The sequence below is a fragment of the Erpetoichthys calabaricus genome, chromosome 1 (genome assembly GCF_900747795.2).
Source record: "Erpetoichthys calabaricus chromosome 1, fErpCal1.3, whole genome shotgun sequence".
Classification (NCBI taxonomy): Eukaryota; Metazoa; Chordata; class Cladistia; order Polypteriformes; family Polypteridae; genus Erpetoichthys; species Erpetoichthys calabaricus.
In genome coordinates, this window is record NC_041394.2 from 246,810,172 (window position 1) to 246,954,350 (window position 144,179).

Genomic DNA, 144,179 nt, shown 5'->3' on the forward strand with positions numbered 1-144,179 from the left:
CAGGAGGTGCATTTAAAAACCGGAGTCCCACAACACAAATTCAGTGAGATCAAAAAGTACAAGGTACAAGGTCAAAAATCCAGAAAGCACAATAAATATAATAATAATAATAATAATAATCAGAAGAACTCACTAACACCTATGCATACAATGTACTGCAAAGAACAGTAGGCTTCAACAGCCTTTATAGGGCTGAGGGCAGCCCCTTGATGCTGATGTGCAGGTGGTCCCACCTCTTGCATAACCAGCCACAAAACAAATGCAACATAACAGAAGATACACAGACACATAGAAACAAAATAATCAACAATGTGCTACATTTCAGCCAGGGTATTTCCCCTAGTTAAGTTTAAAGGCATTTTTTTTTTGTTCTTAGTTGAGTCATTTACTTATTGTAATCTTCATTTTCTTAATTATCTACTGTATTGTCTTTGTCTGTGTTATGTTTCATGTGTTTTCTGGGTGGTCCCACAAGAGGGGGGCCACCTACCAATCACTGCCAGGAACAGACCTCCACCCAATAATACGAGAGGTTCTCCCACAGTTCTTGGTGGTTCATTTACTATGCTCTAGAGCAGTGGTCCCCAACCTTTTTGACAGCAAGGACCACTTTATTAGATGCAAATTTTTCCACGGACCGGTTGGTGGGGGGCAGTTTTATACACAATTTACATAACACTTCTATTATTATTAAGCAGTTCGCATACGTTTGCAACCCAAGATTTTTCTTCTTTTTTTGCATATAACAAAGACATATGCTTTGCATTTGCCATTCCAACAGATTGCACATCACAAACATTAACCCTGCTATCTTTTTCTCGCGTCTGCCATTTCTATAGGAGGGTGACAATGAGTTAAATTCCAATGGATGTTTTTCAAATGTTGACAAGCAATAAGCAAAAGGTATCACTGAAAACCACAGAAAACAAAAACAGCAAAAAAAAACAGTACGAGGAAAGTTCGAAGAAAGAATTTTTTTTACAATGTTTCTGTTTGGGGATCGTTGTGCAAACGTCACAACTGAGCTGTGACCACAGATCTAACTACTCTGTGGATGATTCGTTCAAGCATTTCAAGGTCACTTCGTTGTAATGAAAGCATCTGCTGAATGTACTTCGTAGTAACGCAATTTCTATAGACTCGTGTCATATGGGGAAACTGTCGGGAACCGTAACAATACTATGTTGTAATTGTCTCTCACCTCGGTCTCTCTCCTCTCTCTGCACCGCTGCAAAGCCCCGCCCACCAAGCGTTCTGAAAAGTCTGAGTGAGTCTCCATTGCCGGCAGTTCTCTCGCGGCACGGCTGTCAGAGGGCTGTGGCCCGGTAGTGGGTCGCGGACCGGTGGTTGGGGACCCCTGCTCTAGAGAGTTGGTAAGTTTTCCTGTGTTCTATTGTGCTTTTGTGGTTTTGTCTGGATTCCTGGCCATTTTTGCTTTGTTCTATTGTCTTTGCCCTCAAATTGTGTATTGGGACTTGTTCGCGTTGGATTGCCCTTGCTGGCAACACCTTTTTGCTTTTTGTGCTTTTTGTGCTAATTACAAGTTCAAGCAACCACAACTGACTCTCTCAATCTGGAGAACATGTTGGTCTACTCCAAGGTTGCCACATATTGCAGAGTTCTTAAACATGTCCAGAAATCTAATTTCACCCACATGTATTCATGATCCCATTCTTTCAACCACAAGATGAAGATCATGACTAAAGGTGAGGAAGGGGGTGTAGAATGACTGTCACCATTACTGTATACTGCAATATTGTCTCTACACCAATTCATAGGTCAATCTCACAATCTCTTCTACCCTTGCTCATGAATAAGACCCCAAGGTATTTGACCTATTCCCCTTGCGGTAGCTATTTACTCCTTACCATCAAGGCGCTGTCAGGCTCTCAGGTCCTTATCAGACAAAACTGACAGACCCCAACTCCTTGATAGAGGGACCAAGGCCAGTGGGATAGTAAGAGAGGCAGACAAAGATGTACAATTTGACAAAAAGGTGCAATTTATTGTTCAATAAAACGGCTAAAATAGTCCCAAAAAGTGCAAGTAGCAAAACGGTGAAAAAAGTCAATAGCTTTTAAAACGTACTAAAAATGCATAATAAATTTTTCATTCAACAACACAAAAAAAAAAAAAATTACTGTGAATTGCACCCACTCAATTATTGTTGCATCTGGGTGCGTCACTACCAGAACATTCAACCTTTAACAGGCTCATGGCCCAAAGTAATTCTGGATGCCCTACCCTTCACCCAGCTTGTCCTTTCTAAACCCCACTTCTACTTTCCCAACAAGCTTTTACAAGTTCCTCTAGCAATCAGCTGACAAGGGACCTGGACACCCATTCCGCTGTCACGCATGCCCCTTTAAACCAGGGAGTTATCTGCACGCGCATGCTCACCTGTTCAACAGATGGTGCTAGTTCATGATCACGTACACCTTCTGATTTCTACACATAGCTTCCTATGCCTGATCAACTGCACCTCCGCAGCTGGCAACAAAAGCAGCAGAGAAATAAAAAATGTAGTTTTTAAAACTTTTATTGCACTTCCCTATCTTGCTGCCTCCAAACGCAAGCGCCTCTGGAAGAAATGGACAAGCAGTGGCCAATACAACTCCCTAAGGGCTTTTCGGTGAGAGATACCAACAACACCATCCAAAATCCTCCCAAGATAAGTGGCCGCCTGACATAGTGTTGCACCCCTTCATGTGCACCTGAAAGGATGCAGGTATGTGCCATTTCTTAAAATTTTATTTATATTATCAAGGATGGACAGGGTACAGTTAATTATAATTTTCAGGACACCTCTGTGAGGAACTATAAACTGTTCTGCAAGAAGCCGGTGAGGGCAAATATACCCCTACATTGTTGTGAAGAGAGTTGCATCTTCACAGATGAAAATTACCATTTTACAAAAAAAACATTAATAAATAATAGAATAAAAAATAATTAATAGTCTGCGGTGCGTTGGCACCCTGGCTGGGGTTTGTTTCCTGCCTTGCGCCCTGTGTTGGCTGGGATTGGCTCCAGCAGACCCCCATGACCCTGTAGTTAGGCTATAGCGGGTTGGATAATGGATGGATGGATGGATCGATAATTAATAGTAAAATGTAGCCTTTGAAATGCCTGGGAATGTGAATTTTTATGTGCTCTTGATCTCCCCCTGGCCACAAATAGTATATAGTATTATAATGGTATTTTAATACCAATAATGGTATTTTTGTCAGACCTGATTATTTGATATAGCCTGTTTTTGTCATGGACTTATGGCAGTAAAGTAACAGAAGGTGTTCCTGGTGGGGCCAGACCAGTAATTGGAAACCCTCTAGATGTGCTACTGTGAGTAAAAAACCACAGGGGACATTATCCTCTTTTATTTGTAAACAGTTATTCTGAATGAAACCAAAATCAAAAAGACATCATGGGAGCAGAATGACAGGATATCTCCAACAAAGTGTTAGATGGTGGCAGACTTTTCACAGGGGAGGCCATACTGCATATTATGGATGGTAAAAAGCATGGAAGCCACCAAGGGTATAAACAATACAATACGATACAATTTATTTTTGTATAGCCCAAAATCACACAAGAAGTGCCGCAATGGGCTTTAACAGGCCCTGCCTCTTGACAGCCCCCCAGCCTTGACTCTCTAAGAAGACAAGGAAAAACTCCCAAAAAAAACCTTGTAGGGAAAAATGGAAGAAACCTTTGGAAAGGCAGTTCAAAAAGAGACCCCTTTCCAGGTAGGTTGGGCGTGTAGTGGGTGTCAAAAGAAGGGGGTCAATAGAATACAATACCATACACAGAACACAACAAATCCTCAATACAGTATAAAAATAAAAATTTTAGAAGTACGGAGCAGAATTTAACAGTAGATGATATCACATAATATGATTTGGATTTGTTTAGAGTCCTGGAGACCTCATCCATCAAGCTGCCTCCCCCATTTGGCCATTCCACAGCTGAAACAGAGCTGGACCAGCCAATCCGATGAAAGGACCCCTCTACCCCACGATTCCTGTGATCCTCCATCAGGGATGACTTTACCTTAGGCAGGCAAACCAACTTGGTAAGTGGGCCGTGGCACCAAATGCCACATTTGAGTACCGGGAGGAGAAACAGAATAGGTGAAGGTTAGTATCCAATTATAACTTATCATGTTACTTATGTTTTAGTGCTAATGACTAACAACAGAGATGCAGTATGTACAGTTAATTAGCAGCTCTAGTCAGGATATGCTAAACTGAAGTAGTGAGTCTTCAGCCGGGATTTAAAAGCTGAGACCGAAGGGGCATCTTTTATAGAAGCAGACAGACCATTTCACAGTTTAGGGGCCCTGTAACTAAAAGCTCGACCTCCCACTGTTATTTTATTAATCCTTGGAATCATAAGCAGATCTTAATGTGCGCTCTGGTTTGTAAGTCATGATAAGTTCAGACAAGTAAGCCGGACCTTGGCCATTTAATGCTTTATATGTTAAAAGGAGGATTTTGAAATCTGCCCTAAACTTAACCGGGAGCCAGTGTAAGTTTTTAAAAACTGGAGTTATGTGTTCGTACTTTCTTGTTCTTGTAATAATTCTTGCAGCTGCATTTTGGATTAACTGGAGGCTGTATAGAGAACAGTTTGAACATCCAGTGAACACCGCATTGCAGTAGTCAATCCTACTAGAGACAAATGCATGAATTAATTTCTCAGAATCCTGTTTATTTAGAAAGCGCCTTAATTTCCTAGCATTTTTAAGATGGAAGAAACATGTTTTGGACAACTTTGTAATATGCGCTTTAAATGACATGCTAGAGTCAAAGATAACTCCTAGATTGCGGGCTGATTCAGTAAAATTAATTGGGATTCCAACTGAGTTAAATTATGACAAAATATTGTTGTGATCAGCGTCATTCCCTCCAACAATTAACATCTCTGTTTTATCTGTATTTAAAGACAAGTAGTTCTCATTCATCCACTCCTTTAATTCACTAACACAACTAATTAAAGACAACATTGGAGAAACTTAATTTGATTTAAATGAAAGGTATAACTGGGTGTCATCTGCATACGAGTGAAAATTAACATTATGTTTCCTAATGATAGATCCCAGTGGAAGCATGTAAAGTGAAAACAGTAAAGGTCCCAGTACTGAGCCCTGCGGGACACCATATCTCACTTCTGTGTATAATGATGGAGTACTGTCAGCACATTTCTGTACATATTGGAATCGATTTGATAAATAAGAACTAAACCAAGCGAGCACAGTGCCTGTAAGCCCAACATCATTTTCTAGCCTGTGCAGTAAAATAGAATGGTCAGTGGTGTCAAATGCTGCGCTTAAGTCCAACAGCATAATTACAGTGGAGTCTCCTTCATCAGATGATATCAGAATTTCGTTTACAACACGCATTAGTGCCGTTTCTGTACTATGACCAGTGCAGAAACCAGACTGGAATTTCTCAAATAAATTGTAATGTGTAAGGTGTGACTAAAGCTGACTGGCGACTACTTTTTCTAGTATTTTAGAGAGAAACAGTAAATTTGAAATAAGCCTATAATTATTTAGTATGTGTGGGTCTAGGTCTGACTTTTTAAGTAATGGTTTAATGACTGACACTTTTAGTGTATCAGGTACTGTGCCATGCAATAATGAACTACTGATAATGTTTAGGATAGGCGCTGCAAGAACATTCATTGCACTTTTTACTAGTTTTGTTGGCACTGGATCTAGGGAACAAGTAGTGGGCTTCATTTTAAAAATTAAAGTTAAGACTTCCTGCTCAGTTACAGGATTAAAATTACTAAAGTGCTGAGTGCAATGTGAGACAGGGTCTGCTAAGCTAGTATGTGGTTTGTACTGTGATGCAGAGATCTGGGATCTTATATTTTTAATTTTCTCATTGAAGAAGTTCATAAAGTCTGTACTGCTAATGTCTGTTGATATTTTGCACTGTTGATCTGAATTTCCATTTGTTAATTTAGCCACTGTTCTAAATAGTACCTAAGGATTTTTATTATTGCTATCTATTAATGTAGAATAGTATTCTGAGCGAGCTTTAAAGAGAGATTTTTTTATATTTATTAACACTCTCTGTCCATGAAATTTGAAAGACATGTAGCTTTGTTGTTATCCATTTGTGTTCCAGTTTTCAACACTCTAATTTAAGAGCTTGAGTGTTTTCATTAAACCAGGGAGAGTTTCTATGTGCTTTGATCACTTTTGTTTTAGGGGTGCCACTGTGTCCAGAGCATCTCTCAAGGTCACATTATAATGTGATGTTAGCTCATCTAAATTGTTTTCCACGTTTACATTTGATGTTAACTGATCTAAATGGTTTTCCACAATTACACTCGACTTACTCAAAGTATCTATAAATTTTGAAGCACTGTCTTTGTTTTACATTTAAATCAAATGTAATTAAGTAGTGATCGGAAATAACTTCATTTAATGGAGTAATATTTAAATTTTGAATTTCAACTTTGTAAGTTATAATTAAATCTAATGTGTGGTTATGATTATGAGTTGGACCTTTGACAATCTGACAAAATCCTACTGAATTTAACAAATAAGTAAAACATTTGCTAAAAGTGTCAGTTTCCAAATCAATGTGTACATTAAAATCCCCAATCCCAGCCAGCACAGGGAGCAAGGCAGGAACAAACCCTGGGCAGGGCTCCAGCCCACCACATACAGAAGAAGTGGATTTTAATTATTTTTAAATATATAATTATTTATTAGATAGATAGATAGATAGATAGATAGATAGATAGATAGATAGATAGATAGATAGATAGATAGATAGATAGATAGATAGATAGATACTTTATTAATCCCAAGAGGAAATTCACATACTCCAGCAGCAGCATACTTGATACAAAACCAATATTAAATTAAAGAGTAATAAAAATGCAGGTAAAAGTGTTGCTGGGTTAGATACTCTGAAAGCCTGGAGTGTTGTTTTGTGGGTATGCCTTACTCTATCTGCATCAAAAGATCAGATGCTCACCTTCCACTAGGTAGATAAAAAATAATAGGAGGAAAGAGCTTTATAAAAGAATATTGCTGTGAGCTATGGAATGTTATGGCACAAAGCAGGAAATAACCCTGGGTTGAATGCCAGTCACATTGTACAGAGCCACAGTGAGCTCCTTTACAATTGCCAATCAATGTGACATGCATGAAACTGGGATGTGGAACTGGCATCAGGAGAATCAGAGATGGAGCCGTGCTCCCTACAGCACCACCTACCCTTCCAATGCGTGACTACTACTTATATAAGAAAACATCTGTGTGTACCTAATAATAAATAATAGAACTGGCAGTAATCAAAGAAGTCAGGCAATTCAAGCACTGCCATTTGTTACAGCTCAGATATAATCTAATATGTACGCTTACTGCCTATGGTCACGCCACATAAAAGATCATACGCAGTCTTAAGCAAATGCAAGCATTATGTTATTTCTATTAATGATAAGAATTGAAATAGATACTTACTATTCACAAAAATTATTGGATTTACCATTCACATTTCTTAGTTACCTACACTAAGAAAATCTCTTCAAAATCTTCATGACAACAGAAAGTTTCATATTCCTGTAAGATGTATCAGTGTCCAGTACATTTTAAAACTTATCATACACCCCAAATACTTTTGCATTGAAAGAGAGAGATGGGGAGGAAAGGCCCAAAGAAGGTCCATATACTGTATGAGACAGTGCAGCATTTGTTAGAATATAAAAACCTCATCAGAAATTAGCATTGAGCAGCAGTCCAAACCTGAATGATTTTGTACACACAAGATAAACTCATCCTTTTAGATCAACAAAGGCTAGGTATCAAGAAGCAGGTGAACTTTACTCAGGCCATGTCCACTTCAAATAGTAAACTGTGTGATTCCTTCCTTCCAACACCTGAACCAACACATTTGTGGACCGTGTATTGAAGGAGTTTTAAATCTTATGTGTATGGATACAGTATACACAGAGGAATGTGGAATGGCCACTTTCTGAGAAACAAAGGGGCACTTCTCTAGTGTGTCCAACTAGGAAACCTATGGCGTGTCTTACGTTCTTTTATGTCATTCTTCAGTTTATATACAATATTTATGATACATAAGATATATGATAAAATACACATAGTGGTTAATCTGTGCCATCTTGTGGTTTTATTGCCATATCATTATTCTTCAATCTCGGTTTACATGTTTTGATGAAATCTAAGTGCACTTTTTACACAAAATATTCATCAAAACCTAAAAAATTTGCTGGCTATTTCTTTTTTCCTTAAAGAAGACAACCCTCACAGTCAAGTTACACACTCATGAATATTCACTAACATGAGTAAGTCAATCAAACTTGTTCAGGCTGAATGATTTTAGGTTACTTGGAGAAAATTGATGTATTATGTAGCCACAGGAAGCCATTTTTTAAAGAAACATATTTCTCAGCCAAATTACTGCATGTCAAATTGTCTTTGAATTAACTGTCAGTTTGCAGAGTTTATCCTGTTCACCAGTTTAATTTACTCAAGTAAGAACTCTAAAAACTCTGAAAACAGTTTCTTCTCAAAAAGGTTCAGTTTTATTTAAATTGCTGTCCTATTATTTCTCACTTTTTTATATTATGACAGAAGTACACTAGCAAGGAAGCATTCAGATTATCTGCCGAACTTCTGTTTCCATCTGTTGGATGAGTCCTTGGCTTAGACTGTCTGTATTCTAGTAGTTTTAGTAGGACTGATTCACTCACTCCTACTAATACCAAAATGTGAATAGTACCAGGAAAAAAAATAAAAACAAAAATATTAGATATTAAACATTTCAAACTTAAAAGCATTTCAGCTCAAATCCTTTGTATTTTCATAGAAATTAAGAAGTTAGGGGTCACTAATCATTTTGTTTACTTGAATTAACCTCAGTAGAAAGTTTTGGTCACTTTTTTTGAAACAGTCTTGTATTTTGTAGCTACTTTAAGTGGAGCTGAAATAACTTGAGAAAGACATTACAGTGCAATATTTTAGGCAGTCATAAAACATTGTTATTCACATTTCATTCCCTTAGCTAAGTTTTTTCCAGGTTCTAACGGAGACACTATGTACATACAGAGATGTTGCTTTGTTCTTACTGCTGTCCAAGGTACTTTCAAAAGGTACTCTGATACACTTGCCTTACCTTAGCTCCATAATCTTGCAATTCTTCCCAAAGCAGGTTTGCAGGATGAAAATGATTTACAAATAATAATTCACCAAGATTCTGAAATACCAGACAATAACATATATATGTTTATTTCACCTCTCCATAGTGGGTGCAGACAGTTTGCAAATGCAGGATTACTCACTTTCTTTCAGTAGACCCATACTAGAAGAGATCATCTGTCACTAATGAAATTATTGTCCCCAGAGAGAGTGTCTGAGCAAATCAATGCTCTACTTAACTAGAAGACACTCAATCTCAATGGTCAAATAATGGCTTTCCTATGCCAGTAATTTCCTGCTCAGATAATGCACACAACATTTATTTTGCACAAATTCATGAGTGAGAAAACCTCTTTTCTGAAGCATCACCTAGATTGGTCTGCAATTGTTTTAGTACTAGAGAATGCCTTAAATTTAAGAATGTTTGTCTCACTTATAGCTCTGGATTATTTTAGTTGTTTCTTCATTGAAATGTCCTGATACTTTAAAGGAGAACAGATATATTTAAAAGGATAGTTTTAGACTGTAACGCAAAATGTTCCTGGTGTACCAAGTAACACAAATACAATGTAATAATCAATTTCTTTTGTTCAGAATGAAAGTTTCTATGTTGTCATAGAAGTTGTTTTGTGTAATCCTGTGCTGCTATTTCAGCAATTGTTCATAACTTGATGAATTATAACTGTGGACGCTAGAGGGCACTGTTGCTCCTCAAACCCAACAGACACACTGAGGACACCGGGTAAAAGCACCAAGAATTAATTTATTACTTTTAAACTCTTTCATAGAGCTTTCTAGCACCACAGCCACAAGAAAAGAAGCAATCAGCCACAATTATTCTTTCTTTTTTCCTTCCTTTCTTTCACTCCTCTGCACCTCTCAGCAAGCGTTGTCCACCTCCTCCCGACTCAGGCTCGCTGGCTGGGTTCACGGCAGTCCTCTATATACTGTCCAACCCGGAAGTAGTTTGGTTCTTCTGGCCACATGGTCTGCCAGTACTTCCGGGTCAGGTGGATAATTTATGTCCCCCAGTTCATCCACATCACCCCCTGGCGGCACCCAACAGGGCTCAGATAAAGAACCCCAAGTCCCATGGGGCCCTGTGGGAATCCAGGGCGCCACTGTAAAGCAGGGGAGCTGCCCTCTAACATCTTAGGGGAGGCAGCGTTCTAAAAAAGCTGCTTTCCCCCATCCTTCCATATCCGGGGCATCCCAGCTGGGTTGAGCTGCCAGCCGTCTGTTACATAACACAAACAAAACCAAACCTAACAAGCTGAAAAATGGGGGTAATTGCATTGAAACAGGTTGGAACTTGCCTTTTTTAGAACAATTATTCAGCAATAACATTTCATTATAATAGTGTTTTTCTTATGAGTTACACTAACAAATGATGGGACTTCCCAGAGATATATACAATTATTTATTCAAGTTGCACACACAAAAAACACCTTCATTTCATACAGCATTTGACTAAGCACAGACGATTGCCTCATTCTGAGCCCTTTCAGTTGCGAACCGTAATATGATTTTCTGTTTTTCATTTACAATTTTCATTACAAGAATCATTTACATTTTTTCTTTGATTTCTATATTGAGGAGTGAAAACTTTTAGTTTCATTTTGCAACAATAAAGTGGAAAAATCTTTAGCAGTCAATGAACTTTTACTTACCATCACAGCTGAAAAATTGCCTCACTGTGGATTAATCTTCATGTTTGACTAATATCTAGTTAAAAAAAGCACTTTTTATGCATTTCAAAAGGAGTTACATATGCAAATTCTTGCAGCTCTTACCTCACAAATGATATTCATCCTTTGGTCTCACATTCCCTTAGAGCATAAAAGGTTCCAGCATGTTATTCATTACACAAATGGAAATCAATACAGCTGTTTGGTATTCATGAGAATTTGGAAGACATGCCCTAAAGTCCCAATACTCACATACCTTTTTTTAGAGATTTTTTAAAGCAGATTATATTTTTTTTCTTTTAATTCAAACAGTACAAGAAATTGTGTGATTTACTGTACTAGTTGGTAGACCTGTAGTTAAAAAAATGGATACCTTCAGCAAATGTTAAAGGTTATTCTACGATGGAGAATTTTATTTTTTGTAAGCATATTTAAGAAAAGAACACAATACTTTTATATGAATACTAGGGGGCTTTGCTACCCCGCTCGCTTCACTAACCCCGACCCCCAGCCTGCGCTACGCACCAGCCACTTCACATCTCTGCCGATCGCATTGTGAAGAGGGGAGCTGAACGCACTCCAAAGAGATGCGGTTGCTCCTCCGAAACCCCACATCCACTGTTCCTGTTGGGGGTCCCGCTCGTGAGGCACGCCCCTATGAAGAGGAAGATTTTCTATTCTTTTAATTGAGAAATGGAACTGTCCCCTCCAACTACACACTCCTGAAAGAGAATTATGCTTGTTTGAATAACGTTTCTGTCTCTAAAATCTCCTGTGTATCTGTGTAACTCTGTGATCCAAGCGTGACAGCGTATGTAGATTTCACTTTCACCAAACAACAAATCTTTTAATTCTCGTGGATACGCTGCTTCATTGAGAAGAAACACTACTTTTCCCTGATGGCAACATAAATTAGACGATCTACAAGTCTCCAACTTAAAGTTTAAATCTGAACAATATATTCGATCTCTTTTCGCTGTTCTGTTATTTCACTGAGTAATAATTTCCGTTTGTTTGCACTAATGTGATCTTTACTATCATTTTTTTGAGACTTTCAAATTTTAGTACTTTCATTATCTCTAACCTGCTCTGCATGTGTACCGCATCCACGTTTTTGAATTCTTTACAGCGTTCTACTTTGTCATCTACTCTTTGTCTTTTATTTCCGGCCTCGGGTGTGGTTAAATCTCTTGGCACAAAGTCTTGTCTCATGGGACGTGAAAGTGTCTCTCTGAGAAAGTCTTGTCTCGTCCCAAGATTTTTTTATATAATAGAGAGATATGAGATTTCACACTTCCTTTACAATTTCTCAGCAGCTTGGTCTCTGTAACAGATGAGGTTTGTACCCTCTGCCTCAGTTTGTGCAACTTCTATCCCAGTTTCTAGCCACTTTCCACAGACATACATTACTGGAAAGCGATTGCAGTTCTGTGTGAGAATTTGCCCTGCAATGGCATTACTGTATTTCCAAGCCTAGTCCCTGCCTCTTTACCAATGTAGATTCTGGATCTCCATGGCCCTGAAATTGAAAAAGCAGGTTCTGGATGGAAAAATTGTTCAGTTAAATGATAACACTGGACAACACATTTTTAAAAAAGTTTTGCTTCCTGAAAGATTTGTGCCAATTAAGATAGACAGTTTCAAGCTGATTTCATTGACTAAAAGGAATTTGCAGAAATATGAAATTAATGTTTTATTGACTTTATGATGCCACATTAATTGAAATGTTTTGCTGCTGATTTTCATTTATACTCAGCATCTGAAGCATCTCATTTTAGTGTCCAAAAACAGTCAAGAAGCCCTGATGAGATTCCACTTACCCTGATTCCACTTTTCCATCACTGCTATGTCCTGGTATAACCTTTCACCATGTTCATCACTGACTGCACCAAAGGAAGAAGTCCAAGTGTGACTGCAAAAAAGAAATCTTTAGTATCATGGTCCACTTCTTGGTTTTGTATGCTTGAAGCATGTTGTCAACCAGCTGGAAGTGGTTTGGTGCTGTGTAATTGGCAAGAAAATTCAACGTCCTTGAATTTGATTTCCTCCAGCCCCACTAGCAGATCTTTAAATTGCTTGTCATTGATGGTGTGTCTGATTTGGGGACCAAAAAAATGCTTTCCTTAATCTTGGAATTAATAATTTGTGGAAACATCTGTCTCAAATATCAAAATCCTTCACCTTCTTTGTTCATTGCTTTCACAAAATTTTTCCTCAAACCAAGGTTTATATGAAGAAGAAGCAGAAATACCTTTTGTTGTGTCGACAAGTGCTTTATGTACCACAATTTTCTGCCCTAGAGCCAAATACTTACGGGGCAGCAAGTTCTTTTTAAAGTAATAAGACTCTTTAGCATGGCTGTACCATTCACAAATGAAACAGCAGTACTTGGCATATCCGAGCAGCATTCCGAGTAGCCTTACCTTTAGATCACCACAGAGGATGCAGTTGCAGTTGTTGTACTCTATATGTATACTTACATTATGAGAAAATCACAAAAATAGGGGATTGCAATAAAATGGTATGTGATAAGAAAATGTTAATTTTATTGTAGTAATCAGTGGGCCAAAATTAATAAGACACGTCCAAAAGATGTTCAGGAAACAAAATCTTTGTTGTTCAGTATCATTGCTGGATACCATGGGGACCACTAGGAGCCGCTGGAGGGAGGCTGATAGAGGGCTATGTGTCCTATAACCCGGAAGTGCGTCATGAACACATGTCTGAGCAGAACGACATGCTTCCAGGATGAAGTGGAGTTTTTATATGACCTGGAAGTGTTCCTAATCACATGGACAGAAAGGTCGAAACACTTCCAGGTCAAGGACTATAAAAGGACTATGGGAAATCCCAGACATCGAGCTGAGCTGGGTGGAAGGGTGGCAACGCGTCTGGGAGTGTGGAGGATTGTTTATTGATTTATTATTGAGTATTGATTTGTTATTGAGTATAGTGGAGTGGTGGTGCTTTGTGCACTTCATTATTATAATAAATAGTCATCTTTGGACTTTTACCTGGTGTCTGACGTGTGGTCTGAAGGTTCAAGGGGTCACACTAGATAGACAGACAGACAGACAGACAGACAGACAGACAGACAGACAGACAGACAGACAGATAGATAGATAGATAGATAGATAGATAGATAGATAGATAGATAGATAGATAGACAGATAGATAGATAGATATCCCCAAAGGTGATGGAGAAGTGAAGAATTACTTTAGAAATGTGTTACTACAGTACAATATCCATCCTTCATTTAAAACCCATTCAATCAAATTCACGGTCATGACAGGACAGTACATGTTAGTGAAAAGCATGAAATTGGAATGGACCCCCAACCCATTACACTGCTCTCTTCTGAATACATCCATATTAGTTTAATTTACAGTTGATGGAATACATGACACAAAATGAAATAGAAAACAAAATCCGAATATGGATGGCTTGCCAGTCAGCCAGTGCAGAATTTACATACTTTCTCCATGTTCATAGTGATTTTCTCCAATGTCCTCTCTTATCTCACAAACATCACAGATAGCTTAACTGACGAGTCTAACCTGGCCAGGACTGAGTGAGGATGAATGATGGATTGGCATACAGTCTAAGGCATTTTCTTGCATTACACACACTGTTATCAGGTTGGGCTTTAGTCCTCCATTATTCAGTACTGGAGTAAGTGAGTCTAGCAGATGAATGGATGGATGGAAATTTTTAATATTTGCATAAATTCTGCAGTGCATGAGTTGAAGTGTAGCATTTGACCAGGATTATAAAATAAAACTACTGTTTGTTTTTAATCTCGGTCATATAAAGGAGATCCTTTCACTGTGAACACAATTATAGAGCACTTTACAAGCCAATTAACAACATGTGAAATGCTTTTGTTCAGGATAGTGTGTGTTTGTCAGCTTAATGAAAAAGCGATTTTCTCTGCCCTCTCTGACATTCTGCTGTACACCGATGATGACCTGGTAAGGAATGTTTTGTGGCAGATGCCTGTCTTCTTTCCTGCTGCTGTTAGTGCTTTGAATATGAAGATCACAAAGCGTGAAACACCTTTTATACGGATTACACATTTTGATTATCCGCCGCTGTACTTTCCATTAATGGCACAAAACGATCACATCCTGTAAACCTCACATTCATAATGAGTACCATCAGCCGACTCTTGCTGATTTGTGCGCAACAAAATGTGGCTGTAGGCTCCTGATTCAGTTTTCATTCCACATTAGGAAAACATGCTGTGAAACTGAATTGAAAATAAGGATAAGTAATGCAGGCCTTTATACATTTATACAAACGTACCTGTAAGTATGAATCACAACCTCATGCACATGAAAGGGCCAGCAGCAACACCTGGCATTTATTTATTTTTGTTTTTTTGTTGCTGATGCAATTCATTAAATGAAATGCTTGCTGAAAATTCACTTAAGAATAATTAATTTCTCTTCTCAGCCAGCTCAGGATCACTGCAGTCAAAGCTGCACTGAAGCAAGTGCTTTCGTGGTGAGCTGGGCTTTAACTATTCATGACTTTTTTAAATTAGCCTACACTTTAGTTCATTTTTTGATGGTCATGAGGAATTTTTTAAGACATTTAAAATCATGCTTCACGACAAAACTGCTAACATCAGTACAGACTGCGAGCTAAGACTCCATATTAGCAGTATTGAGTAGAGCACAGTCAGACTAATCAGCTAAACTTGGTTGAATATTTCTTTACATTTTTACAGTAGGTCTCTAATGAACTAGAATACTGCAATGATTATATGTATAAATGTAGAATTATACTTGTGACATAAATTACATTATTTGCAAACCCGCAAGCCACACAAATATCTTAGAATTGTGCCAGGTTACATTTGTAGTGCCAATATACACACGTTGCAGTTACCAGCTCATGTACATTTGCAATAATACTTTATGAAAATATAGTGTGAAAATGAACACTACTGTATATATCTCCAGATAGACATGGAAAAAATATACTGCAAAAGCGGCAGTGATGTGGGACAATGCAAGACCTATTCAAGAGGCGATTCTCACTTGTGTTGGGGGTGCCCATTCAAAAGCCACTGCATCCACTAAGCCTAAATATTCAAACAGGAACCACCACCCCGACACATACACACACAATAGGAACACCAGATTCACTGAGATGGGGAGTATGTGACCCCTTCTTGCTAACATTTGATAGGTTCAGGGGTCAGCTGGAACAAAGGATGTTCACACAAACACACACACATATATATAGAAATTAATAATGCATTTGGTGGTGAGTTTTGAGGCAGGGGCATTTAGACAAGCAAACCCACACGTTAGCAAGAGAAAAATCAAGCAAAATGGGGCACAAAGTGGTCTGTTTGTTTTCATGAATCCCTGAAATCATCCTTCCATGTTGTGTGGGTTGACAAACCATATTCTCCCTAAGTTTTGGACTATACAAGCAGTGTCTGATGAGACGTGAACCTGCCTATGAAGGATTAAGGATTAAGTCAATTTTTTTTGACTTAAGTAGACCAGACCTTGTTTGTAATACTTGCCAACTTTTCAACATAATCTGGAAGCTGAGGGATGCCATTGCTGAAAAACACCCTGTTCACTTTCATCACGACTATGCTCCACCACACAGAGCACACATGACAGTAGAATCACGCAAGAATGCACACTGTTGCCCCACAGTTCTTATTCACCAAATCTGGTGCCATCTGACATCTTTGTCTTTCTTGAGAAGAAGAAACACTCGCATGTTCACCATTTTGATACAGATGATGCTGTCATTGAGGAGATGGTAAGGTGATGTTACTCATGAGAAGTTTCATTTTATTTCAAAGCCATCTGATGGTTGAAACACCTTGATTAGGAAAAACGTAACTGCAATCCCAAAACTGTTCATCCATAGTGCACTCTAAATATATGTATATGCTTTTATATGAATTTGTTTAACACAAAGCATATGTCACTTAGGTAAACATTAATATCCATGTCTATTTATTTATTATCATACAGTATCCATGTCTGTGTATTTTAGAAAATGGCATTTCAGTGCTTGCCATACAAAGATTACGAACATGCACCTCCACAGAACATGCAGGATTGTCACCAGCCATTATCATGTGCTTCACGGCCCTGAATCTCTCAATAAGGCAATGACCACATAAAAGAATCCTGAACTGAAATATTTTTATGGCATGAGCAATGAAATGTACTGTATGTACATTCAAATGAATTCATATTGGTTTGACCTATCAATCACACATTTTAGCAGTTTCATAAAAAAGCTTGAAACATGAAAGAATAGTCCTGTACCTAAATTCATAAATAAATTATAAAGGGTATGATGCAATATCCGAGCTCAAGTGTTTGTTCCTCTTCCTAACTGTGCCAATGTCTGAAGCGGTTCAGTATTTCCTAGCTCAGAATGTTACCAGTACGACTGGAGAGTAAAGACTGTTCTAAAATAAAAACACTAACTTAAAATATTTAAAATGTTTTTACATATCAGGAGTGTAGTATGTAATAGAAATAACTGTTTACTTTGAATAAATGTTGTTACATGTATATTTATTTGTACAATCACGCCATAACAAAACAAATACAGTACATAAAATTCACTGAAGGGTACTGAACTGTGAAGAAGAGCACAAAGGTATTTCTAATTTTTGCTCGCCCTCTAGTGTTAGAAACTGGGAAGGCAGGAGTAAAATGAATTGTTTTGGTTATGACAGTTTCACTCAATTAGAATCTGTAAGCTTATTAAATAGAATTTTAGTGATTTGGAGTATAATTAATAAGATAACTTAAACTGAAAGATCATTTGCAGGGCTGTTTTTAAGTTATGAGAAAGAACTCTTTTCTGAAGGTTACAACTGAACAACTGAGACATTACTCACTCACAGGCTCACTAGTGCAGTGGTCCCCAACCTTTTTGACAGCAAGGACCACTTTATTAGATGCAAATTTTTCCACGGACCGGTCGGGTTAGGGGCAGTTTTATACACAATTTACATAACATTTCTATTATTATTAAGCAGTTCGCATACGTTTGCAACCCGAGATTTTTCTTCTTTTTTTGCATATAACAAAGACATATGCTTTACATTTGCCATTCCAACAGATTGCACATCACAAACATTAACACTGCTATCTTTTTTTCGTGTCTGCCGTTTCTATAGGAGGGTGACAATGAGTTAAATTCCAATGGATGTTTTTCAAATGTTGACAAGCAATAAGCAAAAGGTATCACTGAAAACCACAGAAAACAAAAACAGCAAAAAAAAAAACAGTACGAGGAAAGTTCGAAGAAAGAATTTTTTTTACAATGTTTCTGTTTGGGGATCGTTGTGTAAACGTGTACATCTGAGCTGCGACTACAGATCTAACTGCTCTGTGGATGATTCGTTCAAGCATTTCAAGGTCACTTCGTTGTAATGAAAGCATCTGCTGAATGTACTTCGTAGTAACGCGATTTCTATTGACTCGTGTCATATGGGGAAACTGTCGGGACCGTAACAATACTTTGTTGTAATAGTCTCTCACCTCGGTCTCTCTCCTCTCTCTGTGCCGCTGCAAAGCCCCGCCGCCAAGCGTTCTGAAAAGTCTGAGTGAGTCTCCGTTGCCGGCAGTTCTCTCGCGGCCCGGCTGTCAGACGGCTGCGGTTGGGGACCCCTGCACTCGTGGAGTGAAATCCAAGAATCAAGCAGCATTGAAAGACACCACTATGAGACCACGTCACAGTGTCCATCATACGCCTGTAGTTGAACCGTTGCTACATCTGCTATGTTGCAAAGTGTTGACAACTTTAAATAAATCCAAATGTCAAGCTCTGTAGGTGCTCAAACCTTGGATTACCTTTACATATTTAACTGATACTGTCTTTAACTCTTTGTTAGATTATAAGGCCTTTATCAAAAGGAATGTATATTAGCCTATTAATTGACACTTGTTACCACAAAAGGCAAAATACTATTATTAACTTTTGAAAAAGCTTTTCTAGATTATTTACATTATGTACTGTAAGATCATTGCTCAAATGACTTTAGAACACTTTTTATACATCACCAAAATTCACAGAAAATGGCAGTATTCTATGGTTAATCTGAAAAGTCTCAATTTTATTAGAATATTTAAAGGTGTGTTCATGTTAGGTTGCAGGAAGCTCAACAGTTGATCACCAGGCTGTTCAAAAACAGCAACATTTAGATGTGCTCTCCTGTAATAAAGCATTCAGTGAAAGCTTTTTGTCACAGATTACCACTGGGCATGAAGCATGGATGCATCACTTTGACCAGAAGACCAAAAGATGGTCAATGGAAAGGTATTGCCCATTATTCTACTCTTCAGAAGACGTTTAAGGTCATGGAGAAGAGAAGAGGAATTGAATCAACTGATGTCAACAGCCAGATAATTTTAGATTGCTTTACTTTAAGTTGCTATGTCCCAGTAATCACCAGAAATATGACTGAACACAAAAAGAGGTATCAGTTTAAAAAGTCAAACGTACACACACCTGGAAATGCTGACAAATAAAAGGTCACGTTATGTGTGTCTTATAGGCACTCGTACAAATTAAATACAAACTTCTTTTGGTTCAAGAATTATTTTCAGTTTACCATACCTTTGTTGGTACCAGCACGCCTCAGAAACAAGGAAGGCACATTTTCTTAAATTGAAACCTCTGCTACTTCAAAGTGGACATTTACAAAGGGGCTCCAGTATCCATTGGCTCCATTATAAAACACAAAAGCAGGCTAGTTATTTTTTTAAACCTGTGTAAAAAATATGCTTCATTTTAGAATGCAGTTTCATGTGGCAAATTAGTATACAGTATACTACAATTGTAAAGTAAATAACATTCAACTTGAAAAATACTGAACTTATCCTATAATGCAAAATAAATGTGCTATAAGTTGAATATCCAATTATTATAATTAGTTTATATTAAGTTTATTTCACTTGTTAAACAAAAAATACAAACTCAAAATGAAAATAAAATAGGGAGCAAAGGAGTTTACACCATAACTGATACACAAACATTGAATTATTCACAGAAAACAACACTATGAATTCTGATGTTTTTATTCAACACAGAGGAGTCAGTGCATGAAATGGACAGAGGATGGCCTGAGATGTGCAGACATCTTACTTCTGTGTGATGGAAATTACTGACCAGTGTAGCTAACTGACCAATGAAAAAGTAAGATTAGTTTTTTTTAGGGTTATAGTTAAGTTGGCAATAACATGTTTTGCAATACAGCAAGTCACTGCGGCGGTCATCTCCTTCCTGCTACTCACCTCAAACAGTGTGCAATGAAACAGCGAAGATTTAATAGAACTTTGCATGGCAGGGCCCCACTCTGCAAAGGAGGCAGAAGGGTGCATTGCTGGCACCACACATGCCTGGATGGGCTCTTCATATGCTGCCTCAAGTTTCAGCTTAAGATGTTGAACTGCTTGAACTGTAATTTCAAGTAAAATCAAACAACACAGCTAAACCTAGATGTTCTCAACTCTTCCTCTTCTGATCATCACTCCATTTTTTTTCTCACGCTCTTCACGGTCAGGAAGACATAGGCTGAGTCAGACATGCTTAGAAAGAGGGATGGAGATTTTGCAGATTTTACTTAACATTCAGAAGAAGTTGTGGAAAATCAAATAAAAGTACTTTACATCTTGATATTGTTTTTTGTATATTGATTTTTCTTAAACATCAAATCGAATTGAAAATTCAACATATTGCCCAGCCCTAAATAAAACCACTATTTATTACCTTATGAACACAACACTTTGTAGCTCTTAAAGGTTCTGGATTGCCTTGCCATATTGCAGTCCTGGTATGTACAAGTGCACTGAGAGCACCACAAAAAGGTGGACTGTATTTCTACTGCTATAAAGAATAAAATTATTCTTCTCACCCTTAAAGCCCTTCATGGTTTAGCCTCTCATTATCTGTCTGAGCTGCTGCTTCCTTACACTCCTGCCCGTGGCATTACGATCATCAGACGCTAAGTTACTCACAGTACCTAAATACAGGTTAGTAACTATGGGTGGAACAGCTTTCAGAGTGATAGCCCCTAAAATTTGGAATTCTCTCCCTCTCAGCCTTCGCGAGGAAAAATCTTATTATTAATTTCAAACTTCTGTTAAAAACACATCTTTTCAATGAGTATTATTTATTTTCTTGTATGTAATTTCTACTGTCTTGTTAATGTGTGTATTGAATTGTAAAGTGTCCTTGTGTGTATGAAAGGCGCTACATAAATAGAACTTATTATTATTATTACTGTCTCATTTCAAAACAACTACTTGCACCATTTAGATTATTTACCTTTTTTGTCATCTTTGCATTTAGTACAACTGCACCTTACTTAAGGTTTTTTACAACTGAGTTAAAGTAAACTTTGTCATCCAAAGCAAATACAAGTAACCAGAGAGCAGAAATGACAAAGCTAAAGGCACCCAATGTACATATAGTGCCAATAAGACAAGAAAGTGAAGAAACAGACCAAAACATACAGCATCCTGTTTAAATAGTCAATATGCTGAAACAATTAACTGCCACAATTGCACACGTTCCACAGATCAATGCAGTGATCTTTTGACATGATGGGTAAAGTGACTTGGACATAAACTTTAGTGAGAGATCATGATATCTAAGATGTTAAAGTAGGTTGGAAGATCATGGGGGTTTGGGGTACATTATGTTGAGCAGTCTGATAGCCTGGGAGAAAAAGCAATCACATAACTTGACAGATCACATTCTGATGTTGTAGTATCTTTTTCCAAAGAAATGAAGAATCAATGAGAGGTATGAGAAGGGTCCTGCACAATGCAGTAGGACTTGAAAACAGCATTTGGAGAATGTGTCTTCCAGAGAAGGGAGAGCCACTCGGATAATATTCTCCACTGTCCTTACTATTCTCTGCAGTCTCTTGTGATCGAACATCCTGTAGTTTCCATACCAGACCATAATGCAGCTGGTCAGAACACTCTAGATGGTGCCTCTGTAAAAGTGTTGAGAATGAGAGACGGAAGACTTGCTTGCTTCACTTGTCTCAAAAAATGTAGTCTCTGCTGGGCTTTAATATAGTTAAGTGGCATTTGTAGTCCATGTGAGTTCCTCAGTTATGTGCACACCGAGGTACTTGGTACTCTTTACAGTCTTCATAATGGAGCCATTGATGCAGAGTAGGATGTAGCGAGGGCAGATTTTTTTTTCCTGAAGTCAACAATCAACTCTTTAGTCTTGTCAATGCTGAGGGATATATTGTTGTCACTGTACCAAATGGCCAGCTCTTCCACCTGCTTTCTAGAAGCAGTCTTGTTATCCCTGCTTATCAAAATCCATCAAACTTGATGATGTAATTAGAATTGTGTGTGGCCGTGCAGTCATGGATTAGAAGGGTGAAGAGAAGAGGACTGAGCACACAGCCCTGGGGAGCTTCAGTAGTCAGTATGAAGGAGTTGGAAGTGTTGTAGCCAATTCAAATTGACTGGGTCCCCCCTGACAGAAAATCCAAGATCCAATTACAGAGGGAGGTGTTCAATCCTGACTCACTCAGTTTCATAAGCAGCTTCTGAAGAAAAATTGCTGTAAATGCTGAACTAAAGTCTATGAAGAGAATTCTGACATATGTATCTCTTTTGTCCAAGTATGTTAGGGAGAGGTGGAGAGGAGAACTGAGCTGCACAAAAACTATGAGTACTTATATACAGTGTAGTGTTCTTCCTCAAAAACCAATCTCCATATTTTGTTAATTAAGTAAATTACTTGTGGTGAAGAGGTAATGTCACACTTGTTTGCTGATTGGGGCTCCTAAGACTTGTGGTGGACTGGTATCACTACCAAAGTTGGTACTGGCATTGCATGCATTGCTCATGTGTAGAAATCTCTTTATGATCCTGTGCTTCAACTGGATGTGTTAGATAATTTGTATCAGTTGTTATCTATTACCTTTCACAAAGTGCACAACCCTATACACATAACATGAACAGATTTTAAAATAGAAACAAATATTCCATCACTAAATACATGTATGCAGCAAAGACAATTAAAATGGCAAGTTCAACATCACACACACAATTCTTAGTTTTTAAATTACACAGTCTACTTGTAATGGAAATGTTCAGCATTTAAATGAACAAGATCAAAGATAAATAAAAAATATTTACTTGTGTCAGTCTTGTATACTGACTGATACCGAAAACCAAAAAGATCAAACTAAAATGCACGTGAAAGTACAGATTTAATTTTTTAATGTATAAATAACACACTGAAACTTTAAAAACACCACTTTGTTGAACGCTACAACTTATTAAAGTGAAGAAGCAAAATATATACATTTTTACAATATAGAATTAACATTTTTAATTATTTTTCCAAAGCTTACACCTGGGATAAGAGACAAGCTGTATAGAGAAATGCTGAGCATGCACAGCATACCAGAAAAAAATTCATCAGAGAAAATTATAATTGATTTGCTTTAGTTTATTAGTCCTATGTTAGGTCCTATGGCAGCCGTGGGGCCTCTTTGTAATGTGCAGTAAGGAGATTGCAGTCTCATGCTTTTAAGAATGGCAAAAAAGTGCTTTTCACATGGTCAGCATTATTTCATTTTATATCATGCTCTTCACCTATAAGGAGTCAAAGCAAATATAAACAGAAAAAGCTGAAAGACTAACACAACCGCAACCAAATCATGTCAACAGCTAGAGGAAACTGGCCTAAAACGAGAAGGAGGTTCTCCCATTACAAACTGAACTGATGTCCAAAAACTATCCATCCATTTTCCAACCCGCTGAATCCGAACACAGGGTCACGGGGGTCTGCTGGAGCCAATCCCAGCCAACACAGGGCACAAGGCAGGAAACAATCCTGAGCAGGGTGCCAACCCACCGCAGTCCAAAAACTATGAGGAAGCATTAACAATGGCTACAACAAATGCGTTATAAAGTGACTTACATTCTAAAAAACATTTGATTACCGGTAGAATAATAAATGAAGGACTCTAGTGCAGATAAGGGAGATGAAGGAAATGTTTGCGACAAGTAGGTAAAAACATTTTGAAACACAATAGATGAGAGGTGGGTGAACAGGAATTAAAAACTAACTAAAAGGGTTAATTACAATTACAGAATGTGTTTTATGAAAAACCATTGAGAAACAATTAGCAAGAAGTAATTTGAGAGGTAATGAAGGCTAAGCAAAAAATGGCTCAAGAATTTTTCAGAATTAGAAGCCTTTTGCAAGGACAAATGGGTGAAAATACAAGTAAGAAATGAAATATTCTTAGCTGGCTACAAAAAGCATTTACACGCTGTGATACTTGCTAAAGGGAGTGCCCAAACGTTTGCTTCATGCCCTTTTATTTTTTTTTACTATTTTGTACCCATTAATGATGGAAATAAAAATGTAATCTTGCTGAAAATATTAAAGAAATTTAACTTTATGTCTTTTGGTGATCAGTTCATCTACTGCTCACTTAACTACTCACAGCAACAGACATTTTAAGCAAGGATGCCCAAACCTTTGAATCACTGTGATGTAAGAATCACTGCACAGCCTTTTGTTTGTCATGATATCAATAACAAACTTTAATAGGGTGGCATACTGAGTTGCCTCTTCTATTTCTTGTTCACCTAAGGCTGCTTGGTCAGACTCAGTACCAACTCCAATATTAAAAATTTACTAATGACATCACCACTGTAGGCCTGATCAGAAGGAGTTGTACCAGGAGAACAAATCCATCCCTTAATCTCAGCAAAACCAAGGAACTGGTCATAAACTTCAGGAAGACACAGACAAGTCACACTCCAATCTACACTGGAAAAGATGCCTCAGAAAAGGTCATCAGCTTTAAGTTTCATCCAGTTTCCATGATGGGCAACCTGAAGTGGGTACAACACTTTTACTGTTTCTGCTTCTAAGGAAGACCCAGGTGTCATCGTTTATGCTTAACCACTTCTACATGTGCACAGTAGAGCTCTCGCTCATTAGCTACTGTACATCACATCCTGGTGAGGCAGTTGCTCAACTCAAGACCATAAAGCACTCTGGAATGTGAAGTTAGCTGAGAACACAAAGGATGCACACATTCCTTCTGTCCAAGTGAAGGCAAAAATGTATCCACTATCCTGTCTAGTCAGTCTGTTCTGGCAAATGGTGCTGGACTATTCTGTACATAGTCAAACCAGTAAATCAATGAGCAGTAGGTCATAAAGCTACTCAGGTGTGTGCTTTTCCTTTTAACCATGTCCAATCAATTGAATTTACCATACATGGACTCCAAACAAGGCGTTGAAACATCTCAGTGATAAGTAACAGAATGGGATACACGTGAGCCACATTTCAAGTGTCACAGCAAAGGGTCTGAATATCTGTTTTAATGTCATATTTCAGTTTTTTTTAATAAATTTGCAAAAAAAAAAAAACCCTCTATAATCTTATTTTTATTTTGTCATTCTGGGGTATGGAGTATTACTTGATAAGATGAAAAAATGAAATTGGAAGTGATTTTAGCAGAGGGCTGCAACCTAAAAAATAAGAGAAAAGTGACAGGGTCTGAATATTTTCTGAATGCATTATAAATATTGCAAGCAATTGGGCTGCATTTTCACTTTTTTGAAATGATTCAATTACAGAGAAAACTCGCTTTCAGGCAGAAAGCAATTTTAAAAAAGGGCAATCAACCTCAGGCAGCCACAAGTCGCATGCCTCAAGGTAAAAGGATCCTTTAAAGCTCAGTACCTTACTGAATAATCCGTTTAGCAGAAAGAGAACCGGGCCAGTGTTTGTATTCTGCAGACAATTTTGTTGTTGGTCCTGCTTCCCTTTTTACTTGATAGCCCTGAGAAAGGCACGTAACCAAGAGGAAAACTCACCTGGAGTCAAACAAGTGAACAAGTTGTCACATTTGCTGTGTGTTTACCAAAGGCTCAAATATTGTCTCTTCAAGTTCAAGAATAAAGTGTGTTCGCAAGCACTTTTTTTTCGGTTTTCTGTAACTGAGTCCTACACATGACAAGTACACAGTATACAGTATGGCCAAAAGTATGCGGGCACCCCTCTAAATGGTTGTGTTGAGGTTTTTCACAGGCTCATAAAATAAAGCATGTAGCCAAGCAATCTCCATTGACAGGAGAATGGGTTGTGACATTTCTGTTGCTATACCTGCCCCAATCAACTGTAACTGATTAGTGTGAAATGTCAGCATCTAGGAGTAACAACAGCTCAGTCACACAGTGGTAAACCACATAAACTCGCAGTGTGAGACTGCCAAGTGCTGAAGCACATAGTGCATAAAAATGACCTATCCTCGGTTGCATCACCGCAACAGAGTTCACAGCTACCTTTAGAAGCAACATCAGGAGTTTCATGAAATGGGTTTCCGTAGCTGAGAAGCTACACACAAGCCTACAAACACTATCTGCAATGCAAAGCGTTAGCTGAAGTGGTGTAAAGTGTGCTGCCACTGGACTATGGAGCAGATGAAACCCATTCTGTGGAGTGATGAATCACGCTTCACTACCTTGCACTCTGATGGATGAACCTGGATTTGGCAGATATTAGGAGAGTGCTACCTTTCAGACTGAATAGTGCCTACTCTAAGTTTGTTGCAGGGAGTATAATGGTTGGGGCTATTTTGAGAGTACTGTTAATGCTAAAGCAAACAAAGATATTTTAGACCAGAGGTTCCCCGACCTTCTTTAACCTGTTTACCATGAGGCAACTTTTCATCCCACCCTGTTTTGTTCAGTAATGAGTTTATTATTCTACCATAACAAAGCGATCGACAAAGGGGAAATTTTAAGATACTGTTTTTAACATTTTTATTTAAGTTCAAATACCAATAACAATAATAATAGCACATAACAAGTCAATAGATATTCCATAAAACATGGTTAAAATACTTGCAAAAAGCTATCCTTTAAAATCCCCAAGCCCTGGTGCATCCATTTAAAACCAACATCTCTCTGGCTTATCCTGTTCGGTTCTTACCTCACAGAGAGACGTCAACCAACAGATGCAGACAACCTTCACACTTGCTTGTGTCCCCACTGCAAATCCCATGGCATTCCACAGGGTGCTGCTGAGCCTCCACCCCTTTGGACTCCCTCTGCCATCTCCAGCCTTACAGGGGAGTCCCTCCATTAATGAGTGAAACGCACTCACGCACATCCCATCCCAGTTGGCTCCTGCACTTTTTTGGGCCGAGATTCAGTCATTAAAATTAGTGACCTATTGTTGAGCCAGGGGCCAACTACATTACATTTGTTGAGTTTGGTGTGGAGGTACTCGAGCAGCCTGTACAGAGTGTAGACTCTACTGAACACCATTCAGATGAACTGGTACAGTACACCAACTGTGAGACAGGTTTACTCATCCAACATCAGTGTGATGGAACAATTTCATTGTACACAGAACAATAGCCTGAACTTTACCAACAGTTATTACTCAAACTTCTACAAAGGGTATAATTGTTTAATTAGTATTTAACTTACTAAAGTGCTATGATCTTATCATTTTTGCCTTACTCTGAGCCTTTCCAAATACAACATTTAGTCTAATGCAGTCAGTAAACAAAATTAAATTTACCTCACTTTTCTACTGTTAGGGATTCTTAGTGTATAATAAATGAGCTGACTGTAATTACCTTACAGCCAAAATGTGACCATGTCCTGTGGATAACACATGCTACCATCCATCCATCCATCCATTTTCCAACCCGCTGAATCCGAACACAGGGTCACGGGGGTCTGCTGGAGCCAATCCCAGCCATCTTAAGTTATAATCCTTTAAAGTCATAATGGGAAGAAATGCTATTTCCCAAGAGTAGCACTGTAGAAAGTGAGTATAAAATTGTTACATGCCACAAAGAAAGAGAACAGCACACTAGCTGTTTAGTTACTGTATATCTGATTAAAAAGAAGAAATGTTTTACTTCTGGTAATCAGATTGCAATAACCTCTCAATTTCTTAATCAGATGCCAAATCTTACCTTGAACTTGCTGTATATTTCACTTTATTCATGCAAGCATTCGGAGGCAGTATCTCCTTCGACAAGTCACAAGCTTGTTAACCTTGACTTTAACAATGACTAAAAGAACAAGCAAAACAGTGACTTAGGAAAGGGCCAGTTTAATGGTAGTTGATTGCATCTGTATATACTCATTATCAAGTGGATTTTGTTCATAAATATTTTAAAAAACATGAGGAAGCAAAAGTGTTCTAAGGTCAATAGAATCATGTGTGTGTACAGAACAAAGGCTAAAAGAAGAATTGCTTAGGGCTTTTTAATAAGGCAACAATAAACAAAAGAAAGGAAGAAATATATATAGGTAAATAAAAAATGGAGAAGGAAAATAAATGCGGTCATAGTTATTTCTCGTATTCTAAAATAATATTGATTAGATCCTGCCAGGTTTTGAAAAAATTCTGTACAGATCCTCTGAGAATTTGATTTTTTCCAATTTCAAATAATATAAAATATCGGTTTGCCACTGACTTATCAGAGGAGAGTTCGGATTCTTCCAATTTAACAAAATAAATCTGCGTGCCAAAAGTGTAGTGAATGCAATCACCGTTTGCTTGTCCTCCACTACAAGTCCGTCTGGAAGAACACCGAACACAGCTGTTAATGGGTTAGGAGGGACTGTGATACCAAGGCTGTCTGAAAGGCACTTAAAAATTTTGATCCAAAATGATGTTAGTTTGGTGCAGGCCCAAAACATGTGACCCAGTGAGGCAGGAGCTTGGTTGCAGCGTTTGCAGGTTGGATCTTGCTTTGGAAACATTTTGGACGGTTTTAAGCAAGACAGATGAGCTTGATATATAATTTTTAGTTGGATAATTCTATGCTTTGCGCATATGGAGCTCGAGTGAATTCTCTGCAATGTTACCTTCCACTCCTTTTCTGATATATTGATTAAGAGATCTTTTTCCCAATGTCCTCTTGGATCTTTGAAAGGTAGGGACTCTAATAAGATTTTATATAATGCGGAAATGGTGGAGGCTTCTAATTCCTCGAAATTGAGCGGTATTTTTTCCAGCATGGTGGAGGGTACGAGGTGAGGAAAATCGGGCAGTTTCTGTTTAACAAAATTTCTAATTTGAAAATAGTGAAAGAAATGTGTAGCTGGGAGGTTGAATTTGGAACATAATTGTTCAAAAGATGCAAATATGTTGTCTATATAAAGATCTCTGAGCATTTTAATCCCAAAACTTTTCCAGGTATTAAAAACTGGATATGTTTGCAAGGGTTGAAAGAGGGTTCTCTTGCAGAGGTGCCACCGATAAAAGATTTTCCATCTTAAAATGTTTTCTAATTTCACAATTGGGTTATTAGTATATTTGCAATAACTTGCATTTATTGGAGCGCAGAGCAGGGAGTATAAAGAAGTACTACAGGATTTTATTTCTATTGCGGACCAAGCCTGTGTATGTTCATTTATTTGTGTCCAGGTTTTTATGGCTTCTATGTTTGCTGCCCAGTAATAAAACTGAAAATTAGGTAAAGCCATGCCACCTTCTGCCTGAAGTCTTTGTAGGGTCGCTCTTCGGATACGTGGGTATTTTGAGTTCCAAATGAATGAGGTTATTGTTGAATCTAATTGCTTAAAAAACGATTTATTGATATATATTGGAATGTTTTGAAATAAAAAAAGAAGTTTAGGAAGGATATTCATCTTAACAACGTTAATTCTTCCGGCTAGAGTGAGATGAAGGGTTGACCATCTATGCAAGTCTTGCTTAATTTTTTCCATACAGATGGCAAAATTTTGTTGATAAAGAGCTTTATGTTTACTTGTAATATTTACCCCTAGGTATTTAAACTGATCTGCTATGGTAAAAGGTAGGGTGTCCAATCTAATATTATATGCTTGTGAATTCACTGGAAAGAGTATACTTTTATTCAGATTAATTCTAAGACCAGATATCTTTTGAAATTCTGTTAGTGCTGTTAAAACTGCAGGCAGACCTAACACCTAATCTGTTTACACAAAACCAACAAACAAAATAATATGATAAAGAAATACATTATCTTACCGAGTGTCTTATCTTTTGTAAAACAGTAAAGGAGATGTTTTAAGTCAGGAAGGAATTCCAAACTACATTTACATCAAAAACATACACAAATGTCCTCTGTGCGTGCCTTGGGAAAATATAATGTAGAAGTGCAAGATAGACACACGAATTATTGCTCAAAGAATATTACACAACAAACTTATCCTGGGTGGAACATATAGACTTTACAAGTTGCTCCATTAACAGCATCAGTACATTAAGTGCACCTAATTTACATGTACTTGATGTAGGAAACTTTTCATTTCACTTTCAAGCTAAGTCCAGCTTGGCCTATATTGTTACTGGAAAACTATAAGTGGCAGTGGTAAATCTACATGTTAGTAAATCAAAGCATGCTTAACCCCCTTTACTTATAGGAGGTGTGCTGATAGCCATCTGCCTGAAGCACCACAAAAGGAAAGGCAGAGGGAGGCTTCAAAGACCTGGGAAGAGAACATCTTACCATCTGAGTGAAAGAGAGCAGGACAAGGCCCCAAATGAGTAGAAAAAGAATTGTGCTGCTTCTTTAAAAGGGCAGACAGCAAGAGAGATGTCTTAAAGAAGCAGGGACTCAAGAAAGTATGGAAGAGAGAATTATAGACCCCATATCTGTAGATAAAGTAGAGCTGTCCTTGTCACCAGGGGCCTCATGTATAAACGGTGCGTACGCACAGAAATGTTGCATACGAACCTTTCCACGCTCAAATCGCGATGTATAAAACCTAAACTTGGCGTAAACCACGCACATTTCCACGGTAACTCATACCTTGGCGTACGCAATTTATCCGCCCGGTTTTGCAGACTGGCGGCACCCAGTGTCAAAGCAGTGCTATTGTTCCTGTGTGATCACCCTTTCTTTGTTAGATCCACATTCCTGGCGCGGTTTTATAAATACACTGAAATTAACTGCATATTGTTTATTAGTGTAATGCATCCGATTGTAATTAACCTGTAGCAATATAATGGTCCAGGGAATAGCCATAGTATTCCAAATACCATAACTGCTTTAGCGTTGTAACTCTCACTGCATCTTCTTTCAGCTGATCCCGTTAAGGGTTGCCACAGCAGATCATCTTTTTCCACATTACTCTCACTGCACCACTCGGAGTATTTATATCACTGTATCTGAGTGGGAAATCACAGCAGCAGCTGATTGTAAAGAGAATTATCGGTACACAGCATGAAGCAGATGCTGCCTGAGCCACAGCAAACACTTTAGTCCCTGTACGGACTTCGCGGTTTAGAAACAGTTTCATCCCAAGAACTCTAAACACACTAAATCAGTCCATCAAGTGCTCCTTGTAGAACTGTTTACTTATAAGTACAATTACCCCACTGTAAACTTGCATTACAGTTATAATATTGCACAACCTGCGCAACTTTATAAAGCGCTTATTTACATGTGATGACGGTATTCATTTCTAAGACGAAATGCAGCAAAACATGTTGATTATATTATACAGATAAAACTTTAACTTCATTTAAATAATCTGTATTGTTAATAATTAAACATGTGAGGACACGGTGCCGCAGCGCTAGCTAGTTCAGTAATTGTTCCTGCCTTGCGCTGTATTCTTGCTGGTGCTGACGCAACACTGGAAAGATAGACGGATATAATAATTAAACACGTACTACTAAGATATTTCAATGTTCCTTAAAAGTTTTGAAGAATCGAAGTTCTAAGCTTACAGATGGCTTCACGTCTATTACATAGCTTATTGTGTGGCGATTGAGTTTTTGGAGAAAGAAAAGTAAGGACAGGAATTGGAGGTTAGTACGTTTGAAAGAGACAGTACTGCTGTGATAAATTATTTCATTGAAGGTTGCGCATGGCGCAGCAAGCCTCTTGCGTGAGACATGAACAAGCACTGCGCCACCGTGTTCCCATGTTTAATAACATGCTTTTATTCCTATCATCATGAAAAAGATATCACGTATACATGTCAGTATTTTAATTATTCAGAGAGCTGCAATATCACTAATGTAATGGATTATGTGTCCTGTCGGAGAAAGAGAAAGCCCGTTTAAAAAGCAGGTAGTGATTCATACACAGAGTACATAGAAGATCAAATACAGAACAAAGCATTTAACATGCTACTTTAGTTACAATGGGATTTGAGAAACTAGTAAATTAAACGATTTTAAGATTAAGTTTATGATGTTCTACTTTAATGGCAAAATAAACTACGTGATTAAAGTGGAAATTTCGAGATTAAAGTTGACATTTCATGCTTTTTTCCCCACTGTGTGTCTTTTTTTTTGTCTGTACCCTAATAAGCTTTCATATGACACTCAGACGGTGGGCTACGACTCGCTTTTTCACGGCGACGTTGATATGTGATTTCTTTTTTATTTCGGGCACTGTGCGACTTTGTGAAGTTGAGACTTCGAGTTTCTCCGACACTCTGTCACTCGATCAGCTTCCTTTTGTTGATTATACCACTGTTTAAACCAACAAATAGTACGTTTTTCCTTTGTCTCCACTTGGTATTCGCTGAAATTCTTATATTTTCTCCCGTGCTTTTCCCATTGTCTTTTCACAGAAGGCTATTTATATTGATTTGCATATTCAAAGAGGCGTAATTCTGGGAGGAGTTGGGGAGGGACAGAAGGCGCGTGCACGTGCGTTACTTTTCACGCTGATCGGGATTTACGTAGTGGAAGAACGTGAAAGTATGCGTGCACACAGATTCCTGCATCTGGATTTTTCTGTGCGTACGCACAATCCCGCTTTTGTGCTTACGCCATGTTATAGTGTGAGTTCTACGCACGGCGTTATACATGAGGCCCCTGGAGTGAAGTTAAAAGCCATTTCACATGAGAGGGCCCAAAACTGAAGAGTTCAGCAGAAAGGCTCAGTGACAAGCAGAAAAGGCCAGGGGCATGAGTGTGAGAAAAGGCACATAAAAAGAAAGTATCTTTATTTTATGCATAGAATCTGGGTGAGCCAGAGCCCATGATAAACAGGGACTCAGCATCCATAGTAAGCAAACCCAGTGAATGAGCTGTACCTTTGCCTTTTTTTTTTTTTTTTGCACTTGTATTAATTTAATAACTTAAATCTGTGGTACCCTGCGCTGTGCTGCAATGTGTTGCATTGCAGGGTTATAAAGAACACACAATATGGTTCCCATTATTAATCCAGAAAAGAATTGCTATTGAAAGTGAACCATACTCTTTTTACTGGACACCTAAGGACACAAACACAAAATGTTTTCTAGCACTTGCAAACAATTTTCATTATTTACCCTCCAGATTTAAAAATCCATCAGGCATGAAAGGGTAGGAAAAGGTAGTCTGCCTCCAATATATAAGATACATGATATGCAGGTGGCCACTGTGCAAGTCAAGAGAAATAGCTAAGAGGTAACTTGTTTAAGGTTTATTAATGGTTAACAAAACTACTCGTATATCATGCCTAACATGAATTAGCAAGACACTAAACAGAAAGTGCTGTACACTTCTTTTACTGTACAGCAAGCTTAAGGGAACAGAGATTTTCTTTAGGCAATGTCCTCTTCTAACTAAGTTTTCAAGATGGTTACCAGTTTTATGAGTCAATGTCTTCACCATTTAAAGAATCTATGCTTGCATTCTGGGAGATCAAACCATGTCTGATGAAAAAATGAGAACTTTTCAGCATCCAGTCTGTTTTGGTTAACACTTAAGTCTTCATAATAAGCACCAATGACCAAAAATAAAATGAACAATATTTAAATTATGCAAATTGTTAACTTTCTGAATCTGCTTTGTCCTCTAAGCAAGAATTAGATTTTTTCCAATTTAAAACAGTAAAACATCAGATACCAACTAACTCGTAAAATAGTGGCTATACATTTTTAACTAATTAATAACAGTCTACAATATGCATTTATATCGGGTAAAAGGACATTTTCCCTTCTTTGTTGTTTTTAAGAATTTGCCCTTACCGTTAGCTCTCCTCACTTTCCCTCGGGTGGAGGATGAATTCTGTTTCGTTAATTATTTTCTTCATTGTAAAAGTTAGAATTGCTTGTATGGAATGTTATTTTCTACAGATAAACTTAAGACAATTCAGAAGGAACTTAAACTTAACCTGGTAGCAGTGAGCACATAGAAATTTAAACAGTCCTAGACTTAGAAACATCAAAAGGTACAATCATCCAGAATCAAATGCCTATGTGTCTTATGACAGTGGAAGGAAATTGGAAGTACACTAAAATGTATTATTGTGTTCATAAACAGTACCTACTATATGGATTTCATTAATAATTATTGCATTTCATCACTATTATTCCAGTTAACTGTTTGAAAAGATGGGCAGCACACTGGGTACAGTTATTGCCTTACAAAACCAGTGGCCAATTGTTGTGTATGTGTTGTGTTTGCATGTTTTCCCCATGTCTGCCTGACTTTTCCTCCAGGTACTTAAGTTTTAATTCCACATCCAGAAAAATCTGCAATTTAAGTTAACTGGCAAATTCAAATTGGGTATGTGAGTGTGTATGTGGTTGAGTATGCCAGCCCTCACAGAGCCTAATGTCCAGGGCTGTTTGTTACCTTGTGTTTTAGTGGTGCCTGGATGGGCTCTAAATTCTTTGTTATCATGAACTTGATTAAGTGGCTTTCAGTATTTTCTGTTAGGTTGTAAAAGACAGAATACCTAAAAAAAAAACATGCCTTCTGGGATGGGAAACCACAATGACAGAGTGTGTTGTATGAAAGCATAAAATGCGCAGTGGTTCTCAGGTGATGGAAGCAAACAACATCTTTTATTTTATACAAAGCTTATTGTCAAAAACATATTCCCAAAGTTCTTTACAGTGATGTTGTACTACTGTTTTCACTTTTTTTAAAATTATACCACTGGCAGGTGAACTATTAAACTTGTTTGGCATTTTAGCTGTTTATTCTCTGTCTAATCAATGAGCCTCTTTTTAAAAAAGAAAATATTAAGACATCTGAATGTATCCCTGAATACTGATGAAAAAGTTGTATTTAGCTATAATGCATCATTTCAAAAATAAAAAGTTAGTCCCTAATCTCATAACTAGCACAGTGAAGTCTACCCTCACTCTCTGCATCACATTCTGATATGGCACCTGCTCAGCTCAAGATCAATATGGAGCTATAGAAGATATGTATAAGAAACATTGTCTTAGAAAGGCAAACAGTACACTTATCCCTTCATGCAAATAGTACAGGACCACTGGCACACACACACACAAGTAAATTCAGGGACAGTTTTTATCCCAAACGTCATAAGACTGCTAAACAGGTTATCATAATGGTTCAAATATTGTAACACATGGTGAGTACTATGAGAACTTTGTCATGATTTTATTTTAATTTTGGCCAAAAGCACAAAAAAAAGAAAGAAAAGAAACACCACAAATTGCTTTGGAGAGTCTCTCATTTACCCTTGCCTCTCCAAGGGGTAAAATTAGCCTAAAGTCAGACCAAAAAGGTAACCTTTGCTCTTCTCTGCATACTTTCCTTAAATAAACACAAAGACTCAACTTGAAAAATCCATAATAAATGTTGCTTTAACAATTCAGACTTTATTCATTTTGTTTATGCATATGTATTAGCTCTTCCAGTTATGTATTTTTCAAAACCATGAACCACTAAGTTTAGTCATTTGTTCCCAATAATTATTTTCCCAGATGCTGTCAGTAATCACTGTAAAGATCAAGGATGTCAAAGATTTTTTAAATGAAAAAAAGATAAAAACTTGCAATTTGTGTTATTTATGGTTAAATGACATTTGCTTCACTGGCTGAAAATGAAATATAGATCATACATGTATAATATTTATAATATTAAAGAAATTTTAATTTTCTTTAAATGAATGAAACTTTACAGATATTATCTTAAAATAGAAAAGTCTTTCCAATGTATATCCTTAGAAATATTATTAACCTGACAAATGTAGAATACTAAGAAAAAGAAATGTGTGCAACATTTTAACATTAGACATCTTCATCAGATGACTCCCCTTGTTGATTCCTCTTCTAAAATAAAATAAAAAAAAAGTTTTTTGGTTTACAGAGAAAGTACAACAAAAAAGATTTCACATTTTAAATAAAACACCATGACTTGTTTTAAACACCTAAGCAAGTTGGTAGAGCCATCTGTCCTCAGAGATAGGTATTACATAAAGATACAGAATACAGAAAATGTCTCTCTCTCTGGGAAAGGAACTGGTAGACCTTTAAGTAAAAGTAAAGAAATATGACTTTTTCAAAAGAAAAACATGGCCACTAGACATGAATCCAAGGCAAGATTTGTATGCAGGCATGCCACATGTATTATACTCCTGTGTATCAATGTCAATGCTGTATAAGATTTGTTTCCAATTAAAATTATCCAAAATGTCTTCAACTCCACGAACAGTGTAAATGCAACAACTCATGTAACATAACTACAAGGCATGTGTTACAAACTCACTCTGGCTATCCATTTCTAATCTCTATGCCTAAATAAACCAGAGTTAATCATATAATTAATATAAAAATTATGATATATTTCTTGTATCTATCCATCTACCTTCTAAAGCCACTCTCCAGCAATGGCTTCAGCTGCATAGTTTTTTTTTTCACCTGACAGCAACAAGCACATGGTAAAAGCACCTTTGCACAGAATTCAAGGTTATAGCAGCACATATGTTGCTTATTCTCTCTGGTTTGTTCCTATATGTCTCTATGTTTATATTTTTAATGGCATCTTAGTTTAATATCATGGTAACAGACAAGGTAAATTAAGAGGACTTCAAGTCATCATTATGGTTTTTCCAATTCTATCAGGTACTGCATCATTATGAACAATATACTATATATATATATATATATATATATATATATATATATATATATATATATATATATACACTCATGCTTAACTTCAATTAAAATTAGTTGTGTTTTCGGATTTAAAGCACAGTAATACTACTTCACAGTTATATTTTTAATAGCTTTAAAACCATTAAAGCATTAAGCATTTTTGCCAATATTTCCAATAATAGGCATTTTTAGTGCAAGATCCAACTTGCATAAAAAATGTCAACAGAAACAGAGTATTTTCATGACCCAGGAGCTGCCTGTAATTAGTATTGTGATAACATTTTCCAGGAAGTAATAAGTAATGTAATCCAGTTAAATTTGGGAGGAGTAAATAGTAATTTGTAATGATTTACTTTGAGTAACTCAACTCTGCTAGACATTAGACGAAATGTGCCACTGTCAACAGAATATGTTGAGCGTCTACTGAAGAAGCTGAATTTCACTGTAAAAGTTGATTACTGCAATCTTAAAACAGTTCTTACCAGTTTGAGAAAGTCAATGAGCTTATAGGCATCCTCTCCAGTGGAAAGGTCCACAAAATCTCTTGGAATTCGATAACTCAAACAGGGGCTTGGCTGTACTGTCACTTCACTTGTGGTATAACGAAATGCAGGCATATCCTTGATTAAAAAAAAATAAATAAATAAAAATCACAAAAAAGTAAAAGCTTGTTTTGCATTATTGCTACAATGACAGAATCTGGCCCCATCAATAATGAGTGTGCAAGTGGATTCAGAAATAAGCATACATTTAATATGGGCTGATTATTCACAACATTTTGAGGACAAATAACCAGTACAACTAAATAACTTTTACAATTTCCTTTTTAAATATCCATATTACTAACCGAGAATGTTAAACCAGATGGACGCAGGGACATCCGGCCATGGGCCGTGGCCGCAAAAGACGTACTGCGCAGGCGCCCCAAGAAATACGTACTGCGCAAGTGCCCCAAGAAATGAGGCGCGGCGACCACAGAAAAAAGGAGTCAGCACAGAAAAAAGGAGTCAAAGAAATGAGGCGCCTCGACCACAGAAAAAAGGAGTCAGCACAGAAAAACGGAGTCAAACGCTGGCGACGCACACAGCGCCGCACGAAACCCATTGCACACGAAACTAGCACACAAAAAAAAGAAGCCGCTCGCGCCCCACAAATCCCACACCCACCTCCAAGCACCCCCCCCTACAAGCAACGGACGGGACACACACAAAGAGGAGGATTCAACAAGCCCCTGGCACACAAAAAAAAAGAAGCCGCACCCCCCCCACCCCTACAAGCAACGGACGGGACACACACAAAGAGGAGGATTCAACAAGTCCTTGGCACACAAAAAAAAAGAAGCCGCTCGCACCCCACCAATCCCACCACCCCCTCCAAGCAACATCCCCCCCCTCCTCAGACGAAAGAAGCCACTCGCGCCCCACCAATCCCACCACCCCCTCCAAGCAACACCCCCCCCCCCCCCTCCTCAGACGCCGGCAAAGCACACAGCGCCGCACGAATCCCATTGCACACGAAACGGGATGCACACAAACAAGCTCCTAGCACACCAAAAAAAAGAAGCCGTGACCGCCACACAAAGCCCATTAGACACGAAACGGGACAGACTACGGACATGGCACACGAAACGTTCACAAAGACGACGATTCAGACCCACAAACACACTAACATCAATAAGAAGTGACACCCAAAGCCCCATTTCTGAAGGAACCGTCCGTATTAAACATACGTCATCTCAACACCTTCACACTATGCAGCATAGGTGGATCTCCTTACACTGAAGCACTATTAACCGTTCAACTGCAGAAAAGGCTCCATATTAACAGTGACTGCAATCCTCCTTATTACTTATCCATATTTCTCACGCTGAAGAACAAACAAGTCATGAATACACGATCACAGGTACAAAACGATACGGCTCGGATAACGGGACCAAACACACGAACCCGCATGAAAAAACAAAATACACGGCGGCACATACAACGCGCTTCTGAACCTCCAGAAGAAAAAATGTCTCGGCGCCAAAAACGCAAAGCTCAACTAGCACATTAACAGAAACGAGCGCATATGGACAGACACAATGAACGTAGACGCATACAGCGCGCGTCTCAAAGTGCTGCATCGAAACAGGCACGGATTCAAAACGAAACACCTCCCGTCTCAGACATACGTAAACGGCAGCGAAGGGACAAAATAAATAAATGCAAACGTCTACACCGCGCATCTGGAATGCCGAAAAACAAGCAGGCAAGGCACCAAAAAGAGAAAGCTCAACTGACCGACATACAAAAACGAGCAAGGCTCAATACAAACAATGCACGCAGTAGACTACAACGGGCTTCTCACACAGCACAGGCAAATCGATTACAGCTCCAAAACAACACGTCCCAAATACTACACATACAACAACGCGCCTTTCAAACGGCACAAGCAAAAGATACACGTCACGGACATCAACGACAGACACCTGCTAAACACTTGCGCCAGTTAGCTGACAACGCGTTCAATAATGAGTCCACTATTCAGGAAAATTCATTGGGATTAATGAATGTCATTTGCAATCATTGTCATTCACTTAACTTCCCTGAAGAAACAACTGACAATACAAGTAATGAATTTACACGTTGTTGTCAAAAGGGTCAAATTAGACTGCCTCCTTTACATTCATATCCTGAATATCTACAGAAGCTTCTAACTAACGATGTACCTGAAAGTGAAAACTTTATGAACTGCATTAGATCCTACAAATCGGTATCCACTATGAACATGAACAGTAGCACTGCACGTGACATCCGTCTTGCAAAACTGTTAATTATTGATGAATGTGCAATGGCATCCAGTCACTTACTCAACACCATTCATAAACTTCTACAAACGTTGATGAATAATAATATTCCCTTTGCAGGAAAGGTACTTTTATTAGGAGGAGATTTTAGACTGTGCTTAGCTATTGTTCCACATGCCATGCGCTCAGCTATTGTTCAGTGCACCTTAAAATACGCAGACAATTAACATTGCTTTCAAAAGATACAGTTAGTACAAAACATGCGATGTCCAGATCCAGATCATAACAATTGGTTATTACATCTGGGAGATGGTACACTCACCAATACAGATAGACCTCACCCAGATATTAGTACAATTCCTCAAGCCTTTATCTGCGACGACTTAGTTACAGAGATATTTGGAACAGCAATCTCATTAGACCAAATGCCCCTTTTAACACAATGCGCTATATTATGTCCAAACAATATTAATGTAGAAAACAAATACCCAGGTCATTGCATTACTTCCTGGAGAGACACAACTCTTTCTAAGCTCTGACAAAGTTGACTCTGATCACGACGATGACCATCTTCATTGACCTTACAAGTTCTGACCTGAAATTACCTTTTACACTTAAAAGGCGTGTACAAAGAAATTTTCCAATAACCCTTTACACTGTGCCACACACTTTATTGTTTGCTTTCTATTTGCATCATCTACACCTTCACACTATTCTATAGCTCATTCATACATCACGCTCTTTGTCATTTCCCAACACCAGGGGTTGGCGAGCGAAGCGAGCAGGGGGTGGAGCCCCCTAGTCCTTCATAAAACACTGGTAGAGTGCTGCACAAAACATCAAAAGCAAAGCCTTGACCAAATACATAAGACACTTAACAAATTTTAAATTTAAGCAGGATTGCAGTAAAAGTGGAATGGACATCCGAGATACGACTTACGAACAGGGCCGCAGCTGCTCCTTCATCTGTCTGGGGCACGCGACACAGGCTCCTCAGTAACTGACACTCCGTCATCTCCGGCCTGGGGACGCATGCAAGCGGTGGCTGGAGGGGGGCAGTTTCGCTGTTCGCGCAGTGTAGTGTCCCTCAGATGGCTCCGGTTGATGAATGGGGCGGTGGGGGCCCCACCCCATTCATTCTCAGTGGGTGGCTGGGTGCACGGCAAGCGCTCGGTACAGGACGGAGGCTGGATGGGTCAGAGGGGGGCATTTCACTGCCCGCTCACCCCACAGCTTTGCAGTGTCCCTTCAACAGCTGCCCCGTTCATTCTCGGTGGGTGGCTGGTGATGCTGCAAGCGGTGACCCGGTTGTGGCTGAACGGAGGCCATTGTGGGTGAATGAGACGGTGGGGGGCAGCATTGTAGTGTGCCTCGGGTGGCTGCTTATTGACTTGGGGCAGTGGTGGGCGATTCACTACCCGCCTTTGGCTGCACCCTGTTCATTCTCGGTGGGCAGACGCTGCAGGCAGCATACTGTATGCAAGTGGAGGTGACTGTGAGGTGGGCGAGTGGTGAACTGCCCCTCGCTGCCCACATTCATTCTCAATAGCAAGCCTGCTTGTACTGTTACATACATAGCAGGAAGTCGTCTCTCATCAGTACACCAGACGAGCTGAAGAGGGGTGCCTTCCTGCTGTGATAGGATGTACAGTGCTGTGCAGAAGAGCTCATGTTAGCTTTTTGTCTTCACCCTTCAACAATGTCACGGAAACACAAATCTGATGCAAGTGCTGGCGATACAATAAAGAAGAGAAAAACCATTACCATGGAAAATAAAGTAGAAATAATAAAAAGGCCAGAGAGAGGTGAAACTCCATCATTCATTGGCAGAGCACTTGGTTATAGTCGGTCAACAATAGCATTTATTAAAATAATGTACCTGTTCCGACTTACATACAAATTCAACTTAAGAACAAACCTACAGTCCCTATCTCGTACATAACCCGGGGACTGCTTGTATAACAGAACAATTCTCCACAGACACAACAATTATGTGCAACTTAGTATTGGGTTTATTTTCAAATGACTTATCATTAATGTGAGTTTAGGTATTGCACAAAAAAGTATAACTAATGTGAAAATAAATTATTTTTTAGAATTAATATACAATGAAGCCTAAACACTGAAGTTTTGTTTGCCTGAATAAATTAAGAAAACAAACTAAAAAATAGAAACATGTCCATCTTTTTAACTACAATAAGATAGTTTCATAAGTGCTTTTAAATTAGGTTTGATAAATATTGTAGCAATCTGAAAAGAATGGTTCAGTCCTTCAACCTCCAACTGATGCATTTCAGTTATTGCAGTTATGTTGTGCTTTATACAGGTAACTGAAAATATACACAGAGAACACTGGTATCTAAAAATGCTTTTCAACTATATTTGTTTCATTGCTTCCAACATTTAATGATCTGCTGCACTGAGAGATAAACCTGAAACTTTTGAACAATTTACTTCCCCACATCACATAGTCTAAGAAGAAAATGTTTGAAACTGCTTCCTTACTCTATTTGCCTTGATGTGGTAATGCATGACTGAGGCATGTGGCAGTACACAGCTTTTTATAGAAACAGTGCAGCTCAGGTTTATGGGTGCGTGCTGCTGGTACAAGGACGTGCAGCTGCAGGGGGTTTAATGTGGAAAATGGCTGATCGCTTGTTCACATGCAAACGCAATTATGCCAGCCATAACTCATTGATAATCCGTGGGTTGTTATAGCAAGCACCTACGTCCACAAAGGTATAAAAAGAAAAGCGGAGTAGGACATACAGGAGAGAGAGAAAGGAAGAATGAGAACAGAGATCGAGATAAAGAAAAAAGGCGAGAAAAATCTAGGGAGAAAGTTGTGAGTGGTCAGGAAGCAAGGTGGTGGGATGGCCCTGATGGGGCCGAGAGGACTGGTCCTGCCAAGCATTAGAGGGGGCAGAGTGGCTGATGACTTTGAGGGTCATCTCATGAACAGCGAGGAATAGTGGTGGGACTGTGCTTTGGGTGTCTTAGTGGGTTACCGGCTGAGAAGGCTGGAACAAAAATTGAAAGATGGAAGGCCAAGCCCAAGGGAATGAGCAGTGGAGACAGGAAAGGGTTCCGGAAGAGAGACAGACAACATGATTTTAACTTTGTGTTCAAGACTTAACTTTGAACATTCTTTTTGTTCTATTTACTGTACTTATGGGCTTTAACTCCAACTAGACCACTAATTTTTATGGATTATTTATTAAACTGCACCATACTTTTATTGGACACTGTTTTCGTGAATGCTGTGAAACAAACTGCACTAAGTACTATATACCAGTCTTGTTGTTTGTGTTCTTGTGATGAGTGGCCCGGCAGGGCGATGTTTTAAATAAATAATCGCTTCCCCATAAGGGTGCAGGACTACAATTGGGTACAGGTGTGCGTGAGTGCTTATCGATCCATGGTTAATTGAGGTGCTGGCTGATGGTGCTGCACACACATGCATAGGAGGGTGGATCAGTAAGGCGCCTCAAAGGGGCCAGGGAGGAAATTGCTCCTCACACTTGTACTCAATTAGGCAGCAGAGTTAAAATGAGCCTACACCAGATGGAAGGAAGAGGAGAAAGGAAGAAAAAAAAGAAACTAAAAGTGGCATGGAGATAAAAGGACAGAGAAAGGGGCAGGAGCGTGAGGGTGCCGATGTAAGACTAAAGGAAGCAGAAAGACAGGAATGGAGCTTTGGGAAAGCAGTGTGTGGGCAGTGATCAAGGGGCTCCAGCTTCCTTCGGCTGAGCATGGGAGTAACAGCAACATTACTCTGGAGGGACTCCCACACATGGCCAGGGAATGTCAGTCAAAGAGGCTCGGTGGCACCCTGTGGATCACCATGGGATGGGTGGCAGGGACACAAGCAGATAAGAAGGTTGTCTGTGCCTGTTGGCTGACATCTCTCCGTGCTGCGAGATCCGAATAGGATAAGCAGGAGAGATGTCTGTTTTAAAGGAAAGCACTGGGGATGGTGATTTTTAAAGACAAGAATCCAACTGTATTTTAACCTCATTTGTACGGATTATTTATTGGACTTGTTTTAACCTCCATGATTGTACTTGCTTTTATAGATTAATTATTTATAATGGATGGCACATTTTAATTTGGACATTGATTTGTTTTTGGATTGTTTTAAATAAAAGCACTTTGGCATCTTTTTGAACCTTACCCTTGTTGCTATGCATGTGTCCTCATCTGCCTGGTTCATCTCAGTTACAGAATAGATAGTGGAATGTTTAGGGCCTCCCGGGATGCAACAGGAGCATGGAGCCAACCTGCACCATTACAGTCCTCATTGTCCTAGTCCATACTCAATACATGACTATTAATGTCTTGGGAAATTGAAGATGTCAAGTCTACGGGCACCCTGGGCATCACATTTGGATTATGTTATTCCCATGCACATCTTTCTGTTTCGTTAAAACAGTTTCACTGGATTCTACTCTTTGACTTCGACAATTTGTTTTTACAGTGGGTAGAAGAATCTGTCTTTTTATTTTCTTTTAAACAAAATACATTTATTTAAAACCATTTCAGTTTAAGTGAAATCAATCAACTTTGCTGGAATGATTACTCATTTCCTGTGTTAGTAATGCAGATTCAAGCATAAGTCTATCAAAAAACAGTTTGGTAATAACCCCCAGTTTCTTTTTATTGATAACCTGTAGCAACAGGATATTCAATCCCTGTACATTAGTGTCAACTTAAGTTTACACCATAGCAATGACAGTGGTGAACTCCAGACTAATTTCCAATTTGTGAACTGTTATATCAAAAAGTCAACAAATTATTACAATGGAACATCAAATTTGTAAATGAATAAAATCTTCGCAATGGAATGCTGACTACATATTTCACAGTAAAGTTAAATAAATATTTTGGTAGAGAGCACTGTTACTTCTTATTTTCACTTCAAACTTAGGATTTATCAGCAATTACCAAACATTTTCCAATTCTGTGCTAGAGGTGTACTCTGAATCTGCAAACACAAATTCTTGAACAGTCACCGTAAAAAATGTCAATCTGTGCTGCTCTAAACAACATAATAGGTAAGGATTATTTTAAAACAGGAGAGACAGGTCACTGAAATAAAAGCAAAGCCCACAGGTATCCAGGCACAATTAAAAAAACACCACCATAACATATTGTTTTTAGTAATATTATAAGCAGCCATTTTGAATCTCATACAATACCTCCAAACCACAAAATTAAACTTATGTAATAAAAACCTACGTCAAGCTTTGTTCTTACAAACTAAATTTGACATAAGTGGAGCCTCATACCTGCTCTGTAATATTTCCCTCATTATCATCTCCCTGAGGGCAACATTTTGAAGTTAGCTCTTCCCAGGTGAACAAAAGTGAATCTGTCACTTCACCAAAAGGGTTGAAGTCTATTAGCCATACCCGACCCTAAATAATTAAAAAAAAAAAATGCATCAAAAACAAGTTTTTCAATATTTTAAAAAGACAGAATTTACTTTTAACAAATAACCAAATAACTACAGTTTAGCATCAGCAAAAAGTATCCAGATAGAAAGGGAACAATACAATAATCTTAATATAATTAACTGTTAATCTGATTAACTATTTATTTCAGAAATTTTTTTTTGAAGTAAATTACAACCTCCAGCAAATACAAAGGTGTGAAAAAGTACGTATACCTGATGAAAGACCTGGCTTTTACACTTCATCAGTATTGATAGATAAAGGTGATTTAAACTTTAACAATAACATTGAAAATTATACTTTACATTCATATGTATTACTTACATTAGCAGAAATGCAATTTAATTGTTTAAAAAAAAATGCTAGTCTACCCTTACTTTTATTATTGCGTCAAATGCCTCAAAGTGTGCCACGGTGGGGGCAGATGTTTTGCAAAGTAGGGCTGCTGGCAGTTGGCATGAAATGTGCAAAACAAGTGGTGCAGAATGGCTCTCAGTGATTCAGGCTTGCGTGTGGTTTTGGTTGCAAATGTGGGGGGGCATGCACGTGGCAAGGGGTATAAAGCACAAAGCACTACCAGGTGGTTATGCCGAACTGAGTATATATGCCACAAGCGTTACTCGTGTTTTGGATGAAACACACCTAAACTACGTTTATTAATACAAATAGATTTATTTAATTTTTTTCACAGTGAAACACATTTTTTTAACTTGCATTTTTTTCTGCTTGTCTTATTATGTGTCACTGGGTCCATATTTATTTCAACCTCCTAATGCAGCTAAGTCTGTACTTCTTTTTTCCAGAGCAGACAACTATATGACTTTTGTTTGAATAAATGATTGTACAGAAAACATTTTCATTTATATTTGTAAAATGTGATCATCTTATTTATCAATATTGTTCAGATGAAGATAATATATATTCATACATGCAATTATGCTAAAGAACACATGCGTATTGGCTGTTATTCCTTGCACTGTAATGTCATGCATCAAAAGGCAGTGACCAAAAAAAATAAATAAATAAAACTAGTACTCAGCATTTCGCCTCTGAGAACAACAAGAGGGGAATCTAGGTATCTTGTTGCCTTAAGAATGTCAGGTTAAAGAAATTTGAATGTAGGGATGACAAACTACATGGCACCATAGCAACTTTCCTGCATAGTTTCACATTTTCAAAATATTACAATCTTGCCTCTTTTTCTGACAGCCAGTAACATGCTGCCTGACAGCACTGGTGCTATACGAAGGCTTTATTGGTATAATTTCAGCTGCAATCCCTGCCTTTTTTATTTCCGTTTTGTTATGGTACATAAAACAAGAGACGTCCAACAGATAAGCCTCTCCTATTTTCAATGTCTAAAACACTTGTGCTCCTTATTCGTTGTAGTTGCATTATACGAGTGCTTCTGGATGAGTGGTCATTGGTTGAAAGCTCTCACATACACCCCTACAACTTGACATTGATTTGGTCATGGTTAGCCACGGACTGCCTGGACTGAGTCACTAAGTTGAAACTGTCAAACTACACAACTGGTGATCACAGAAGCATGTCACAACTGCTTCAGACTCACTGAGGTTAAATAAATGACGTTTGCCATTGAAGATTTCTGAAAAAAGTGTGCAATTTGATGGGGCCCATCAGGCACCTTCCATACTGACAATTTGTTTAATGGAAAAACACGGGGCCACATTTTGGGACTGCACTAATTAACACCATTTTTAGACCAAAATATTTACATACTTATCAAACAGCCTTGGTGTTGCAATCACTCTAAATCCATTAATAACAATATTGAGTGTACTCCCCCTGGTGGCATTAATGTGCATAGGGAGAATGCGATTGTAATAGCCTACACTACACTATTAGCATGCAGAATTACCTCACTCAACTGGAAGAATCCCAACCCACCTTCTATAGCTAAGTGGGTTAGATATATTTTATTTTACCTCAAATTAGAAAAAAATAAATTCTTCTTAGAGGATATGTCCAAACCTTTTTTAATATATGGCAAGAATTCAAGAATACTATTTTAGAAAAAGCATAATAGTCTTATGATTGACTCTCTAATGTCATTAACTGTTCTATTATTTCTTAAAAAAAGATAAAGGGGATTTGTTCCTTTTTCCATTTTCTTGAGTCTCTTTTTGTTCTTTTTCATACGGGTAGGTGTTGAATCTTTTTTTTTTTGTTTTGTTTTTGTCTTTTTTTTCTGCTGTTGTTTTTTGATTGTATTTTTATTTTTTCTTTGCTTTCATTATAATTGATCTGAAGTAAAATGGTTGGATCTGGTATGTTATAATAATATGTTTGATCTGTGTAATGGTACTGTATTGTTCTGGTTTTGGAAAATAAAAAAAATTAAAGGCAAAACACTATTGTTTATTCCTGAACGGGCTCATGTTTACAGGCCTATTGACAGATATTGCAACAGTTCATATAGTAGCTAATCAAGTAAGATGGAAATACATGTTTTCTCTCATAACAAATCAGTTAACAATATTTGTCACTTAGCACAAAACTCAAAAAAAACATCAAATGAACCTGATTTAGTACAAGCGTTGTTCAGGTACATTCTAGAGTTAGAGTAATTACACATATCAAAACATTAGGAAATGTAAACTTTCTACTAAAAAATAATTTTTATAGTAATATGTACTTGGTTTTTATATTAATTCTGGTGTAATGTAAGTATTTAAAAAAAGAAACAAAATACAAAAATAATTGTATATTTGAGACAAACCATCTGTTAGCACCAAATCAGAGAACTATTTCACTATACTACAAAATAAAACAGTAGTCCCTCTCAACTCTTATTTACAAACATGAGCATTACTGAATAACTTATGATAGAATTGAAGCATAAGTGTCAGAGTCTCCAAAATGCTGCATCCCTATAAATTTTATACAAGGCAAAGCTGGTTAGTTCATCTTATACTTTCCATAAAGACAAAATGTTTAAAATACTTACTGAGCTGTCCCTGTAGACATCAAACACAACTGAAAGTAAAAAAAAAATATATATATTTCTATATAAGATGTAAAATATTAAAATAAGTTAATATCACATTTCTAGATTAATCTTAAGTGAAAAACACAGCTAAAATTTATGACCTCAATGTAAATGAAAGCACTAGTTTATGTAGTCTTACATATTTTTGTAATTTACAGGCACCAAGGGAACAGTCACAGAGTCATTCTACTGAAAAGAGGACAATCAAGTCTGCACCTAAATATTTCTGATCAAAACAATGTAGAAACTGACACATACGGTATTTCAATCACTTAAAGTTACTTTGAAAAAAGTAGTAGTAGAACTCACATACTTTCCCAGGTGACTGTTTTTACATAGAGTAGCAGTTCACCTAATTTATCCAGTTTTCAATTGCTTACTTTTCATTCAATTTCTTGTCATTTAAGCTCCTGCTTGTTTCATCGGGAGCATTCATTTAATCTTTTAAGTATGTTTTGAGGTAATTATATTCAAGTAAAAATTTCAATGTACTCTGCATATGAAAACAGAATATAAACCAACTGCTTCTGTCTTATAACATAGCATCAGCTATAATGAATGGATTTTAGTAGCTCCAAATACATTTTCAGTATTCCTCCAGGTCCCTTATTACAGTAATCCCTCGCTATATCGCGCTTCGCCTTTCGCGGCTTCACTCCATCGCGGATTTTATATGTAAGCATATTTAAATATATATCGCGGATTTTTTGCTGGTTCGCGGATTTCTGTGGACAATGAGTCTTTTAATTTCTGGTACATGCTTCCTCAGTTGGTTTGCCCAGTTGATTTCATACAAGGGACGCTATTGGCAGATGGCTGAGAAGCTACCCAACTTACTTTTCTCTCTCTCTTGCGCTGACTTTCTCTGATCCTGACGTAGGGGGATTGAGCAGGTGGGCTGTTCGCACACCTAGACGATACGGACGCTCTTCTAAAAATGCTGAAAGATTATCTTCACGTTGCTACCTTCTGTGCAGCTGCTTCCTGAAGCGACATGCTGCACGGTGCTTCGCATACTTAAAAGCTCGAAGGGCACGTATTGATTTTTGATTGAAAAACAAACTCTCTCTCTCTCTCTCTTTCTCTGCTCCTGACGGAGGGGGTGTGAGCTGCCACCTTCAACAGCTTTGTGCCTCGGTGCTTCGCATACTTAAAAGCCAAACAGCCCTATTGATTGGTTTGCTTTTCTCTCTCTCTCTGACATGCTCTGCTCCTGACGCACACTCCTTTGAAGAGGAAGATATGTTTGCATTCTTTTAATTGTGAGACGGAACTGTCATCTCTGTCTTGTCATGGAGCACAGTTAAAACTTTTGAAAAAGAGACAAATGTTTGTTTGCAGTGTTTGAATAACATTCCTGTCTCTCTACAACCTCCTGTGTTTCTGCGCAAATCTGTGACCCAAGCATGACAATATAAAAATAACCATATAAACATATGGTTTCTACTTCGCGGATTTTCTTATTTCGCGGTGGCTCTGGAACGCAACCCCCATGATGGAGGAGGGATTACTGTATTGTCGGTGCAAACTTTTGACATTCACTTCCAATTTGCAAATACTTTGAGTGCATCCACCAAACCATTATTGAATTTCCTTCATACAGTTCAAGACTGTGTAAGGCAGAGTTCATCTTGGCAGCAAGAGGACAGGGCCAAGGATATATTTTGAATTCTGAATTTAATCTGGAATTTTTATTATATTTCTGTATTTTAGGGTTGATTATAATTTACAAAGTGTAGCTGAAATACAAACAAAATCAAATTGATGACCTTACCCAAATTTCTCAGTGTATTTCATCTGTAGAAACAGTTATAACAAAAAAAATAAAAATCAGAATTTGGAGATAAAAACGAACTTTGCCAACTTACAGTCTTCATCTAGGAATGCATACTGTATGTTCTCCTTAAAGAAATCTTGAATGGATCTACAAAGTTCACCTTCCTGCTTGGAAATATGATCATAATATTGTGTGTAGTCCCTCTGGGAGATACCTTAAAGAATGAAAAAATAGATAAAAAATATGTATTTACTCAGGAACTTGTTGAAAATGAATATTCAAGTCCATGTCATTTGCAGCAGGAACCTTTACAGGCATTATCAAGTTCAAGGCAGGAACCAAACATGAAAAGAAAACTAGCCCACCACAGTACATATTCATTAATACATGGCCAGTTCAGAGTTACCAGTCAAACTAACATTTATGAATCTGAAATGTGGTTATGTACATAAAGAAACACACACATACATACTAGGAGAACATGTAAACTTCTTTACACTAAATATGTTTTTAATAAGCCTTGTCAGGCAAAACACTGATTTCCAACAAGAAATCTACTGGATAGCAACACAAAGCTATATTTTACAAGCAGTAAGCGGTCTGGCCTAATGAAACATGATTTTTGTTCAATACCAATCTTTATACCACTTTATGACTCTAAGCAAGTCACTTAATCTACCTGTGCTCCAATTATAAATAAAATATACATATACACAACTAAAATACAGCTTTATATTTGCAAGGCATCATGAAAATGTGTTCACTATAAAGAGGTACTAAATAAGGTGTAGGCTGGTTATTTATGTGAAGAAAAAAGCTTTAATTTTCTTTTTACTATCTACAACAGTGTTTTCCAACCTCGGCCCTGTGGTACCCCTGTGGCTGCAGGTTTTTGTTCCAACCAACATCTGTTTTTAAATTGACTCCTGGGCTAATTAAGTGATGAGTTGCTTCCCAAGTTCTGTGTTTTGGGAACAATATAGAAATTAGAAAACTAAGTCTGAGAATATATGGGGTTATATGGGAATAATGTATTTTTTTCTTTTTAACAATATTTTCATCTTGATTTTCATTCTACTTTTCTGGGTGTTCTAATTGTTTAATTAATCCATTACTTACTAATTAGTGGGTCTGATGCTAAAGTAGTTGCATCCTTTCACAATTGAGTGTTGTTTGCCTGGGTGTCTGCTCTGCTTATTTTTAATTGACATTAATAAGATACAACGAAGGGGGAAAACTGCACAGAGAAAGGGCAAAATATAATGAAATCAACAAAAGAGAATTAAGCATTTAAATCTATAGCAAAAGCAGAAGTATTTCTAAATGTCTTATATATGTAAAAATCATGCTGCTGTGCTTTACTGGATGTAGAATAAAACAAAAATAATACCAGGTAATTAAATGAGATCAGTGCTATCAGGTGTTGTCACCGATTGGGAATCTGGTTGGAACAAAAACTTGCAGCCACAGGGGGTCCCCAGGACAGAGATTGGGAAACACTGATCTACAAGCTCTTATTTGCTACAGTTCCATGAAATGTGTTACTTTTCAATGACAAATAAAATAATATATATGGTATTTAAGTACATTCTGCATGGTGTTTTAATAAGTAACCAAAATGTATTACTGTTGTTTTTTATACTGAAATATCAGAAAAAATTAAAGTAGAACATATTAAACAATAACTATATGTACTAGATGTCACAGTATATATCAAATAATGCTAGATTTGTCAAAAGTCAATGTTTTGTAATATAACGCTTTAAAGTCTTAAACAGAGTTGAAAAAGTATTATTACCTATAAGTTTGTTTTCTTTTACAAAACATCTGAATTCTCCTCCAGGAATTAATTCACACCATTTCCTCAGAACAAGCTTTAAAATGTAAAAAAGGAAAAGTATTAGAAATAAATGTCTTATATGTATAAATCATTCATCCTGACTTTAGCCACCTTTTGGTTTCACTTTAAGGGTCACAGACAGTCATTTCTTAATATACTTCACTGCTCAGTTTGCAGAGTGCTATGGGTCCAAATGCAAAAAAGGGAGCACAAGCTGACCAACACAGGATTTCAGTGGTACTGTTGAAACAGGATGCTTTCCAGTTATTATTTCTGATGAAAACCCGCCTTGCATCAAGAATTTAAACTTTACAGCACCTTTGGTGGCACAGAGTCTTTTGTAAGATTGAAGCTGGGTGTATGATGTTTTGCTTTTCTATCTGCAGTAGAATTAGTTTAGTTTGTCTGTATGCGAGAAGTCTCAGCAGGTGAAAGGTCTTTCACATTGTTGTCACTGATCATATGAAGGCCTTCAAATGTCGCTGATGCTTATTTTATTTTCTCTTTTGTTGTAATGTTCAGCTCTGACTCTTAGAAAACAGTCTTCATATATCTTGGATTTAAAATAAGCATCACTTTCTACTTTAAAATTTTTGTTTTGTAATTTCCTAAGTTTAAGGTTATTGCAGAAATCCCCAAACATTTTCCAAACTGTGGTGGCTTTCAGTCTTTTTAAGTACTTAGAATACCACATAATGATGTGACTCTCCAAGAGATGGTTATTTTAGATATATTATCTGATCTATTGAAAATTCAGTTTTCTCATTTCTAAGTATGAATACTGTCCAAAGCTGCCACTGTTTCAAGGCTAGTGAAGGAGTAAAGGAACAAAAGTAGCTACGAAAGAGAATGTTCTACTCTGTTGTCCACCTATTTAAGCAATGTCCATCAATGACCACAGAAATTTACCCAAAAAGAGGACTGAGGCTGCCCCAATTGAGAGTGCATACCAAATTGTTGCAAAGTTTCCATACACTATTTTCATTTTAAAGAAAGTAAACAATAACATTACTAAACATAAGGAAAAATAGACACAACTAGCCAACTCTCGCCGTAGCATACGACAGTGTAAGAATAGGAGCGGAAAACGGTGAGAAATGAAATAAGAAATCAAGAAGAAAGAAATACTTATTGAAAGACGCAGTTGTGAATAGGTGTTTTGGTGGAGACGACAGATAATGAGTCGAAAGATCTAACCCTAGAAAAAGCCACGTATAACTGACCGTGGCTGAAGACTGGTTGTTGTAGATTAACGCAAATCTTTGCAAACGTTTGTCTTGGAACTTGTTGATAGTCATGGAGAAGGCGAGTCTGAGTGGGAATTGTGTGCGTTTAAATTTAAAAGAGAAATTAATATCACCGTAAAGTTGAGCAACTGGGTCTTGTTGTTGTGGTAAACATTGAGAAGGTAGTTCTGCCGTGTCTCCAGTTTTACCTTCCCCAACTTGAAGAAGCCATGAACAAATTGAGTTTCACTTTCGAGAGCTCTCATATTTTTTGTGAGTTTTAGGACCTTCATTTCGTTCCACAGCCTGTGCTTGTTGATGCAAGAGGCAATGGTGAGGGCTCGAGAACCGATGAAGATAACAGGCAGTATTTGGCAGAAATCTCCACCGAGAAGAATGGTTTTATTACTGAAAGGTGCATTTTGCTGATTGAGATCTCACAGTAGTCAACAGCTTGAAATGCATAACAATGTGTCATTGGTGCTTCATCCCAGATGATAATTTTCACTTCAAGTATATTATTGGCATCGTTGGTATCTGTCTTCACATTGCAGGTTGATGTTGGTGTGATTTGAAGAGGTATTTTGAACACGGAATGTGCAGTACAGCCGCCAGGTAGCAAAGTTGCTGCGATTCCAGTTGAAGCAACCGCTATTGCCATGTCTCCTCTACCTCTCACATTATGAATGAGGGTTTTGTATACAAAGGTCTTGCCTGTTCCTGCGGGGCCATCAAGAAAGAAACATTTCTTGGAATGAACAGGTGGATTGTATATTGTCTGCAGTATTGTTTGTACAACTGTTCGCTGATCGTTGTTGAGTTGTTGTGTGTAATCTGAAGCTACTTTTTGTTCATGAAGAATGTCAACACAGGTTGGAGTATAAGGTGGGATGAATTCGGTGACTGGGAGATGAAATTGTTGAAGAGTCATACCATAGCACTTGAGTATTTCATTAATTTCCGAGAAAGCGTACATCGGGGCAGTGTCAGAGGAATACTTAGTAAACAGGGGCCTCATGCATAACGCCGTGCGTAGAATTCGCACTATAACATGACGTAAGCACAAAAGCCGAAATGTGCTTATGCACAGAAAAATCCAGATGCAGGAATATGTGCGTTCGCCAACTTCTGCGTTCTTCCGCTACATAAATCCTGCTCAGCGTGGAAATAAACGCACATGCACGTGCTTGCTGTCCCGCCCCAACTCCTCCCAGAATTACGCCTCTTTGAATATGCAAATCAATATAAATAGCCCTTAAGCCCAGTGTTCTGTGAAAAGGCAATGGCAAACGTACAAGGAAAAATAGAAGAAATTCAGCGAATACCAAATGGAGGCAAAGAAAAACGTACTATTTGTTGATTTAAACAGTTATATAAGCAACAAAAGGAAGCTGATCGAGTGACATAGCGTGTCGGAGAAACTCGAAAGCTCAAGTTCACAAAGTCGCACAGTCTCCGAAGTAAAAAAGTTGTCAGATATCAAAGTCGGCGTGAAAAGGCGACTCGTAGCCCACCGTCTGAGTGTCATATGAAAGCTTATTAGGGTACAGTGAAAAAAAAGACACAGAGTGTGAAAAAAGCACGAAATGTCAACTTTAATCTCGAAATTTCCACTTTAATCATGTAGTTTATTTTGTCATTAAAATAGAACATCATAAACTTCATTTTAAAATTGTTTAATTTACTAGTTTCTCAAATCCCATCATAACTAAAGTAGCACGTTAAATGCTTTGTTGTGTACTGTATTTGATCTTATATGTGCTCTACGTGCCTGAATCACTACGTGCTCTTCCTCTGACAGGACACAGAATCCATTATGTTCGTAATATTACAGCTCTCTGAGTAATTCAAATACTGAGAAGTATACGTGATATCATTTTCATGATGATATGCGTTAAAGCATGTTATTAAACATGGGAACACGGTGGTGCAGTGATTGTTCATGTCTTACAGCAACAAGATGCTTGCTGCGCCATGCGCGACCTTCAATAAAATGCTTTATTACAGAAGTACTGTCTTTTTCAAACGTACTAACCCCCAATTCCTGTCCTTACTTTTCTTTCTCCAAATACCCAATCGCCACACAATCAGCTCTGTAATAGACGTTAAGCCATCTGTAAGCTTAGAACACCGATTTTTCAAAACTTTTACGGAACATCGAAATATCTTCGTAATGTTTAATTATTCTATCCATCTATCCTTCCAGTGTTGCGCCAGCCACAGCATGAAAACAGCACAAGGCAGGAACAACCCGTGAATGGAGAGCCAGCTCCTTGCTAGCACTGCGGCACCATGTAGTTAAAGTTTTATCTGTATAATATAATCAACATATTTTGCTGCATTTCATCTTAAAAATTATATCATCATTATATGTAAATACTGTACGCGCTTTATAAAGTGGCTCAGGTTGTGCAATATTATAACTGCATCCTAAGTACAATTACCTCACGGTAACTTGCAAGTACAAACAGTTCTACAAGGAGCACTTGATGGACTGATTGAGTGTGTTTATAGTTCTTAGGATGAAACTGTTTGTGAACCGCGAGGTCTGAACAGAAAAGGCTATGAAGCGTTGGTCGGATGAGAGCAGTTCAAATAGCGAATGGCTGAGGCAGAGAGTGCATGATACTGTATACCGATAATTCTCTTTCCAATCGCTGTAGATCTGTGATTCACACTCAGATACAGTGATATAAATACTCTGAGTGGTGCAGTGCGAGTAATATGGAAAAAGATGATCCGCTGTGGCAACCCCTTAACGGGAGCAGCTGACAGAAGAAGAAGAAGGTGAAGTCAGAATAACAACGCTAAAGCAGTAATGGTATTTAGAACAGTTTGACCATTCTGTGGACCATTATATTGTTACAGGTTAATTACAATCAGATGCATTAAATTTATGAACAATATGCGGTTAATTTCAGTGTATTTGATAAAGCCGCCGTCGTGGATGTGGATCTAAGAAAGGGTAACCACACAGGAACAGTAGCACTGCTTTGACACTGGGTGCCGCCAGTCTGCAAAACCGAGCGGAGAACTTGCGTACGACAGGATATGAGGTACCATGGAAAAGTGTGTGGCTTTACGCCAAGTGTAGGTTTTATACATCACGATTTGAACGTGGAAACGTTCTTACGCAACATTTCTGTGCGTACACACCGTTTATACATGAGGCCCCAGGTTTTCGCAAATTGACAGTTTATGTGTTTGCCATAGGTCCAGGATGTTGACAGGTTCCTCAAAGGCACAAATGATAGCGAAGAGTTGTCTCATATGTACAGGCATCTTAGTAACTTCATAAAGAGTGTCGTGCCAACGTTAAGGAGACCTAACTCTTGACATGCTACTTTAAATAAGCTGCATATGTTTCCATTGATGGTTCTAAGCTCCTGGAAACCGAGTTAAGAGGGTGTGTAAGTAGTAGCGTTCAGAGTCTTGAATAGAGACAATTGGCATTCTACCTATAGCGTTACTTTTTCAGAGTCTTCGCTTCCACACGCTAGCCTTGGAATCGAAAGTATAATAGTGTGGAATGTCTATATAGTGGAGTGATTTTGCATGAGTATCAATCTTATTCAGGTCAAACCATGCTGTTAGTATGTTTTTTCTCGTTGCTTCTCGATTTAAGGTTTCTTCTTCGAGACCTTCACGAAACAGGACAGTTTGTTTTTTGTGAAGATGGACAGGTAATCGTATAATTGTGTGAGATTTGTTTGACATTCTGTACTCATTAAGACGCCACATAGCTTCTGGAGCACTAACATATCTTCCGTCCAAGAAAGTCGTGATTTCATCATGAACCAAGTCATCGTAGCCTTTGTGAACATATTTGTAGAGATATTTGATGGACTTTATAGATGAGCAAACTTCGACATTAATATATGCATTGAATTTTTCACTCAACCAAGGGTTGTACAGAACTATCCATTGATTATCAATTATAAACTTGCCTATTTTTGCAGTTGGCCTTTCTCTTCTGCTGTAAATTGGGTACCCGTTAATGTTTTCTTGCGTGGAGTTTGCCAAAAAGCACCTGAAGGTCTCTGAGACCATGAGAAAGAAAATTCTCTGGTCTGATGAGACAAAGATTGAACTCTTTGGTGTGAATGCCAGGCGTCACGTTTGGAGGAAACCAGGCACCGCTCATCACCAGGCCAATACCATCCTTGCAATGAAGCATGGTGTTGGCAGCATCATGCTGTGGGGATGTTTTTCAGCGGCAGGGACTGGGAGACTAGTCAGGATAAAGGGAAAGATGACTGCAGCAATGTACAGAGACATCCTGGATGAAAACCTGTTCCAGAGCGCTCTTGACCTCAGACTGGGGCGACGGTTCATCTTTCAGCAGGACAACGACCCTAAGCACACAGCCAAGATATCAAAGGAGTGGCTTCAGGACAACTCTGTGAATGTCCTTGAGTGGCCCAGCCAGAGCCCAGACTTGAATCCGATTGAACATCTCTGGAGAGACCTTAAAATAGCTGTGCACCGACGCTTCCCATCCAACCTGATGGAGCTTGAGAGGTGCTGCAAAGAGGAATGGGCGAAACTGGCCAAGGATAGGTGTGCCAAGCTTGTGGCATCATATTCAAAAAGACTTGAGGCTGTAATTGTTGCCAAAGGTGCATCGACAAAGTATTGAGCAAAGGCTGTGAATACTTATGTACATGTGATTTCTCAGTTTTTTTATTTTTAATAAATTTACAAAAACCTCAAGTAAACTTTTTTTCACATTGTCATTATGGGGTGTTGTGTGTAGAATTCTGAGGAAAAAAATGAATTTAATCCATTTTGGAATAAGGCTGTAACATAACAAAATGTGGAAAAAGTGATGCGCTGTGAATACTTTCCGGATACACTGTATTTATCAATGTCATCTTTGGTTCTTATTTTAGAATTATTGTAAAGAGTAAACAGCATGTGGGTATGAGGAAGGCCACGCTTCTCAAATTCGATTACGTAAATATAAGAGATAACCCCAAAAAGATGTTGTTGTAGAATGTCTCTAAGTAATTCCTACAGCTTAATCCAAAAGACTCATACTACAATATCAGGTCTGTGCTCCGGTCTTTGGGTATCCGACAGTGCATATAGAATTTCCGGCCAGGCAGGATTACATGTGAAAGTGATAAATAAATCAGGCTTTCCAAATTTATGTACTATGGCCATGGCATCCTGATTGTTTTGTTGCATGTATCTTGGACTTCCTGCAAAAGTGGACGGTAATATGATCATTTTTCCTACACGTACGTTGTTATTTTCAGCCTTTGCTTGCAGTGTGTCCGATAGTCCTTTGTATTTTTCCACGCGCAGATCTTGTTGATGTAATCCGAGATAGTTGAGAAGCGTGCCCTCTGTTTTAACATACGCATCTACGATGTACTGTTGGAATAGTTTGCCACTGGAGTGCAAAATACTAAATGTATTCCTCATTGATAATCTGTACGCGTAAAATTGGCATTGAGTAAGGCTGATTCGGTTGGCGGTTCTTTTATCTGGAACATGTTGTAAATCTTTGTGCCAGCCAATGTCCCCATAAGGGAATAAAAGTGGGTAAACCATAGGATCACAATTCATATTGAGCGTGGAAATCTGTTTACAGGAGTTGCCTCTGGGATAGATGCAAATATCCCTTTCAGCAGGGGGTTCGCCATCTTCTCTGACGAAAATCGCTGCAACATCGGTGTGACATGTCGGGGCATTGTATCGTCGTAAATCCTGCCCAGGGTTTTCCTTGAAAACCATTCGTACAGATGCTGTTGGATTGGACTGAGCGATTTCATGCATGCGTTTGTATGATTTAGCGAAGGGGCTGATTGTTCTGAGCATAGAATCTAGCTAGAGAAGCACATTTTCGCTGCATGCACAGTTTGCTTTATTTTGTAAGCGTACTTCAGTAGCTTGTGCTGTGTCAAAAACATACAACTGTCCATATCCTGGAGAGGTAGAAGTGTTAGTGTATAGTGGAGAGATTTGGTGATAAATTTGCCTGTGTATTTTAAAACAGTATGGTCCGTGGCCAGGAGGTTGAGCTATCTGTGCACCCATGGAAGCAAACGCTAGAGAAGAGTTGTATTCTTGAATGTGTTCACAATAATTTTTACCTTCTGATGTTTGCTGTGTAAGAAGCTGTTGTAAAGACACAGGTGGCTCCCACAAAGGTGGTAAAGCTACTTTACCATCGTGGAAGCACCTCGAGTACTTGTTGGATGTATTACGCTCAGCAGGCCAGTACAGTGCACGACAGTGTTTGCACTGCTGGTCTGGAGTCCCAATGTTGTACTCTTGGACGAGAAGACAGGAATGAGGTGAAGAAGTACCTGTGGTAACGGGAAGAGGATTGTGTGTATATCTGCTGAGACTGCGTTGGTTTGGAAATATTGCTTTGCAGATGTCGCATTGCAAGACTTGTGAATGAGTTTTGTTGTGTCTAGTCAGACAATCCTGTGTAGTGAACTTCTTATTACATTTCTGGCACTCATAGTTGTTGGGAAGAATGCCTTATCTTGTGTTTAGCAAGTGAGGTTCGCGTTTGAAAAGTTTTGTTGCAGGAATCGCACTGGAAGAATGGGTTACTGGAGTGGGAGTCAGGTAATTTTTCAGTGGAGTGAATTTTTGTGTGTTTGTGAAGATAGTTCTGCGTTGTGAAACGTTTTGTGCAAGTGTGACACTGAAACAATTTGTTGTTGCAGTGAATTTTCTTGTGTTTGGCAAGGCTGGGTTTTGTTTTGAAAGGTTTACTACGAATGCCGCAGAGGAAGGTTGTACCAGTAGACAAAACTGTAGTGTTTTGTGGAAGAGAAGAATGACTGAGGACTGATGTGTTGGTGTTATCAGATATTATGTGCTGCTGTGGAGACATGATCAGAATCGGTAGGAGGGCTTCATAGTGGCCATTGTCCAGTTGTCCTGAGTACAGAAGGTAAATGAAGAGAGTATTTCCAGAATTGCAAATGCAAGGCGGGATGTTGGGCTCGTGTTTGAAGTAAATGACAATGGTAGCATGGAGAATCTCTGAAAGAGCTTGAATTTCAGCTTCACCACCATAAATTCCAGATGTTGCCATGTAATGCTAGTACTTCTGACTTGTTGTGATAACTCGATTTGCGTTGGAAAGAACAACAGGAAGAACGTCTCCAAATCTGTCCCAATGTGATGCAACGAAATCTACTGCCCTATGTCGCAGTGAGAGTACACTGCCTTCCTCAACCGTTTGTGTCAAAAATAAACCACTGATAGGAAAGGGCAGTTGCCGGATCGCGGAATAGCAATGACGTTGTATAAAAACCCGTCGACAGAGAAGATACTGTCGTTTATTTTATAACAAAGGCTTAGGAAACAACCGTCGCAATATAATGAAAACAGCCAGGTGTGTGGGAGGCCGCAGGCAGCGTAGGGAAGGGTTTGGAAGAGAACAAATAGGAATCGAGAAATGCCGTGTCGCGTGCGTGGGACCGGTTTTAAAGAGGAGACGCAGGCAGCGAAACGCCATGTCGGCTGCGTGTGGGCGGGATTGATTTTGAAGAGGCGCCACAGGAATCTAGAAATGCCGTGTCGGCTGCGTGTGGGTGAGACCGGTTTTGAAGAGGAGACGCAGGCAGCGAAATGCCATGTTGGCTGCGTGTGGGCGGGACCGGTTTTGAGGTGGAAGCAGGACAATTTTGAAGAGGCGCCGCAGGTATCATGGGGAAGGGTTTGGAAGAGGACGAATAGGAATCGAGAAATGCCGTGTTGGCTGCGTGTGGGCGGGACCGGTTTTGAAGAGGAGACGCAGGCAGCGAAATGCCGTGTCGGCTGCGTGGGGGCGGGACCGGTTTTGAGGTGGAAGCAGGACGAACCAGAAGAGAAATATATATAAGAGATATTTTATCTGTTAGTTTAAAGGATAACTGAGGTATTTTTCATGTATAGGTTATTTCTTCACAATCAAGGTATACTTTTTCACAGTACTGTATTTGCCTCCTTCCTGATCTGCTCTATTTTTGTTTATACATAATGCTTAATTGTTTCTGATCTCCAAACAAATTTAGTATAATACTAAAGACAACCTGAGTAATAACAATACATGTTTTTAGAGTGATCCTTTGATTTAAAAAAATACCTACATCACCCATGAGAGACACAATGTTTTCCAAAGCAGTGACACTTATTGCAGCCTTAATGACAGACAGAGGATACAGAAAAGTTAAAAGATGGGCCTTAAGAGATAAGTTGGCATTTCTCAAGTAAAAGCTATTTCTACACAAAGATGATATATATGTATATTGTGTGCTAAATTGTGTTCTTAGGTCCAGTATTTTCTATAAATTCTAAAAAAAAAAAAAAAAAATCTTGCTTGCACTGGCATTTTACATTGGAATTTATGGGTCATGGGTACAGTAAGAGAACGAAAGCCTTACAACATGCTGAACATGTCAAATTTTTAAATGCCAAAAATAATTTTATATTACGTTGAATTTTGGTCAGTTGTTTATTATGGGCTGTTACCAGAATTGTTATTACATAAGGCGCCAGGGTAAAAAAAAATATGACAGGCTAATATTGAGAGATATAATATTTGCCACTGTATTTTACTGCAATGGTTAAATGCTACCAGTAATTTCAGATACACTGAGTTTCATGTGGTTTTACACATTGGTGAATTACCAAAATTTTAACTCACCCTTAAAATTCATGATAGAAAAATGTGATGGGCACAAAATGCCAAAAATCTCATTTCTCACTGCTACCATACTTCTTTTACCATTACTAATTTTAAATATGACTTTTAAGTAATTGAACGACACAGCAGTAAAAAACTACAGAATGTCAAATTTTCAGGGACTTTAAACCTAGTCAAAAAATTCAATTTTTCCAGTGGATTCTCTGTCTTCTCTTGTACCCGGGACCATCGTCATTACATGCCCAAATCACCGCAGCAGGTTCATGCCACAACCAAGTGCTCATGAAGGTGAGTGTGACTAGGGAGGTGAATGGTATATTAACAGGATGGGTCTAAAGCAGGGTGTCAAATTAAATTTTATTAACTGCCAAAACAAAACTTTGAATATCTGACGCGAGGCTTAATATATCAACAAACAACTCTTCCCACATTTTCTTTACAAACAAGACACACTGGTATACCACTGTTTATCACAATTGCATATTCTGCCTCATCTCTGTCTTAAAACTGTCTTTATCGCCTTTTTTTTCCTTTGGACTTTGCTGCAGGATACGAAATATACCAACAACCATAGAGACAAAATCAGCATTGAGTAGAAAAGATAATGGCGGCTCCAGGGAGAGCTCCAACGTTTTTACTACCCTAGGCGAAGCTGTAAATGATCCCTGTCCCATCCCCTCCACCCATTTTTAATAAATGATGCCAAAGAAAACTAGCAGTTTACTACAGATATCAAATACATGAATACAATGAACATGTTAGCAACTGAGTATATTGTGTTTGCAAAATATGTAAATACAAATATCATATAAATATATAACAATATAACATAATGGGTAGGTTGGTTGATTGATTGATTGATTGATGTTAGTTCCATTTTACAAACAGAAAACCAGCTTTACAACGTAAATAATATGTTTAACTAAAAAGGACACACAACTACACTGTATGACTGGGGGAATTGTATAATTTTCACAAATTGCTCATATTAATAATATAACAATAAGTACAACAGTAATGTAAACCTTGCATAATATACATATAATAAATATGCTACATATATTAGATACACTGCCTGGCCAAAAAAAAAAAAAAGTCGCCACCAAAAAAAAAGGTCACACGCTCTAATATTTCATTGGACCACCTTTAGCTTTGATTACAGCATGTATTCGCTGTGGCATTGTTTCAATTAACTTCTGCAATGTCACAAGATTTAGTTCCATCCAGTGTTGCATTAATTTTTCACCAAGATCTTGCATTGATGATGGTAGAGTCTGACCGCTGCGCAAAGCCTTCTCCAGCACATCCCAAAGATTCTCAACTCTGGAACAGGGTAAATCTGGACTCATCAGACCACATGACCTTATTCCATTGCTCCAGAGTCCAATCTTTATGCTCCCTAGCAAATTGAAGCCTTTTTTTCAGGTTTGCCTCACTGATTAGTGGTTTTCTTACGGCTACACAGCCGTTCAGTCCCAATCCCTTGAGTTCCCTTCGCATTGTGCGTGTGGAAATGCTCTTACTTTCACTATTAAACATAGACCTGAGTTCTACTGTTGTTTTTCTTCGATTTGATTTCACCAAACTTTTAAGTGATCGCCGATCACGATCATTCAGGATTTTTTTCCGGCCACATTTCTTCCTCGAAGACGATGGGTCCCCACTATCCTTCCAGTTTTTAATAATGCGTTCTTACCCCAATTTTAGTAGTTTCTGCACTCTCCTTAGATGTTTTCTCTGCTTGATGCATGCCAAAGATTTGACCCTTCTCAAACAGACTAACATCATTTCCACGACCACGAGATGTGTCTTTCGACATGGTTGTTTAAGAAATGAAAAGCAACTTATTGCACCAGTTGGTGTTAAATAACTTTTTGCCAGCTGAAAGATAATCGCCCATGCAGTAATTATCCAATAGGAGGCTCGTACCTATTTGCTTAGTTAAATCCAGGTGGCGACTTTATTTTTGGCCAGGCAGTGTATGTTATGCTGTTTAAGAAATGCTAAAGCTGAAAAGTAATGTATATGCTGATCAGTTCAGCACTTAGGAAGAACTCTAGCCTTGGAATACTTTGATTACTCATATTCTGAAGTTTTATAACAAGCACATCAGTGATCCTAAAACCACTCAAAATGGCAGTCTACTGCCAATAAAGGAAGAAGCAGAAAGAAAAATCTATGTACTGTATGAGTATGTATCCAAAAGTCTGCATTAATGACAAAATAAGAGTGGAAGAGAAGATAAAAGGGCAGGCTTGTAAAAAAGGACAAAGATATAAAACAATGGTAAAACTACAAACATGCACCTGAAGAAAATAAAGAAAGAAGGATGTTTACCAGAAGAACGCTTCCATATAGCTTAGTACAGTTATCTTCCAAATCCCAAGGTGCTAAGGGTGCCCTGGTCAGCACATAAAACCTAAGAGAGAGTGGCAGTCCGGACACAAGCGAGAATTTGTTGCTAAAGCAACGTATCTGTTTACACCAGCATTATTCCATGCAACACAATCGATGGCACCTGCCTCCTTAAAAAACAGATGTACCGTAAATGACGCTGGTGATGGAGCACAAAGACTGTATTCTGAGTTAGAAACAGATTGTGATTGCATGTAATGGGTGAATAAATGCAAATGCATTTTCTATCCACATAAAAGAATCAAGTGAAGGAAATGGCAAAAATTGCATGGTGCGGAGGTAGCAGCCAGGTGAGCAACAGAAAGGCCAGTTGCCAGCATGGACTTCTAAACAGCTTCAAAAAGTGAATGCAACGGTTTATGTGAAATCAAGTTAGCATTTCCTTCATGAGATGGCCACATTTGTTGTATCTTGTTAAAACAGTAAAGTTTATTTATGCAGTGTAGCGTCTCATTTTCATTTCACTTTTTCTTGTCAGGACGTTATAAGCAGTCCGTTTTCACTTTAATCCCAGGTTAGTGATACTGTAACTTGTTCTGAATTTTGATGATGTGGGCTGTACTAAAAAGGTCCAAGGGCTAGATCCAGCCAGTGGGTGTTCAGTTTGATATACTTAGTCTAGGGTTAGTCTTAGTTCCTGCTTTATGATGGAAATCTAGTACAACCTTTGCAAAACAGCAGCCATTACTGCATAAAGTCCTTGGTTGTCTGCATGATCTTTACTCTTACTCTTCAGCAAGACCCTGAGATGCCCAAGTTCCTCTAATTGGGTCAGCCATTCCTAGCTAACCTACAAAGACCACTATTTTGCAGTAGAGTACCACAACTATGTATTTGGAGGCATCAGTCCTCATTCTGACAATATTAAACTCGCCTGCAAAATGCTCAGTTATACAGGATATTTTGGTCTGATGAGATATAAGAATCCACAAGTCTCCAAACCACAATTTTTAACAAAATTTTGATGTTAAATTTTAAAAAAAAGGAGAAAAAATAGACTCTTGGTAGAATGTTGTGCTAACTTTAAACAGGCCCAACTTGGAGTGAAGAATGCAATACACAACGCATCAGTTTGCAAAATCAGATCAAGTATTAAAGATCTGTTCATGAACTAACAGGAAATTTAACTAATTTCAAATGATCACTATGATATCAGACGCTTTAGACAAATAAACCAAGAAGGAGGTTCTTATCCGAACTTCAGGTACAAAAAGGATCCAGGTCTTACTTAGATCTTACTTATTTTTTCTTTAAAAAAATCCTAGCCGAGTTATGCTCTAAACACAAGTCCGTTTCAATGTAAACTGCCATTTTCTATGTATGTGACATACAAGTTTAATTACCTCATAATTTATTTGGGGATCAGGGGAATCATCATTACACTGGACAAACCTGCAATCAGAAAATGAAACAAATGAGATATAGATATACACACACACACACACAATTCCCAGGATATTGAATACATTAAATTGCAGTGTGTGTTTTGCCATACTGCGTAACCAGAATGTCCTTATATAAAAATATATATAAAAGGTTTATAAATTGTATCTCTCTCTCTGACAACAGTTCCCTGAAAAATGTTAGCATCTGATTGAGCTTCATGAAAGTACATAAGATTTTTACTTTTTTTGTCTGTTTTCATCATTTGTCTAAGGCATGTTTTATGTGAACTTCTGGCATGAACAAGAACTTCATCTGCAGGAAAAAATGGCGGGAAACCCCTGAACATGATTGTGATGTTAATGCACATCCTTCAGGTCTAGGTAGAGTCAGAGAGTTTTACATTAAGCCTATTTGTCTTACACTAAATGGATGATTTACAGAAATTTTTTGGCATTGCTATAACCCAATCCAGACTGATGGCATTTAACAACATAGATTTTTATGTTTATGTAGCTGACACCTCTTAGATTAACCTTGGCAACAAATTATTTTAATACCTGATTATTCTTTGCATATTGAATGAAGCAACAAATTTCTGTTTGACTTTTTGACAAATTCTTATTTATCTTTTCTGCATGTATCAGTTCTTTCAAAACAATGGGTAGACTCTATAAGAAAGGTAATGACTCATTTTGACTTCACAAAACTTTAGAGTTAAAATGAATAATTTAAATAGCTGTAATGAGAGTTCACAAACTTTCAAGTAGCACAGAACAGCTGTTACAGTTACCTATCACATCTACTGACTAACTGTGCATTCTTTTCTTATCCTCTTCTCAGTCTCAAGCATGACCCTTCAACATTCAGTTAAGCAACTTTTCCTAAGAATCAAAAACATTTTAACAAAAAAATGAAAGAAACAGAATTATTACAGACCATTCAAAGCATGTAATCTGCTCCACTGCTTTAGGTACTACTATGCCCAGTCTTAGATAATTGCTGGTACAACTTAGTTAGTATACTGTTAAAATCCTAAGGAAAGGCATAGTGCCAAGTTGACCAAGGTCTACAGATTATTTAATTTTACAAGGACACTGAACCTTGTAAAGTTTTAGTTTAGAATTCTCATAATAATGGAGTTCATACTTTCCTGTTCATTGTTGGCAAGAACATTTTGGTTTGTGGATGCACTTAACTTGATTAATTTAAAGGAATTTAAATATAGGCTAATTGCTTTGGGTGAAATTAGCAGAGCTCAGACTTATGACTATGTGATTGCATTATGTGTGCAAGACTGTAAAAAAAATGTGTAAAAGAAAAATCTTTTTCTTTGACAAAGCAGTTAAATCCCATGTACTGCATTCTATACTGACACTTTACATTGAGCAAGATTCTATACCTAGACAGACAGCTATAAAACAAGCTTTAACAAGGCTTTACTAACTTAATTACTTTACTGAAACCTTCCTCACTCTACAGATCTGCAGGTGCCAAAAACAGTATGCTCAACAATAAAAAAATATTTAAATCAGACAATAGCATATTTTTTAAAATTATTATTTAATATTAATAACCAACTAATGGTATTTTTTTCTGTTAAAATTTGAATGCATACAATATACAATATGTGACCTAAATTACTGCAGTAAATGGCAGAAGCTTCCAAATAAAGTTTATTTTTCTATTTTGGCTTGAAAAGCTTTTAAAAGCCAACAAGTACAGTAATCAATAAAAAATGAGAAACTATACAAATTAAGTGAATTCAGCATAAGCAGAATAATTGCCAAGACGACAGAAGACTGCATTAAAATGAGGCCTTTTACACTAATGGTTTCCATTAGAAGAAGAAGAGAGTCAGTTCCGTTTTGTCTACAAAGTATTGATTAGTTTATTTCCTTCAAAAGGCACCTTTTGTAAAATATAAATGTTTTTCTCCATAAATGACCTTTGAACTTCTGGTATGTACTCAATGTTCAATGAGTCATGTAAAATACTACAATTTTATTATGACAGAATAACATTTATCAAATAAATGTTAGAAGAATTCCTAAAGTGTGCTTTGCTCAAAAACATACATACTCTTCTTGTGGCCTATTTATTTGTATACTGCAGCTGGACACCAAATACTGTCATATAATCAAAAATTACACTCCATATTCATACAGAAAAAAGTAGGGTGAAATGACACCTTTTATTGGCTAACTACATAGATTACAAATGCAAGCTTTCGAGGCAGCTAAGGCCCCTTCATCAGGCAAGGTTTCAGTTTCTTTGTTACACCTTGCCTGATGAAGGGGCCTTAGCTGCCTCGAAAGCTTGCATTTGTAATCTATTTAGTTAGCCAACAAAAGGTGTCATTTCACCCTACTTCTCCTGTATCAATCTATGGCTAACACGGTACAAAACTCTACTGCACTGCATATTCATGTTAAAAAATGTAATGCACCAAAATGCAAGACTACATTTCTCTGAGACAGGAAGGAAATGCAACTCTTCCTGAGCAAAAATGAAAAAAAAAAGCTTTTAGAACTGAAAAAGGCAATACATACATGCAAGATGAAGAAAAGAACAAAGTTTTGGTTATGTATTTCCATGGGAAGAAACAAATAAGAATACACTTACGGCTGTGTAAAGTCATGGGCAATAAAGTCTGAACTTTTTAAAAGTAAGAAAATATCACTGAGGCTCCGGCAATTCAGTGTACTGTTCAAAGCAATCCAATTTGCATCCTGTTAGGAAATAAAATCTGAGTTAGTCATATAATACACTATTAGCATTTTGGCTTTAATAATTTCTGGAACTATGTGGTGGATGACTGCATGAAGGATCTCCATACAGTGGCAGGAAAGAATATGAGGCAAATACACCTGGTAAGATGACTGATTGATGCAGAGACGTCAGCCTCAAATGAGAAATTAGACAATTTCCTAAGGTGAAGCCAGGGAGTCACTACAATACTGGAAACATTTATGGCAGTTATGCACTGCAAGAATACTGCCTGCACATTTCACTTAATAATGAGCAATGAAAATACTGCAAATCTGCAAAGGACTGCTGATAAATTTCATTAAGGCAAAAGAAAAAAAATGTTCAGATACTTTTTGTTTAAATCCTTGTGATTATACAGGGGATAAACTAGCAGCTTAAAACAGTGTCAGAATTAAGAGTACAAGAATACTTTTACACTACTAGTTTCTATTAAGTAAATGATACCCATTTTTATGTATGTTCCTGTTACCAGCTACAAAACAGACCAGCTAATGATCATTATACCATCATATTAAATAAACAAAAGTAAAAAAAGATATTTTGATTTATATTAAAAAATTGAATAAACAAGCCAATGCCATCCAAAGGAAGACCACACAATCTAAATAAAATTATGAGGATTAAGCCCACATTGTTTAGAAGTATCAGCTCTAAACAGACAAACCATCTTTCACATCAACCCAGAACATTAGTTATTACAAGAATGTAATAGGATTGACTTTTTTCTGGCCCACATATATTCTGCATGCACACTGTTGCACAATATTTTCCATTTCAGTACAGCTGCAAAGAAGAGTGTACTTAGGAGGTGAGTTTTTTCTACCCCCAAACTCAAAATATTATCGGTCTCACTTAATCCCACAATTTTACAATTACAACAAGCCAGTTCTACCTCAATAGTTTTATAGTTAAGGAAAATCTCTCAGAGGTACCAGTATATATGGTTGCTTAGCTTACAATGCAGCTTTGTCTTGCACAGTGGCGTGCTCCCTCTCTCTCTCTAAACTGCATCAGCATGTACCTTCAGTCACAAATGCCAACATTGGAAAAGACAAAAAGCAGATTTCTATTACATTTGCATACACTTACCCCCCAACCTCTCACTTTTTGGGTATTTCCAATATATATTTAACAAATAACATACAATGATGGCTTACTGAAACTTTATTTTTTTTAGAAATGTATTAAATTCTGCCACAGGTATCTAACACCTTTTTCATTAAACACTTAACAGTTTACCAGTCCGCTAAAAGCTTATTGAAATAAATAATTGGGATTTAGAAAGCTAACTGAAAGCAATTACTTAAACAAAAGGTGTAGAACTACATAATGGATTACATAAATATTCAAAATAAATTTAGTACACAGAGCATAAAAATTGAAATAAACAGACGGCATAGCAGGTATTAAATATAAATGCTATACAGTCTGTTAATACAAGTAAAGATTCTTAAAAATTACTATTTATGCAATGTGCTAAAAGAACAAACAGCTATGTAAAAACTTGTAACAAATACTAATACTGCAAATATAAATTACATTAAGTTAACTAGCTGATCATTATCCTGTACAGTAAACATGGTCGGTCTTCTTCGTAAAAAAATAATTTTAAAATCAAAGATTCAACACAATACAATTTATATTTATGGGAAACGTTTCATTAAAAGTCACCTGCAAAAAATTAATTTGGATTAACAAAGGTGAATTTAAAAAAAAAAAAAATTAAACAGGAATTCAATCACAGTACCAACTGTTAATCTCTGGATTCAAGAAAATGTTTAGTGGACAACCCATTACAAAACTTAAAAAAAAAATAAAGTCAAATTCATCAATATATTAATACAACCGTAAACAGCCCATAACTCAGATATAAAAATACTCTTTATCATAAATAATTAAGATGGCAAAGAATCTTACCCTTGGTGAACTCCAATTGAGTTTTGGAAAAACACTGCCACCTAATACGTTTATTGCTTCCTGCACCTTTGATGCAAACTCTGGAAATTCTGGAGCCTACACAAATAAGCATAATAACACTTAGCTCATGAATGTCATTCTTACAAAACTGGTAAACTGCTATGTAAATAGATACCTATAAATAGTAAAGATCCATAAAATGTAAACATAATGACAATCAGTTAGACATTTCTACTGAAAATGAGATCCAGAACTCTCCATTACACTTATAAAAGTACAGATCTAAGCTTTCTGTGAATAAAAATGGGTTAAAACATTTTTCATGTGTCCCAGTTTTACAATTCAGTAATATTTTTCAAAGCCTTTAATTATTTTTCAGATTACCCTAGGTTCTTGTCTATAAGCCAGACTCATGTATAAGCCGGAGACCAAAAATCATACGAATTTTTAAAATAAAATCGTATCATAGATAAGCCGGACTCATGGATAAGCCGAACGTACTATAACCTATAACTAATAGAAGGGAGGGAGGTCAGTGGTCTCACTCGCACCCATTTAATTTCTTTAAGGGGGAAGAGAGTGTGAGATATTGGCGTCTCTCTCACTCCCCACATGGCGCGGTTGGAGCGGCCGGAGCGCGTTCTTTCTGCTCTGGGCATCGCCGAGTCAACATGCGCGCGTAGCGGTCATTTAAATTGTGATTTTATATGTAAGCATATTTAAATATATATCGCAGATTTTTTGCTGGTTCGCGGATTTCTGCGGACAATGGGTCTTTTAATTTCTGGTACATGCTTCCTCAGTTGGTTTGCCCAGTTGATTTCATACAAGGGACGCTATTGGCAGATGGCTGAGAAGCTAGATTGCTTACTTTTCTCTCACTCTTGCGCTGACTATCTGTGATCCTGACGTATGGGGATTGAGCAGGGGGGCTGTTCGCACACCTAGACGATACGGACGCTCATCTAAAAATGCTGAAAGATTATCTTCATGTTGCTACCTTTTGTAAAGCTGATTCCTGAAAAGACATGCTGCACAGTGCTTCGCATACTTAAAAGCTCAAAGGGCACATATTGATTTTTGACTGAAAAACAAACTCTGTCTCTGTCTCTCTCTCTCTCTCTTCCTGCTCCTGACGGAGGGGGTGTGAGCTGCCGCCTTCAACAGCTTTGTGCCGCGGTGCTTCGCATACCTAAAAGCCAAACAGCACCATTGATTTGTTTGCTAGAGATTGTTTTCTCTATCTATGTGACATTCTGTGCTCCCGACACACACACCTTTGAAGAGGAAGATATGTTTGCACTCTTTTAATTGTGAGACAGAACTGTCATCTCTGTCTTGTCATGGAGCACGGTTTAAACTTTTGAAAAAGAGACAAATGTTTGTTTGCAGTGTTTGAATAACGTTCCTGTCTCTCTACAACCTCCTGTGTTTCTGCGCAAATCTGTGACCCAAGCATGACAATATAAAAATAACCATATAAACATATGGTTTCTACTTCGCGGATTTTCTTATTTCGCGGGTGGCTCTGGAACGCAACCCCCGCGATGGAGGAGGGATTACTGTATAAGCTGGACTTATGTATAAGCCGATATTCTATTTTTTCATTTTCACAACTTTTTTCCTTAGATAAGCCGCGGCTTATAGACAAGAACTTAGGGTACTTATATTAACAATATTGATATTGGTTTGATCACGGTTAAAGGTTACACTCTCATCTTCACTTGACCTTCTCATTTAACACTAGAATTACCAAAGCCTATGAAAAAACTTGTAAATCCATCCCACCTTAAATAAATTCACACCTCTCCATCAGCGTCTTTTGTCTTTTAAATGTGTCGATAAGCAGCAAGCAGCCTGCTATCACATTCCCCCACTGCCGCACAAAGTTTTCTCAGCTCAAGTCTGTTTACCTGCGTGTCAGTTGCTTAGAGTTGTATAAAGTGAGAAGTCTAGCAAAAATGACACCTTTTATAAATACTACATCGTTATTTGGAACACATGCATTTCATGTGTGTTCAGTCTTCACACATTATACACTTCATGTCTACATTTTGTATTACTAAAACATGACAAACGTTTCTGTTCTAATGATGTGCTTACATAGATTGTTGTAGACATGGAACACACATGAAATGCATGTGTTCCAAATAATGATATAGTATTTATAAAAGGTGTCATTTTGGTTGACTTCTCACTCTATACAACTCTAAGCAACTGACATGCAGGTAAACAGACTTCAGCTGAGAAAATCTTGTGTGGCGTTGGGAGGATGTGAGAGCAGGCTGCTTGCTGCTTATTGACAAATTTAAAAGACAAAAGACGCTGATGGAGAGGTGTGAAGGGATTTTAGGTGGGAAGGATTTATGAGTTTTTCCATAGGCTTTTGTAATTTTAGTGTTAATTACATGGTTTGCCCAGCTGCCTCAGTAAAATCTCAATTACTAATCCAAATTTTACTGGTCTTGAAATTCAACAGAATGCTTACTACTGCCACAACATTAAAAAAAAGCTAATTTAGCTTTTTGTTTTTGCTTACTTCATTTTAACTCACTTGACAGCTATAAACTAAAACTTTATACCCCAATCACCATTCCCAAACAAAATATTAAGTCAAATTAAGAAACAGCAGAATGAAAAAAGGAACAACAATCAGAAGGTCTAATTAAATGAGATATTTAACTACACAAATTGGTTTCTAATTTTAAAAAATATCTGGCTTGAGTGGATAATTGCAAGCCTTTAGAAACAGAACTAGAACTGTCCACCCTAGTCACCCTAACGATAGCTGTGGCCCCGGTGACTATGGACCACTGGTCACCGCTTGCCGCCAGGAGTCGCCCGAGGGACACTACACTGCGTGAGCAGCGAAATCGCCCCCCTCCAGCCACTGCTTGCAGCATCCCCAGGCCGAAGATGACGGAGCGGCAGTTACTGAGGCGCATGTGTCGCAGCTGCGTCCTCGTTCGTAAGTCGTAGGTCAGATGTCCGTAACCTGGGGACTACCTGTATAAGTTCAATGTTTTCCCAAAATTTATTTGACACTAGCTGCTACCTGCACTATGGAATAAACAACTATCTTTTATTATTATATTTCTTAGTAAAATATTATGTTAAAAAATGTGTGACTATAAAATCTTGATAAACTATTTTTCAACTAATAACCGCCAGGTTCAGTTCAGGACATACTGGTAGTGATCTGCTATTTGCAGATATAAAATACTATAGCTTAACTAGAACAATATTTGTATTGTCATAGTTGCCTTAGATATAAAATATTTTCTACAGATTGGTACTTACTGTGACAATTTCTGTTGTCTCATCATCTGACCACTACAATAAAGAATAAATAAAACACATTAAATTTGATAAAACTTTAAGTCCTCAACTATGAACTTTGATAAATATTGCAAATAAAAAAAAAATTGAAGTACACAGCTCCCTTCCTTTACTCTGCACGGAATTAGTTCACATATTCTTGTAAGAGAAAGTTGTCCATTTTCTTTGGTACACAAGACACTTCAGCTCTCAGGTCTGAGAGCTGAAACCTTTGAACACACTTAACATAAATCTCCACTTCAGCCAAAGAAAAATTGATCCTTTAAGCAACTAAAAAAGATGGGGTATGCAGAACCAGTAAAACGTACTCACTTACGAAGCAAGGCAAAAATGTAGCTTTTTTAAGGACTGATGGAAAAGTCTTGGAAAGCATATTTCCTGTAATATTTTGTCTAATAGGGGCATATTTCCTATTATACAATATATATATATTTATATATATACTGCTCAAAAAAATTAAAAGAACACATTTTAATCAGAGTACAGCATCAAGTCAATGAAACTTCTGGGATATTGATCTGGTCAGTTAAGTAGTAGAGGGGGTTGTTAATCAGTTTCAGCTGCTTTGGTGTTAATGAAATTAACAACAGGTGCACTAGAGGGGCAACAATGAGACAAACCCCAAAACAGGAATGGTTTAACAGGTGGAGGTCACTCACATTTTTCCCTACTCATCTTTTCTGACTGTTTTTTCACTAGTTTTGCATTTGGCTACGGTCAGTGTCACTACTGGTAGCATGAGGCGATACCTGGACCCTACAGAGGTTGCACAGGTAGTCCAACTTCTCCAGGATGGCACATCAATACGTGCCATTGCCAGAAGGTTTGCTGTGTCTCCCAGCACAGTCTCAAGGGCATGGAGGAGAGGAGGTTCTGTGATGTTGTGGGCCACTTTTTCTCCAAAGGCACTGGAAACATTGTTAGGATACATGGCATCATGGATTCCATGAAATATCAGGAGATTTTAAATCAAAACCTGGCTGCCTCCGCCAGGAAACTAAAAATGGGTTGTCACTGGATCTTTCAGCAGGATAATGATCCAAAACACAAGTCCAAATCAACCCTGCAAAGGTTAACGGACCACAAAATCAAAGTTCTGCCATGGCCATCTCAGTCTCCTGACCTGAACCCTATTGAAAACCTGTGGAGTGAGCTGAAGAGGAGAGTACACAGGAGAGGGCCTAGGACCCTGGATGATCTGGAGAGATTATGTAAAGAAGAATGGTCTCAGATGCCATGCTCTGTATTCTCCAACCTTATAAAAAGTTACAAGAGAAGACTCTGTGTTGTTGTTATATTGGCAAAGAAAGGTTATACAAAGTGTTAAACGCATGTTTCAATTAAAAGTCAGCTGTTTCTCATTTTTTCAGTGCAAGATGAACAGTTCTTCAGCAGTTATTATTTCTAATCCTTCTTACTAATTTTTACAAGGGTTGCCAATAGCAGAGGAGGGCAATGTATACATCTATATATCTCCATCTTTCGCTGTTCCCATGTAATAAATAAATTGTATTATTTTGTTTATCAAATCTAGTGTATTTGTTACTCTCTGAATGAATGTCTTGTAAAGAGAAAGCAAACCAGTTATTGACCTTTTTCCACATGAACAAAAGATCATAAATCAAAACACATCACTTTTCCAAATAGCTCCATGAGGCTATAATAAAATGAAAAGATATGTAATATTGAACATCATAACACTATATCTGAAGGATATTGGCAGTTATTGTCAAAACACGTGCTGTAAGCGGTGCAGAAATGATCCACCAGTTATGTACCTAGACCAAATCTATATATATAATTCACTAAGCCGCCGACAAGTAGACACCTATGGAAAGCGCGCAAGACAGCCACGCCCACCAACTCTAAGACCACTGGATACGACGACAACTCGCAGAGCCACGCCCACCAACTCAGACGCGACGCCTCGGAAAACACGCCGTCATTTATGTTTGTCTGTGGTAGAGTCCACATGCACCACTGAGCCACGTTGACTGTTCAAACAGGCATGTTTCTCGCGGATGTGAATCGCTGTATGCAGCGTCTAAAACAGTTTGCGAGGGGTATCCCATGGGATCCTTAAAACAATCCTTTAAAACTGAGGTTAAAACACAATGAAGGAAGCAGTCGTTAAAAACCAATAAGCCCTGTGCCTCTTTTTCATTAGCGTCTCACCTGCTTCATTGATGCAGGCCCTGCAACAGTCGAGACGCTCTCACAGCAGCTGACCTTCTCTGTGCCTGACTCCACTACTGTCAGTCGCCTGATTAAAAATGGCCTTTTGAAGGGGAGCTATGGACCCACTATACCACAGGAACACATTGCCTGCAAGCCTGCTTTCTCTCTCTTCTCACTCGCTAGCACACTGCACAGGGGAGAAATGCCCGCAGCACGACTCCAACCGGAAACCGTTTCAGCCACACTTCCACGCCCCTCGCTATGCTGTGAGTGTGATGATTATTTATTTAAAAATGGCCTTTTGAAGGGGAGCTGTGGACCCGCTATACCACAGGATCACCTGTGACATTGCCTTCACATTGTTTTCCTTTTACTTCTGATCCCGTCGAGCAGATCAGACACCCAGGCAAACAACACTGAATAATCAATAGCTGCAATTACTTTGCCCTCCCCAACTCCTCACCTGAGTCGGTTTCGTCTGTGTTCACCAGTGTTTCCCAAACTCGGTCCTGGTGAACCCCTGTGGCTGCAGGGTTTTGTTCCAACCAGATTCCTAACCATTAATGCCGGTGAAATTCATCCGGGATAAGTCGGGTTTTTCAAACGCAGCCGTGTAGCTGGATGTAATAATTCGAGATGAATGCGCGTCCCCGCGCTGAGTGAAAAGCCAATGTATATTGAGTCTAGAAAACATGATCAGCAAGTCTTTGATAGGCTGCAACAAAATGATGAAAGTACGGGCGCATTTTTTTCACACAAGCTGTGTGTGTGGGTGGGTTGGTGTTAGTTAGTTAATTAGTTACTCGAAGGATTTCAAGATTTAATATGCACAAGTGGTAACACTGCAAAAGCAGCCCAAACCAAAAAAGACGGCTGGCAAAAAGTGGCCGACAAATTAAACGCGTGTGCATTGTACTTACTGAAAGCAGTGTTACGGATTTTGCAAATGTTCATTTTTTCCCCTCTGCTTAAAAAACATTAAAAAAGCAGCGTGATTACGCGGCGTAGTATTGGTATGCAGCGTATAAAACAGTTTGTTGTGGATAATTTGCCTTTTATTTTTACACGAAGACAATTTCCTGTTAGATTGGCCTTTGCGATGACAATTCATATGGCACAGGGCCAAACTTTCAAAAAGATATGCATGTATCTGCCAAAACCAGTTTTCAGTCACGGACAGTTGTATGTTGCTCTCTCCAGAGTTCCATCTTTTCATTCACTTACTGTTGTATCCTCAAAACCAACACTTTTAGACAACTGTGACTTTCCGGGAACTGTTCAGCCATCAATAAATGATTATGCGGCGTATGCCTGCAGGAACACGTGCGAGCGAGTGACACACACACACACACACACACACAGGCGCGCACAAGAGAGAGAGAGAGAGCACTGGACGCGTAAGAATAATAATACTTCATTACATTGATATACCGGTGTTTTCAGTATTCAAAGCACTATCCACACAGGGAGGAACCGGGAAGCGAACCCAAAATCTTCCACAGTCTCCTTACTGCAAAGCAGCAACACTACCGCTGAGCTACAAAGCAGTTAAAGAATGCATCGAGCTCGATTTTGTTTTCACTTTTGTTTACAGCGATCGGGTCATAGATAGCATTATTGCAATGTTACTTTTCTTGGTGCCTTATTACATTACGGATGTTTCACATGTTCATTTTTTTCCCTGTGCTTAAAAGACATTAAAAAAGTGTTTCTCAACTGTGACTCCGGAACAACTCAGTACGCAAGCTATATTAAGCGTCACCAACGAAGACTCGCTACACCTTAATGAACAAGTGCTGAAACTTATCCCTAGCGACGAAGTAACTTTCACCAGCGTGGCCTCTATCGTCATAGATGATCTCGCTTTCAGTCACTAACAATTGTATGTTGCTCTCTCCAGAGGTCCATCTTTTCATTCACTCACAGTGGTATCCACAAACCCACCCCCATTTGGACAACTGTGTCGTTCAGGAAGTGTTCAACCATCAATACATAATTATGCGGCGTATGCTACGCCGCAGGTTGGCTAGTAGCATATAATACCAAAGGATCTCATTTTCTTCAGTTTTGCTAACATTTTAGTTATCCAAGACAAGACTGAATAGTATTACATTTCTGCAAACTTTCCTATGTTTCATAACCTGCCCAATGTTGGTGCCTACTATATAACATCCATCCATTTTCCAACCCGCTGAATCCGAACACAGGGGTCTGCTGGAGCCAATCCCAGCCAACACAGGGCACAAGGCAGGAACCAATCCCAGGCAGGGTGCCAACCCACCGCAGGACACACACAAACAATTGCTTAATTTACCTGTATTTCATTTTCATCTTCACTGTCATTATTTGCTGCTGAATGGCTTGGAGTTTCATCTCTAGAATGAAAGGCAAATAATTAGTTATTAATCTTAGCATCTTCACAAGTGTTTAATTTCATTCAGTAGAACATTCATTTCAATAACAAAAGAAAATGTCTCACCAGATTATGCATTCAATAATCTGAACGCTCGAGCACCAAGTATAATGACATTAGGCCCCCAAGCATTTGTTCACAATGTAACAACTGTTGTTCATGTCAGAGGAAATGTTTTTGATGTACCATTATTTTTAGAGCAGTTTTAGAAACTGTCAGACTAATGCAGAATAATAAACGTCAAGGAATGAAGATGAATATTAACAATTCCGAATAATAAAGTAAACATATCTAACATTTCATTTTATTATACATTAACTAGTCATTTAGCCCGTTACAATAACGGGCGCTAGAACAGTAGTGCATAAACATTAGTAGGAACAGTCTATATTAAATGGCAAGGGACCTTGACCTCATTCTGTTTGTTGGTCGTATTTTTCTTTGTCTTTCAGCCTTTCTTTTGTTGATGTTTACTTGCTGAGCTGACCGTGTATTGTGTGTCTTTAATTTTCTGTGACAATAATACTGTCTTGTACGTCCACTGGCTTGTACGTCCGTAATATACCTTTAATTTTCTCTGGCAGTAATACAGGCGTGCGCGTTGGTAATATGCCTTTAATCTCCTCTGATAGTAATACTGGCTTGTATGTGGCTGTAATATGCGTCATTGTATTATGTACCTTTAATTTCCTCTCGCAGTAATACTGGTTTGTATTTCCGTAAAACACCTCTAACTCACTCTGACAGTAATATCGCGCATCGTACCGTGCCCCGCGCATGCGCACTTCACCAAAAGCCCCGCGCATGCGCACTTCACCAGAAGACACACACACACGGACACCTGGACGCACAAAGGGATTTTATTAAAGAGGATATTAATCAACAATGTTTAGTAACCTTCATCCTTCCTTAGACAATATATACAGAAACTACTTGAACACAGAAGAAAAACTGTATATCCATAAAGCAGGCTTAGCCTTCAAAACTATCTTTGAATTATTTTCCTCTCTTTTTGACCTTAAGTTATATGTAACTTGAGTTATTTTTCTGCTTCTTTGAACATGAATTCATATGCATCTGTATAATTTTTGTAATTTAAAATACATTTAGTCTTCATTCCACATTAAACCATACAACCTTTCTTCCATTAAACAAATAATTCTAAACAAAAAAAAAAAAAATTGGTGTACATAAGAAATTACAGACCCATACATGCACAAAAAAATGTCTTTACTAAGACATCAATCAATTGCAACTAGTGCAGAATGCAGCTGCTAGAATCTTAACTAGGAAAAGAAAATCCAAGCACATCTCTCCAGTTTTGATGTCACTACATTGGTTACTTGTGTCATTTAGAATTGACTTTAAAATACTGCTTATGGTTTACAAAGCCTTACATAATTTTGGTCCATTCTATATTTCAGAAAGTCTTTCACCTTACACTCCAAATCGTAACCTTAGATCTTCAAATGAGTGTCTGCTTATTATTCCAAGAGCTAAACTTAAAAGAAGTGGTGATGCGGCCTTCTGCTGTTATGCACCTAAAATCTGGAACAGTTTGCCCATATGAATTCACCAGGCCAATATGGTGCAGCACTTTAAAAAAACTGCTAAAAACTCATTATTTTAACATGGCTTTCTCATAGCTTCATTTTAGTTTAATCCTTATAATCTGTATATGCATTTAATCATCAATATCATTCCTGTTGGCTCCATATCCGTACTAACCCCTACTTTCTCTTCTGCTTTTTTTCAGGTTTTCTGTGGCGATCTGCGCCACCACCACCTGATCAAAGCACTGTGATGTCCCTACATTAATGTCCACATGACCATCATCATCAGGTTATTCCATGTGAACCCTGTATACCATGAAGACTAATTGTGAGGTCATTAATGTTAAGTAGAATGTCTAGTGATCAACATTTCTTTCCTCGCATTTCCTGTCATCCTACTTTTACCCAGATCGTTGTAGACACGGAACACACAACAAATGTATGTATTCCAAATATCCATCCATCCATTTTCCAACCCGCTGAATCCAAACACAGGGTCACGGGGGTCTGCTGGAGCCAATCCCAGCCAACAGAGGGCACAAGGCAGGAACCAATCCCGGGCAGGGTGCCAACCCACCGCAGTGTATTCCAAATAACGATATATTATTCAACCTATACAATTTCAAACACCTCACTGCCAGATAAAGAGACTTCAGCATCTGAATTGACTTCAGCTGTCTCGGCAGGGGGGATGAGTGGTGCCTGCTGCCATTGCCGATCGACACATTTGTAAGACAAAGACACTGATGAGGAGGTGCGAAGAAATTTAAGGTGGCCCAGGATTACAACTTTTTTCGCAGGCTTCAGGGATTCTAGTGTTAAGTGTGAGCACAGTGGACTGCACCATATACACATTTTCGTGGTGGAAACTGAGCTGCATACAAGCACCAAAAAATGTGAAAATGCATGCAAGCATCAATTAGTGGCTGTGGTTGAGCGTGAGCAGAGTGGACTGCTCCACACTCACAGGTCTTTTGTTCATACAGGTCTAATGTAACACTTTGTTAAAGACTGCTACACTGGTCTTAAAGGAACATTGACCTTATGTGTGCCTAGTAAGAGTTCAGTATTTTTAAACCCAAAAAAAAAAAAAATTAAGCCCAAGGTTACTGGCCTCATTGTACTTCAAAATATTCCAATTCCAGGAGGAACAAAACCAAGAAAAAAGGTTGAGAAACCCACCATAGAAATATCACACCATATTTTATCACACAAATGTCTATAGTCTGCTGTAATTTAGCAATTATCTTGATTTCAGTGTTTGGTGAGAGAGACATTAAGCTGCAGAAAAACACATATGCAAGCATACCCTCTTTGCACTCATACACAAAACGAACACACCACAGGGTTTGCTAGTTTTGCTGACAGGACCACTACACATGTTCTGTTTTTTCCCCCTATTATACCATGTGGCAGAAGGCTGGGGGCCAGACCCAGCCAGGATGGCTGGAAGGACCGGGAGGCAGCTTATACTTCCCCTGGGCCACACAGGAGCAACCACCCTGGATAAGGAAGGGACCACGGGAACCGAGCCAGGAGGCTCAAACCTATAGGGGCCCGTGGCCACCGCCAGGGGGAACCCCGAGCGTCGTGGAGCCCGGGAAACCTGCACTTCCACCACACCTGAGTAGGTGGAGGAAGAATCTTCCGAGGACACCCAGAGTGCTTCCATGTGCTAGTGCGGCACTTCCGCCACACCAGGAAGTGCCGCCGGAAAATCAGCAGCAAACACCTGGAGCTCATCCGGGTGAAGATAAAAGGGGCCACCTTCCTACAGTCAGAGAGCTAGAGTCGGGAGTTGGTGCAGGACGCTGCTCCAATGACAGGAAGAAGAAAGGCAGCCCACGGACATTGGGAGAGGCCCGTGCTGGGAGTGTTTGGTGCTGGAAGCACAGTGTGTTGTGTGGGATAAGAAGAATAGAACGTGTGTTTTATAAAGCGCTGGTGTTTGGACCAGTTCTCACAACCTTTAAAAAACTTTTTACACTAAGCTCCTGCATAACTAGGTGCACAGAAGCTTTATGTGCTGTGTGTTTATACAATTGAACTATAGATCACAGGTGTTAACTGTTCATTTTGTATTAATAAAATGAAATAAAGTAGGCTTATTGATCAGTTACCATAAAAATATAAACTTTCCTTAAAATACATACTAATAAAATATGTACAAAAATATGCATCCATAACACATATGGCATAAAAGAATATAAAATGCTTCTCATTAAATTACAAGTTGTCATCTTTTTTATTTTTTAGGCAATGTACCTATTTGAAGCAAAGTTTAATTTAAAAAAATGCATTTTTCAGTATTCTCTCTCTCATATACAGTATATATTTGTTTTTTCACACAATCAATTAATTGACAATAGCAATTCAATACAGCTTAAATGTAAATATACATGTACTTATAGGTTTTGATCTTTTAAAATCATTAATTGTACTAAAACCTTTTTGCTGCTAAAATATGCATTTACATAGGTGTTTTTTTCTTCTTCAGTGTATCAGAAATTCGTAATTCTGGAAATGTATGTAAATATGGATTATCCTTTTAATCATGTAGTACTTGTTTCTTAACAAAACATAGGTCATATGACACACAGCAACAAATAATAAACACAGTACAAATCTTTAAAACAGCAACAAATGTATCAAATGTTCATAAGTTGTTTATCAAGAAGACACAAGACTAACATGCAACTGGTTTATAAGTAAAACATACATTTGACTAACATGTAACTGGTTTATAAGTAAAACATACATTTGCAGTTAAGCTAACAATCCTATTGTTTACTAAGCAGCAGTTTCAAATTCTTCTTTAATTCGTTTCACAATTAAAAATTTAAGCTGCTGCGGTGGGCTGGCGCCCTGCCCGGGGTTTGTTTCCTGCTTTGCGTCCTGTGTTGGCTGAGTTTGGCTCCAGCAGACCCCCGTGACCCTGTAGTTAGGATATAGCAGGTTGGATAATGGATGGAAATTTAAGCTGCTGCACTTAAAACAAGCATGCAGTCCAAACTGAAACTAAAAATGTCTGAATACATTAAAGTAGCTTTTCTTACTGCACCGGAGGACGACTTCTCTGATTCCTTTATCTCAGCCTGAGATTATTATTCCACTTTCTTTAATGTAAAGGCTAATATTCCACTATTCCAATAACCTCTTGTTCTCTGCTATATGGAAGAATCTGTACTGCTAAAACAAGCTTTACTTACTGCTCTTTGTTTATGCATCAGGACATTTGCTGCCAAAAACAAAACAAAAAAAGAGTACTGAAACTACATTACCGTAAAGTTTAGAAAAGTGGAGGCTGAAACATTAAACTTTTGTGAATGGCCGATTGAGTCTTTTTTGGAGAAAACTGGCCAATATGAAACAGCAGCAGATCAATCGGAGCATCCTTAAATTTAAAACAATGTTAGCAGTAACCAAGATCATGCTCCATTTTGCAGCATTAGGATTATATAAGTGATGGGCCCGAAGGTACCACATTTTAGAGGGTGTTGGCTTAAAAACATTTGGGAACCACTGATCTATGCCACTCAAAACCACAAAAACTCAGATGGTTCCTTTAGGAAGAAAGACCTTGTGATACATCCATGCCTCCGTGTGTCTGCTTGTACATTTCATTATTTTATTTCCAATAGATTCAAGATTGTGCTGTATAATTTGCATCCTGTGAATTATTACTGTTCCAAGCTGGGGTTGAATTTAAGATACCTTTCATCACACTATAGTCTGAAGAGGAATAATGCTTAAAAAACATTTAACCAGCCACATAATCAGCATAGGAGTTGAGCAATACAAAGTTAGACTCAAAAGAACACACATATTTGCAGTGTTGCTTAGAACTCAGTCTGGAAGGCATGCCTGAAAAAATGTTTCTGGTAAAATAAATGAAGAGAGATAAAATATATTAACAATAAAGTCCTGACCTACACTTAAACACACATTCTGAAATAACAAACACAGCTATCCAATGTAAAAATTACTTCTAATATTGGATTTTAAGTGTTGCATAAAATCAGAAGGATGCTGGTTTAAGTCTCACCTCCCACTCACTGTGTGACTTTAAAAACAACATATATATTTATCACAAACAGGCATTTTAATCAGCATGGGTAGGTAAAAACCTGATAACCCATTATTCTAACTCCCACAGTCTTAAGGTAAGCAAAATGACACCGTTTATTGACTAACTTGAAAGATTACAATATGCAAGCTTTCGAGGCAACTCAGGCCACTTCTTAAAGCAAGATGTAATGAAGTAGGGGCCCAAGTTGCCTCAAATGCTTGCACATTGTAATCTTTCTAGTCAGCCAATAAAAGGTGTCATTTTGCTTAACTTCTCACTACATCCATAATGGCTAACACAGTACAAGACCCTAGTACCATAGTCTTAAAAAAACATATTCCCTCATAGCTGGTCCTCATTATCTGAGATAACATAAGTGGTCCAAAGGCAAACAGGACAGTCTAGGAAAAATAAAGAGTTCCTGCAAATTATAGATATTAAGATATACAGACTTAAAATGCTCAGCCATAAACATCTAGGGGAGAAAAAAATCATCTGTTACTGAATTAATATTTTTATATGTCATAACACATTGTGTTCCTTCACCCTGATAATATGAAAGATAAAGCTGGCCTACAATTTTTAACTTTCATGTTTAAAATCAATATAAGAGTGGAAAAAAGTATCAGTAAACACATCATAAACAATAATTTAAAAACACATATCCAACTACTAACCTTCCAGAAATTACAAGTGTCCCATCATCCAGTAAGTAGTCAATTACATTCTGAGGAAGTGGAAGAATCAAACTAAAAAAAAAAAAAGAGAGAAAGAAAAATGTGAAATCAGAAAAAACACACATGCAAACACACTCAGCAATCTAGTCAGACTCTAGGAATGTTAAGCCTGAATACTGTAACTCCATCCATCCATCCATCCTCTTCCGCTTATCCGAGGTCGGGTCGCGGGGGCAGCAGCTTGAGCAGAGATGCCCAGACTTCCCTCTCCCCGGCCACTTCTTCTAGCTCTTCCCGGGGAATCCCAAAGTGTTCCCAGGCTAGCCGAGAGACATAGTCCCTCCAGCGTGTCCTGGGTCTACACCGGGGCCTGCTCCCGGTTAGACGTGCCCGGAACACCTCACCAGAGGGGCATCCAGGAGGCATCCTGAACAGATGCCCGAGCCACCTCATCTGACTTCTCTCGATGCGGAGGAGCAGCGGCTCTACTCTGAGCCCCTCCCGGATGACTGAGCTTCTCACCCTATCTTTAAGGGAAAGCCCAGACACCCTGCGGAGGAAACTTATTTCAGCCGCTTGTATTCGCAATCTCGTTCTTTTGGTCACTACCCATAGCTCATGACCATAGGTGAGGTAAGGAACATAGATCGACTGGTAAATTGAGAGCTTCGCCTTGCGGCTCAGCTCCTTTTTCACCACGACAGACTGATGCAGAGCCCTCATCACTGCAGATGCCGCACCGATCCGCCTGTTGATCTCACATTCCATTCTTCCCTCACTCGTGAACAAGATCCCGAGATACTTGAACTCCTCCACTTGGGGCAGGATCTCGCTACCAACCCTGAGAGGGCACTCCACTCTTTTTCGGCTGAGGACCATGGTCTCGGATTTGGAGGTGCTGATTCCCATCCCAGCCGCTTCACACTTGGCTGTGAACCGATCCAGAGAGAGCTGAAGATCACGGCCTGATGAAGCAAACAGGACAACATCATCTGCAAAAAGCAGTGACCCAATCCTGAGTCCACCAAACCGGACTCCCTCAATGCCCTGGCTGCACCTAGAAATTCTGTCCATAAAAGTTATGAACAGAATCGGTGACAAAGGGCAGCCCTGGCGGAGCCCAACTCTCACTGGAAACGGGTTTGACTTACTGCCGGCAATGCGGACCAAGCTCTGGCACCGATCGTACAGGGACCGAACAGCCCTTATCAGGGGGTCTGGTACCCCATACTCTCAGAGTACCCCCCACAGGATTCCCTGAGGGACACGGTCGAATGCCTTTTCCAAGTCCACAAAACACATGTAGACTGGTTGGGCAAACTCCCATGCACCCTCCAGGACCCTGCTAAGGGTGTAGAGCTGGTCCACTGTAACTCTGTGAACAGTATTCTGCTGCCTCCCAGTGGATGAAATAATAGTATGGTGCAAAAAAAAGCATTCTCATGTGTTCTGCCATTTTATGGTAACTCTATGGTAACTAAACAATATTTACGATGAGGCAGAGCCTCCAACAAAAACACAATGACAAATGAACAACCTTAAAACCACTTTTAGAACTGAAATTGCTTACATCGTGTGATAGTGATGATAATGTGTATTCACCATCAGACGTTGACACAGATAGTTAAGCTAATGCATATGGCACTGTACAATCAAACCGCTGTGATATACCTGCTGAATTCAGTCACGTGAGGCTTCACAAAGGTGTGGCAGCAGCTGTGTGGCAAACTGATTGTGATCAAAAGCAAGGGTAACAATGACATTAGCACCTTAAGCACTGTTTACAGCATTACAATCGTTGTTTGTGTCAGAGAAAATGTGGAACTCACTAAGCCTTGTACTGTGGTAGTCTAAAATAACACAATGGGCTGCATCCATCACTTGGATCAGACACTGACACACTACCATCTCAACTGCAAGGAACATAAATAAGGTAAGAAAAGTGCACAAAGAAAAACACTGCTATTGTCCCAATTGCATTGTCTGGCTGTGTGTTGTTGATGGTTTCAAAACATACCACACAAAGGACATGCATTAAATCTTCATCAGTACAGCAGTGGACAGTAGACACACCTTCCCTAATGTATTCATAAAAACATTTTGGTATTTACATGTTTCTGTTACACATTAATATTTTTTCGTGTTGAAAAAAAAATCATTTTTGGCTTGTTTATAAAGGGTAAACATAATGCTAAGGAGACTATCTCCTTTTCTGTAAAAATAACAATAATTGTTACAATCAGGAACTGAATTTCACACCTCTTAACATTACATGTCATCATCCCTACCACTGATCAATCAGACTGCTTGGAGGAACCGCAAGCAAAAACACAGAGGTGCCTTTTATTTTATAGTAGACTAGAAGCACCACTCAGTGTTGCCCTGGTAAGTAATTTTAACCTCTTATGTTCTGTCTGCCAGTCTGGCTTCCGACTCTTCCGGTGTTATTGTCATTCAAACTGTAGTAAAATGAGGAAAAAAGAAAACAGTACTATTCCCAGGGTCAAAATTTTGGGTCAGGACATAGTCTATGGCAAGTTACTCAATTACGGTCCTGGGGTTCACAGAAACTGCAGGTTTTCAATTCCAACTTGTTTTGCAATTAAAAGACATGTCTAACAGATAATGAAACTTGTTTTTTAATTATATGGTTTGTTTTTTGTTGTCTGTGAACGTTACCCATATAATTGTGTGGTCCTTCCCTTTTCTCTCATTTAATTCCAAAACATTTTATTGACACGGATACTTCCAGATCCATGTGTACAGGTTTAAATGGAAGCACATTGGCTGGAGAGCTGAGGTTTCCTTTGTCATTTGCACCTCATTATTAATTGATATGTGCTTAAGAATAAAAGAAACAAAACCTAAATGCACCAGTTTAAAACTAAAATAGGCAAATAAGGGTTCTGAATTGTAACAAGAAAGTTAACTATAACTAGACCCCAAAAATATCACTTTATTAGTAAAAAACTGGGTTCCAATTAAAAAACAGGTTAAAGCAAAAAAACCTGCAGACATCCAGAACAATAACTGAGTACCCCTGATCTGCGGTCTTCACCTTGTCAAATGAGGGAGGTGTGCAAAAATTGATAGATTGGTCCAACGATGTGGATTTGAATACTGGAAAAAAAAAAAAATATATATATATATATATATATATATATATATATATATATATATATATACTGTATGTGTGTGTATATTAATATATGGACATATACTGTATTGTGTGTGTGTGTGTGTGTATATATATATATATATATATATATATATATATATATTTATTCGTGTGTGTGTGTTTGTGTATGTAAACACACATATATTGACAGATTTTAAGTTTTACATATTAGAGAAGATAACTTAGCATTGCAACTAGTAATAAAAGTGTCTGCTCGATTAGCTTATTAATATTAATACTTAAGTTTCTCAGCTGTAAACTGAATTCAAGCTATATCTGACCGGCAGAGGAATTTATAAAATCTTGCCCAGCACATGTATTTCAAACTCCAGAATAATGCGCTGGCGATTTCCTAAACCATCACTTACTTGTTTATTTTCTATTCCTTTCATTTTATTTGCCTTTATATGTTATTATTGTTTGTTTTGTAAAGCGCCTCATAAATAATGCATTCCAAGAAAGGAAACTGTAAATAAATTATGTACAGATATACAAATGCATTTAAGTGGCATTACAATGATGAAGTTAAAATAAATTCACTACCTCGCATGAATTGTCTCTGCATAAAAGCTACTTTTGCTGATAACTTTCTTCAAGTCTGTTTAAATTTTACTAAAACAAAAATAATACTTTCCACTTATTTTATATGAATTGAGCAACATATAATTCACAAATTCAACATCATGAAACTAATGAAGAACGATGACACCGTCGAGACAGATTGAAACACATATCTTTAACACTGAAGCTTTGCAGTATAAATGTAAAATCAAATTGGCACGATAGATAAATGAATTTTTTTTTCTTAACTACCACATACCTTTTAATTGTGTGCTTTTTGAAAATGGGATACCAAACGGAAAACTGACAATTCACAACCTGCTCTTTCTTCATACTGGTGCTACAAAACAGGAAGTGTCCGACCCCAAAACGTTCCCTCCATCACAACACCTCGTGCGCTTTTTCGATTCGTGTATGCCATCGGCGAAATCGGTCGAAAACGTTCCACTATTGCTTCTTCGTGTTTTTATTATTTATTTTAATAACACAAGCAGTAATTTAAAGAAAGACATTTTTTAAATGTTCAGGAGCGCTTGCCACGTGGACTGAAGCTTTGCGAATTTGGTGTGGGTTTCAGTCCGGAAGTTGTCGCGCCTGACTGGGATGAGTGCAGTGCCAGCCAGGGTTGTTTAATGAACGGAGCGCATAGTGAAGACCCGAGTCTGCGGTGAGAACGCGCTCCTCTTTATCAAAGCATACAGATGGTAGCAGACTACATAATAATTACAGTTGCTCTTACATATCTGGTAATCGAGCATGCAGGGGACTTGTTGAAAAGGGAAGAGTGAGCAAGAGAGTATTTTTAGTCTTAAGGTATTGTAGCGATCATTTCATTGACACCAGTTTGTTTATGGATTGTTTTATTAAATGATGATGTCTGTAAACTGGTGCATGTATTCTCAACAACTTTCATACCTGGATTTGAGAATTTGAATCCTGTTGTATTTAGTCGTTATGTTACGGACAGTTTCAATTTGTAATAATGCGGGTTATGATAGTTGCTCTTAGTAGTCTGATGTTGTTAGTTTAGTTCATAGCTATTTTCGACACGCGAAATAACTAAATTCAAAAGTTTCGAGAATGGCAACGTATAACCAAAATATTCATGTAACTTTTTTTTTTTTTTTAATTTATCAGTGTTTATCGCAAAGATCACTACTTTAGAAAGTAACAGTCAGCGGCCATCCTCCATCTCATGCAACTGGCACAATTACAATTCATTACAAGTATGACACCGCTCGTTGGGTTAGAGGGACTTGCGATCTAGTCATTGTTTCTGTAAACGTACCATACTCTGATGTATCACAGACCTATATGTTAGATTAATTTTACATTACTGGTGGTTTAAGTCGCTCCTCCTTTTTTAATATATTAACACCAGCTAATGCTGTAGTTTTAAAAACTACAAAATTGATTTTTTTTTCCCAGAGGTTTAATTTTATTTTATTGTGTGTGCAGCGCCTACTTGTTGCAAAATAGAAACTGCACTGTTAAGTCTGAGTTAGTTTGGCAATTAGAATACATGTTGATAATTTTTAATATCTTGTAAGCATAACCCTCCATTATATAAATCATAACATACTACATCAAAGAAGGTATATTTGTCATCAATAACCAGCTGTCCTTCACTGACTATGTTGCAACAGTCTCTTAGTCTTGGCAATATCTGCAAGAAAGTATGAAGTACAGCTCCTGGTCCAGGCTTTGGTCATGCCATGTCTGGACTACAGCAACTCTCTGCTGGCAGGAGCACTGGCATGTGTCATCAGGTTGCTGCAGATGGTTCAAAATGCAGCAGCATGTCTGGTGTTCAACCAACCATGGCAAGCACTTGAACCCCCTCTTTTCAGATCACTATATTGGCTCCCCATAGATAGATAGATAGATATTTTATTAATCCCAAGGGGAAATTCACATAGCGGCATGTGTATAGTATAAATCCTTGATGCTTGATTACAGAGTAGTTAATAAGTCAGCACCCATATTTATGGAGACACCTCTGAGGTCCTATGCTACTTCTTGCCCACTCAGATTTGCTGATGAACTGCATCTGGAGCTGCCACCTCTGCGTGGCATCAAATCTCAATCCAGATTCTTTTCATGTGTAGGTAGCTCATAGAATGAGCTGCTCTCCTCTATTCCAAGTTCTGACTCACTCAATGTGTTTAGAAAGTGTTTGAAAATTCTCTCGCTTAGTGAATTTCTGTCTGATAAGTTTTTGTAATCTAGGAATTGTTGTAACTAGCTTGTATTTTGTTCTTAGCTGTTCACTTGTGGTGATCAATTTTTTAGCCTTGCCCTGTAACACTTGTTCCCAATCAGTCCTCAGACTGATGTTTACTTGATTATGTTAACTTCTTTTAGTAAGTTGCTTTGGATAAATACGCCTGCTAAGGAAAATTAATGTAAATATTATGCTGTTAAAATATTGTAATGTCTGATTAACCTGTAATTGGTTGGAACATGCTGTGCAAACACAAATCATCAGAGTAGGGATACACAATTGAAACAGCTTAATGTAGTTATTCAAATAAAGTACCTGTCACATACAGGTGCATCTCAATAAATTAGAATATCATTGAAAAGTTAATTTATTTCAGTAATTCAATTAAAAAAGTGAAACTCACATATTATATAGACTCATTACACACAGAGTGATATATTTCAAGCGTTCAATTCTTTTTATTGTGCTGATTATGGTTTATAGCTGATGAAAACCCAAAATTAAGTATTTCAGAAAATTAGAATATTGTGAAAAAGTTCAATATTGTAGACTCATGGTGTTACACTCTACTCAGCTAATTAACCCAAAATACCTGCAAAGGTGTCCTGAGCCTTTAAATGGTCTGTCAGTCTGGTTCAGTAGGACACACAATCATGGGGAAGACTGCTGACTTGACAGTTGTCAAGAAGACAGTCATTGACACCCTCCACAAGGAGGGTAAGCCACAAAAGGTCATTGCCAAAGAAGATGGCTGTTCACAGAGTGCTGTATCTAAGCATATTAATGGAAAGTTGAGTGGAAGGTAAAAATGTGGCAGAAAAAGGTACACAAGCAACAGGGATAACTGCAGCTTTGAGAGGATTGTGAAACACAGCTCATTCAAGAATTTGGGGGAGATTCACAAGGAGTGGACTATGGTGTGGCTGGAGTCAGTGCTTCAAGAGCTACCACACACAGATGTATCCAGGACATGGGCTACAACTGTCGCATTCCTTGTGTCAAACCACTCCTGAACCGGTGACAACATCAGAAGCGTCTTACCTGGGCTAAGGAGAAAATGGACTGGACCGTTGCTCAGTGGTCCAAAGTCCTCTTTTCAGATGAAGGTAAATTTTGCATTTCATTTGGAAATCAAGGTCCCAGAGTCTGGAGGATAAGTGGAGGGGCACAGAATCCAAGTTGCTTGAGGTCCATTGTGAAGTTTCCACAATCAGTGATGATATGGAGAGCTGTGTCATCTGCTGGTGTTGGTCCACTGTGTTTTATCAAGTCCAAAGTCAGTGCAGCCATCTACCAGGAAATTTTAGAGCACTTTATGCTTTCCTCTGCTGACAAGCTGCCAAAAGTACCAATACCTGGTTTAATGACCATGGTATCACTTGATTGGCCAGCAAACTCACCTGACCTAAACCTTATAGAGAATCTATGGGGTATTGCCAAGAGGAAGATGAGAGACACAAGACCCAACAATGCAGGTGAGATGAAGGCCGCTATCAAAGCATCCTGGGCTTCCATAACACCTCAGCACTGCCACAGCTGACCTCCTCTATGCCACGCCACATTGATGCAGTAATTCATGCAAAAGGAGCCCCGACCAAGTATTGAGTACGTACATGGACATACAGTACATTTCAGTAGGCCAACATTTCTGTATTAAAATCATTTTTTTTATTGGTCTTATGTAATATTCTATTTTTTTGAGATTCTGAATTTTGAGTTTTCATTACCTGTAAGCCATAATCAGCACAATGAAAAGAAATAAAATGCTTGAAATATATTACTCTGTGTGTAATGAATCTATGAGTTTCATTTTTTGAATTAATTTACTGAAATAAATTACCTTTTCGATGACATTCTAATTTATTGAGATGCACCTGTATGCTGTCGTAGAAAATATTCTTAACTGAGAATGATATATTTTGTTTTTTGCAGAATACATATGAGAGGTTTGACCATAAAGGCTACATGACAATAAACTCAATGGTATAGAAGAAGCTGAGCTTAGGACAAAAATGCATAGTGAAATTAAGAGTTCTGCTTTTTCATTCCCCTTGAGGGCAGATTATGTCACACAGCCCACATATTTTTTTCCACAACAATGCCAGGAGGAAAATTATATTTGAAGAGTTTGGTGAAACTATTGATACCTTCTGTGCCACATACCTTTTTTCTTATAGTAAACATTGCTTAAATGTATAACTGGTATAATTCAATAGAAAATGAACATGTTAGAATAATAAAAATAGTAATGGTGCAGATCTAGCTGGCCACAGCTCCTTTATGAAAAAACCCTATAAAGACTCCTTGCATCATCAAATACTGTGTAAATTAAGTAACATTTTTGAATGAATTCTTTGATATTTTATTGGACAGTGTGGTATAGTGGCTATGTCTTTAAGCTCAGGGTTGCCTGTTCTATTGCTGACTGACTGTATGACTTCCTATTTAAACACCTGAACTATATTCTATTCTTCTGAGTCATCTGTTAAATATACATTATAGAACCTTGCTTGATAGGACAGTGCAGACAAATATGTGGAAAATGACAGTTCTGTGGAAAACATTCTGAAATAAACAGGAATGACAACTGAAGAGAAGGCACATGTGCTGGAAAGTGGTTATGTTGCTTTCAGTTTGTCCTCTCATAATAAAAGTCACAATGAAACGCATGATATGTATTCTACTGGTATTTGTGGCAGATAAAAAGGAAAGATACTTGGCAGTAGCTAGGAGCATAGCTGTTAAGCAGTTTTGTTATAAAAGGGCTCACTCTTGAACAGTAAGCCAAAAACCATGAACTGGAAAAAAGTGGAGAAAGTGCATACTGCTGGGGGTCTCAGCAATAACTCTCTGAATGTCATTTTTAGACAGTCACTATGATGTATCAGGTTTCTTATCTGTGAATAAAACTTAATGTTGGTTCTAGCATTTAAAAAAGAACACCGGTGATGATATTACTCTTATTACAATGTTTCTCGGTGATATTAATCATACTAAATTCTCCAGTGTAGACAGGATTCCATGTAGTTACGGAACTGGACAGTAAAACACAAGGCGGGAGGTTATTTCCAAACAAATGATCTAGTGTGTTATGTCAGGAAGTCACTTAACCAGCGCTGGCAGTGTTACAGAAATATATGAACATCATAAAGCACATCAGAAGAATATTAATTATTAAAGAAAAGAGAAAAAGGCTCAAAGGAATTTGGGGTAGGGCACCAGTCCAACTTTTAGTCGGATTTTATCCATTCATTTTCTAAAGCCGTTTGATGGGACAGCTGGTACCTACATTGCAAAGTTGACACCTGTTAATTTCATTTTAATTGTTTTGTTCTTTTTCTTTTTATAAAATTTCTGTGTGTTTTCAATGAAAACTATCTTGTTGTATTTAAACGGAAAAAGAAGTTCAGGTAATGTGAAATTTACTTTGCACCTATGTTTCATTCTTAACAGAACTTGTAGGTTGATGACTTACTTTCTCAGTTTGAGGATTTTGGATACTTCTGCAAAGACCTTTAGGGTTACACACCAGTAATGTGGGTCTGAAGTACCAGAAGATCTGATTTTAACTTGCCCATAATTTTGGTAAATATTATGTATTAGTTGTGTATCTTAAGAGAATGAAAATAAAAAGTAGAACCTTTTGCATTGCAGTACATTTTTTAAAGCATTTCTTTTTCTCAGGTATGAAGATTTGTATATAGCCATTTAAAAACATTCAGCTGGGCCAGGGAACATTTGATCTGTAACCAGTGTTTACATAAAACTATTGACTAGTGTGGGATTTCTCAATTCTGGAATTTGAGCCACTGGACTAAAAGGAATCTCAGCAGTTAACATGAGCAACGAAGAGGTCACAGACATAGCTAAATGTACACAACCAGCTGTCATTAAAGAAGAGGTAATAGTAATTACAATTATATTTCAGATATTTATGTATATTTTAATTGTATGTATGGGTTGTCTTTACTTGTTTAATCATATTAAGTCCTCTAGACTCTTTTCCTAATTTTATTTTTAAATCTTAAGAAGAAGAGTATATAACTTATGACCTACTTTAACAATGATACATAAAGCTTAAACTTTAAAAATGCAAGCGTCTTGTCTAATTTTATATATTTTGCTATTGCTTCAGTTGCTGTATTCAATATTTTGTTTTTGAGCAACTATTTGTAAAGTCCATTTTACACTTTGTTTTTTCTCAGGTAATCACAGAAGGAAAATGGGTAAAACTTGAGCAGACTACCTATCTTGATCCTTCTGGAAAAACAAGGTAGCATTCTCAGAAAAAATAACTCTTAAAATGTAGAGAACAAAACATTTGTTTTATTTAAAATGGATATATAGCAAAAGTTAATATTTCAGTTAGCTATGTTATTTGTTAAAGGCAAGCAAGATAGCAATAACAGAAAAACACAAACATGTATTTTGTTTAAGTTTCTCTAAGAACATTAAAGCTGCACTGCCCAGTGTTGTTGATTTTATAGCACACATTACATTTACAATTTTCAAAATATTGTTAGATCATGAAATGAGTAAAGATCTTTTTTTTTTTTTTGGCTTGAAGCCTTGGAAGATTTTTATGTATCTGCTCTAATACAGCAAAAGCAGACTGAAAGTGTAGCAGAAATGCTGGTGCAATTTGTGGAGCAGAATCTGCTGTAGCATGACTATTTTAAAATGAAGCCATGAACAGCAACCTTCAAACATTTCTGTTATTAATATAATATTATTACAGTAAAAGGCATACTTTGTTTCATTTAGTTATTTCATTCTTGCAGTGTAGCTTAGGGGCTAGCATGCTAAAAAGTGTAAGCCACAAGTTTGTCCATCAGTCCCCATTGCTGATACACAGTGCAGCTTAACCTCCCACTTATTGAGCTGTGGAAATATTTAAATAGATACTAAACATTGCTATGGATAACCATAAATTAATATAGAGTATGAATATGTAGTATGTTCATATGTGTAAAATTTTACAGGTTTTTACTGTCAGAGTACATTACACTGAAGCCAGGACTCTGAATAATGTATGTGCTAGAAATAAATCATTGTGCTACTAACATAAATGCTACAGGGTTTTTTGTGTTATACAGACGGTGCATAAATAACACACAACGTGAGCACTTTGAAAATTATTGATAAAATCTAAGCAAATCCAATTTAAGTATCCCTCCTATGTTTTTCAAAGACAGTTTCATATATTGTGCAGCTTTGGCTGATAGTACTGTACATTTTAACTAAAAGCGAGATGAACACTTCTGTGTGGCAAGAAAAACGTTCTGTTTAATAACTTGGGAACTATGGCGTTATTTTAATGGGGTGGGCAGATATGAGAGAAAATGGAATCCTCTCACATATATATATAAAAAATTTCCAGCATAACATTATTTGAATAACATTAGAAAGTATATTGAAATAACCCAATAAAATGTGTCAAATTTGTCCACCCTTGAATTTTATTATGCTCCAGTAATTTTTATCATTTTGGATAAATATGTTTGCAAGAAATATTAATGTATTTTAGAGATTGTTTAATCTTTTTCTTTAATTTTAAATTTCTGTAGTTAATGTTGCGTATGTAGATTTTTATGTTATTGAGAAAAATCTGATTACACAAAGTACTTGTTGAAAACAGAAGGTTGGAAAGATGTGTAATAACTACAATTTAAAATAAATTGCTGAAGACTGAAGAATTTTAATTTTTTATGTTTAATATAAAAACTTTTAGGAATTGTGTGCAGGCTTATATGGATTTTAAACGCATTGAATTTTTGCTGTTTTAAATAAGAATGTAGTACAATATCATAAGCAATTAAGGCTTTCTTTGAAGGTTTCTTTATTTAGTCATGTTTACACAAGAAAACATGAAATTTGCCTTCTCAGTTGCATCTAATAACTGAGAGAATGAAATAAAACAAACCAAATAGAGACAAGATAGGTTAAGGTATGGCACTTTGATAGTGTATATTTACACAAAAATGGTTACAGGATACATATCAAACCTCTACTGTTCTCTCCGATATTCCTTATTAAAAAGTCATTTGGCACTAAGAAGAAAAGAATTTCTAGACCAACTTGTGTGGGTTTTCAAAGTGACTATCCATCCTGATTTACTGAAGTTCTTAATGTAATGGATGTCTGTCATCAGTTGAGATGATTTCGTTTCTTTAGCATTGACCTCTGACACACACTTACCAAATCATCTGCATCAGCCCCAATAACTTTAGCTGCATGCTTAGTAATCTGCTGGAGCTTTTATAAATTTTGGTTTGTCAGACCACTAAACCAGGCAATGAACCTGAAAGTGATAATAGACTAAATCATACTGCGATAAAGAACAACATGAGGTCCTTGTCTACTTTAAATAGTTTGAATTTACGGAGGAGAAATAAGCGCTGATTGCATTAAGAGAAAATTTTTTTGTATTTGTATTCTAATTAAGATTGTTATCTAAGCTAGTATTTATATTCAGTCACCTGCTCCCCCTGAATAACAATGGGTGAACATACCGATGTCTGTCTCTTAAAATAAAATATAATTTCTTTGGTCTTTTTTATATGCAGAGTGAGAGAGTTCTTATTGCACCAGTTTACCATACAGTTCACTTGATTTAGAATAGTGGCTTTCATCCTCCCCAGATATGCATCCTATGAGCAGAGGTGGGTAGAGTAGCCAAAACTTGTACTCAAGTAAGAGTAGCGTTACTTCAAAATAATATCACTCAAGTAGAAGTAAAAAGTAGTCATCCAAAAAATTACTCAAGTATTAGTAAAAAAGTACAGTATTTGGTGAAAAGACTACTCAAGTAACTGTTTGATCATAATAAATGATTTATTTTTTAGAAATGTTGTAATAAGACAGACAAAACTATAAAATAATGTGCAAATTCTGCTATTTCCAAATAATAAAATAAAAAATGAGTAAAAATAAATAACATCTTTACAAAATAAAGATACACAAATAACAAAAAGTTCCAAATCACAGTTTTTCATAACAAAGCTTTTGAAGCCAATACCTGCAGTAGGTAACATGTATGTTTGGACAGTGCAAACTACTTATGGTGACAAAATATACTGTACACTGACAGTATAATACTGCATATTCACTTGCCCTCCAAATAGCACAACTGATAGAAAATAACATTAGAACAAGGCAGCTTGTGCACATACAAGAAGTCTCACTTTAACTTGACGGTCTGCGCATGTTTGGTTAAAATGTGCTTGTTCTTCACTCAGTGAAGTGATGGTTAAGCTTCAGCAGGAGTTGGCTCTCATTTTTCTTATATTCTTTCTTTCCCTGTCTGCTGTCTGTGAGGAGTTTGTGCCACTATGCTGTTACAGTTTGTGTGTTATCATGTGACTACATGGCTATGTCTGATTTGTGAAATGGAGCCGTGTGATTATTGTTGCTACGTCTGATTGGTGAAACAGTCATGCAGTAGATCCACTGGCGGCTTCTCTCTGGCAAAAATATAGCGTATATAATGGAAATAAAGTAACGATTCGAGTGTTGCCCAATGTAGCAGAGTAAGAGTAGCGCTTCTTCTTCACAAATGTACTCAAGTAAAAGTAAAAAGTATGGTGCAGTAAAACTACTCTTAGAAGTACAATTTTTTAAAAAAGGTACTCAAGTAAATGTAACAGAGTAAATGTATCTCGTTACTACCCACCTCTGCCTATGAGCATGGTGTCATCAGCATACTTGATAACGTAGAGGTGGTCATTGTTCTGTCTCAGGTCACTTGTGTACAGAGTAAATAGTAATTATGATAAGACATACCCTTGTGGACTTCCAAAGTTTGAATGAATGACTTTTGAAAAAGCTTCCTGTACTTTGACTGTCTGTGAATGATTTAAAAGAAAGTACTGAATCCATAATGTGATAAAAGGGTTAATATTCATACTGTTCAGTTTCCCAATCGATATGTGAGACTGTATGGTATTGAATGCTGAAGAAAAATCCAAAAATAGGACTCTGACATATGAACCAGGCTTATCGAGAAAGGTGTAGATTTGATATAACAAGCAGAGCGTCTTTAACACTTCTGTTTACACAGTAAGCAAATTGGTTGTTATCTTAAAAACACTTTGTCTCTGTCATTAAGATGCTTTTCACCAAATGTTCAATGCATTTCACTGAAATAGAGGTGAGTGCCACTGGTCTGTAGTCATTTAGGCAGCTTAGCCTGGAAACTTCAGTAACAGGGGTAAAGATTGTTTCCACAGCTCAGGTACAATACCACAGGTCAGAAGCCAGTTAAAAAGCAAATGAAAACCTGGAGAGAGCTGCTTAAAGCAGGATTTTAAGAGCCAACCTGATATGCCTTCTGGCCCATTGCCCTGTTTGTTTTAACCTGCTGCAAGCCTTCCTCCACTTCGATTAAACTAACATTCTTTATTCCTTGACTGGTTAACATTTTTATTTGCTACTGTATTTTCAATTTTTTTTTTAAACATTTCATTAATTTGCATCTAAGAAGATGAAAATCCAGTGTTTAAGTAATGCCTCAAAGTTTGCAATGATTTTTCTCCCATGCTGCAAAACATCTTAAGTTTCCCGAACAAGAAGTTGCATAGGGTGCATATGGTGTTGTCTGTAATAGACTGGTTGCCTGTTCAGTTTATGTATTATGCCTGTTCCTACCATGTTAGATTCACACCTAGCCATAACCACCTGAGGGAGTGAATGTATTTCAAAATAATTTGTTAGATTTTTTTTTTCCATGTGGTAGTATCTCAAATTTAAGCAGGACTAAATCAGTCATTATGGAGAATAGTATGTACTTTTGCATAGTGAAACAGGAAGGGACATTTGCACGACCCACGTGTTGAACTATAAAAAGGGAAACTGCAAAGGATAAATGAGACAGACTTTTAGTTTTGTTTATGGGAGCTGATCTCAAAGGGGAGCATTTGCATTAACACTAGAATTACCAGAGTCTACGAAAAAACTCGTAGATCCGGCCCACCTTAAAACCGTTCTCACCTCTCTTTTGTCTTCTAAATGTGCCGATTAAGAGGAGCAGCGAGCAGCCGGCTATTCCATCCCCCACCGTCGCAGAACGTTCACTAAGTTTTCCCAGCTCATGCCTTGTTTGATTACCTGGGAGTGACTGAACTGCTGGAGTTTTAGAATAGAAATAATAGATCGCTATTTGGAATACATGCATTTCATGCGTGTTCCGTTTCTACAGTAATCTGTGTAAACACATTGCTAAAACAGAAACTTTTTCATATTTTAGTAATAAATGTTACAAAATGTAGGCATAAAACTATAGAATGTGTAAAGCCCGAGTTCCTAAGATCAAATAAACACTTCCACAAAAGCTTCACACACCATATAACAGCTTCCGTGGCGTAGCGCGCTAAGATTTGCCTCTCAGACAGAGTAGCTTTTCTCTGCCTCACAAACATGAGTTCAATTCCCCGCTGGGGATAAAGTGTTACTTCTTTTTTTTCTTTTTAACCTCAAACGGACATAAAATTTGTAAATTGGTATGCATTGTCAGTTAATGAGATCGTTATATTTTCATGTGGGATGCTCCTTTTAAAATATTTTTTTAACAATTGAGACTGCAATTAACATGAACAACTGTCCTTATAACTTATTTTTTTCAAGATCCATAACACACAGACAGACAGAGCACTGCGTAATACAGAGACAGACAGGCAGAGATATACAAACAAACAGGGAAGGCACATGTACTGAAAGAAAAAAAAATCAACATGCGAGTTGTTTCTGCAGCACTGAATAAGCTCACCCGCTCTAACATCACCCCTCCCCCAATCTGACTCTCTAAGTAACAGCACAAGTACAGACGCAAACCAAGTGTAATCAAGAGTCCTGGTTCGATCCCCACTCACTCCTATATTTGCCGTTTTCAGTAGTAAGCTGCTCTTTTTGTTAATATTATACAGTACACACATGCACTTGGTTTGTGTCTGTACTTGCGCTGTTACTTAGAGAGTCAGATCGGGGGTGGGGTGATGTTAGAGCGGGTGTGCTCATTCAGTGCTGCAGAAACAACGCACATATTGATTTTTTTTTCTTTCAGTACATGTGCCTTCCCTGTTTATTTGTATATCTCTGCCTGTCTGTCTCTGTATTACGCAGTGCTCTGTCTGTCTGTGTGTTATGGATCTTGAAAAAATAAGTTATAAGGACGGTTTGCTGACTTGGAGCACCACTGCCTTACTGTGCCACAGAGACGCGAGTTCGATTCCCAGCTTTGAAGAAAGTGGTTTTTTTTTCCTCAAACGGACATTGAATTTATAAATTGGTATGCACTGTAAATCGTTAGCTTTAAAATGTCAATCGTGGTTATTTCTGTTGATTAATTCATGCTTTTTTACTTAGAGTCAGAACAGGAGCTTTTTCAGCTTATTCAGCTTCTGATCTGACTCAAACAGCGCCAGTATAACTTCACACCCAACCTGACGCTGCTCGTTTTCAAATAATATTGCATTACTTCGACGATGTTTTCTGATTGGTACTATTCGCGTCATAAAATGATTTCTTCAAAACGTCACATATATTTGTGTCTTTCTTTTTTTAAAATGTGCGTTGTAGCACTCAGCAACTGACCACCTGCATGTTCTTGCGCACACTAAATCAGACAGCGCTATATGCAATCATCAGATTCAAATGTTAACAGTTATATAGCACAGAATGGAAATCAGCAGTTCTTAGCATTCCACCTACTGTAACTTGCTTTCTTTTTTCTTCGGTTATAGTCTTGAATAAAAGTGCACTTGTTTTGTTATACTTTTACATCAACATATGTTCCTGTGTTTGAGCTACATGGGCATGCTCAAAAAATACACGTATAATGCCACGAAAAGTGCATGCAGACACTTCAGTTCGCAAGCATTGGTACGACAATGCAGTCACAAGTACACTGCAGAGCTGTAGTGCGTCTTTATGTGAAAACAGCATCAGATGGGGAGTGTCTGATGATTGCATATAGCGCTGAAGTTACTGCTCTTTACTATGCTTTCCTCTGCATGTCCTGGAGTACAAAAGAAACAGCATACAGCAACACGTGGGGACTGGCAATACTGGGGGGAAAAAACACGCGGTCGTATGTATCGTGATACACTGCAGAACTATAGCGCGTCTTTATGTAAAAACAGCAGTGTCAGGTGGGGGGCGGTAGGGATGGATCCTGAACACGACTGAGACAATGAAAAATGAATTTTAAAAAAATAAAGCTAACCTTTACAAATATCATAAATTACACCAGCTGTTACAGACTGAAATCAAATGTATCATTTTATTCTAAAATAGTGAAAATAAGAACACTTCTCAAATGGGAGTTGTGCAGGATCGAACTCATGAGCTTCTGATTCCCAGTCAGCGACTGATACTGTTACGCCACGGAAGCAGTGATAGTTAAGTCATGTCAATGTCTCACACTAAGACAGGTTTTTTTGGCGGTGGCTTTTTTTGTACCTTTTGTGAAAGTGTTTCTTTGATATTTGGACTTCAGGCTTCATACATTATATAGTTTATGCCTACATTTTGTCATTTGCTACTAGAATATTGTAAACCGTTTCTGTTTTAACAATGTGTTTACACAGATTACTGTAGAAATGCAACACATATGAAATGCGTGTGTTCCAAATAACAATCTTATTATTTCTACTCTAAAACTCCACTTCACTCCCAGATAATCAATCAAGGCATTAGCTGGGAAAAGCTTGTTTACATTCTAAGTCGTTGGGGGGATGGAATAGCCGGCTGCTGGCAACTTGTCTTTATCAGTACATTTAGATGACAAAAGACGCTGGCGGAGAGGTGAGAAAGGTTTTAAGAAGCGATTTAAGGTGGGCCGGATCTACGAGTTTTTCGTAGGCTCTGGTAATTCTAGTGTTAAACATATTAGATATTTAAAGAAATGTGCTTTATGTTTGATCTGTATGAATTATTGGGCTCAAGAGTGACAAATCTGTTCCATTAAAATATTTATTCATTGTATAAGAACCTCAGTATCGTAACTAATTTACAAATAGATTTAAGATGCTTGCAGTGCTTAAATCTTAACTATGCTTTAAGAACATATTGTTAATTTTCTTCTTCTGATTTAGAACCTGGGAAACTGTGAAAAGAACAACAAAATCTCAGACTTGTTCTGCTGATGGTAGGTGAACTCGATTAAATCATAATTTGTGAATGATGTCTAAAATAGTTATTTTTAAACAAAAACTTCCTGGTTTATCCTCTGTCTCCCTCTGAAGATTCCAAATGCATTATTTACTCATCTAGGGCCTCATGCATAACGCTGTGCGTAGAACTCACACTAAAACATGGTGTACAGACAAAAGTGGAAATGTGCCTACACACAAAAATATTCAGATGCACAAAACCGTGCGTAAGCCAACTTCCATGCACTTCAGCTCCATAAGTCCCGGTCAGCATGAAAAGTAATGCACGTGCATGCACCTACCACCCCACCCCAACTCCTCACAAAATTTTGCTACTTTAATATGCAAATCAAAATAAACATCACCTTCCCTGTTCAGTGTTTGGTTAAAAGACAATGGCAAAAGCACTTGAAAAAAAGAATTTTTAGCAAATACGAAGTGGAGGCAAGGAAAAACTACTATTTCTTGGCTTAAGCAGTGGTATGTAAATAACAAAAGGAAGTTGATTGAGTGATACAGAGTAGCTGAGACACTCGAAAGTTCAAGTTCAGAAAGTCGCACATTGCCCGAAATAAATAAGAAGTGGTCAGATATCAAAGTCACCGTGAAAAGGTGAGTTGTAGCCCACTGTCTTGAGTGTCATACAGAAGCATATTAGAGTACAGAGAAAAAAAGAACAAATAGGGGCACTGTGGGGGTTGGTTGAAATTTCCACTTTAATCTTGTAGTTTATTTTGTCATTAAAGTAGAATGTCATAAGCTTGATCTTAAAATCAATGTTAAATTTACTAGTGTTTCTCAGATCCCATCATATCTAAAATAGCACGTTAAATACTTCATATTGTATGTGTTCTTCTATGTGCTCTATGCATATGAATCAGTACATGCTTCTTAAACGGGCTTTCTCTTACACCGACAGGACACAGAATACATTACATTCATTATATTACAGCTTGTGGTAGCAGTGAGCTGGCGCCCCGTCCAGAGATTGTTCCTGCCTCATGGAAGATGCTTGCTGGGATGTGCATACCAGTCGATGAAATAATTTAATGCAGCAGTGCTGTCTCTTCCAAAACTTTTAAGGATCATTGAAATATCTTTTAGTACATGTTTAATTATTCCATCCATCTGTCCATCTAGTCCCTGCAAGCATACAGGGCAAGGCAGGACCAATCCCTGGACAGGGCGCCAGCTCATCACTACAGCTGCACCACCATTCCCACATGTTTAATTATTAACAGTATACATTATTTAAAAATTCATCTATATAATGTAATACACATACTTTAATGCATTTCCTCTTAAAAATGATATCAAGAGCTCCAAGAAGATAGATCATGGAAATGTAAATCAACTTAGAAGCCAGTCATCATCTGCAAATATGTGCTGTCTTCTATTGAATTGAATTCCTTTATTGTTATTGTATTGTACAATGAGATTCAATATGCAATTCCTCCATAAACTTATTTTCCTATATAATAACAATAATAATTATAATATGATTAAAAACAATGAAAGATCAGTATGAAAGCATAAGTACAATATACATGTACATATAGTGCAGATAGTGCAAATAGTTTATAAAGTGGCTCAGGTTCTGCAATATTACAACTGTAGTGCAAGTTTGCAGTGAAGTAATTGTAATTCTAAGTATAAACTGTTCTATTGGGAGCACTTGATGAACTGATTGAGTGCTTTTGTAGCTCTTGGGATGAAACTGTTTCTGAACCTCAAGGTTCATGAAGGAAACGCTCTGAAGCGTTTGCCAAATGGGAGAAGTTCAAATAGACTGTGTTAATGGCTGAGGCATTGTGTGCTGTAAATGGTCTCCAGGGTAGAAGCTGTATCCCGATAATCCTCTGTGCTCTCGACATTGTACAGCTGTGATTCCACACTCAGATACAGTGGGTTAAAATACTCTGAGTGGTGTACTGAGAGTAACAACGCCAAAGCAGCTATGGTATTTGGAATAGTTTGGCCATTCTGTGGACCATTTTATCATTACAGGTTGATTACAATCAGATGCCTTAAATTTATAAATGATATGTGGTTAATTTCAGTGTATTTGTTAAAGCCGGGGCGGCATGGTGGTGCAGTGGGTAGCGCTGCTGCCTCGCAGTTGGGAGACCTGGGGACCTGGGTTCGCTTCCCGGGTCCTCCCTGCGTGGAATTTGCATGTTCTCCCCGTGTCTGCGTGGGTTTCCTCCGGGCGCTCCGGTTTCCTCCCACAGTCCAAAGACATGGTGGTTAGGTGGATTGGCGTTTCTAAATTGGCCCTAGTGTGTGCTTGGTGTGTGGGTGTTTGTGTGTGTCCTGCAGTGGGTTGGCACCCTGCCCGGGATTGGTTCCTGCCTTGTGCCCTGTGTTGGCTGGGATTGGCTCCAGCAGACCCCCGTGACCGTGTGTTCGGATTCAGCGGGTTGGAAAATGGATGGATGGAGGTTAAAAGAGAAACACAGTGATTAAATCTATTGCCTCTTCTGGAAAAGAACATTTCTCATCAGGGTCTTTGGTGAACCAGAATGAATAAGAGACCTAATTAAATTATTTTTTGATTAAGTTAAAATTTATGTGCAGGAGTACATAACCTGTATTTCTGTATTTACAGTGAGTTATAAGTGATTAATTAGCAGTAACAAAATTTACCCAAAAAAGGAAGTAAATGTCAAAAGTATTTAATGTGTAATGTACAGAAAGAAGATTTATGTGACATTTTAAAACAAAATTAGATTTTTATAGAATTTAACTTTTTGAGTTTTCTTTTTTAATTTGCTTGTCTTGTTAAAAAGTGTTTAATTTTATTACACAATAATAGTTAAGCATTTTACTCACTTGTTTTTCTAGGTGTAGGAATATTTGCTACTTTGAAAAGAACTCTACATTTTGACTGCCTTGTTATGGTTAAACAGTTCAGACCACCAATCGGATGCTATTGTCTTGAATTTCCAGCAGGTAATTAAATTTAACATTTAATTTTAACTGATGGAGTATAAAATTTTTCTTTAATAATCATGCATATATAGCACATACTCCTATTAAATTGGTAAAGCAGTACTTAGATCATTTTGCTGAACTGGATCATCTTTAAAGGTAACTTTGCGTTCACATGCACAGGAAAAGACATTTTAACATAAGTTAATGTTCCAATCCCCTCTTTATTTATGTTAGTATTTATTTTCTGTATCTAAAATTATAACTTGACTAATCAAAAATCTAATTAAACATACATTTAAATTTCTTTAAGCTAGTGAAAACACTGACTTTTCCAATGACATTTGAACTAGTCAATAGTAATTTCAGAAATCTGAGATATCTTTAATGTATTTGAATTAAATACTGTATAGCAACAGTGTTACTTAATATCTATTGCCATACTGCTATGCCATATGTCTGCAATGTTCAAAGGAATGGCAGAAGCAGTAAAGGTTAAAGCATCCGTAAAAGCGAGAACAGTTTAGGGTCCCAGCACATGAGACAGCATGCATTAATATATGCTACGGTCCAAGTTTAAATTTAGGGATCTCGGGTTAACCTGGGGACCTTTGAAGAATATGCTGTGCTCTGAGATTTGTGTCAATATTATACAGTGCATCCGGAAAGTATTCACAGCGCATCACTTTTTCCACATTTTGTTATGTTACAGCCTTATTCCAAAATGGATTAAATTAATTTTTTCCTCAGAATTCTGCACACAACACCCCATAATGACAACGTGAAAAAAGTTTACTTGAGGTTTTTGCAAATGTATTAAAAATAAAAAAACTGAGAAGTCCCATGTGAGTGTCTTATAGATGTGAATGTGCAGTTTGTGAATTGAAAAGCCCAGATGAAATCTGAAGATCTCTGCTGGTGACAGAAGATTTGAACCTTTAATGAGAAGCTTGGGTATAATCTTTGCAATTTGAATGTGACCTCCGAGATGACCCAGTGACTTGCGTTTTGGAAAGTAGTGCTGACATCCTCCGAAGGGAGGATTGACACCTACTGCCAACAAAATACAGTCATATGAAAAAGTTTGGGAACCCCTCTCAGCCTGCATACTTTCAATAAAAAAAGATAACAGTGGTATATCTTTCATTACCTAGGAACATCGGAGTACTGGGGTGTTTTCTGAACAAAGATTTTTAGTGAAGCAGTATTTAGTTGTATGAAATTAAATCAAATATGAAAAACTGGCTGTGCAAAAATTTTGCTGATTTGAATGCATGTAACTGCTCAATACTGATTACTTGCAGCACCAAATTGGTTGGATTAGCTCGTTAAGCCTTGAACTTCATAGACCGGTGTGTCCAATCATGAGAAAAGGTATTTAAGGTGGTCAATTGCAAGTTGTGCTTCCTTTCCTTTGACTCCCCTCTGAAGAGTGACAGCATGGGATCCTCAAAGCAACTCTCAAAAGATCCGAAAACAAAGACCCTGGTTAAGGGGAAGGCTACAAAAAGCTATCTCAGAGGTTTAAACTGTCAGTTTCAACTGTAAGGAATGTAATCAGGAAATGGAAGGCCACAGGCACAGTTGCTGTTAAACCCAGCAGGTCTGGCAGGGCAAGAATAATACAGGAGTGGCATATGCGCAGGATTGTGAGAATGGTTACAGACAGAGGTTCCATCATGCTGTGGGGCTGTGTGGCTAGTTCAGGGACTGGGGCCCTTGTTAAAGTTGAGGGTCGGGTGAATTCAACCCAATATCAACAAATTCTTCAGGATAATGTTCAAGCATCAGTCTCAAAGTTGAAGTTACGCAGGGGTTGGATATTCTAACAAGACAATGACCCAAAACACAGTTTGAAATCTACAAAGGCATTCATGCAGAGGGAGAAGTACAATGTTCTGGAATGGCTGTCACAGTCCCCTGACTTGAATATCATCAAAAATCTATGGGATGATTTGAAGCAGGCTGTCCATGCTCGGCAGTCATCAAATTTAACTGAACTGGAGAGATTTTGGATGGAAGAATGGTCAAAAATACCTCCATCCAGAATCCAGACACTCATCAAAGGCTATAGGAGGTGTCTAGAAACTGTTATATTAGCAAAAGGAGGCTCAACTAAGTATTGATGTAATATCTCTGTTGGGGTGCCCAAATTTCTGCACCTGTCTAATTTTGTTATGATGCATATTGCATTTTTTCTGTTAATCCAATGAACTTAATGTCACTGCTGAAATTCTCATGTTTCCATAATGCATGTCATATATTAAAAGGAAGTTGCTACTTTGAAAGCTCAGCCAATCCATCCATTTTCCAACCCGCTGAATCCGAACACAGGGTCACGGGGGTCTGCTGGAGCCAATCCCAGCCAACACAGGGCACAAGGCAGGAAACAATCCTGGGCAGGGTGCCAACCCACCACAGAGCTCAGCCAATGATAAACAAAAATCCAAAGAATTAAGAGGGGTTCCCAAAGTTTTTCATATGACTGTATATATATATATATATATACTCTGTGGACATAAAGCTGCAGCACAGAACAGTAACTTGGGCTGTATAATGGATTTGTATATATATAGTATGGGCATGTGCTTGGACTGTGAGAGGAAATTTGATTACTGAAATGTAAATGTAACTCACTGGCAAAGTTGGATCAGTGTTATTTTCTTTAATTTGTACATTAAAATGGTGTTTATTGTTTTTATAATTGTATGTGTTAGGTCTTATTGATCCTAATGAAACAGCTGGGGAAGCAGCGTTAAGAGAGCTATTGGAAGAAACTGGGTATAAAGGGGAAGTGATTGGCGTTTCTCCAGGTAATTTTCATACATTCTGTGGTACATAATTTTAGGTACAGGGTTGTCAAGCGAAGCTTGTTGCAGGACTGATTTTTTTTTTTTCTTTCTACTGCCACAAGTCTATGTGGGTTCCTGAACTATCACCAGGCATATAGCATATATGTTACTACTTACTTCAGGCAGTGTACTTTGGTTTTGTTTCCAAAATCACATACTAGTTGACTACAATTCAATTCAGCAGTTTAATAAACAAGATAGCCCATCATAAGATGAGCAGTGAGCAAGTGAATTATAACCAGCTAATAGGCTTACATGCAGATGTCTGTAGTTGTTGAGAGCTTTGCTCTGTGATGGAAAATTCTAACATTTCACCTTATTTAAGGGGGAAATAGCATATATAGGTGCCATATTAGTATACAGCTTCAGTATCTGCCTGAAAATGTGATAGTTTTATTTTGCAATGTTCCTTTACATCACACTTCAAATAAAAACCTTCTCATAAGAACATTTGGCATAGAGGACTAGATGACTGGATAAGTAGCCTGCTGAAATTAGTCATTGCAGTAGTTAGAGCAAACTGCATATTGGTTTTCAATTGTTTTCACTTTAGTGCATTTTACTGTGTCACTATCTTGTTCTTTTCTACACTGTAATGTGACTGATGATCAGTAGTAAAGATCCTGAGTAAGGCAGGCAGAATGGTAGAGTGTCTAAGGCACTGGACTTTAAACTCCCAAGGGTGCCACTCAGTTCTGGCCTTCGACTCACCATACCATGTGACCCTGAGTAAATCATTTACTTCTCCTGCATTCCAACTGTTTAAAAAAAAAAAAAGTTTTAACAAATTCTGATTTTGTAAGCTAACTTGGATTAAGGCATTATCTATTGAGAAACAAAAGTAATAAAATAATACTAAATCATAAAAATGTCAAATCAAAATAAAAGATCAGTAGCAGAGCCAGTGTGCCTTACTGTTAGATGATAAGTCAGAACTAGCAATGATTTTAAATACTTTACTCTGCTAACAGTATTTTATGTTTTTCATAACTAAACTATTTTTATGGTTGTTGCCTTTAATCTTTGACTAACAAAGCCATGTGTAATTAATCATTTTCATTGTTACTGAAGTTTTATTTTAAATGTGGATGATTTTTCAGTTGTTTTCTTCCTTTAATTTTAAATGCCTATTGACATCTTGACCCAGGTCAGTTTTACAATTTAGAAAAAAAAATCCTGTAGCCATTACTAAAAAAAAGATTTGCTATATTTAGTAAAAGGGGAAAGGGAAGATTTTCTTTTGCACTATTTTGCAACGTAACTGTAAAGTTATTAGGTTTTTAATATTTGTTGTCTTGTTAATTGATCATAAACTTTTAAAGATTTTAGTGCTGTGAATAATCATTAATTTTACCACTCCCAGTAATTTGTTTAGACCCTGGATTAACAAACTGTACAACACACATTGTGACTGTCAACATTAATGGCGATGATCCAGAAAACATTAAACCTAAACAGCAGCTTGGTGAGTACCTCTTAAAAATTGGCAGAGCTGATGTGGATTCCTCTGTTCCTCTGAAGAAGCCTTAAGTGGTGCCTTTGGAGTCTTAATAATCGCTAAGCATTTGATCAGGGAAACTGGCATTCCTGTTCAGCTTTTTACATCAAGATAACAGGCATATATAGCTGTAGACAATAGAACTGAAGCATTTCAGATGACATCACTAACTAAATGGTGACCTGTGCAAACATAGTACATTTCAGAATGGCCTTTTTTAATATTTCATATTTAAAATATATGTCTTTAATTCAATTATTACTAATTCAGTTCAGTTTTATTGTCTCAAATAGGTCACTTGGTTTGTGAATAAGTTTTTTACAAAGAGACGATGACATGACATTAAAAACACATTACAAAGAACACACACATCAAACATACACGTAGTACAAGAAAAATGCAAAGTCAAGCACATTCCTAGTTGACATGACAGAACTCGTGTCTTAGTTAGCTACAGAAAGCACACGTTTGCTGGATACTTGAGGCCACTTGAAGAGAGTCAGCAGCACAGTACAGTTATTATTACAATAACAGCATAACTTGACCTTTTATGGATTTTTTTTTTCTTTTTGTTGCCTCACTTTTTCTAATATACAGTAATCCCTCCTCCATCGCGGGGGTTGCGTTCCAGAGCCATCCGCGAAGTAGAAACCATATGTTTATATGGTTATTTTTATATTGTCATGCTTGGGTCACAGATTTGCGCAGAAACACTGGAGGTTGTAGAGAGACAGGAACGTTATTCAAACACTGCAAACAAACATTTGTCTCTTTTTCAAAAGTTTAAACTGTGCTCCATGACAAGACAGAGATGACAGTTCTGTCTCACAATTAAAAGAATGCAAACATATCTTCCTCTTCAAAGGAGCAAACAAATCAATAGGGCTGTTTGCTTTTAAGTATGCGAAGCACCGCGGCACAAAGCTGTTGAAGGCGGCAGCTCACACCCCCTCTGTCAGGAGCAGAGAGAGAGAGAGAGAGACAGATAAAAAAATCAATACGTGCCCTTCGTGCTTTTAAGTATGCGAAGCACCGTGCAGCATGTCACTTCACGAAGCAGCTGCACAGAAGGTAGCCAACGTGAAGATAATCTTTCAGCATTTTTAGACGAGCGTCCGTATCGTCTAGGTGTGTGAACAGCCCCCCTGCTCACACCCCCTACGTCAGGATCAGAAAAAGTCAGCGCAAGAGAGAGAGAGAGAGAGAGAGAAAAGTAAGTTGGGTAGCTTCTCAGCCATCTGCCAATAGCGTCCGTTGTATGAAATCAACTGGGCAAACCAACTGAGGAAGCATGTACCAGAAATTAAAAGACCCATTGTCCTCAGAAATCCGCGAACCAGCAAAAAATCTGCGATATATATTTAAATATGCTTACATATAAAATCCGCGATGGAGTGAAGCCGTGAAAGGCGAAGCGCGATACAGCGAGGGATCACTGTATTATTAATGAATACTTTACCAGCATAACAGGTTAAGTCTCATGTGACCTACATCACATCAGTCAGGTTTTTTGCTTATTACATTTCATCTGTCTGGGATTCAAATTCCATATTAGTGTGGTTTGTTTTACTTCTTGCCATTGTCAAAATGGAGATGAATATAGTCTACCTTAAAATTGTGCTTCTATCTCCATGATGTGTAATCTACCCGTGGATCATTTTAGCTTTAAACAAACTGATAAATCTCGGCAGACACTTTTTACTTCATTTGCTGCCATTATCAATGTGATCAGCAAATAGAGCTTATTGGAGTTCACTCAGACCAATTCTATAACTTACTGAATAACAAATCCTATGTGGAAAGTTTAGCTCAGACTGAGCCAAAATCACTTCTGTCCTTAAAAGGCCGTTGTGCTGCAAAAAGTACAGTTCAATATTTAAACAAACAGCATCTGTTGTAGCCTAAAGCAATAATCACATTAAAAAATGTTTTGGCTTTACTGATTTGAAGTTAAAAAAAATCACAGAGAAGAAATGTGTTATTCAGTAAAATGAAAGAAGTGGTGACAGGTCAGAGCCCTGAAGGCTTTGTATTTGAAGAACCAAATAACTGAACTAGTAAAATGCTTAATGAAAGCGTCAAGAGTTTGTTCTGAATTTAAGCTGTTTCTTCATAGGACTTCCATAATAACACTAATACTAACATCTTAGAATGGCCTCTTTCAGTGTGTTGAACCTGATTCCCTCATCTTTAAGGAACTGACTTGGTGTGCTGTATATACAGTACAAGACATTTACAAAGGGGGCTCAAGAAGCATTGTGAGAGTAGATATTTTCATACTTTCATTGTATTGTTTTAAAATAAAAACACATTACACAGAAGTTATTGTAATGGAGAATTTTTCTAGAGCCAGTAGATAGATTTTTATTTTTTATTTTTAAAGATTTAGTTTTTATTCATCATTATAACAGTCACTTAAATAAAGCAAATAAATCCTTTGAAGTTTGTATGTTAAATGCATTGTGTTATTTGGTTAATATAATGTCAAGTATTCTCTAATGTTTACTTAAATGATGGCAACAATGATATTCTATAAAGTCTGTCTGCTGTATGTATTCCGTGAAGATGCACAATACTTACTATTTTTCTGTTCTTTCCTTTCAGCTGACGGAGGTAGGTTGGTTTAATGTTTTGTTGATCCAGTCATCTTTTAGTGTGAAAATACTCCAGTGGACATTTATCTTTCATTTTTTACAGAATTTGTGGAGGTGATCCTAATACCTGTGAACGAGTTTCACAAGAAAATTGATGGTAGGTTTTGAACATTTTCAATACACTGACACTGGATAAAGGTTTGCTGCATTTGCTGTGGGCTTAGCGCTCAGCCTGGGTCATGTGGTCACCTGACCTCCTTCCACATCCCCTGATGGGCAAAGTATGTAAACTCTATGTGCACTGAATTGGCATTCCAGCCAGGGCTGATGTTGGCGTTCACTTGATGCTGCCTGCTCATCCTGTGTTGAAGCCAGGGAGTTTAAAATAATAGAAGGAACCCATGGTTAACTTTTTCTCTGACAATCCCCATTGCTGTGTGTTCTAATTTTTCATGAAACAGCATCCGCATCTATAGACATTTGCTGTCCCACACACAGAATGTGATTTATGTGTATTCAGTTTAATTTTTATAGCACCTGTCCTCCCACAACCCCACAGCTCTCTACCCATTCACAAATATAATTAAAACAAGGCACAAAAGAACATACCACACAAACATGCAGTGTAGAAAACATTCCCCATGCAATATAGACATAGATGGACATGTACAGTATATGACCAAAGGTTTGTGGAAACCTGACCACCACAACTATATTGGCTTGTGGACATCCCATTCCAAAACCATAGGCATTAATACAGAGCTGGCCCTCTCTTTGCAGCTGTAACAGCCTCCACTCTTCTGGGAAGGCTTTCCACAACATTTTTGTGTTTTGGGAGTTCAGCTAAAAGTGCATTTGTGAAGTCAGGTACTGATGTTGGATGAGAAGACTAATCAGTGTTTTACAGTTCATTCCAAAGGTGTTTAGTAGGGTTGGGATCAAGTCTGTGTACAGACCACTCGACTTTCTCCATATCATTATGAATGATGGCTTTGTGCCATCCTCCACCAGCCTTTACAGTGGGCATTATGCCATCCAGAAGGTAGCACCAAATTCTGATTCATCATTCACACTACCAGATAGTGAAATGTGAGTCATCACTACAGAGAACACAATTCCACAGCTCCAGAGTCAAATGGCCGCATGTTTTACACCACACCATTGATGGTGGCATGCTTTACACCAACCCATTTCATGAAGCTCCCGACACACAGTTCTTATGCTGGTGTTGCTTCCAGAGGCAGTTTGGAACCCTTTTATGATAGGATAGGCAAGTTTTACACACTTTGCTCTGTCAGTTTGCGTTGTCTATCACTTCATGGCTGACCTGTTGTTGTTCCTAGACCCCTCCACTTCATACTAATACAAGTGACAGTTTCAGTTCAGTTCTAACAGAATGGAAATATCAAAGGTGGCATCCTGTGAAAGTGCCATGTTTAAAGTCACTAAGCTTATTCTACCACCAGTGTTTGTCAATGGACATAGCATGGCTATGTGCATGATTTGAGCTGTAACACCTTAACTCAGTCATTTGGGGGGGGGGGCGACTACATAACATCTGGCCATATAGTGTATCGGAGTGAGCTCAGCACTAGTTGATGGATCAATGCTGCCCACCGGCTATAATTTGATGAACTCCATCTTCATTCTTCTTGAAGCACTTAGCTGTCAGCATAGGCTGTGTATTTCAAAAGGTAGTGCATGAAGTCAATTATTGTTTTTGATTCAGTATTTATAGTTCATACCAAGTGGGTATTGATTTTATTGGTGATTACAGTTCATTTTTAATGCATGTCCATACACTTTATTTTTTATTAGTCTCATCTTAACATACGGTCATATGAAATAGTTTGGGAACCCCTCTTAATTCTTTGGATTTTTGTTTATCATTGGCTGAGCTTTCAAAGCAGCAACTTCCTTTTAATGTATGACATGCCTTATAGAAACAGTAGTATTTCAGCAGTGACATTAAGTTTATTGGATTAACAGAATATATGCAATATACATCATAACAGAATTAGACAGGTGCAGAAATTTGGGCAACCCAACAGAGATATTACATCAATACTTAGTTGAGCCTCCTTTTGCTAATATAACAGCCTCTAGACGCCTCCTATAGCCTTTGATGAGTGTCTGGATTCTGGATGGAGGTATTTTTGACCATTCTTCCATACAAAATCTCTCCAGTTCAATTAAATTTGATGACTGCCGAGCATGGATAGCCTGCTTCAAATCATCCCATAGACTTTCGATGATATTCAAGTCAGGGGACTGTGACAGCCATTCCAGATCATTGTACTTTTCCCTCTGCATAAATGCCTTTGCAGATTTTGAACTGTGTTTTGGGTCATTGTCTTGTTGGAATATCCAACCCCTGCGTAACTTCAACTTTGTGACTGATGCTTGAACATTATCCTGAAGAATTTGTTGATATTGGGGTGAATTCATCCGACCCTCGACTTTAACAAGGGCCCCAGTCCCTGAACTAGCCACACAGCCCCACAGCATGATGGAACCTCCACCAAATTTGACAGTAGGTAGCAGGTATTTTTTTTTTTTTTTTTTGGAATGCGGTGTTCTTATTCCGCCATGCAAAGCGCTTTTTGTTATGACCAAATAACTCAATTTTTGTCTCATCAGTCCAAAGCACTTTGTTCCAAAATGAATCTGGCTTGTCTAAATGAGTATTTGCATACAACAAGTGACTCTGTTTGTAGCGTGAGTGCAGAAAGGGCTTCTTTCTCATCACCCTGCCATACAGATGTTCTTTGTGCAAATTGCACTGAATTGTAGAACGATGTACAGATACACCATCTGCAGCAAGATGTTCCTGTGGGTCTTTGGAGGTGATCTGTGGGTTGTCTGTAATGATTCTCACAATCCTGTGCAAATGCCGCTCCTGTATTTTTCTTGGTCTGCCAGACCTGGGTTTAACAGCAACTGTGCCTGTGGCCTTCCATTTTCTGATTACATTCCTTACAGTTGAAACTGACAGTTTAAACCTCTGAGATAGCTTTTTGTAGCCTTCCCCTAAACCATGAGACTGAACAATCTTTGTTTTCAGATCTTTTGAGAGTTGCTTTGAGGATCCCATGCTGTCACTCTTCAGAGGAGAGTCAAAGGGAAGCACAACTTGCAATTGACCACCTTAAATACCTTTTCTCATGATTGGACACACCTGTCTATGAAGTTCAAGGCTTAACGAGCTAATCCAACCAATTTGGTGCTGCAAGTAATCAGTATTGAGCAGTTACATGCATTCAAATCAGCAAAATTACAAGGGTACTCACATTTTTGCACATCCAGTTTTTCACATTTGATTTAATTTCATACAACTAAATACTGATTCACTAAAAATCTTTGTTCGGAAAACACCCCAGTACTCCGATGTTCCTAAGAAATGAAAGACATACCACTGTTATCTTTTTTGTTGAAAGTAAATTATTATGCAGGCTGAGAGGCGTTCCCAAACTTTTTCATATGACAGTATATTAAGTAGCTTGCTAGTAGAGGAGTAAAGAGTGAGAAGAGTGCAGACCTGTGATCAGATGTGGGTCTCATTGAGTATCTGATCTCAGTGATTTTTAAGAGCCTACAAAAATGGCTGAATGACCGTACTCACTTGAGCTCTCCATGAAGTGTTAATTTCATTGTTGCTTGTTTTGTTTCTGTTTATTCTACAGAGATGGTGAAGAACGAACACATTGTAGTGGACTCTAAAGTGTATATCTATGCCATGGGAATGACTTGTGCAACAGCAAAACCAAACGAGCTGCCAGTTCTCAAAGCCTGAATTCCCTTCAGACATCTGTCGCATTTACACTTTCTATGCCAAGAGCATTCCATAGACGTATCTTCATTCAAAGCAATCAGTACTGGAAAAAAGTTTATGTGCCTTGTTTGTTTTTGTTTTTTTTTTTTTTAAGAAAAAAATTAAAAATTTTACAAACACATTTTACTGTTATTGAATTTTATTAGTTGTATGCAGAAAATGCATTTCACACAAAACTGTATCGGTTTGTTTTATTTCTATTAACATGTTCTTTCATTCTCTTGTCCCATCCAAGCTTAGAGGAGATGCCATTTGATCATAGATGATATTCACCCTGGGCCTTTTTAGAAGGTAACTGTGAGGAGAAAAGACACCCTGGAAGAAAACCTGAAGAGCGGCAGAAACTAAAGTAGGACATGCTAAACGCTGTCTGTCAGCACCATGTCTGTACTGACTCATAATATACTTTGTTTCTGTAGATAGAATTTTATTTGTCACCTAAATAAATACATAGATAAATAAATATAACACAAAAACAATGTGGTCTGAACAGACACCAGAAAGACTAAAAAAAACAGTTCTGAAATGGCAGTCTCAGTCCCAGTGAGGCATTATACAGCCGTATTGCTGTTGGTTTAATGAACCCCAGTAGTGTTTCTTGACACACTTCTGCTCAATAATTCGTTGAAAGTCCTCAGTGTTAATGTGTCAGAGAGAGGATGTGCAGCATTGTTCATAATGGCACTCAGTTTAGTTTTCATTCTCTCCTTTGCTACAACTTCTTGAGGGTCCAGAGTGCATCCCATAACTGAGCTTGCCACTTTAGTTAGCTTATTGATTCAGTGGGCCTCCTTTGAAGTGATGTTACCAGCCCACCACACCCCACTGTAGAATATCGCACTGGCCTTCACAGAGTTACAGAAGGTGTGATGGATGTCACTACATATATTATAGGAATGCAGTCTTCTGAGGATAAGAGCCTGCTCTGCACTTTCTTAGATAGTTCCACATTATTCCGAGACCAGTCCAACCTGTCTTTAATATGTACCCCTAAGTACTTGTTGGAGTGGACCACCTCGACATTCACTCCTTAAATAGTGACCAGGCACAGAGGCTTTTTGATGCAGTGAAAGTCAAAGACCAGGCTCTTGGTTTTGCTGAAGTTAAGTTGCAGAAATTCTCCGCCTGTCTACTATACTGGCTCATCCACCTCATCAATACACCCCATAATTACGTAATCATCTGAGAATTTCTGCAAGTCACATAACCTTACAATTTATATATGTATTGACAAGCTGATCAGGCGAGTAGGGTCCGTGGTTGAAATGGAAATGGACTCTCTGGTGACGGTGGCAGAGAGGAGGACACTATGCAAGCTGCTATCTATTATGGACAACAAACATCACCCTCTATACACCGCCATTATGAAGAGTTTGTTTAGTAGTAGGTTGCTATCACAGAACTGCAATGTGGATGGATACAAGAGATGTTTTGACCTCAGAGCCATTAGACTCTTCAACTCTTTACAACAGGGGCTTGTGGTGGTTGAGCACGGAGCCTGATACTACTCTCATAAGCTATATTAGCAATGCACTACATACATCTGATATCTCACTATGATAAAGAGTTGTACAATAGTGACCAAGTAATGTGGCACTTTTAATCACGTTATCCTATCAGCATAAACCATGTAACATTTTATTTTGTGTCACTTTATTATTATTTCTTTGGTAGTAATATTATTTGTATGACTCCCATTGCAGTAGCATCATTGTATGCACTACCCACATTGTATTGGACTGTGTGATGGCAACCCCAGTGTACGTACTTAATGTTACTTGTATAGTGTGTACTTAACTGTTTCTATCTAACCTGGTATAATCCTTGGCTACTTTCCCTCAGGATCAGTAAAGTATAAACTTTCTTATATTCTGTGGTGCACAGAGCGAAGAGAAAAGGAGACAGGACTGTTCCTAGTGGTGCTCCAGTGTTGCTCACATTTGTGTCAAGAACACAGTCTTTGAGTCTGCCTGACAGTCCATTCCCCAGTGCACCACAGGCTCATCCATCTGAGTTTACCACTAACAGGGATGGCTAGATAGTATTGAAGGCACTGGAGAAATCAAAAAGTCAGCTGCAACAATGATGCTCTTAGTCCAGATGATAGTTCTAAGAAGTAAACTGATTTTACTTTGAATACTTGAGCAGATATCATTGCAGGATAGGAGTAGGGTTAGGAGTCCTCCACCTGAGCAGAACAAGGCGACACTAGACAGAGCTATTAGAAGAACGGGCTTTACAAGGAATCCAAAACAGCCCAATAATTACATGAAAGTCAGCGTTGTGAAAGGCTGAGGCCAAGTGCCCCACCAGAACACTTGGCCCAGGAAGGTGGGTGGCTGAAGATGTGACACACAAACCCATGTAGATTTTGATCTGAACAGATGATGGGAGAAGTGTGTGTAATGTACAATCCCAGTTCTGATCTCAATCAAACTCTGTCTCACACAGACTGAGGAAAAAGCAGGAGAAGAAGAAAGGACTCCGAGTAGGGCTGACATCCACACAGCATCTGGTAACACTAACTGTAACGGACAGTGTCTGCACCACAAGCCAATTGATGACATCATTATGGCCAACTGTATAATACTGTGGTTACCATCGGGGAGTAAAATACGCTGAATGTTTTCCCCTTGAAAGAAGACTCTAGGAGTCGAAGGAGGCAAACAGAGTAATTAGTTTTATTGCAATAAATAATAACCCAATTAGTCCAAACTGAGCGGAGCCCTGAACAAGCCAAAAATCAGTTTATATAATCATTTCTTATCATCTTGACCTCACTTATAATAACTCATTCGGTGTTTATCCCGACTCCCTACTCCAGCTGGTTTCACACAGGCCCTTTCTTGGCCACCAGTGATGTTCCCAGCTTATCTCTTACTTTCATTCTTTGCTTCCCTTATTTCCTAACCGGCCTTCAAACAACAGGTGTTCCCCCTTCTCTGACCTCCGGCAGTTTCTGTTCATCATTCTTCTATTTCTCTGTCCTTCTGGGTTATCAAATTTTCGTGGTTTCTCTCTGAGCTCAATTAAAAAAGAAATATGGCATATGCCTATATTTAACTCTTTACTTGACATTCCTAATTCACACCAAGTTTAATGCTTACAAAAGTTCTTACTAAATTTATATCTATCCATGCCAATACATGACTTTTTATTTTCTAGTTATTTGCCCCCTTTGAGGCTTAACTGAGCCTCACCACCTATCTGTAATCCCAAAAGAAAGGTAGGGGATGTCGGTTCAAATCTTCTTCTGAACCTAATACAGGCCCCTTACAGTTCTTCTTAATTTCCAACACTCGTACCCCTCCTGTGGTGGCACAGGAACCAAACATCTCCCCCCCTCAATCAGCAGAGAGGAGTAAAAGACTCCTGGCCCTATTGTAACAGTCAAAAACATGCACAAATAATCAGTAGTACATGTATTATGTTATTCAATTCTATATGAAGTTTACAGGGGAATAACAGGAGGCTTAGAAAAGAAGAATAAAGAAAAAGTCAATAATGTGTGTCTTCTTTCATTTGGAGAGAGTATTATTTTTTATAGAAACAATGATTTTTCTTCACCCAGGCACTTTGTGCACTTTCCTGGGGAGCGGTTACCAGCACTTCACACAGGGAGCCTTTTGGTTTAGTATGTCATTACCCACATTGTCATCAAAAAGAAGATCAAAATCTGTAGTTGATGATGTCCGTGGTCCAAGAACTTGGATGTACATTTGTCTGACAGCAATTCTGTCAACAATTGATCTGAAAACTGGCAAGAAACGGCAAAATACCATTCAAGGACATAAAGATGCAATCAAGAGGATAATTCCTGCTTCGACAAACACAGCTCCCCATGTTCCTAGGTTCAAATGAAGCCAATCCTAAGTGTACTGGTCTTAGCTTTTGTTTCTAAGATTAGTTTACACTAAACACATAATGTCAGAATCATCCTGTCAGAATTGTCCCAATTCCTAAATATGGTGAAATAACTAATATGCCTAACTCTGTGTGTTCATCTACAATCAGACTTGCTAATATAATATTGTTGGTGGTGACACGGATAAATATTTGTGCTATCGTAAAAGCTCAAAAGTTCCTAGTTTTACGTTGCCACTGATGTGCACAATAAAGATCAGAGATGAAGTCCTTATACACGTCACCAAGCTCACATCCTAATGCTTTCATTCATACAGTTGTCCAACTTTACATTCAGCTGTGGTCTTAAACCTACCACCTTTATCACATTAATGCAGTTACAGTCATATGAAAAAGTTTGGGAACCCCTCTTAATTCTTTGGATTTTTCTTTATCATTGGCTGAGCTTTCAAAGTAGCGACTTCCTTTTAATATATGACATGCCTTATGGAAACAGTAGCATTTCAGCAGTGACATTAAGTTTATTGGATTAACAGAAAATATGCAATATGCATCATAACAAAATTAGACAGGTGCAGAAATTTGGCACCCCAACAGAGATATTACATCAATACTTAGTTGAGCCTCCTTTTGCAAATATAACAGCCTCTAGACACCTCCTATAGCCTTTGATGAGTGCCTGGATTCTGGATGGAGGTATTTTTGACCATTCTTCCATACAAAATCTGTCCAGTTCAGTTAAATTTGATGGCCGCCGAGCATGGCCAGCCTGCTTCAAATCATCCCATAGATTTTCGATGATATTCAAGTCAGGGGACTGTGACGGCCATTCCAGAACATTGTACTTCTCCCTCTGCATGAATGCCTTTGTAGATTTCGAACTGTGTTTTGGGTCATTGTCTTGTTGGAATATCCAACCCCTGCGTAACTTCAATTTTGTGACTGATGCTTGAACATTATCCTGAAGAATCTGTTGATATTGGGTTGAATTCATCCGACCCTCGACTTTAACAAGGGCCCCAGTCCCTGAACTAGCCACACAGCCCCACAGCATGATGGAACCTCCACCAAATTTGACAGTAGGTAGCAGGTGTTTTTCTTGGAATGCGGTGTTCTTCTTCTGCCATGCAAAGCGCTTTTTGTTATGACCAAATAACTCAATTTTTGTCTCATCAGTCCAAAGCACTTTGTTCCAAAATGAATCTGGCTTGTCTAAATGAGCATTTGCATAGAACAAGCGACTCTGTTTGTGGCGTGAGTGCAGAAAGGGCTTCTTTCTCATCACCCTGCCGTACAGATATTCTTTGTGCAGATTGTGCTGAATTGTAGAACGATGTACAGATGCACTATCTGCAGCAAGATGTTCTTGCAGGTCTTTGGAGGTGATCTGTGGGTTGTCTGTAACCATTCCTGCGCATATGCCGCTAATGTATTTTTCTTAAGAACATTCTTCCTTTTATGCAGAAATGTATACTTGACTATATCTAAGATTAACAAGGTAAATGGTATAAAGTACTTTATTTATTCCCACTCAAGGTCCCTTAAATTATTTCGTAGGTCACTTAGATCAGCAACAATTATCTTGGTACTCATCAATTAACACCTCGTAACCTGCCATATAAACCTTCTTTAGTGTATTTACACACATCCCAAGCATTATTTATCTCCTCTTTCTTCACTAAATGTTTCATTAATCAAAGCACCACATACAACTCTATTTTAAGGGTTTTAAAGGCTTAATAAAAATTATCTTGAAAATTTCATGTAAGCATCAAATTATAGAAAAGAAACCGTTCATAAGCTTTGTGGTCATATAAACACCAGCAGTCCATTCTGTTTCACATTTAAAACATGCAAACAAGAAAGGGATGAGAAAAGAAGTTACCAGTAATGGATCAAAATGCATGCCTTTTAATGCAAAATCTGTGTGTGTGGGCTGGAAGCCATGGATTATCTGCAGCTCCCTTACTGTTTTAAATAATGTCTCCTTCCATTTCATTTACTTATCTATTTATTCATTTATTAAAAATTGTCTCTCCATTTGAGCCTGGCCAGTACTCAAAGGAAAGGGGTGCTCAGATATTATCATGTCTAATCTGGAGACCTTTTACACCACCTGTTCATATCCTTTTAGAGTTTGAACTAACATACTGTACATATTTGCATTTTTGCACACATTTTTATCAATTGTCTAATCCTTTAAACAGCAGCACATAAGTTGACGCAAACTCTCACACACACGACTGTACCCGTTAGTGATCCCTTCAACACACACAAAGCACGGACGTGCAGTGACGTTCATGGCTGCTGACTCCTTCAGTGTCAGATTTACAAATATATGAACCCAAAAGAGTAGCTTATTCAATTGACAGCATGCACATTGACTACTGGTTATGTTTCATATCTCATCAGCATTCTTTACTCACACATAAGTAAGGTATATATTTGGCTAAGAAAGAATGTTACATTTATAGCGACGAGAGAGAGCGGAGAGAGCGCATTTGCTCTGCACCCTCCATGTGTTCTAAAGTTGTCATTGCAATTTCACAATTCAAACTCATTCGATACAAGTAAAAGTATAGAGTGGTGTACAAAAAATGGATTTCAATTTCGACCTTAATTGAAGTATTTAGTTGTTTTTAAAAGCTTTTAATTCTGATGCTTTAATCAATTTTAATAGACTGTTCAACAAAAGGATAACAAGAAAAACAAAAGAATATTTTATTTAAGGTCAAAATTTAGTTTTTAAATATTGGAATTTTTTTCTTAGTTTGATCCCATTTTTTATAAAATTGAAAACTGTTTATGGATCTTACCTTTATTTGTAAATGAAGTCCATGCACCTATCCTTCTCCACAAAAATCTGTCACTTTCTTCTAAAAGTCCTCCTTATTTTCCCTTTAGTTTTAAAAGTCTTAATCTTCCAATTTGGCAGTCAGTCGGAACAAAAAATTAAAACAAACAGCCGGTCCGCTGCAGTGCATTTGACTTTCTGATATCACTAACTTATTGGCGCCTCTGCATAGAACAACAGCAGCAATGAGCACCAGTTGGGCTCACATCAAGGCTGCAGGTACTGTCTGTCTCACCTTGTGCCTTTTCACTGCTGTTTTGTGTCCGATCAGCAAGACTAAAATATGCCACACACACATTCATTAAAGATATTAGGCAGACTGTAGAAAGTCAGGGTGTATAATAAACGTGTCTGTAAACATTAGGTTGTCGACATACTGAGAGACGGCAACAGGCACGCGCCAATTTCATGCATCAGCCCAGTGTGTGAGGGAGAGCGCAGTCCGAGGTGAGGTGAGGTTCGTCGCTACCACACCTCGCGTTTCTCCCCCGTATTTGAACAGGAAATGCGCCAATTCAGTGATTTTGACTATAACAGTGATCAAAATTATTGGAATCATACAGAAAACAAATTTATAGCACAGACCAGTGGACAAATTTAATTTATGTTATCATTATTAGTGTTTTTACTTTTCATAATGACAGGACCACACATCCATACACAAAATTGCCCGAACTGTTTTTTTTTTTTTTTTAAACACATTCAGACTCATCCCAGCCTTATTACTATTTAAAGCATTAACACACCCTCTCTCAGGTTTCTATTTGCTCTTTCTCAATTCACCACACATTAAGACATCTGTTTACTCGCACACTATATTTAAAAGCAAACGACACTGCCAAACAAACAGAAAAGAAATGAACTCTAAATAAGAGTACGTCTCACGTCTCTTGCTTACTTTATTGATCAGCACAAACAAACAATAATCAGCCTATCACGACGCTAGCTGGCGTTAAACGTCATCAAATAGGGAGCACTGCACAATCCTGTTCAGCTATATACAGCACTGGCCTCCAGATTACGGAGACCCCATTGGCGAACGAGTCAACGACAAGGAAAAATCCAACTATCGAGAAACCGTGCAGTATGACAACACAGAAAGAGATCACTCCCAGAGAAAGATGCGCAGGCACAGAGAATACAGCAACTCAATACAAAGAACTTCCCATTGTCAAATAAGTCTGCTAACCACTGCGCCACCACACACTCCACCGTAATAGTTCACAAAACACACAACTCCACACACAGCCACACATACATCAGAAACTAAGGAAAGGAAAGGGAATAAATTCTCTCCCTTTTAGATTTATCAAAAGAACATCTTTCTTGACCAAGATCTGAAGGAAAGATGCTTTTCACATTTATAAACATTTTTATAACCAAAAGTGGAGACGTATTCATTTTTATCAAATATTACATATCCAAAACTCATTTTAACCCAGATTTGATCTGGACATTCAGATTTGATATCTGAGAATTTATGTGCACAAGGTAGTTTCTGCAAATTACAATTGAACTACATTACCCAGAGGTCTCTAGGTTTCTTTTCCTCCCCACAAACACACACCGCTCTCTCCAGGCTCGCACACAAAAAAAGTTTTAAAAAGCTGCTTTCAATTCACAGAGCCCCAGTGAAAAGATAAGGCTTAAGAGACGCGCACACACACAGACATCAGCTCGCTACGCACCTTTGAGGCCAAATTCAGTGCACATTTCTTTATATCTCATCAAATTATAGTATTTCACCACAAGTATGTATACAAATATATACTCACGCATTTTTATTACTTAATTTTTCTTGTAGTGCTTTCCTCCAACTCCTCTCTCAGGGCTGTTTTGCTCATTAAACATGGCACTAATTGTTCTTCAGTATGGACTTCAATAATGGTCTTCAATATGAAGCACATGTATTTGGATCGAGTTAACATTTTCAAAACTCTTACATTTTAATATCCAAATTATACTTAAAATACTTTTCCAATTCCCACATGCTCTAACTTTTCCAACTCCTAATTGTCCGATGCTTGTCTCAGTTATGCTTCTTGATAATTTTATAGTACTAGGGTGTTGTACCGTGTTAGCCATTATGAATGTAGAGAAAAGCCAAGCAAAATGACACCTTTTATTGGCTAACTAGAAAGATTACAATATGCAAGCTTTCGAGGCAACTCAGGCCCCTTCTTCAGGCAAGATGTAATACAGAAACTGAAGTTTCCTATGTTTATATACACACTCTAGGACAAGAAACAACATTGGTAAATATTTAAATGAGAGATTTTGTATGTAAAAAATTAATAGATTCATTCAGGCTAGGGTTAATTTAGCAAGAGAGAAAAGAACAATGTATTGTCAAGATCTCTGGATAAGATAACTGTCCAACAAAGTCTTTTGAAGTTTGTAATGAGTTTTTCAAAACAATGTGGGTCTGTAGACAGGTTGTCTGTCATTCTGAGAGATGTAAACAATCCTCATATCTGGCCATAAAACTCTTGTCTTTATTCAATCCATGTTGTAAAGTATTAAATTTTAGCATGAGTTTAACTTCCCATTCTTTTCTCTCTTGCTGTGTTTTGAAGTTGCCCATAAGCACTGTGACCTTAAAGTCCTTCTCACAGTGTCCATGGCTGTTGAAGTGGGCCGCCACAGGAACATCTGTGTTGCCATGTTTAATATGGAACCTGTGTAAGTTCATTCTCTGGCGGAGTGTTTGTCCAGTTTCTCCCACATAGAGTGCAGTGTCAGGACATTTCATGCAGAAAATTAGGTAGACTACATTAGATGATCTGCAGGAAAATGATCCCTTGATGTGATGTTCGAGTCGGCAGAGACAACCCAGAGACAACCTTCTGGAATATAAAAACAAAGACAACAAGGATCGCATCCCCCTTGTTGTCACCTACAACCCACATCTTGAAACACTTCGAAAAATTATAAAAGAACTTCAGCCAATACTAAACAATGACCAAACACTGAAAAATGTATTTCCTGAACCTCCCCTCCTGGCATACAGACAACCACCAAACCTTCAACAATTAATTGTCCGAGGCTCCCTAAGTGAACCAACAGAAAATGGCACATCTCCATGCATACAGAAAAGATGCAAAACATGTGCCCACATCTATGATACAGACCGTATAGTTATACCACACTGCCAACTCGAACATCACATCAAGGGATCATTTTCCTGCAGATCATCTAATGTAGTCTACCTAATTTTCTGCATGAAATGTCCTGACACTGCACTCTATGTGGGAGAAACTGGACAAACACTCCGCCAGAGAATGAACTTACACAGGTTCCACATTAAACATGGCAACACAGATGTTCCTGTGGCGGCCCACTTCAACAGCCATGGACACTGTGAGAAGGACTTTAAGGTCACAGTGCTTATGGGCAACTTCAAAACACAGCAAGAGAGAAAAGAATGGGAAGTTAAACTCATGCTAAAATTTAATACTTTACAACATGGATTGAATAAAGACAAGAGTTTTATGGCCAGATATGAGGATTGTTTACATCTCTCAGAATGACAGACAACCTGTCTACAGACCCACATTGTTTTGAAAAAACTCATTACAAACTTCAAAAGACTTTGTTGGACAGTTATCTTATCCAGAGATCTTGACAATACATTGTTCTTTTCTCTCTTGCTAAATTAACCCTAGCCTGAATGAATCTATTAATTTTTTACATACAAAATCTCTCATTTAAAGATTTACCAATGTTGTTTCTTGTCCTAGAGTGTGTATATAAACATAGGAAACTTCAGTTTCTGTATTACATCTTGCCTGAAGAAGGGGCCTGAGTTGCCTCGAAAGCTTGCATATTGTAATCTTTCTAGTTAGCCAATAAAAGGTGTCATTTTGCTTGGCTTTTCTCTGATAATTTTATGTAATCCTACAGCTGCAAAAAATACGCCAAGTGAAAGTGTTTAAATCATGGCATTAAACTTCCTTTAAGACATCTAAACTTCGTTAAGGTTTTTCTGGATGAATTTTTGCTGTGTTCTCTCTCTGATCCTCCGTATACCGACTGCGAGCAATCAGCACACACCTATCTGCTCTAAGTGCACTCTGGTTAGAATAGCAGGTTTATCTGCTTTACTCAAATCTTAATATATTTATATTTTGCAATTTCTAATCGTCTTATTTGAACTGCTTTGGCTGTCATATATTTGATTGTTGTACTTCCTAACAGTGACACTGTCTTGATAAAAATAATCTCTCAATGTGTCTTCCATGAGAAAGGTGATCGATTACAAAATCCATTCGTTATGTGCTTAATTACTTTACTGCGTCTCTCGTTACCCACTACTTGGGTCCGGTGCTCATTCACACTTGTCTCGGCTTATTTTACTAAGAGATAACGGAGCTCATACAGTCTCTCACTCAATCATTCCTTATTCGGGAATGGGGCATTTAAAAAATAAAAATAAATAATAATATATATCCTCTTTAAGGGCGGCACGGTGGCGCAGTGGGTAGCGCTGCTGCCTCGCAGTTGGGAGACCTGGGGACCTGGGTTCGCTTCCCGGGTCCTCCCTGCATGGAGTTTGCATGTTCTCCCCGTGTCTGCATGGGTTTCCTCCGGGCGCTCCGGTTTCCTCCCACAGTCCAAAGACATGCAGGTTAGGTGGATTGGCGATTCTAAATTGGCCCTAGTGTGTGCTTGGTGTGTTTGTGTGTGTCCTGCAGTGGGTTGGCACCCTGCCTGGGATTGTTTCCTGCCTTGTGCCCTGTGTTGGCTGGGATTGGCTCCAGCAGACCCCCGTGACCCTGTGTTCGGATTCAACGGGTTGGAAAATGGATGGATGGATGGATGGATATATCCTCTTTAATAAAACCCCTGTTTGCGTCCAGTGTCCGCGTGTGTCTTCTGGTGAAGTGCGCATGCGCGGGGCACGGTGCGCCGCTTCAAAGGCCGCCTGACACGTCACACAAGACAGAGAGGGCGGGACCTATAAAACATTGCGCGGCAGATCCAATTGGATTTCGGTAAATGAGGTAAGACCTAAAACAGAAAACACGAAAAATCCAATCGGGTACTGAGACGCGGAGACCAGCTTTCCCATTGTTGTGCAAGAGTTCACTCTGAGGATGTCAGATTTGCGATTAAGAAGCTTGACCCGGTAAAGTGTAAAGTAAAAGTAGATTTATTTTCGCGCACATTACATCAGTTGCTGGGGAGAATCTGCTGATTGCCTACTGTTGTGACAGAAAAGTAAACGCATATTACGGACAGCAAAGCCAGTATTACTGTCAGAGAAAATTACAGGCATTTTACGGAAAAAAAATTAATGAGGTAAAAGGTCCCTTGCCATTTAATATAGACTGTTCCTACTAATGTTTATTGACTACTGTTCTAGCGCCCGTTATTGTAACGAGCTTAATGTCATAATCTATAAATATATACTTAAAATAGTTTACTGTCAAATAATGCAAAAAGTACGCGACAAGTGTTTCGCCCTAATTCTGGGCTCATCAGGCGTACACACTCACTGCACTCCCTTACGGGAATCGAACCTCGGACGTCAGGTTGCGCCACGGCGTGTTGTTCGTTTATTTAACAGCATGTAGATCGGGGTAATTACATTCACGGCATTCATAGTCTGAATCACAATCTGATTGTATGGGTGGTAACTATTCTATGATCTGCTCCTCACAACTGAGGGCACCGTGGCGGATGTTAGCTGACTTGCTGGCCAACCACAAGCGTTACCTGGTAGGTAACCACCCATACAATCAGATTGTGATTCAGACTACGAATGCCGTGAATATATATATACACACACACACACACCTATACCTACCTTTCACCTAGTTCTTTTTGTCGTTTAGTTGTGCTAACCTAAAAACCCTACACCATTATTTTTTCTGATGCTGTACCTCTTTTTTGTTGCTTCACCCACAAACATCTGCATTATGTCTAGTTGTTTTTCTCGTTTTCTCTATCCTCATTGACATGTTTTGTTTTATAATTCTTTATGTATTTCATCATCTCTTCACTTACGCACAGCCGAAATCTTTCGTGACAATACTTTTTCCAAACCCTTCTCCAAAGTTATGGATATGAACAGCAGTCCTCATTTATCCGAGCCTAAAAAAAACTTTTTGCACCCTCTCTCCTCCATGGTGAAAACTTCCTACTCTAATTTGTAAACGCATTCGTTTCTCCTCCTGTCACCTTGTATCTTTAATAGCAATACAACCCTCTATTCTTATGTACAAAAAGCTATATACAATTCCCCTATACACACACACATATACATACTGTATAAATATGTTTCAAACTCTCAGTTTTCATTCATACTTTCTGCACCTTTTGTGCCATACGCACTGTACACTCTGCATCATTGCGCTGCGCAATGATTCTAAATTATTTTATTCTCTTACCTCTTCCCAACACTAGCTCGCTCACTCACGCCACCTTTTTCAGTTCAGCCCTTCCTTCTTGCTTCTCTATGGCAAACTTGGAAGCGCTATTTACTTCGGGCTTTTTCGCCTATACCTGGCAGTCCCCCGTCTCTAATCCGGAGCGGTAGCTACAGGTCTTCACTCGCACGTGAACTCAGTTCTTCCACTGAGGCGTTCGATATCATTGCAGTGAGGGTGTCAGTACTGTATAATAATTGCTGCAGTACTCCTCCCCCCAGCCCCCCCCTCTCTCTCTCTCACCTGTTCTCTTCCAAGGGCGGCCGACCAGCCTCTTTTGATGCCATCTCGCTCACGCTATACTGGGAGAGCGCTCTTTGCCACAGTATGAAGCGATACTTTAGGAATTCCACGCCTACCTATACAAGGCTTGCCGTCGTCACGGAGGTCTTTACAATTTACCAATCCAGCCCTCCGTTTCCCCAGAACAGAGCGGTATCCGACAGATTACTGAACAACTCGAGCCTTCAGTACTTTTTGTGCATAAAACATTCATAAAATCCCACTCACATTAGCTGTACAGCTTTCACACTTTTTATTTGTCTTTGTGGCTATCCCTTCATCCTACCTTGTTCTTTCTAGAGAGGCTTTCTGCTCCTTTCGCCGTCGGAGGGGCGGATGTTCTTTGAAACTTTAACTAACAATTTTAGGGAATATACTGTAGCTTACCTTTCTGAATAGATGGTGTGAGAAGTGTGTGTGAAGTACAATCCAAGTTCTGATCTCAATCAAACTCTGTCTCACATAGACTGAGGAAGAAAAAGGAGAAAAAGAAAGGACTCCGAGTAGGGCTGACATTCACACAGCATCTGGCAATGCTAACTGTACGGAAGGGCCAGTGTCTGCACCACAAGCCAATTAATGACATCATTATGGCCAACTGTATAATTCTGTGGTTACTAATCAGACCTGATTCAGCCCAGTCCTGACCATGGTACAGTACTGTAAATCTGACTAACTTTGACCCTCACCATCAGAGTGAAGTGGTCTGCACATGGCTGCTAGAGGCATGTCAGGCAACAGCTAACAACTGCAGGGCTGTCGATTGTCCATCTCAAGATGGTTCTTTCTCAAAACATCTGCCAGAAACATCATAATGCTAAAGCAGGTCTCCAAGAGGAGCAGATTCACACTGACCCATGAGAACTAAATCAACATAAAATCGGATTTCAGTTATTAGGTCCAAGCAGGGGACATTTCAAACAACACATTGTGATTTCATTTGATAAATTAAGCAATACAAGAAAATTGTGTTATTTGTTAATTCAGAATTCCATCCATCCATCCATTGTCTCCCGCTTATCCGAGGTCGGGTCGCGGGGGCAGCAGCTTGAGCAGAGATGCCCAGACTTCCCTCTCCCCGGCCACTTCTTCTAGCTCTTCCGGGAGAATCCCAAGGCGTTCCCAGGCCAGTCGAGAGACATAGTCCCTCCAACGTGTCCTGGGTCTTCCCTGGGGCCTCCTCCCGGTTGGACGTGCCCGGAACACCTCACCAGGGAGGCGTCCAGGAGGCATCCTGATCAGATGCCCGAGCCACCTCATCTGACTCCTCTCGATGCGGAGGAGCAGCGGCTCTACTCTGAGCCCCTCCCGGATGACTGAGCTTCTCACCCTATCTTTAAGGGAAAGCCCAGACACCCTGCGGAGGAAACTCATTTCAGCCGCTTGTATTCGCGATCTCGTTCTTTCGGTCACTACCCATAGCTCATGACCATAGGTGAGGGTAGGAACATAGATCGACTGGTAAATTGAGAGCTTCGCCTTGCGGCTCAGCTCCTTTTTCACCACGACAGACCGATGCAGCGCCCGCATTACTGCGGATGCCGCACCGATCCGCCTGTCGATCTCACGCTCCATTCTTCCCTCACTTGTGAACAAGACCCCGAGATACTTGAACTCCTCCACTTGGGGCAGGATCTCGCTACCAACCCTGAGAGGGCACTCCACCCTTTTCCGGCTGAGGACCATGGTCTCGGATTTGGAGGTGCTGATTCTCATCCCAGCCGCTTCACACTCGGCTGCGAACCGATCCAGAGAGAGCTGAAGATCACGGCCTGATGAAGCAAACAGGACAACATCGTCTGCAAAAAGCAGTGACCCAATCCTGAGCCCACCAAACCGGACCCCCTCAACACCCTGGCTGCACCTAGAAATTCTGTCCATAAAAGTTATGAACAGAATCGGTGACAAAGGGCAGCCCTGGCGGAGTCCAACTCTCACTGGAAACGGGTTCGACTTACTGCCGGCAATGCGGACCAAGCTCTGGCACCGATCGTACAGGGACCGAACAGCCCTTATCAGGGGGGCCGGTACCCCATACTCTCGGAGTACCCCCCCACAGGATTCCCCGAGGGACACGGTCGAATGCTTTTTCCAAGTCCACAAAACACATGTACACTGGTTGGGCAAACTCCCATGCACCCTCCAGGACCCTGCTAAGGGTATAGAGCTGGTCCACTGTTCCGCGACCAGGACGAAAACCACACTGTTCCTCCTGAATCCGAGGCTCGACTATCCGATGGACCCTCCTCTCCAGGACCCCTGAATAGACTTTTCCAGGGAGGCTGAGGAGTGTGATCCCTCTGTAGTTGGAACACACCCTCCGGTCCCCCTTCTTAAAGAGGGGGACCACCACCCCGGTCTGCCAATCCAGAGGCACTGTCCCTGATGTCACTGCGATGTTGCAGAGGCGTGTCAACCAAGACAGTCCTACAACATCCAGAGCCTTTAGGAACTCCGGGCGTATCTCATCCACCCCCGAGGCCCTGCCACCAAGGAGTTTTTTGACCACCTCGGTGACCTCAGTCCAAGAGATGGGGGAGCCCACGTCCGAGTCCCCAGGCTCTGCTTCCTCATTGGAAGGCATGTTAATGGGATGATGGAGGTCTTCGAAGTACTCACCCCACCGACCCACAACGTCCCGAGTCGAGGTCAGCAGTGCACCATCCCCACCATATACAGTGCTGACACTGCTCTGCTTCCCCTTCCTGAGACGCCGAATGGTGGACCAGAATCTCCTCGAAGCCGTCCGAAAGTCATTCTCCATGGCCTCCCCAAACTCCTCCATCTAATATTACATTTTGATAAAACATCTGATAAAATCCATTGAAAAAAATATGCCTCATGGCAGAAATTCAGATGGGAAGAACTTCATTAAAAAGGTACAATAATGCAAGTCACAGACATTAAAGAAATGATAAAAGAGCCGAGCATCAGACATGGACAGCTAGTGTTGCCCATTTCTGAAAATGAGGGAAGATCGGCCACCAGCTGAAATGTGCAGTTAAATATTAAGGCGACCAATCCAAAACAAGAAACCTGTTCACATGGGAACAATGGGTAGGACTCAACCAATGAAATAGTGGAGAGGTGGGCCTGCAATTCAAATGTGCAATCCCACTTGAATGTGTTTCCTGTTCGTGCACTGCTTGGATTTTCTAGAAGTATTTAACAATATTTTAGCAAAAACCGCATGTGTGTGGCACATTGTGAGTATTTAATGGGGTGCCTTCACACCTCAATAATGCAACAGAGGTAACAGATTTATTTTTAATGAATGTTTTTTATTTTGTTTGCAGTTGTTCAGCCTTGGTTATCATAGACTCAAAACAAGGTTAAAGGTTTACCTTGGCCACATGGGGTCAATAACATATAAACAATCATCATTTTTGGGTCAAGTATTGCTTTAAGTTGATCTAAGATGACGCCAGGTTTCCATCCAAGGAGTTTTTGCGAAAAAATATTTATCGCTTCAAATTTTTTTACCGATATAGCTGATGGAAATGCTAATTATCGATAAAATGTTGTACATGTCGACATATTTTTCCGTTTAACTTTAGCGCATAAATTCCATATCGATACTTCAGATGTCGCAAAAACTACATTGGAAACACTTTTTGTCGGAAAAAAGGGCTTTAGCGCAAATAAATGTGTCACAATTTCATCACGTGCAATCAAAACGAGAATGGCGGAGCGGTTCGCATGGTCTGATGAGAGTTTTTTTTTGATTAAACGTCGTTATTTTGTATTAATTCAAATTTCAGTTTTAATTAAAAACCTTAAGGGAAGCAGGTTAATTCAGTTGTTATAGCACTGTGAAGGGATGTTGAAAGGTAGGCTCACCTGTACAGATCCGATGCTGCAAACACAGCTGCATCATGGGCACTTCCAGGAGTGCCAACGCAAATGTCTCGTATCATGCACCTGTCATCAACAAGGGCCTGGAGAACAATAGATGGCCACCCCTTGCGATTAATGTAATCGCGGTAGCCTTCCGTCGGGGGAAGAATAGGCACAAGCGTGCCATCCAGCGCACCGTAAATCTGTGGCACAAGATGCACCAAGGAATTGCGGTATGCAATTTCATTGGCCTCCGCTACAGTCGGAAGTCTGATATAACGCCGCATTAATTTTTCTTTAATAGCGGTGCACACAGCATATACACATCGATGGACGGTAGTTTTACTAGCCCTGAAAGTTTCTCCAACTACTCTATACTCGGCGCAGGTTGCCAGCTTGTAAAGGGCAATGGAAATCCGCTTTTGGGTTGGAACCGGTGGTCGGTGGCAACCTGTGATGGGCGCAACATCAGGACTGATGAATCCACACAACATCTCAAACGTCGGCCGTGTCATTATAAAATGTTGCAGCCAGAGATTTTCTGTTAAGTCTCTCCACCACCTCCTCCCAGAAGGTCTTATTCCGTCGTCTCTCCCATACCCGTGGGTTTCGTCGCACTGGGGTACTTTCTTCGAGCTCTAGGGCTATCAGACAAGCAACTGCTTCATTCTGCTGTCGTCTTCGGATATTATGTACAATTCCAATTATTTGTGAAACTGAAATAACAGTAAGCTGGCAAATTTCAAAAAACTGTCTGAATAATCTCTCCATTTCTTTGTTTAGTGGAGGGGGTGTAACGTGGAAAACAAAAGGTAGATAATTTGCGACATACACAAAATTATGTATGGAAACGGCTCAAGGGCAGATTTTTTTCGCGATACAACAAAAGTTATGCGACAGTTCGTTTTGGGGGGGATGACGTCATCACGCACACCATTTTATCGATAAAAAGCCAGTTTGATGGAAACAGGCTGGAGACAGCAAATTTCGCACATTTTTTTACGTATATTCTGTTTGTCGATAACAAAACGTCGCAAAAAACTGGATGGAAACTTAGCTAGTCTCACCATGCAAAATATGGGGTTATACTGTAATTTATGATGTACAGTTAAAGGCAATTTTTTTTCTGTTCAATATGATTTTCACTATTTGATTATATAATGCTTATACGGACATATACATACACCCATATATTATATATATTTACATATACACTGGTCAAAAAAATTAAAGGAACACAAAAATCACATTTCAGATCTCTATGAACAAAATATTCAAGTGGAAAATCTTTACTGAGTAATACTGTGTAATCCATTGAGAACAAAATGATGCAACAACATTCAGTGGAAACCAAAAACAACCAACCGCCCTGTCCAGCTCTCCTTGTGTCTCCTCCTCCTCCATGCACTTGAGACTGTGCTGGGAGACACAGCAAACCTCCCTGTGATGGCATGTATGGATGTGCCAACCTGGTGGAGCTGGACTATCTGTGCGACCTGAATCCGCTGCAGGTACCCCCTCATGCTACCAGTAGTGACAAGGACACATACAAAATTCAAAACTAGAGAAGAATCAGTCAGGAATGATAAGGAAAGAGCAAGCTCAGGTGCTGACATCCGAGGTTTGATCCCTGTAAGTGGATGCAAAATATCATCACCTCATGAGCCCCAATTAGGGTGAAACGTGTTGTGTACTCTTGTATTATTTGGCAGATACTGTTTATATATATTATATACAGGGCATCTGGAAAGTATTCACAGCGCATCACTTTTTCCACATTTTGTTATCTTACAGTCTTACTCCAAAATGGATTAAATTCATTTTTTTCCTCAGAATTCTACACACAACACCCCATAATGACAACGTGAAAAAAGTTTGAGGTTTTTGCAAATGTATTAAAAATAAAAATACAGAAATCACATGGGCATTGCCAGAAGAGGTGCAGTGCGTCTTCTTCCCGCGGGATGCACCACGGGCAATGTCTGATTCTGCACAGATTCCTGGCGTGCATGAATGAACAGAGAGGCAGTCCCTGTGCCTGTTTGTCAGTTCCTTGGAGGCTATGTTCTCCAAGACCACCGTGGCTGTCGCGGATGGTAGGGTTCCGATAGTCTCCGTCGTGTCTTTGGCTCTGATGAGCTTGTAGATGGTCTTCGGCTTCCACAGGTCCAGCTTGACTCCCTGAAGTCCATGTTCCCTTACGAAGCGGACGACATCCGTGTAGAACCATGGAGTGTCCCAGTTGTAAGGGTAGGAGCTGTCCCACTTGTCCCAGCTGAGCCTCTTCCAGACTGGCAGGAGGAAGAAGCGGGACATGGAGTTTCCGGACGATCCGCTGCTGTACTCCGTCAGTGTCCTGCGGATGCAGTTGCAGGCAAAGAAGGTCCTGAGTAGGGTGGGGATGTCGGGAATGCCTTTCCCTTTTTACAATGAAATTTTCATTACAATGAAGTATTTTTATGGTCCCGACAGTTTTCTCATAAGACACGAGTCTATAAAAATCTTGTTACTACAAAGTACATTCAGCAGATACTTTCATTACAACAGTTCTGTGGTCGCAGCTCACTTGTGCACAACGATCCCCAAACAGAAACATTAAAAAAAATTTTTTTCTTTCTTTAAACTTTCCTCGTAGTTTTTTTCCCCCCTGTGTTTGTTTTCTGTGGTTTTCAGTGATACCTTTTGCTTTTTGCTCCTCAACATTTGAAAAACATCCATTGGAATTTAACTCATTGTCACCCTCCTATAGAAACGGCAGACACGAAAAAAACGACAACAGTTCACATTAGAGAAAAAAAAAAAATTTTTTATAGCTCTCGATTGTGGCAAAAAAAAAAAAAAAAAACCGTTGCCAGTGAATTCGGAATTTTGCTATCGACACTGTCAACTTTCTTGAAAGACCGAGCAAAAAAAGAAGAAAAATCTTGAAAATATGAGGTTTCTAAACTCTCTTGGGACCTCCTCCAACTGCACAACACGCCGAAGAGCGTCCCGAAGTGAGATCACCACGTTCGTGGAAGACTCTTTATCCATTGCTGAGGCAACAGCAGGCTCACAGCTCTGCTGCGTCTATCCGCCAAAGCAAACAGAAAAGATCTCGATTGGTGAAAGCAAGGAACATTGTAAATGTAGGGAACAGGATTACTTGGCCACTAACCTGGTCACAATCCTGCCTGATTACGGTGTACAGGAGAGTGGCAGATCACGCTACAATAAATAACCGTAGTAACCTTATTCAACAGAATGGGGAGGGGAGGAGGAAAAAATAATTTATATGCTGAAAAAAAAACTTAGAGATGGATCATCTTGCCAGATTCTTAGATGCACACAGTTTAAAAGAAGTTGTGCCATTAACAGAAATATCTAAATAGGAATATTCAATTAAAATGTATTCTTTATCGATCACATTCCATTTATGAGTCCATGATGCTATACAATAATTACAAAAATAGTATTGAAAAAAAAAAAGTGTAACTTAAGCACAAAACAATGTTGAACAATGTTGCAGTTTATACAAAAATATCTGCACACCTGTGAATAAGGCATGTTTGGTCTGAATGACAAAACTACTTTGCCTTAAGTGGTGCAAAATTTGTAACTTTCATTCTGCAGTGGACTTCAGAATGGACATGAAACTGATCAGTATACATAAATGCAGACCTGCTCCCACATGTCCTCTGTGATAGACAGGAGCCCCGTCCATGATTCCTAATGATCCTGAGCTGCATTAAGTGTCTTTAGGTGGACAGATTCAAGTTTAACTGGTTGTACTGCACATGGATAAGATGGAATATCTGATAGATTACAGATGGCACCACAGGTTCAAGCATTCAGCTAGTAGGAAAATGATTCAACTTTCTAATGATAAGGACCTTCAAAAGGGGCTGATGTCTCAATCCTTGTTCAGCTCGGACAGACAATAGCATATACAGAATATCTGTTTCTTTGCAAATAGGATTTGCATAACTCAAAGCCTGCTAGTTAAACAAGAACTCAATTACATTACATTGCATTTCGAAATCCACAAACAAATTGAAGAGCTAATTCTTGCTATTTTCATCACCTAATTTATTCTTCAGTCAGCTTCTTTGTACAACATACAAACAATTCACACTGTTGAAGTGAATTTCAACATTACCATACATTGGCCAAATAAAGCAAGGCTTTATCATGGTTTACAGTACATCCATTTTAATAAATAACACCCAAAGAAATCAAACCATTCTGAATAAAGCATTTAAAATTTAATATTAAAAGTCAAAATTTGAGAAAACAAATATAAAAACAGTGCATGGAGACTATAGTTCACTGGATATGCCACTTTCAATGAATTATTTAAAAGAGAGACTGGCATCTTCAGCGTGCCTGAACACATTTTTGGCAGCAATCAAAAATTAGTAATAGTAGTGTTTCCTTAAAATATGTGTGCACTGGTTCTCAGCAATACAGGCAACACTTACAGAACGAATATCGTGTAAACATTTTAAGGCTGCTGGCACTAACTGCTGCACACAGGCAGAGCATGATAACCTTTTATTAACCAAAAAGGACATTTTGCATTTTCAGCATGGATAAGCAAATATACAGTTATCTTTAAACAAACCTGATATGCAAAAATCAAAATTTTCTCTTTTGCACATAGTATGCAAATGCTAAAAAGTGGGCACTTCAAAAAAACAATGCCCCCATCCCTCCAACTTCTGCCTGTTCTTTGACAAAAATTTCAAAATACTGATATATAATAGTAACAGCAAGTAAAATTCCTGTTCCAGATCCAATGGCACCCAGGAAGTCAGCAAGGACTGAGAGAGCTCCAATACAAAGTCCTCCAAAAGCAGCTGCAGTTGGAATGTACCTGAAAAAGGAAAAACAAAATGTTACTCTAATCACGTTGATACTGAACAATGTAATTGTGCTGTTGAAGAAAAAGTCCTTTTCTTACCTTAAGCGCCTTGAGCATGGGAAAGGCGCTATATAAATAAAATGAATTATTAATTACCTATTTAGTTCATGCACCATTGATGTTTCTCTGTGCCCTCTCATTACCATCTGCTGCTCCTTAAGTTGTTTAGCAACCTACAAAAAGCAAACACACACTCAGTGGAAATCATGGTAATTAAAAAAAATATTGAATATATATTCTAAATAGTCTTTCACTGTTGCAAAAACAAAACTATTCATAGAGACTAAAACCTCTGGCGCATATTTTAAAAATATATTGGGTAACTTAAATTATAAACTATACAGTGGTGCTTCGTACTTCAAACAATTCTAACTTGGAACATTCCAGGGTTCAAATGCTAAATTTGAGAGAAATTTGATCTGGAGCTCGAATAATGCTTCTACTCTCGAACCGCGCACACATTAAAAAATGAAGCAACAAATGATGCTTACACAGTGAGCGGAAACGTCATCTGTTGTGCACCCAAGTTGCCTCTCGCTCTCACTGGGAAAGCATCTCTTGTGTTACCCTTGTATGTTTAAGTGCTTTTTTCACTTTATTTTTGGAATGTTTGGTTTTTTTGCTGCCTCGCAGTTGGGAGACCTGGGTTTGCTTCCTGGGTCCTCCCTGCGTGGAGTTTGCATGTTCTCCCCGTGTCTGCGTGGGTTTCCTCCGGGTGCTCCGGTTTCCTCCCACAGTCCAAAGACATGCAGGTTAGGTGGATTGGCGATTCTAATCGGCCCTAGTGTGTGCTTGGTGGGTGGGTGTGTTTGTGTGTGTCCTGCGCTGGGTTGGCACCCTGCCCGGGATTCGTTCCTGCCTTGTGCCCTGTGTTGGCTGGGATTGGCTCCAGCAGACCCCCTGTGACCCTGTGTTTGGATTCAGCAGGTTGGAAAATGGATGGATGGATAAACAAAAATCCAAAGAATTATGAAAAAGTTTAGGAACCCCACTTATGACTGTATAATAGATATCATATATATATATACACACACATATATACACACACACACACACATACACACACACACACACACACACACACATACATACATACACTACTGTGCAAAAGTTTTAGGCAGGGGTGAAAAAATGCTGTAAACAAAGAATGCTTTCAGAAATATAAATAATGATTGTTTATTGTTATCAATTTACAAAATGCAAAGTGAGCGAACAAAAGAAAAATGTAAATCAAATCAATATTTGGTGTTACTACCTTTTGCCTTCAAACCAGCATCAATTCTTATAGGTACACTTGCACAAAGTCAGGGATTTTGTAGGATTATAGTCAGGTGTATGATCAACCAATTATACCAAACAGGTGCTAATGATCATCAATGTCACACGTAGGTTGAAACACAGTCATTAACTGAAACAGAAACAGCTGTGTAGGAGGCTTAAAACTGGGTGAGGAACAGCCAAACTCTGCTACCAAGGTGAGGTTGTGGAAGACAGTTTCATGTCATGGCAAGATTGAGCACAGCAACAAGACACAAGGTAGTTATACTGCTTCAGCAAGGTCTCTCCCAGACAAAGATTTCAAAGCAGACTGGGGTTTCAAGATGTGCTGTTCAAGCTCTTTTGAAGAAGCACAAAGAAACGGGCAACGTTGAGGATCGTAGACGCAGTGGTCAGCCAAGGAAACTTAGTGCAGCAGATGAAAGACACATCAAGCTTATTACCCTTCGAAATCGGAAGAGGTCCAGCAGTGCCATCAGCTCAGAACTGGCAGAAACCAGTGGGGCCCAGGTACACCCATCTACTGTCTGGAGACGTCTGTCTAGAAGTGGTCTTCATGGAAGAGTTGCAGCCAAAAAGCCATACCTCCGACGTGGAAACAAGGCCAAGCGACTCAAGTATGCACGAAAACATAGGAACTGGGGTGCAGAAATGTGGCAGAAGGTGCTGTGGACTGATGAGTCAAAATTTGAAATATTTGGCTGTAGCAGAAGGCAGTTTGTTCGTTGAGGGCTGGAGAGCGGTACAATAATGAGTGTCTGCAGGCAACAGTGAAGCATGGTGGAGGTTCATTGAACGTTTGGAGCTGCATTTCTGCAAATGGAGTTGGAGATTTTGTCAGGATTAATGGTGTTCTTAATGCTGAGAAATACAGGCAGATACTTATCCATCATGCAGTACCTTCAGGGAGGCGTATGATTGTCCCCAAATTTATTCTGCAGCAGGACAACGCCCCCAAACATACAGCCAAAGTCATTAAGAACTATCTTCAGTGTAAAGAACAACAAGAAGTCCTGGAAGTGATGGTATGGCCCCCACAGAGCCCTGATCTCAACATCATCGAGTGTGTCTGGGATTACATGAAGAGACAGAAGGATGTGAGGAAGCCTACATCCACAGAAGATCTGTGGTTAGTTCTCCAGGATGTTTGGAACAACCTACCAACCGAGTTCCTTCAAAAACTGTGTGCAAGTGTATCTAGAAGATTTGATGCTGTTTTGAAGGCAAAGGGTGGTCACACCAAATATTGATTTAATTTAGATTTCTCTTTTGTTCATTCACTGCATTTTGCTGATTGATGAAAATAAATGATTAACACTTCCATTTTTGAAAGCATTCTTTGTTTACAGCATTTTTTTCACGCCTGCCTAAAACTTTTGCACAATACTGTGTATATATACTGTATATAATATATATATAATTCACTAAGCCAACAGGGAAAGCAAGACAACCATGGGATACGCAAGCAAGACAATCATGGGATACGCACAACAAAGCCACGCCGGCAAAATCACAGAGACCCGCCCACCAATTCTAAGACCATGGGGTACAATGACAACTCACAGAGCCACGCCCGCCAACTCTAAGAGCATGGGACGAGAACGCCTGCCCGCCCGCAAGACTGTTACCAGCATTCACCGCAATGTACTGGAGTGTAAAACCATCGCAGCTTTTAACTCACAAACTGCAACAACTCACCAAACACTGCCACCCTGTCTCTCGAGGCATTCACACTGCCGGAAGACAACCATGGGATACGCAAGAAATAGCCATGTCCGTCAACTCACAAAGCCTCGCCCACCAACTCTAACACCGCAACAGACACTTTCTATATCTAAAAAGATATACAGATACTCATTATTCCCCGGCACGCGTCCACCCACGCTCTCAAGGGATTCACAGTGCCCGCTCATGTGCCCGGACGGAACAACTCACCAACTCGCTTTCGTCTCTGCTACAGTACACATGCACCACTGAGCCACGTTGACTTTTCATTATTCTTTTCAGTTTCGGCTACATTTCTATATATAATCCACCAAGTCGTCCGACTATGGGATACAAACGACAGAGCACCGCCCAACAAATCGAACCGATATAGAGACACACCCACCAACTATAGGAGCATGGGACGAGAACGCCTGACTGTTACCAGCGTTCACCATAATGTACTGGAGTATAAAACCATCACAACTGCTAACTCACAAACTGCAACAATTCACCAAACACCGCATCAGATGCTTTCTATATCTAAGAAGATATATACAGTAGATACTTATTATTCCCCGGCACGTGTCCACCCATGCTCTCAAGGCATTCACAGTGCCTGCTCATGTGCCCGGACGCAACAACTCACCACACACAAATTTCGCTTAATTTGACTCAATACAGGAAACCTCACCCGGCCCGGACACAGAGAGGATTGACAGATTGATAGCTCTTTCTCGATTCTGTGGGTGGTGGTGCATGGCCATTTTTAGTTGGTGAAGCGATTTGTCTGGTTAATTCCGAAAACGAACGAGACTCCCTACTGCTAAATAGTTTCGCGACCCCCGAGTGGTCGGCGTCCAACTTATATATTATTATATATAATACGCTATTGTGGCTGTTCATTTGTCTGTCCAAGATTTTAGATCACCTGTAGCTCGCAAACCGTTTTATCTACTGACCTGAAATTTGGTACACATATACTACATGACATCTACTATCCACTTTCACGGTGATGATTGACCTCCAAGGTTATTCCTCTTTTTATTTTTATTTTATTGTAGAATCAACTCTCGGCGGCAGCCAGCAGGGCGGCCGTGCGGCGCATGCATACGGGCACCATTCACATCCCTACCACCTTCACTGTCACTTCCCCCTACCTCTTCATATCTTAAATCAATCTTGAGGCAGATTGAAGACTTAAGTGCCAGCTTATTTGAAAAATTAAAGAACACGTACTAATTTCAACATAAACAATGACTTAATCAGTTTTAATGCGAAAAGATGCCGAGGAAGAGGAGAAGAGGCGGGCTGCTAGGGTGGAGAAAAGAAGAGCTGCTCAGGAAGCAGCAAGCGCATCAACCTCTGGGCAAACAAATGCTAAACGTACAGAGAAAGAGTATGAAAACTAGGAATGCTCAAGTCAAGTGTATTCACTGCACGTTATCGTGCAGTGCGCTGTATCTGGTATATTATATTATATTTTATATATATATATATAATATAAAAATACCGTATAAGCTTTAGTTCAAACTATCTTTTGGAGGTCAATATAGGTTTTACAATATTCCAGCCGAGGTGTGCAAACCTTCAGATGACTTCGAATCTCTTGGCACCTTTCTTTTGTAATGCTTTGATGGAGGTCTGCACACTTTATTTCTCCACTGGGCTGTCGACATGACTTTTCCGACCGACACCAAGTGTGAAGTTTGCCTAGATAAGGTTTTGCTGTTAATTGACATTTATTTGTTCTAAGAATTTTTATCAGGACTAATTATTTCCTCATTGTTCTGATGACCTTAAATTTAATTTCTGTTAACTGTTGTTTATTACGTTTTAATCTGGACTGTCCATCAGGATCTGGGTATTACATGTCACAGATGCATTAGTGTAGGCGTTCCATTTCACGCAGTGTCGGAGGTGGGGGGTTGTGAGTGCTTTGGTATCCGCCATGCCTGGTTTAAAGTTTTACGACCGGCTTTCTAAATGTCTGAGGCAGTGGATAATTCGGTGCATGGGGTTACAGGTTTTATGTTGTTTTTTTGGTTTTGCCAAGACATGCTTTCTGAGTGCACTGGTGAATGGAGGATACACGCTCCTGTGGGGATGTGCATGTTTCGTTTTGGCAATTCTTTCAGTATTGTATAAATCTGTTGCCGATCTTAATCTGATTGACTCATATTGTTTATTTAACCCCTCTGTAACGGAGTACTCCTTTTCTCTCACCACTTCAAGTCCCAGTCCCACATAGATTTAGATTTTTGTTTCTCACTCTCTAGCCTCTGCTGCTACTAATGCTAGTCTTGTCTCCTCCAGCATCTCTGATCGTAAGTGTGTGGTGTTACACTTGTTTTTGCCCTCTCTGGTCTCCTGGACACAACAATGAAAATTTAATTCATCACCACTTCAGAACCCTAAATTTTTTGCTTATTTGCTCCTAAGCTTGAAGAATTTATTTCTATTAATGCTGGGTCAACTCAAGACCCTGCCTTTTGCTGAATGTCTTTTAAAGGTTTCCTTTATGATGCGGCTACTGCTTTTGCCAGTGGTTTGGCCCACAAATTTCGCCAAAAGATGTCCGATATGGAAAACTGTCTCTCGCTTTCAGAGAGCTCTCGCCCCCGTGTGGTGGACAAAGACCATGGAACTCTCATTGCTAGTACTAGGGCAGAACTGAACGCTTTGCTGTTGCATTGTGCAATTTCTGTTTCACTGCACCAGAACACACTATTATGTTTCTGGGTCCAGACCTAGTAAAATTCTGGCTCTAAGGCTTCGCAAATGTGACTCCTTTACTATTTCAGCCATAAAAATCAAGGAGGGTGGTCTCACAACAAACCCTGGTGAAATTAAGCCCTGATGTGGATTAATTTCTAAAATCCCTACCCCTCTCTAAGTTTTCAGATAGCCCCCCTATCACTTAATGAACTAAAAGAAGCCCTTGACCTCTGTAAGTTCTGGGAAATCTTCCGGGCCTGATGGGTTGCC

The 144,179-nt window shown here is 38.6% G+C and overlaps 3 protein-coding genes across 6 annotated transcripts in view; 1 reads left to right on the plus strand and 2 right to left on the minus strand.

Annotated features, from left to right (window-relative positions):
• Positions 1 to 35,449: 35,449 nt before the first annotated feature.
• On the minus strand, positions 35,450 to 88,479 carry cdc123 (cell division cycle 123 homolog (S. cerevisiae)). Its single transcript, XM_028813704.2, has 13 exons — positions 88,221 to 88,479; positions 84,223 to 84,294; positions 77,825 to 77,885; positions 73,294 to 73,326; positions 69,994 to 70,089; positions 67,930 to 68,036; positions 65,265 to 65,313; positions 51,580 to 51,655; positions 49,873 to 49,995; positions 47,963 to 47,991; positions 44,827 to 44,955; positions 37,236 to 37,373; positions 35,450 to 35,925 (listed from the first exon to the last, which is right to left on the minus strand). Exons 1-13 carry the CDS (start codon positions 88,292 to 88,294, stop codon positions 35,884 to 35,886), a joined length of 1,029 nt encoding a protein of 342 aa, XP_028669537.2. The 5' UTR covers positions 88,295 to 88,479; the 3' UTR covers positions 35,450 to 35,883.
• Positions 88,480 to 88,515: 36 nt separating this feature from the next.
• nudt5 (nudix (nucleoside diphosphate linked moiety X)-type motif 5) lies at positions 88,516 to 116,121 on the plus strand. 4 transcript variants are annotated; one of them, XM_051931411.1, is made up of 9 exons: positions 88,516 to 88,628; positions 93,639 to 93,770; positions 93,870 to 94,086; positions 94,391 to 94,458; positions 102,275 to 102,327; positions 105,176 to 105,283; positions 107,980 to 108,075; positions 109,478 to 112,363; positions 115,890 to 116,121. In XM_051931411.1, the coding sequence occupies exons 3-8, from the start codon at positions 94,024 to 94,026 to the stop codon at positions 109,642 to 109,644; spliced, it is 555 nt and encodes a 184-aa protein (XP_051787371.1). In that variant the 5' UTR covers positions 88,516 to 88,628; positions 93,639 to 93,770; positions 93,870 to 94,023; the 3' UTR covers positions 109,645 to 112,363; positions 115,890 to 116,121. The 4 variants fall into 4 exon arrangements, with proteins under 4 accessions (XP_051787371.1, XP_051787374.1, XP_051787367.1 ...); XM_051931407.1 differs by having other exon boundaries at positions 88,585 to 88,774; XM_051931414.1 differs by lacking the exon at positions 93,639 to 93,770 and having other exon boundaries at positions 88,539 to 88,628.
• Positions 116,122 to 137,528: 21,407 nt separating this feature from the next.
• LOC114660831 (protein transport protein Sec61 subunit alpha) overlaps positions 137,529 to 144,179 on the minus strand; it is a 54,957-nt gene continuing 48,306 nt past the window's right edge. The window contains exons 11-12 of the mRNA XM_028813763.2: positions 138,306 to 138,382; positions 137,529 to 138,161 (exon numbers count right to left, since the gene is read on the minus strand). Of these exons, the coding sequence (XP_028669596.1) occupies positions 137,975 to 138,161; positions 138,306 to 138,382 (264 nt within the window). The 3' untranslated portion in view covers positions 137,529 to 137,974. The remainder of the gene's footprint in view (positions 138,162 to 138,305; positions 138,383 to 144,179) is intronic.

Bases quoted from the DNA above. Each gene is read 5' to 3' on its own strand.
- cdc123 (XM_028813704.2), bottom strand. From the start codon at position 88,294: ATGAAGAAAGAGCAGGTTGTGAATTGTCAGTTTTCCGTTTGGTATCCC. The intron at 49,996-51,579 runs GTAATAATACTT...TCATTCTTTAAG, and splicing joins AAAAGAAAACAAACTTATAG to GTATCTCCCAGAGGGACTAC. The intron at 35,926-37,235 runs GTAAGAACTGTT...ATTTTATTTTAG, and splicing joins TCATTGACTTTCTCAAACTG to AAGAGGAATCAACAAGGGGA.
- nudt5 (XM_051931411.1), top strand. From the start codon at position 94,024: ATGAGCAACGAAGAGGTCACAGACATAGCTAAATGTACACAACCAGCT. The intron at 94,087-94,390 runs GTAATAGTAATT...GTTTTTTCTCAG, and splicing joins CAGCTGTCATTAAAGAAGAG to GTAATCACAGAAGGAAAATG. The intron at 108,076-109,477 runs GTAATTTTCATA...TACCACTCCCAG, and splicing joins AGTGATTGGCGTTTCTCCAG to TAATTTGTTTAGACCCTGGA.